At 41.3% G+C, this 112,227-nt stretch overlaps 2 protein-coding genes across 6 annotated transcripts; one reads left to right on the plus strand and one right to left on the minus strand.

The window, feature by feature from the left end:
* Positions 1-553: 553 nt before the first annotated feature.
* On the minus strand, positions 554-15,195 carry ticrr (TopBP1-interacting, checkpoint, and replication regulator). The gene is made up of 22 exons (XM_066701606.1): positions 13,837-15,195; positions 12,855-13,152; positions 12,382-12,620; positions 11,805-12,051; positions 9,872-10,013; positions 9,481-9,602; positions 8,753-8,947; positions 8,475-8,620; positions 8,251-8,351; positions 7,875-7,968; positions 7,526-7,608; positions 7,168-7,395; positions 6,812-6,899; positions 6,551-6,626; positions 6,256-6,396; positions 5,996-6,092; positions 5,346-5,404; positions 5,055-5,204; positions 4,742-4,890; positions 2,195-4,586; positions 1,896-2,018; positions 554-1,710 (listed from the first exon to the last, which is right to left on the minus strand). Exons 1-22 carry the CDS (start codon positions 14,530-14,532, stop codon positions 1,586-1,588), a joined length of 5,991 nt encoding a protein of 1,996 aa, XP_066557703.1. The 5' UTR covers positions 14,533-15,195; the 3' UTR covers positions 554-1,585.
* A 1,388-nt stretch (positions 15,196-16,583) lies between these two features.
* LOC136748123 (furin-1) lies at positions 16,584-106,123 on the plus strand. 5 transcript variants are annotated; one of them, XM_066701612.1, is made up of 16 exons: positions 16,584-16,666; positions 27,328-27,652; positions 65,586-65,684; positions 72,107-72,202; positions 75,243-75,371; positions 75,564-75,640; positions 88,003-88,091; positions 91,234-91,406; positions 93,163-93,375; positions 95,664-95,764; positions 96,062-96,165; positions 96,578-96,695; positions 97,992-98,171; positions 98,362-98,486; positions 101,072-101,194; positions 105,145-106,123. In XM_066701612.1, exons 2-16 carry the CDS (start codon positions 27,473-27,475, stop codon positions 105,753-105,755), a joined length of 2,418 nt encoding a protein of 805 aa, XP_066557709.1. In that variant the 5' UTR covers positions 16,584-16,666; positions 27,328-27,472; the 3' UTR covers positions 105,756-106,123. The 5 variants fall into 5 exon arrangements, with proteins under 5 accessions (XP_066557709.1, XP_066557706.1, XP_066557708.1 ...); XM_066701609.1 differs by lacking the exon at positions 16,584-16,666 and adding an exon at positions 18,391-18,623; XM_066701611.1 differs by lacking the exon at positions 16,584-16,666 and adding an exon at positions 19,097-19,258.
* Positions 106,124-112,227: the final 6,104 nt, after the last annotated feature.

The following is a 112,227-nucleotide window of genomic DNA, read 5'->3' on the forward strand; positions in this document are numbered from 1 at the left end:
CATTGGGAAAACTTGACATAATGCTTTTGTTAACTTGTTGGTTTAAGGTCTTTTATTTTACCCAAGTGTAATAAGATGGGACTACCCAAAAAGTGGAAAAGAATACACAAATCACTACCTGCATTGCTCAAACAATGTAACTCACTACCTTGTGATGCATATTTGCCTGTTCCTTAACATTTGCCAGCTATAATTCAGCATTTAACAGAGAGGGGAATCAAAGCTCAGCAAGCTTTAAGATGGTTTTTCTTTGCAGTGAAACAGGAAACCACTACTTAAATTAATTGGAGTAGTTCAGTCAATCAAGGACTCCACACTGCAGCGTGGCTGAACGATCATGCTAGCACTCACGTAGTAATTCGACCTTTGTAACGCATTATGCAGTAGAAAAGGGTGAGGTTACCTGGCACCTGTTGATAAGAAAATGTAAAAGCCATTCTGCATAAACCAGTGACATTCAAGGGAAGTGCAAATTAAACAAAGGCGTAACTCTTTCCAAATCTGAATTGGAAACGTCGATTTACAGATCATTAAAATAAACTAAGCATTGTACTCTCGGTTTACAGATTTATTTCACATTATAGAACATATGCACACAACAGCTGAACCCCACCCCCCCTCAAAAAATATACACATTTTTACATTAAAAGGAAACTGACAAACATATAAAAGACATGATCCAGATGTTTTTCTAATAAACATAATGATCCTATTTTATTGTAAGTCATGTAAGTTCAGGCTGTTCTTCCACATGAAACTGAATGTCTTTTAAGCTTCATTTGCTAAAAACATAACATTCAATTCCTTTTTTCCCCCCCTCTGCCTTGTCTCAACATTATAGATGGCTGGCCATTATGACATTTCCTTCATAGGTTTAAACACTTAAAATCACATGCGTATCCTAGGATGAATACTTCAATATGCCACATACATCTTGTTCATTTAACACACTCACTGCCAGAGGCCAGGCATGTGATTGTCTCTCCCCTATGAAGTCTTAACGGTTTTAAATATCTTTGACTGCACTGCAACATGTTGAATTAATGACACATCATGACAGGAATGCAGGAATATTGAGCTGGAAAAAACACAAAAAAGGAGCTAATGTGTGTTTTAACTTTTAAACACAAATGCTAAACAGTATATTTCTCTGGAACTTAAGGGTTTGTTTTCTATTTTGCGTCAACAAGACACAGATGTAGGTGTCAGCCTTGACTACCCAGGTTTGTTGCCTCATCACTGTGGTTAAAGAGTTCAAGCCTAACGTTATGGGAGCAAGATTCAAAGTTTGCAATTCTTATAAATTCCTGTGGCAGATGAGTCAATGGAAGCAAGAATGAAGCCTAATTACTTTACAGTACATCTCATAAAGACAAGGTCAGTGGAGCCAGAATCTTTACCATGGAAATCGAAGTCTGGATCGTTTCTGTAGAAACGCTAAATTTCATCGAGTTCCTTGAAGGTCAAGGCAATGACATTTCTGCAGCTGAGCCTGACATCTAATTTTGCTATAAATATAAAGAGCTCCTAAAAATCGAAGCAGTCGTTTTCTTTGCATTCTCAAACTGCGAGGCACAAAAGTACGTCAAGGCAGCAGTCTCTTTCTGCTGTACGCCCGGCTCATGGAGGGGTGGCGCCGTGCTCCGTTCAGAGGAGACCACTCCTGCTCCTCTGCTCTGTTCTGAGTGGGAGGCTCAGCCTCAGACTCTTCTGTGGGAAAAAACATTGAACCTTAGGGTCTGCTGTTAAATCCAACTGTAACAAAGTAATTGGGATACAAACACGGTCTAACAAACTGCAGAGCAATGTTCATTCTCACTGTGCAGTAATACAAGCAAAAACAGCCTATAAAGCATCAAATGGACAGATTACTCAAGCTACTCAATGCCACTCACCTAATGCATTACTGCGTTTACTGGATGGATTCTTTCCCTTGTACAGCAATGGTGACTGAGTCAGAGCCAGAAGCCCACTTGCAGACACGGGTTTCCTGACTTTAGAGCCTGGAGTTGTTGCTCCTAAAGGGGAATACACAGTGAAGATGTCAGATGAAACAACAGTATAGTTTCCAGGCTTGTTAAGTCTTAATGTAACAAAACTGGCTTATTGATGATATATACTTTTCAGGGAACAAACGGAGCACCTTGAAAGCACTACTATGAACACATGCAATATCCTTCTGTAAAAGGCTTACCTGAGAAGATTGAGCCCTCCTCCGTAAACTGTGGTAGCTTATCACTAAACTTGAGAAGGCTGTCACTTTCCCACTGACTAAAGACACCTTCTGCAATATCAGAGTCATCCAGGCAGCTCAGGAGAGGCTTCTTCAACTTCCTTTGGGCCTCCTCCTTCTCAGGGGTGAAGGCTTCACTGCTACCTCTCTTCCTGGACCTCAAGCCCAGTGTTTCTCTACTGGGCAGGAGTTCACTGTCCTTCTGCTCTGTGCAGTGCAGGTCCTGGAGTCTGCACACACCTTCCAGCTCAGGGTCGTCCAGTATCTTCAAGTCTTCCGCCTCTTCCGTGAGGGTTCCATCCACGATGCACTTTTCCTTCCCCCCTGCCATCTCAGCACCTGCCCTCTTCCTCCGAGGCCAGTTATTGAGGACCTCTGGGGTGCACCTGCCTCTGCTCTGAGGGGATGGGGTCCAGGGAGCTATCTCCCCAGCTCCTGATGGCGAAGGGGTTGTGCAAGGGTGCCGGGTTGGTGTATAGGACTGACATATATACATCTGAACGCCTCCCTTCCCTGGAGTGGTTTTGGCAGGAGTCCCATGGGCGCAGAGGGATGGAGAGACATAGCCTGCCTCCTTACGCTTAGTGCAGCGAGAGAGTGGACTGTTCACTCCTGTAGCTCTCTTATGTCCTCCGTCTTGGTGAATCCCCCTCACACTGTTCTCTGTACCAGCCTCCCCAGCATTGAAGGAGTCCGTCCGCTTGAACTTTAGTTTGGGTAATCCAGAGGCCTGCATCTCCACCTCAACCTGGTAGGAGGGGGTGTCAGGGGTGGAGGGTCTACGTCGATGGCCGGGGGTTCCCGAGGATCTAGGTGTCGAGAACTTTGGTATATTCTCAGGGCTCCCAAGTCGAGCTGCTGCCTCCCTCTGTAGGCGATCCGGGGTCCAGCGGAAACCATAACTGGGGCCTGGAATGGAGTTGGAAACTTGTGGCTGTTGCGAGTTAAACTCAAACACATCTGTGGCCCTGGGAGGCTTCCTAGTATAAGAAATATTCATCTTGACACCTCCAGATAACTGCGTTTTCACCACTGTGGCATCAGCGATGTCAATACTCTCTTCTTCAGTGGTGGCGAAAGAGCCAGAGGTGGCCATACTTGCTTGGGAAGAATCAAGCTGCAATGGATCAGACTGTGAAGTCATTTCTTTTTGTGAAATGTTTAAAGACTCAGGATGTGGTGTACAATTGAACACACTGTCCCTCTGCTTGATATCAAAACTATCTGACTTCATTGCTCTTATATTAAGCAAATTGGGTTCATCACCATGGTCAGTTGGTTCCAAGTACTCTCTCGATCTTGAGATCTGGTGCAGTTTGGTTCTACCTCGAGTTACCATGCCATTCTCACTCGCAGCCTGGCACTGAGATGGCGAGATGGAACAATGACTTTCAGACATGTCACATGGAGATTTATCTACTGCCTCTAATCTAGCTTTAGAAGAGTTTCCAGATTTCCCAGGGGTTCTCCGTGGTGTGGTCTTAGTCTTTATGGGGGTCACAACTTCGTATTCAGAAGTATTTTTAATAGGTGTTCCTCCTGAACGTGTAACCATTCCACCTCCCTTTACAAATGTTTTTTGTGGAGTTTTTGGGAGATGTATTGGGGGGGAAGAAGCATCAAGGAGGTCGATTGTAATTGCTTTCTTTGGGGTACAGGCTTTGAACCTCTCAAAGGTATATGAAGCTCCAGTCTTGGGGGACATTAGGAGTATTGTATCACATTTTTCAGCTGTGTTCATGCCCCTCAACAGCCTCTCCGATATTCTTTGGGTGCCTTGCTTCTGTGGCGTTTTAACAATTGATTTGGGACTACTTTTCTTCTGCAGGGTTTTCGTCAAAGCTATTGCAGTGTTTGGCTCATCTGGATTATTTTCTAGAGGACCAAATTTTTTAGGAGTTTTCGATAATCTGGGGGAACTTCGTATTGAATGGCAAGGAGACTCCAGCACCCTACAGGTCATCTTCTGTGGAGAGGGTGACCAGTTGACACTCAGTGATTTTCTTGGTGTTCTAGATGGACTTTGCAAAATTCCAGTCTTAGCACGTGTTTTTGTAGGTGATATAACCTCCACAAAACTCTTAACTTGCGTCTTAAGCTTTTCAACATGTAGGCCAGTCTTCTGAGGAGTGTTCATTACCAAACCTCTTCTGGCTGGAGATCTCAAAGGGCTACCCCGCAACTTCCTCCCAGTTTCTTCTGATGCAGAGGCCAGGGCAGGGGTCTTGGATGTATGGCCAGAAGACCTACAGGGGGTACGTGGAGACTTATGGGGTGTCCTGCTACTCCTTACAACGTAGTTTTGTTTTTGAGGAGTTTTCCTGGGAGTTTTCCGAGGACTTTTATTTGGACTCTGACAAAATAAAAATGAAAAGCCAGGATTAGTCATCAGCAGTTTAATTGCAATTCATCTCACAAAAAGGCCAGACTTATCATCTAAGGCAGGTTATATTTTCCAGGATTTGGTTTCTGAACTAAGGATAACTCAAAATCAAACCGTCAAATTACCTCATACACTTTGGATGCTGCCGAGCCTGGATGCAGCCTCCCAGACCTTCTTCCCCCGCAGGACCATGAAGAGGAAGATTCGCTAGGGGAGCGAGCTGCTCCAAACAGCAGTCGCACGGGAGACCGAATAGTCCGAACATCCATGGTACCTGAAATTTGAGATCAAGAAAAGTCACTCAATGCGTTTAAATCAAAGTTATTCCTGCAAAACTGACTTTTGATATAGCAAACAAACAATATAGAAACTAGTACACTCTGTACGTGGAAGTTGGCTTTACAGGCAAGAGTTATGATGGTAGGATGTTCTGCCCACCTGCTTTGCTGTCACTCAGGGCAAGCTGGGAGGAGGAGTGGATTCTCTCCAGGTTGCGAGATCGAGGCTGGGAGCTGGAGTAAAAGGAGCTGGAATGCCTTCTGCTTAAGGACAACCTATTAATCCTTGGGCTCCTCCTCAAATCCGTCACTGGAATTAGGAACAAAACAAAGTGACTACCTTGGTGTCATAACTGATTGGGTTGGAAAAAAAAACAAAAAAAAAAAACACACTGAATCTTATCAATCTTATTTTGTACACTCTTAAAAAAGGACACTGAAATTCACTCACCGGCTGCAGTTTTTTCAGGGGACTCCTCCACAATGCATACATCAGAGGTTTCCGATTTCCTGTGCATCAGAGGAAAAACAAATGTAGCAAGGTCCTTATTGGAAAAACAGAAAAACAGCTGCCACTACACCTGACAATGCCTTCAGGTGCGCACTGCAACATTACAATATAGCATCAAATAAAAATGCATTAGACACTTTACTGATTAAAACCCTAATGGAGATTATTGTTGAAAAGCGTCAACTGAAGAGCTCTTGGATATTATTCAATTAAAATTTGAAATTGTGTATTATGTTTGTATTCATATATACATAAGAATCTATTTTGGTGCCTGCACAGGTAGCTGTCTACTCATTAGAAATCTACAGACACTATAAATATATTTTTAAAGAGGAGTCAATTACCCATTTAGACACAAATATACAAGAAATCCAGGGAGTAAAGAAAATATCCAACATTTGTGTTCTACCCCAGTCAGCATATACATCATGGTTTGCATCCAAACGTTTGTCCTGTAGTGTATATGTATTATATATAAAATTATGAAGAACAATCAACTGCATGTGCTACTTTCCTCTGTCAGTTAAATGGTTAATAAGTTTTATCATGCTGATGCAATCAAACTTCCTTAATTTTACAGCCCAACTCACCGTCCTATCATCTGCCTCTGCAGATATCGGTTAGACACCTGCTTGTGTAGGGGCGTTTCCGTCACCTTCTTAGTCAGCAGTTTGTGATGATCTGAAACTGAACATGTCATGATATTCTCTCTCTGAATGGAATGGCACCAACAAAACACTCCACAAAGAGCAGTGATGATTAAGTGGCAGAGTTCATGTAAGTTAAAGTTTTACTGTGCAGAGACATCCAGTTGCTTTCAAATGTAAAAGCCAGAGCATCGATTCCTTACCATTCACATCATCTTTTGACTTTTGGCGTTTATGCCTGGATCCTTCCAGCGCTGACACTGACTTGCTCCGTGGAAGTTTGGCATTCTTCGTAGGGGACAGCATCTCTTGGTTGAAGAGGTTTCTTCGAACTTTTGTCACCTCTGTAGAGAAAATGCAAGGATTTTTTTTTTTTTTTTTTTTTTTTTTTATGAATACAGTAGCAGGGATGGACTCAATACTGTGCGTCTGTTTTGAAATGATCAAATTCTGCATTTGCAAATTATAATATATTCTCAGCATTTCAGTAATTTTTACCTTGTTCTGCCTCTTTTACAGGTGGTGACTGATCTGCACAAGGCTTCTCCACTGCAGGACGAGACTTGGAACTCTCCTACAAATATTGAAAACGATCAATTACCTTTTTAAATTACTATATCAAGAATTTTAAATTACTAACAATAATATAGCAAATTAAAGCTAATGCACTTTTATTGCAAGATATATTGTTGGAATTTCATTTTAGGAATAAGTTAATAAAAATAAATGCAACTACTTTGTGACTGAAGTTAAACCTACCCTTCTCATGGACTTCCTGGGCACTTCAATCTGGCGCAGACCCTGAGACGCCTCATTCATGCTTCGATGTCTGGTGAGGACACCACTCCTAAAATTCAGGGTACATCATGTCAAGAACATTTTGGGCAAAGACGAAAAGATGAGTTGGTCTATTTGAGATATGCGTACCAGATAAATGCTTTAATAAATATTTTAATTCCGTGAACGTTGCTTAATACAGGGTCCAAAAAGAATAAATACAAAGTATTTATTTAAAATCCCCTCAAGTTTCAGATGTTTCTATGAGCTGGGCAGGTTTGGTCCCGGTTTTGCAGTCATGCTCTGCCCTGCCCTCTGCAGGTCGTGTGATGCCTTACCTCTTCTTCTTGGCCGATCTATTGCGCAGGTCCTCCAGCCGCTCCCCCCCAGTGGAGGCCGTGCTGGTGGCCAGGGAGAACTGGGAGGCCGTTGGAGAGACACTCTCCTGATGAAGGGACTCGTCACTAAAGAAGTCCGAGGGGAGAACTGCTGCCAAGTGCTCGGGCAGCTGTGTGCCCAGGCTGTAATACATGTCCCCAAGGACCTTGGGAATACTTGTCATGTACCTGCAGTGGAAAACAACCCTTTTAGCTTTCCCAAAACCATGGTCAACAGGAGTGTTTCTTCCACCACCCATATTATTAAAGCTTTTTAAGATATTTTGAGGTCTTAAAAATAAAATTTTGAACTACATACACAGCAAGAACTTCTTCTTCAAGGAATTTTGTGAGGTATGCCGGATCTTTGGCTAAGGAGAGTATTCGCAGCATATCGGTCATCTGAGGATAAAGAACAAGGTCACTCATTTTCATTTCACATTTTGACAGTACACTTGTGAGAATTTTTATTTTTCAATTGAAGTTGTGCAATATGTTTAAATAACTGATTTTCATAAATTGGAAAATGTAAAACATAAAACCTAATATTGTAATCAAAATTAGGTATTCATTATATATATTTAAAAGTAATACTTTTCCTATAGATATATTGGAGGGGAACCCTGTATTTAACTGAGTTGTTGTACACGTTTCATTGTTGCACTTGCCTCCTCCACCAGCTGTTCTAGGTGCTCCGAGTCAGACTGTACAGTGGGAAACTGAAGACACATCTCCAACCGCAGCACGGTCTGTATTTGACACCTGTTTAATACAGCTTGATTAGACAGTCACCAGTGCTCCGCAGTACTATGTGGCAATGCCATTTCCCATTTAATCTATTTAGCACACAATTTCTCCAAAGCTGTGCAATTAAACCATGATGAAGGCATGGTTAGTGGCATATGGAAATAGCCACAGAGAATAAAAACACTAACACCCCCACTGCTACAAATCTGGAACACTGGAATAACACGAGATTCTATCAGCCTTAACAAACAAATTCTACTCCACAAATCTGTAAAATATTCAAGAAACAATACATACTCTTTAATCTTGGTTTCAACATCTCCTGTACTTCCATACTGCTGTCGAATGGATTTGCTCGACTTCAGAAGGTTCTTCTGGACGAAAACTGCACAACTCTCCTGCAAAGGTTATACGTAATATTTAGATCCCTTAAGTATGTTGAAAGATGGCTGCCTTAAATTAATTACCCAAAATAAAATAAGAAGGCAAATTAGTTATCTTGCAACATAGTGTATGCTCACCTCAATATCTTGCTCTGAGGCTTTCAGGAATGTTTTAATAAGAGCAAGAAAGTTCTGGGCTTCGGTAACTAAAGAGTATCCTTCGGTCACAGCTTTCTGATAGCTCTCCTTGAGATGTGACAAAAGATCCTCTTCGCTTTTAAAATCTGTAACATCAAAAAAAAAAAAACTAAATTCAAACAGCTTTTGAGATATTTGTTTAATCATTCCCTAAAGATAAGTCATTTTACTCAAGAGCAAAGCACCTACCCTGAATGCAAATGGACAAGGGCACTTACCTGTGGATCTGTGGCTGGCCTTGTCTCGGTCTGCAGAGCGTCTCTTGGGCGGTTTCCTCACTGGCCTCTCACTGGCCTGGGTCTCCTCCACGTGGCTCTTCTGAGCCTTCACATTGAGCCGTGCCACGTTCAGCATCTGTAGCGAGCGGCTCATCGCCTTCATCTTCTGTCTCACTGGAGTGCGGGGGACACCACCTGCAAAAAACAACCAACCAACACTACAAAACCAAAACACAAACACTACATGCAAAGCAAGGCTTCGTCCCACCTCCTGATCAATTACAACAGTCAGATACTTAAAGAAAAATCATCTAATACATACTTATGCTAGTACATTCTGGAATACTATATATTGTGGCAAAATCCAATTATGAGTGAGCCTACATCTTTATGCTTACGACTCCCTTAAAGTGCAGACTGAGCCCTATAAGCTGTGACCGGGAATGCTCAGTGGCAGAGCACAATTAGCCAGTGCAGCCGGGGCCAAGCTACATCGGCCAGGTCTCTCTAGGATATTTGCAGTGCCGGGAGGGACAAGTCTCTTCTACAATCGGCGCGGAACCTCCTGTGCGGGCTGTATAGCCTGCAGTGTGTAAAATAACGGGTGGCTCAAGAGCGGCTGGGATCGGAGGATCCCAGTCATAATTCCTCAACCTCCCCAAGCGTAGTAGTGGACGACAAGCCGAGGTGCATTACAAAAAAAAGAATCACTCGTGTTTTGTACTCACACTTCCTGCCTTTTCTCTGAACAGAGTTCTCTGTAGTCACTGCTTGGTACAGCTCTGAAAGGCTGTCCGTTAGATCCTCTCCTACTACCTCCTCGTCTTCATCAGGCACAGCATGCAGCAGCCTTAGTACATGGGAAAAATACAGAACATTATCTTACTCAACCTGGCTGTATTCCTGTGAGCACTTAAAACATGATAGGTTTTAGGGGTCATCTTGATTGCATAACATATTAGGTTACCTGCACATTTGGAATCTACTCCCTAAAGTAAACATTCTCTAAAGTGAATTCAAACAATTCTGGAAAAAAATATATCCTTAATGAGTATATTGGTTTAATGATTTAATACAAAAACTACTACAAAAAAGTAGTATTAACTGAAATGAAAATACCTCATGGAATCCATCAAGTTGGAACTGACACCCGACTGGTCAGACAGAGGAAACCAGCCCTCAACAAGATCTGATGTGTGTGACGTGGATTGGGACAGTTCTTGCAGCACCCATTCTGGGACATTCGGGATGTCTTCCTGGACTGGAAAAAATGAGAAGGAAATTGACATAAGACAAGCAACATAAATCACTCCTTAAAAGCCCAGGAACATCAACGACGAGAAATCCCAAAACAAACATGATAGGAAGATCCCTTAAGAATATTATATTACTATATTTCTGACCACAGGGTTCTTAACTGCAAACAACACACACATTTGTGACCGTTTAACTTGACAATGTGACACCAATTTTGTATTGGTCGCAAGAGTGCCAGTGAAAACATTTATGGGATATGATTAACTAGGGATGTTCTAGTATACGGTATACCATCACCGCTGTAAGAGATTATTTATCTTCAATACAGGCTTTTAAATATATATATATATATATATATATATATATATATATATATATATATATATATATATATATATATATATATATATATAATAAATAAATATATAAGAGGAGCTTAATAACTAGCAGCTGTGACAAACAATTTGTGGTGAGAGACATCAGAATAGGTGTCTGTAAGGTTTTTTCACAATTGTAGCATCAACACATTTCCATAACAACAGTCTTTGAATGAACCTCTTTGGAAATGTGTAGCTGGCACATCCACTCGCAGTTTTCTTCTAATAGTCTAATAAATTCTCCCATGATGTTTGCCATTTTCTAAAACATTGAGATGCGGACAGTTAAAATTACTCAACAGATTGAAAAATATATAGAACTTATATAGGTAATGCTTTTTCAGTCCAATAAAATAAGTGAGATGTGTAATTAAAGTCATTCCATGAGCCCATGCTGCGAGAATAAAGTGTCATTCTAGGACTGAGTAGATTTTTTTTTTTTTTCTCCATTGAACAGGAAAATACATTTGGGCATTTTTTCCATATTATATTCATCTTCTTTTATTTCCTTGTAGGCTATTTGTTTTGTTTTAGTATTTAGTATTGTTATGATAGGACGAGATGCTCTTTTGAGCTCCCAATGCTTTGATAATGTGATTGGTTATTAAGCTCCCATTTAAGAATAGTTTTTAAAATGAAGAGCGAAACATTGCAACTCCAATGTGATCATCGTTAAAGCCAAACAAAGTAAACATGTTGGTATTTTTGGCACGAAAACCTCGACCCCCACACATTTGTAAAAGGTAAATTACTTTAATTGCAACAGAGTCATTTACAAATCGTTCTTTTAAACATTTATTTGAATCTAAAAAGTGTATTTCAAATGCTCCTTTTAAAGTCAGGATTTTAAGTCAGCAATAATCTGGGTAATTGTTGTCTGGTTTCGTTCTTATTCAATTTGATTGTTTTTGGTATATATTTTGTTTTACTACTTGGCTCAAATGCTGCCGACATTATCTTGTTTAATATTAGGCATGGATTACATTTACTTTATTTTACTAGTTAAGAGTTCAGGGGAACAACTTTGTCAGCAGACAAAGTGTCTCAGAAAGTAACACATGCCAGACTGACCCTTTAAAATCTGCAATACATTAATTTTACTCTACAACAGTTTTGGTATATCTACCCTGGTTCACAATATAGGATCACCCCCCCCCTTGACAATTCAGTATCAGACCACCTTGCCTATGCAAATTTCTGCTGGAAACCCTGATTATAATTGTGCAGTGCCAAAAAACTGGCGAGACCAAATCATGTTCTGGTGCCACCAACTGAAAATGTTAGTAGCACCAGTGGTGCTAATGGAAGAAGTTAGTCTAGAACCCCAGAACATGTATTCCTTTTTGGAACATAGTAGTTTCTCAGAGTCATGTTAATTATGATGATTTGCCATTTGCTTTTCAGCAACAAGTCCTCACCAGGGCAAGTATCCTTCTCGTCTTCCTTCACCATGAAGTCATAAACGTGGTTCAGGACACTGTAAACAACATGGGGAAGATCTGAAGAGGGGTCTGAGCTCTCTTGTGGCACTCGCTCGGTTGACAGGAGGACACTGTCAGGAGCAAACTGTGGGTGGATCAAGGTCAGCAGACCAGAGCAGGCCGAGAGAGGTGACAGCACTGCTGTACAGGCAGGGTATCCATCACTCACCCTGACCTCGGCAAACTGGAAAAAACAGAACAACCGGCATCACAAAAGGCCTCAAGTGATAATACGAGTCTAATAATATCCTGAACAAAGAAAAATAACATCTGTTGCAAAAGTGAATCAGAGAATTTTGATTGGTCAGATTTTTGACTCGAGACCGGTCAAAAAAATAACAGTTTGCATACAAGATAATAGTTTCAACATACAAAAAACAATGCAAGATTCTCAGATACAATATTTATATTAGCACTAATTCGGAAAACCGTAATATTTAGATAGAACCACATTCTTCATCAGCACAGATTCTGTCCTTTTGACACAACAGTAAATGTACAACAGAGTCTTTACCATGTGGAGACCTTGTGCAGAGAGTTCCGTCAGGAGCTGAAGGAATGAAGTCGGGTCGGGACTCTGTTCCACACTGTTGTGTGTGTGGTGCAGCACCCAGCACTCAGAGCTCATCTCCCTGGGTGTGAGAGCGTTCCAGTCCAAAAGAGTTCCCTTCAGGGATATGCAGACAGAGCTGGGCCACAGCTTCTGTCTGCAGGACACAGGCTCCAGTGAAACTTTGCAGATGGTCTTCTCTTCTAGGAATGATATGCAAAAATAGAAATATGTAATTATCATCGAGAACTATCATTCACTATGAAATGCAATGATGAAAATAAAATTGCATTTTGCACTTTAAAGAGCACCAGGCTCTTAAGAAATTACTCACATTACTATGGAAGCACAAAGCAGGAATCCAAACACAAGCATAACAGCAATATCAGATCACTGTACAGACTGTTATAGCGAAATCACCAAGACAGGCACTGTACCTTCTGCCCACATTAGTGTTGCTTGCTGGACAGGGAAGGCAACTCGGTACAGCTGTTCTGAAGACAGGACGTAGTTGACACTGGAGCCTAAGGGAAAGACAGCTTCTTTACCCCCAAGGGTGTGAAGGAGTGATCCACTGTGTACATCCTTCTCTCTGCCGCTTCTCACTTCTGCCCATCTGCTTTGCTTGGTGTCCGAGAGCCACAGCAGAGCATCCAGGGGCAGAACACTCCCCCCCGCCTGCCTCAGCACCTTGGATATAATCTCATAACCTTCATGGTCAATACTTTTCAGCACCTGAAAACAGTCAAACAAAGAACAAAAACCAGAACGATCACTATAAATGTACCCACATACAAAAACTCTTCAACATCTTGATACACAAATAGGTGGTTGGTTCAGTTGAAGCAAGAGAAATCTGATGCGTGAGGAATGTACAGGACCACAGTGAATCAATAAGATGTTGATAGTATAAAGGTTATACAAGAATATAGAGAAAGAGGTGACAGATATGGAGGATCCCTGGACTCAGAGACGGTTCTGAATGCAGAGCAAAAATGGGTGCAGTTATTATAGGCCGAGACCTCGAAAGTGTAAAGAAAAGTCTATATATGTGGGAATAATCAATTAATGAATGTGCATTAAATACTAAACAATATGCAAGGCTAACAGATTATATTGGCTACCGAATAATCAACAATACAGCTAATGAGTAGATATGTCAAACACTTTGGTACAATTCCTGCACACCACTTCTGTGCCCTTGTGGACAACTCTCAGAAACAGCAGGAAGGTTCGTTATCAATATAGCCATGTTTACCTCATCCCCTGAAAGTGTCAAGGCAAGGGAAATCAGATGTTTTGAGAACAGGGTGTCTCTGTCTGCTACAGACTTCAAGACGCATTCACTTGGACAGCTGCTGATCAATACTAGAAATTCTTCCAGGTTGTCAGAAGCTCTTTAAACTCGCAGCAGCCTACCTGGCAGTACTCAGTGGTGTCCACCCAGTGCAGAACCACTTTATTGTGGAACAGCATTTCCTGGAGCCCCCTGGGGATAATGCCCTCCACCGCCTTTTGGTATGGATCACTGCAATTGCCTGCCAGGGACAGAAACTGCTCCATCTCGGCCCTTGAGTGTGGACACCTGGAGACGAGAAACAGGACATTCCGGCTCCTAGCTGACAAGTCCTCTTCTGTCAAAGCCAGGTGAGGGGGTAGTTTAGTGCCAGGCCGCGGCCCTCTCCTCGGTCGCAAGGACAGTTTAGTGGGGGAGGTGATGTCCGGCCTGTCCCATTGGAAGTCCAGCAAAGTCTCCTTTACAGCCGTCTGGACAGATGCGGCCCAGTGTGAGGCTGGCTGGCCATCAGCTGAGCTTGCACATCTCCTGGGCTTCTCTTCGAGCCGATCCTGAAACTCCCCTTCAAAATCCTCGAAGGTTTTGTCCCGCAGGTCTTTGAAATCGGAGGTCCGGGAGACGGCACCTCGCCTCCCCTGGGTGGTGAAGAAGTTGTACCCCCACCTGACCTTATCGAAGCCAAATCTGCAGCCAAAATACAGCAGGATTTTCAGCACTCCCTGCGTCAGGAGAGGGGGTCTGACACCGACTCCGTCCGAGCCCGACGCTCGGCCCGGCTCGGAACTGTCAATCACGAAAACCAGGTTGTACGAGGCCATAACTGGGATTAATTGAAAATGTCTCGGAAATCAAATATAATCATCAATGCTTTTCGGCGGACTGGTATATTAGATTTTGCAGGCACACAAACCACGGTAAAGATATGCGATCACTTTTATTCGAGGTCTTGTACTTTTACGACTCGATTCCATGATTTCGGGCACCCTGTTTATAAACTTGCCAAGCAATTTTCATACTTTAAAAGGGATGCTCGGTAGCTCAACTAACTATTTAATTATCTTTCAGGTTCTTAAAAAAAAGCATATACAATTCAATATAAGAAAACCATTTCTATATGACGAGTTTTAAAAGCTTAAAACGGACAGCTGTTTACCTAATCGAATCGTCTACTATCTATACATAATGTTACTAAAATCTAACTATATCGTAAAAACATGAAGTAATCCTTAACTACTTATAATACAACAAGAAACTATACGAATATAAAATCAAACCCTAGGAAAACAAATCGTTATTTTCTTTAGAGGCTTTCTTCTGCGGCCGCCATCTTTTCTCTTCTTCTTCCCCCAGCCAGCTCAAACCCTTCGCGCTCCCCATTCGATGGCCCAGCCTCTCTGCTCCCATTGGCTGGAATCTAGATGAACCCTTCTCTCATTGGGCCAGAGGTGCTCGATGATTGGACGGGCGTATCGGCAACACTCCACGTCTGATTGGATAGAGCTCATGATAAACAGGCTGTGATTGGTAGTTTCTCCCTAACTGTATCGTTTTGCCCATCCTTTATTGGTCAGTCATCGCAGAAAGCTTGAAGTCCCGCCCACTTTAACACGCTTCGAACGTTTAAATATTTAAAGAGAATGACAGTGACGTGTTGCTGAAATAAGTGAACAGATGTATCGCTATTAATTATATCCGTAATGACCATCTGTGATTTTACATAACTGATGTTATGTTAGATGGTCAGCACAATACTGTATTTATTTTACATGATTATTCAGGACCTTGTGAAAATGTATGTTGTGTAACAAAATATATTTAAAGTAAGGTATATGTCCATAGAACATGGTTTAATGTTGATATCCGCCTCTGCGTTATTAATGACTATGATATGAATATATTTATATGTTAAAAAGATAGAGAACATTGTGGCAATCAGTGCTAATTCAATCAAATACATATTTTATATTTGTGTTAATTCTGAGACAATACAATTACAAGCATTTGTATGATAATTATACAATTACATGGACGTTTTAAGTCTAAAATGCCTCAAAATGGCGCATGAAACACTGGGTGAATAGCAAGCCAAATTGTCATTTAGAGATATCTCAAAATACAATTGAAGATATCTCAAACTAACTGCATTTCAAGATATCTCGAATTGACTTCCTGTGAAAATACTGTATGTTTTGTATGAAATTCCTGTCTATTTTAAGACATCTGAAATAGAACAGGAAGTCAATTAAAGATATCTCTAAATGACAGTGTGGCTTGCCATACTGTGTGTAACTCATTATGTTATAGTAATAGTGGGTAAGATATTAATTAACCGTTTAATTTAAGGAAAGAAGTGTCATTCATATTTTGGAAATAAGGAAAATACAACGATCTTTCAGTAGGTGTCAGTGTTAAGTCACATTGTTTTTGGAACAATACTAATTGAGTGGAGGTAACATAAGGTAACAATGCTATTTCTTGGTTCCAAAATCAGCAACAATATATCATATATGCAGCGAATACATATTGTTTCTATATTCTTGCATCATTCTGAGGTGTTATATCTTGTGGGTGATGTAAGATTATGTATTTACTTGTTTGTTTATGTATTTATAAATGAGTCATTAAAATTAATATTGCCATAGTATGTTAGGGAAACAACTAATGTACTTGGTCTATGCACATCGGGTATAGCAATTTAATTGTTACCTTCTTATTGTCTTAAAAACGCCATTGTAAAAACTCTGAGAAAGTACATTTGTAAAAGTTAATATAACCACCTGACCCTAATTAACATTCAATCTAATTTCGTTTTGAGCGGAGTTCTTTCTTTAACCGCACGGACGACCCAGAAACTGCTTTGAGATAGTGTTGCGCAGATCCGACAGCAGTTTGTTTATTTATTTATTTTAAAATACATCTTTTACCATGTATTTTCTGATACGGTAGAACAAGGCAAGTACATTGGTTTACTTTATTTCTTCTCCTCCTGTCTATTATATGTGTTTGTGGGGAAAAAACAACAAACAAACCAACAAATAGTCAAAAAGGAAAAACAAATTCCATCCACCCTAAAAGGGAAAATCATATAAGTTGATTAATTAAATCAGTTTGTTTTAGTGTTAGCTGCACACGTATAGTTTTGTTTGGTAATCGAGTCCAATTATATCACGATACTTTATATTTTTGTATAAATCACTAACCATAGCACACCTGAGACAATGTGTATATATATATATATATATATATATATATATATATATAAATAAATTATTATTAGTATTAGTATTATACGCCAAGATACATTTCAAGTTAAGAATCCCTTTTTGATTTGTTCTATTATTAGTGTTTGGCAGAGAGGAATGCTGCTATGGGTCAGGGATTTAAGATCATGTTAAGTGTTAAACCTGCGTTCAGAAATCTGGTTTGTTTTCCCGGGTTGTCATTCCCCAGCAGAACCACCGATATATGCGCACATCACACGTTTACATATGGGAGCAGATCCCCACAGAAACCAGTACTAGGGAGTACAGACTGAACAATGGAGAACTGGGCTTGTGCAACGCATAGCAACGCGCCAGTTCACCTTATATCTGTCACAGCTTTGGCAAAATCCAATGGAGCACCCAGTAGAGTCGTAACAATGAACCCCAGAGCTAGTGCAGCACAGAAGGCAGAGATCATCTGTGTCGAGAGAGACGTGTGTGGGAGACTCGTGGACTTCTTTTCGACGTGTCGGATATTTTGTGTCGGCACAATCTCTGTAGAAGATTGGAATACACAAATGATGAAGACTTGGTGAAACATTGTATCCTTTAAAAATGTTCCTGAGCGTTCGGTTACTTAGCTATAGATTAAATCTTAATAATAAACGATTGCAAAACAATCTTTTCCCCCTTTTGGCATGGGGTTTGCTATATGCAATACGAGTCTGCATGCGAGTGTGTGCAGGCGCATGTAGAGGGCAGTGCATCCCTGAATCGGGAGCCTCGCAGGGAAGGGGGCGTGTCGCAGCTTGTTTTGTTTCCCACCCGCGCCCCTCGTCTGTGACGTGTTTCCTGAGGGTTGTGGGCCACTTCTCCTCGCAGGTCGTGTCTCAGACGGGGGGGGGAGGGAGGTTTTTTTTTTTTTGTTTGTTTTGCCTTTTTTTTGTTTTTTTTTCCCCCTTCTTCTTTGGGAAGAGAGTCCTTGTGCTCGTGCGGGGAGGGGTGGATTGAAAGTCACCGGCGCGTGCCAGGAGCCGTGTCGCGCACGTTGCACCGCGCAGAGGAGGGGGGGGTAAAGGAGCATCACCGAGAAAAAGCACCGCTGGAAAGTTTCTTTTCCCCGGCTTTGGGGGTCCTGGAGGTGCATGCGAAGTGCTGCAAAGTAATGCGTATCGCTCCCAGTGCGGGGCCGAGCGAGCGGGGTTACTGGAGCGCTGCATCGGATTGCATGTCGCGTTCATTGCCTCCTTCCCTGCTCTTCCCCGGACTGGCTGTTTGTATTGGAGTGACGCCGCTAGAGGAGACCCGCCAGCCGCGCTGCAGCTGAGACATGACGCCGTGGCTGCAGCCGGCTACGAGGTGGAGCGGAGCGCTTTAAATCGAGATCCCGATCGCCGTTCCCAGGGGGTTGCGCTCCCGGCACGGTCGAGAGGGGTCCCGGGGAATCGGGGTTGGGGAGGGGGTGGGGGGCTGGTGGTGGGGAGAGCGCTCAAGAAAGCCCCGAAAGCGTGAATGAGAGGGTGCGGAGCAGTGAAAGCCCGAGCCCGAACACACAGTGCTCCTATTTGGGGGAAACCGAGAAGGCAGTCTCTTGAGGATACTACATAGAAAGGACGGAGAGGTTCAGAGAGAACCAGCGAGGGCTCATCCGAGAGGGAAAGCGTAGACACCGCAAGACCAGTTGGATATCGCTGCGGGACGGCACGGTGAGTAGGCATGGGGCAAATGTTTGATCGTGGCAGTAAAGCAAACGCAGCTTTGTGCGTCTCATCGCAGCCCTCGATGTAGTCGGCACTACGACCGTGTGTCTGGCGTTTGAAGGAGGAACTGCTCGAGTTGTAACTTCTGTTGACTAGACTTCAGAGGTCAATACAATAAGGGAACCGTTTCATCATGCTGGGTTATTGGAAAAAAACAAACACGTTTTAGAAACGTATTAGACCGTTCAAATGTAAAAAAGCAATTGCCACAATGTGATGCATCTTTAGGAGTTGAGTGCGCGTTGTGCTTTTTGTTCAGGGTTTCGAAATCTGAAGAGGTATTCCATGTTAAAACGCCGAGGCTCCTTTAAAGGGCTTAGCTAATCGGAAATGCGCGATCGGGCACATAATTAAGTTATGAAGCATCCAGCTGAACACAAGTAGTTTGGGATATCCCTCCCCAGCCCACAGGCTAGAGTACTATCAGATGCTGGATCGCTGTTTGGTTGAGATTCGCTGAAGGACCAAGTTGTATCCTCCTCCCCTTGGAGATGTTTATATTAATCACGGGCTGTTTACGACGGGGGGAATGCTGCCTGCGGGACTGAGCAACTAGTTCAAAAGGATACCTTTGGTAAGAGGTAGGCTATGTTGCTTTATTAACTAGTATTTTAAGTTTTACAACAGGTTCTTTGATCGGATTTGAACGATTTCTAGATTGTCTATTGTTTGTACAATTCTAGATCTTTCAGTTCTTTTCTAGAATTCTAGAAACTCCACCACGGCAACCAAAAAGTTGTTAGTTTTGACGAGAGTATGTTGAAGTCTTTTCGGAAGCACTTGCAAAGTGTTTTCCATCTGACTGTGCGGTCACTCCAGACAGAAGAGGACGTATTTGGCAGCATATCATTGACCTCTACGGGAAATACTTACTGTAAAAGCAAAGTACAATCTGGGGACACATTCTGAGCAATTCTGGTGTAGGACGATGGCTATTCCAAACACTTGCTCACTGAAGAGAAAAGAAAAAAAAAAAAGTGTACAATATTTCGTGATTAAATATCCCATGAAATCATGTTTTAGTCACTTAATTATGTGCAAACTTCTAGAAAGTGGTTTTAATCGGCAGCGACCAATGCAAGGGACGGAGTAGTCCTGTTGAATCTGTAGAATTCAATGTGCAGCACATTCTGTTTAGAAAGCCTAATTCTGCTGTTGTACGCGATTCATTAAATTGGTCCTGGCAGGCATCAGAGGTGTATAATTGTCTTTCGTTAAATGAAGCTTTCTTCCTTTGCAAACGCTTATCGCAAAAAGCTTTCGTTCCTCCTGAGAATTTCTTTCCCAACGACTTCAGAAAACACAGATGTTTGTGATTTTCATGATCGGGATCTAAAATAGTAACCCAGACTTGGAAAGATGTAATCAGGAGTTACTTTGTGTTTTTCTTTAGACGTCTCTCCCCTGGAATACATTACCGCCCCGTCTAATCTCCCAAAAATCCCAAATGTGAACGTGGTAACTAATACAAATGAATAGGTTGTTCACTAGATTAGTATTCCGCTTAATTCGGGAAGCAAATCGTTTAGCTTTTTCTCCTGCTGGCAGTGACCTGTCAGTGTGTGATTGCGCTGTTGAATGCGAATGAGGTCTATTTCCAGAAAAGGTGTTTTGCGATAAACTGTCTTGCATGGCCACTTGAGGTAGGTGTGTTTGTCGGGGTGGAAAGTGATCTCTTATTCGACTATTTTATGTAGTTATCTGTGGGCCCCCCCTTTTCTCTTTACTTGTTACAAAGTTAACTGAAAGACTTAAAATAAGAAAATTCTAGATGGCACTGTAGACTTGGATGTCAACGTTTGAAATGTATCATAGCTTCGGATTTTAATTTGACTTACCTGAAACATCATATCTTCTGGAATCTCACAACCCCGAAGAATCTTATTGAGGTATTTGCATTTTCATGATTTCTCTTAGTGGAAACTTGTTGACATGTGTGACTGAGCATTTCCTTTGTGGCTCTTTTGTTTTGTTAAGGCCGATTAAGGTATAAGTATTACGTTTGCATTGGCATCCTCCCCATCTCTGTCCCGACGATAGAAACCTGTTCTTCGAATCATAGCATTTTATTTTTTGCAATATTTATTGGTTTCATTAAAATATCAGTGTTTTTAAACTGACTTTCATAAAGAGGTATGGGAATGAGAGCAGGGAACTTAATCTGTCTGAGGGCAGCAGCACCAATAAAGGGTAGAGGGGAAAATGTACTTGATTAGAAAAATCTCAAATGGTATTTTGTCTTCATATTTTGTGAGCACACACACTATCATTAGTGGGGATCAGCATACCAATTGACATATGTTATAAAACTGGTTTACCATATGTGTATAGTCTTGTATACCGAATTCTGTACTTAATTACAAGCCTGCATAGATCCTGGTAATGCAGGCGTCCCTAATTTCATAGGCGTAGTGGCAGCTTCTTTTTTTCTCTGTCCTGCTAGGGAACATGTCTCTCGTATCTGTTTTTCTTCTATGAAGTGTATCCATAGCAGTGAAGGAAGCTTTCATAATTGACCATAGATTTCTCTTTACTGCCGTATGCATTATTAAGGTTTGTTCTTCACTGTCAAGTGGACTGGGGGGGTAATGTTGTTCTGAGGAGTTCTAAAACCGTGTAGGAGAAACTGTCTTACCCGATGAGAGAGAGCTGACACGTGTAGGTAGGAATCTGTTCCACCACCTTTCTTTCTGTCCTCTCGAGGGCTGATATATATATATTTTCTTTTACCTCTCTCCGGTATACTCCATTGTTAATATGGCCTGTTCTGGTTGAGTCAGAGCACATAGAAACTGAACAATGCAGAACTAAGAAGAGCAACAGCAGTGAGTCAGTGTATGCATGCAAGGCTGTGTCAGCAAATGTGGGATGTTATGGTGAAACACTAGTTCTTCATACCACTTAATTGTTGTTCTTGTGGTGTCATTGAGCTTGATCTTCCTTTTGCAAACCCATTTTATACATTAGCAAAATATGCCCTGAATGTGCCTGACAGCATCCTCTGATCAAACGTATCTACTCAATTGTTACAGCTCCTGAATCATGATAAAATACCTTGAGAAATTTGAGTAAGATGGTAATCTCAATAGTGGGAAGATGAGACACAACTTACTGTATTTTTTGTAAAGGGTTCACAGCATTATCTTGCGTACCTGTAGGTCTTGCATCTTTCCACCAAATAGTTTTTAATTCAAATGAAGTGCTGCTGTTGTAGATGGCTTAACCTTGCTGTCAAGCTTTTGTCTTCAAGCCCTTTGGGACTTATTGCCATGCTTGTTCGTGAAAGTGACACAAGATTGGCAGGGAAAACATACTGATGCTCGGGGCTTTTTTTCTGGGTTATACTGGGTGTTGGACAGCTTTCATATCAAGGACAAATGTTCTCGCTTCTATAATTATTTAAACTTGAAGTAAAATGATTGTAATTGTAATTAATTTATTTTTCTTGGTTTCCTGTTGTATGTCTAGAATGATTGGAAAACTTAAGTTTTTCTTTGATTGCCTTTGGAAAAAACAACAGGTTAAAAGTTTGATTTATTGTTTCAATGTTTTTTTTTTTTTTTTTTTGCTTCCACGTGTTTGCTGTTCGTGCTTTTTGATGTCTGTCACTGTACATGGCTTGCCTCCAAGGCCTTCACTGACTATTGTTAAGCTATCACCAGCCTGTCTCACCTTCCGAGTGTAGTTTGTTGTTTGCCAGGAATGTGTGCATGTATGAGAGTGTGTGTCTAACTGGAAGTGCGCTCTCAGACTCTTGAATGAGGTCACTGGGGGTGGGTTCAGTTCTAAACGAGTGCACAAGTTAGAAAAGTGGGCAGGTTAGGTGTACAGCAGTAAAAGTGACACTGCTTCAGTCTGCTCTTTCTTGTAGAACACTTCAGTCGGTCGCATAGGCTCCTGCAGGTGAGTTCCTCTTCACTCGTGCTTAATTTTAACTATCATAATGTAATATTTAAATTGTGATATCTAAGCTGTTCATTAAAAAAAATAAGAAAAACAAAAAGGAGGTGGGTGACTTGTGCTGTGGCCCAGAGCTGTGAAAAGCTATGTTCAGATTCCTTGTTTGGTGTGGTTGTGGTTGCTAAAAGCAAGTTCTTCACCATTGAACCTTCTAAATTGCAAGCTACACCCCCCCTCCCATCAAAAAAGTGAGAACTATTATTTTTGGGGATTACAGCGAAGAAAATGTTGTATTAGTTGCCTATGCTGTGACCAGTTGTGACTAGTCTCATTAGATTTTGTGTATTCCCCGCACGGCTTGATATTTGAACAGATTCTTAGCTCTACTGATGCAGTTTGTTCAGATTTCTCTCCTGTCCTTTGTTACAGGGAACACAATCTTTATAGTTGCTTTGCATGAAATAGGTTTTTCCAACTGTTTAATCTTAAAGCCATCTATGATTTAAAAAAAAAAAAAAAGAACATCCTATATCTGTTTTGGAGCAGAATTTATATTTCTGCTTTGTTGAAGTTTACCAGGACGTGTTTAAAATGTTAAGTGCTCTGTCCTGTGATGTTATATTTTCTTTGGTCTTTCATCTGCAAAAGCCTTCCTGTATGTTATCAGGTTTTTAATTAGTCTGAAACTGCGAGGGGGACAGCAGGTATAGCATTCACTTCACTTTTACCCGTTTAGGTATGTGTGCTGCAGAAGTGTGCGAAAACCTTTTTGTGCTGCAGGCCAGTATTGAGGGTAGGATCTGTCAGTTGAGCAGGCTGGTGTGGTGTACTGCGCTGATAGCAGTGGAGTTCGTTGTAATTGGCAGAGCAAAGTCCTTTTAAAGTCTGAAAGTACTGCGTGTGCAGTGTATGATCTGTTTTGTTGCACTACAATCTGGTCCTGGTATTGCGCTTTAGAACAGGTTGTTTATCAGAATGTTAGTGTTTGAAGGTTGAATTTAACCCTTCGCAGTCCCTTTGTTTGGTGATGTACTCTGTGTCCTGGATAAAAACGTAAAACAATGCCACATGCTATCAATTAAAAACTTTCATAGGAAGTGATTACAATGCATTGAATTGATAAAATTTCAAAATGCCTGACTGCGTTGACCAGTGATCTATTTTGGTGCTCTTGAAAATTCAATCCGTAACGATTTTCATGCAATACTGTCAGGAACATAATGTTTTGAGGTGAATTAAACTCCTTTTTATGCAGCAGAAATGTTCTAATTGAACAGGCTGTTATTCAGAAGAAAAGCTGCGAACCTTGTATTCTGAATTCATAATGACACCTTATAGACTCACGAGGAAGTGCTTAGAAAGTTGTAAACTAAATTTAAGTGCATGTCCCATACAGCATATCTACATCTTAGTTTTGAGAGTGGATGCTACTACCATGGTGGTTCCTGTTTGTGAAATGTGCAAGCTCTGCGCGGTTGCCGTTTGCCTATCCTCGCATACCGACTCCCTCTGGCGTCCTTAACCCGGATGCCTTGTACTTCACTGTATTTTTGCACTTATGTTGTAAGTCGCCCTGGATAAGGGCGTCTGCCAAGAAATAAAAATAATAATAATAATAATATTCAGTCATTGGCTTTTGTTAGAGACGGAACCTGGCAAAGAAGACCATTTGGTACATTTTTTCACTCTTAAGACAGGCAATGCAGGGTTTCAAGTAAATAAAATGGATATAAAATGCCTTTGGGAAAATGTCTGTTTGGCCAGTTCAGAGTTCTGTGTTGCATTCCTTGATGAAAGTGCACTTTGGCTCTTCCTTTTTATTCTAAATGATTATTGATGATACATTTGTCTGGAAACCTTTGCTTTGCATTTATCAGAGAACGAGAGAAGCTGACTGTTTCCAAGTAACAGTCCTTAGGCTGCAGCGATGGAATAGCCTGCAGCAACTAGTGTACTTTATTCAACCTCTTGTGAGAACATCACCTTTTATTGATTGATTGGCAAACAGTCAAATTACCATCTAAACCTGCTGAGTGGAAGGCAGGGGATTTACAGTCATTCACTACTGATGTCATCATAGACCGTCTCCAATACCAGTGCTGCTCTCTTCCTCGCACAGTTTGACTTCTCACCGCCAGGACAGACGTCTAGATTTAAATTTTCTGTATCGATTTTTCAGCCGAGAAATTTGTCTAAAAACATCTTTAAACTTGACTTTATACTTCTCAGTTTTTTCCAGAGCTGTAGTTTCTTTAAAGTTAGTAACACTATGATGAAGTGCTATTTTCTCCGTCTTGTTAGTGTTTCTGGATAAATAATACTAATATGTCTAATAAATAAACACTTGTAAAATATATTATTAAATAGCACTGAGCTAAAAAATAATCTATTCTTGATTACAAAGATGTATTGTAAGTATAATCAATATGTTTATGAATGAAACAGCTGTTGTCTTTGGTCAGGTATTCCAAGTGCATTGTAAGATATAAGTGACTTGATAATGCTTAGTTATTTGTCAATATTTTCCCTAAAAGTTGGAGGTGTCTTTCCATGGACATTTGTGAGCAGTGTTTTGGAGGGTATATGAAGAGATCTAGGCCAGCTGTTCCCTCTGACTGTGCCATTAACTCGCGGGCCCATTGCTATTTTTGGCTTAAATGTGTGCTCTAATGAGAGCCTGCTTTATTACAAGTTCTGTGTGCTCGTCTGCATGTCTAGTCATTCCTGCTAAAGTTGATATCAGTTTATTTTAAGGGGGCTGTAATGTACACATTTTAAAATAGTTGCCAGTGTACTTTGAGTGCCAAGAAACAACTATTTGATTATGTAGATGATTTACAAAGAGTTCAAAAACACAGGAGAGTTTAGGGATTGATATTTTAATTACAATCTCTCCTAGTGTTAGTTGGGCTATATGGTTAAAACACTTGCAGATGAATTCAAGTTTCAGTATGAATTAAACCAATAACTAACAGCTGAGCATGTGTGAAAACTGAATTTCCTCTCATGCCAGGTGAAGCAATTCCCTTTCTTTCTGATGGGTCAAAACCAAATTCTCGTATTGATTCTTGTGTTCTGTGTTAATCACCACAGACTGGGTTCTTCTACCCCCTCCCCAGAAACGACAGCAAATTGAAAAATCTGTTCTTGCAAACAGTCAAATCCAGTGTTGGATTTCTGCTGAAACCTTTAGTTTCCCTGCAGAACTATTTCATCCCCCACTCCAAATCAGCTTGAAATCTGAGCCCGCAATTTTTGCATATTTGCTGCTTTTAAGTTTCCTGTGTGTAGCCTCCAGGGTGCCGTTGGCAGCTTATATCCCCAGGGGGAAGCTCTGTTAACTGTTCCGGTTTAAAATTCTTTGGTCTTTGAAGAAATCACAAACTGAAAGACTGCTGTGTATCACTTGCTCTCTTGCTGATTTCCCATAATCTCACCCTTGCACAAAGCGAAAGAAGAATTCAAGCAGTGCAGGATTCCTTGGGAACAAAAAATATGCGCACACAGTGTCTTCTATAGTTTTGGTAATTGAGTAGCAATATTTTTGTTTAATTTTATTCATATTCTTGTTAGAACTTACGTCAGTATTGCCAGTGTGCTAGATTTTAAACCAACCAGCAAACAAAGAAACCTAATTACTTTCCTGTGCATATTAAAGAGTCTGATTTTTGACATCGCATTTAAGTTTCATAAATGCATCTAGTTACTTTGAGTTTAAGTACCCAGTTAAGAGGCCTTTACATTTGGGCCAAAATAAAGAACATCATATTCTGGATCTCATTGGATGATTGTGGCTCCTTGTGAATTTGGAATGCCAAACTGCCTTTCCAGTATGCACAACCTTTATACTTGTTTCTTTAAGTTGACGACAGAAAAAGTACTCCCTTGTTCAGTTTTCAGTTATTCTCATCCATAGGAAAGCTTGAATTAATTGCAGGAGGTCGGGATAAATTATTAATAATTTTGCATAGGCTTTTGTAGCTGTTGTTCATGCTTCTCTATTCTTTTTCACAATCATGTGTTTAGTAAAATACATTTTTTCATTTTGACTTGCAAAATTACTTGCTTCAGTGTCAGTCTGTGCTGCATGTGGAGCCTCCACGGGAAGTATTGCATGGTACTAATATGTATATATAATGTATGGGGTGGGACCTGGGTTACTCCTGTTTTTGCTAACAGGGGGAGAGCCAGGAAGCAAGAGCTGTAGTGGCTGCCTTAAGATGAGAATGCATATTTAAAATGTACATGTATTTGAATTGAAAAATTTACCATAGTCAGAATTTAATAGTCATAATTGTATTGGACAAAAATAATTTACTTTTTCCAATAGTGAAAGGTTCCAATTTATGAGGATTTGCCAAGTGTCTGAAGTATTATTGGATTGTGTTGTAGGTCTGTATATAGCACATTGTTTTGACTGATCCAAAACTAAAGAAATTGTGAAGATTACACCTACAAACCCATAATTTCGATTGAGTGCTGTGCACATTTTAAAATACTGTAATTCAATTAACTGTTATACTTATAAGTTGAACTTTACAATTGAAATGAGACGTCATATTCTGCTCAGCACATTGAAAAATGATGCATTCTGAGTACAGTTTAGAGCAATGTTTACAAATGTTTTTTTTTTTTTTTTTTTTAGCAAATTATCAATTGTACATGTACAGTTTAATGACTTGAGGTTCCTCATCTGCCCTGTGTGAAATTATTAGTTGTTAACCCAGGTTTCTTTTTCTCCTCTTTCCAGGTGATCCCTGTGCTGTGCTGATTTCCCTGCGTGTCGCCTGCAAGGTTACATGTACCCAGGGCAGTTCGGACTGGTTGGAAGGTAGCTGGACTTAGAGAGATTTTCATATCGGGATCACCGGGTTTGGAGACTAGCACACTTCTCAATGGCTCTCAGACTGGGTTCACTGCTGCTGCTTGGGACACTGATAGTCTTTCTGGCTGCCAAGGTCAGACCATCCACAGGACAGAAGGTTTACACAAACACATGGGCCGTCCACATCTCAGGGGGTGCGGAGGAAGCCGACCGGATTGCCAGAAAGCATGGCTTCATTAACCATGGCAATGTGAGTAGACGCTTTCTCTTTTATCATTTAATTTTTTTTTTTTTCATAATTAGTTTTTATGAAAAATGGCAAATTGCCAGTCTGCATAGCAAAATGCTGAACCATGGAGAAATTTCCTATGCTGTAGGCATTAGATCTTGGGGTTATTTTTTCATGTATGCCTTTCTGAATCATTTTCAGTCTGCGGGGGGGATAGGTTTACCCTCTGGATTTGAGACAAAAAAATCTAGCATTTGCTCTGTAGCTGAAGTGCTTGCTCCTGGGTGGAGTTTGCTGCTGCGTCTCAGTCTGGTGGTGGTTTTCCCCACATTTAATCCAATAAATTAAAGGATAAAATAGCTCATCAAGTTTATTGTTGTTTTGCTGCTTTGAATTGAGTTGGAATTGGAATAGTAATTAAATGCAAATGCTGCAATTGGAAGCCTTACCTTATGAGTGATGCATGGTCAGAAATTGCTCTAGGTAGCAACTGTGATGCTGAACATTATGGGAAAGTGTGGCTCTTTTTTATATGCTCCTTAATTAAAACATGTAAGCCTGATCAGTTAATGTGTTTTAATGAAGGGGTGGGAAAAAAAACGTGTAAACCTTTAAAAACTTGTATGTAATCAAAGTTAATTTGGTTTTGAAAGCAGAGCTCTGACAGTGTAGTAAGGATCAACTGGTTGTAATGGGAGCAGCAGACAAGTGCTCTGTGTTGCCATGGATACGGACACACGCTGGGAGCCCTGGTCCAGCGAGCGCGGCGTGTGGACGGTGGAGGGGCGGTGTGTTCTGTGGAGGAAGTCGCTGGTGAAAGACGTCTGTGGCTGACGGACCTGGTTTGCATTTACAGGCATCACGGGCGAAATGAGCTTCCAGTGCTGTACCTGCCTGCTTGATTGTTCTTGGAGAAGCTGACCTTTTGGCATGAAATTCAAATTGTAAGCAAAACGCTTTGAAGCCAGAGCATTGGATCACTTGAGCTCGAAGTACATCTGTGCAAATGTAGGTTTTATTGTGCATGCTGCATCAGTCATCATGCTGCCTTTCAACACAGCACTGAGAGGCCAGGTTGCGAGAGTCTGCAATTTGTAAAGGGGTACATCCTGACTGTTTTGTTTGCCTTACCTAACACAAATTGGCATCCCATTAACAGTCATTGAAACAGCCAAATTCCATTGCTCCTGTGACAGGCTCTGTGCAGGCTTCTGTATTGTAGTAATATTTTACAATACAGAATCCAACATGAATATACTTGTTTAAATGAGACCAAAGAATGCTGGATACTTATCTTTTTTTGGGAGAGAGCCTGGGTCTTCTAGATGTTTTGCACTGCTTTCTGGTCTTGTTGTTTGAACAGCAGGCTGGAAGTTGCACAAGTCTGGAGCAGATTAACAAGAGAACAGATGCACCCCCCCACCCCTAGTGTACAAATGCAATCTGTATAAGAGAAGGGGCTTTTAACCATGGATTTAAAAATGGGAAAATGGTAGAAAGACTGGGAGCAATGGGACTCAACAGACTGAAATCTAATCTTATGAAAGGGATGTCAGGTTCAGTTGCTTAGTTTTAATTTCCTTCCTCCTAATTGAGAACAAACCCATGAATAATTAACCTTTGCTACATATAGTTTGTAGTTAAGCTTTGTGGGTGGGTGTACAACAAATAAAACATTTCTTATCAAAGTCCATCAAGCCATTATGGTGTATTCTCATTTTGTTTACTTACTGCCATGAGTAGAATCATCCGGTTTACAATGATCTTTTATCTTTAACTACCATTTTCCTCTGTTTATTATAGCTTCAGAATGACTGCATGTCTTTCAAAACTGTGACTAGCACAGGATTTGATACATTTTCATGCTTCCATATGCATTGTCAAATTTCCTGCTTGAGAACACACGTGCTTCCTATGATACCGTACAACAGTGGGGTGAGCATTGTCACTGATGCATCCATCTTGAATTGCGGAGTTAAAGATTTGTCTTACCCAACTCCATTTAACTTTGTGTATAATGCAGTAGTTGCTACAACAGTGTGTTTTCTTGGTGTTATGATGATTAGGCATGTATATTGTAAAACCACAACGGAAATCCAAACTGGTTATAAGGAAGCTGTGACAAATGTGCACTTGAATAATGTTAATGTCTTGCTGTGATGGGATCAGATGAGCTGCAGATCAGTAAACTGAAGAATGTGTACTTGTGACCATTGTTTCTAGGGGCTCATAACATTGTGTGACTGTAGCCAGGGGGCAATGAGTGACCCTCTGAGAAAACTGTCATGTGCTAACTCCTGTCTAAGGATCAGTGTTGTCTGTTGAACCAGAGAATAGGGTTAGCACTGTACTCTGGGGCTCCTGATGCCTTGCTACACTTGAGTTAAGGCAGATCGGTCTCTGACTGATCTGAATAAACAAGTATTGCATAAACCCTGTCTTTTGATGCAATAGGACTGGATACAATAGTTTGTAAATGGGTTCTTTGGAGGAGGCACGGAAGCTGTTCATCTTAACCGTTTTCCCAAACAGAAACATCTGCATTCTCTGAAATATTTACTATTTTGTCATCTTCTCAAGTGAGAAGAATTGAAAGAATTCCCTTGGTCTAAAATTCTCTCTTAAATGCACCAAATGACCCTTTTAAGAACGCAGATTACAAAACCAAATACAAATGCCAGAAGAGAGGCTGAGAATTAGTAACTGGTGAATGGCTCTGGGACAGCCTGCTTCCACTTCTCTTGGAATGTGTAACTGTACCAGATCAGCAGCTGTCAGTGCATGGCCGTGCTGGGCTCCTCCACAGACCGGGAGGGGGGAGGGTTCCTTCGAGCTGCGACCCAGAGTGAGGTGTGTGTGTGGAGGGGTACTAGAACTGAATGCAGATGTGTGCCCCTCCCCCTACAGTCCCCCATCTCCCTTGATGAGTGTTTGAGTTGAGTGGTAATTGAAAAGCATGGAAATCAAGCCAACCGTATTTGTGCTTCCTCCTCCTCCTGTGTGCATCTTGGCCGTTGTTTCCCTGCAGCGGGCAGATGTTCCTCTCCCAGTCCTCTTCTCTTAAGTGGAACAATGAGCAGTGGCATTTACTTAGTTTAAGGTCCTAGAGTCTTATAACAAAGAACACCAGGCTTGTAACTCATTACTATTTCTAACCTCTATCAATTGAAATATTGTGATGTTCCATTAGATTTTTTTAATGAATTAAGTAGCTTCTCCAAGATCAAAGCAATGGTTCACTTACATTTTCTTATGTAGGTTTTTTGTTGACATCAGTTGTGACAAGACCAGTTTATGATTTACTTATGCATGGATTTAGGAAATATAGATCTGAATATTATATTGGTTGAATGGATTCCTGACAGACTTTGCAGTAACTCACTGAGTTTCTCAATTTCCATGACCTGTTCTTTGACCCCGTCTGTTCAATTGAAAAAGTCAGTAGGTTTCATAATATCCACATACCTGGCTCTTCCCCCAGGCCTACCTTCCTGAAAGGGACATTCTGTACGGACAGCAGTGGATCCCAAATAAGTCCTTTCCCCCCAACTGACTGGTTTTTGGTTTAGCTTCAACTAGATGTACTTTACTTTTTGGCTTCTGGCTTTGTTTATATAATGACAGTTGAAAGATATGTGTTTTTTTTCTTTTTTCCCCCATTAAAAAAAATTATAAAAAAAATAAAAAATTCAGTCCTACACTGAAGTTCAAAGTTAGCAGGCAGTGAGGCATTTTGGCTTCAGGCTTTGGACTCGAAGCTTCTTCAGACTAGCACCTGAGCTCAGCTTGGTTGTGTGGTGGGACAGTCTGCATTTCTAGTCAGTTCTCTCAGAAGCCTCAGTGTAACAGTTAAACCTGTACAGGGATTGACCCTGTGTCAGTCTTTTGTAATGGAGCACAGCTCACATTTCTATACAAAACTGGTGCAGAGTTTGCATTTTTGGTCGTCTTAATCTACTACTTTTGTGGTTTCCGTTTTTCTGGGTACCTGTCAGTGTTGGTATTGTAAGACATAACCAGTTTTTAGAAATGGGTCTGTCAGAACACATATAATGTTTATTTGAGGTGGAGGGATGCACAAACAACAACAAAAAAAAATCTCTGGGGATTTCTTCACATTTTACAAGTTTAGTGGTTTGCAAACTTGACAGCCAGTAAAAGTGTCATCACAGTTCTGTTCACATCTGCTGTTCTACTTTCATTGGAACACCCACAGAAAATCCGCGGTGCCTGTGGTCAGTCAGTCTTTTGCACATTGTTTCATGTAACGATGCTGGGTTACCCTGCATCTCTAGTGTTGCACAATTTATTTCGGTAGACTTGAAATGTGTTGCAGGAGGCAGTCAGACCTGCCAAAATATCAAGGTACGGGAAACTCATGATTGGGTTGAACTCTGAGATCTGTAGTCCTCTGTAATTGGTGCAGTGTCCTTTAAATGAATACTTTGGTCAACCAGAACTGAATTCCATCCCTGCAAGGTCTCTAATCTAGATAAGGACACAACGTTTGGGTGTGCAATTCATGAAAATTTGCAATTAATGACATGACCTTCCAAGTTTCTTCTGTCTGTACAAATATCCTGAAAAGGGCTGCACTAAGCCTTGGGCAAAGCTGAGAAACTGTCCAAGCATGAATGAAGGCTTGATAAGCTTGTGTAAACTCCCCATACTATCTCCATTATCCCACAACAACACACTGTACACCCAGGAACACTTTTACATTAAGAAAATTTTAAACCTTGACAGACAAGTCAGTGGCTTGCAGAAAGTGTGATGCCCCACGAGGAGTTCCATAAGTAGTGCTGATGTAATAAGTGAACTGATTAGATTATGGTAATGAGGGCAGCCGTGATTAGATTAACGAAGGAAAGCTGAAGTACTTCAGGGTCCTCTGCCCTGGCCCTGAGGTGAGGGAGGATTTTTCCCTGTTGATACTGCAGAGCATCCAGATAGATTGTATGACGTGACTCGTAACAGTTTATTTGCTAATGTAGGCGTGGGGGGTGGGTGTTGGTGAGCAATGATATTCTATGGAAGAAAACACTTGGGCAATGTTTGTGGAGTGTGAAGCACACTGTAGCTCTCAGACTCCATTAATTTGAATTCCACTTTAAATATCCAGTCAAAAAAGCTGACTGTTTACCTGCAATTGTGGCTGGTGTACAGATTTTCCAACTTGCTTATATTTCGGATGTTTCCAAGTAATTTGGGGGTGGGGGGGGTGTTGTTGTAAATTGTTTGCGAGAGGATTTTGCAGCTGTGCAACGACTGAAACCACTGTGGTGCCACAGGTCCTTTATCGAAGTGTAGAACAGACCTGCCAGAATAGCATAATGAACGACTGCAGCTGTAAACTTCAAGAGAAAGCATCCCTCAGAGAGGTCACTACATCACATGGGAGCCTCCAGCTTTAAGAACATGTGCCCCTTTGCAGTACCTCATTATACAGTTTAGAACTTGCCTGGTGTTAGTGAATGGAAGAAAATGGCTGTTGGCGTGCCTTGTAAATTCCTACTGGAAAAATTCTGGGCAAACTAGTGTCAGTTTGCTTGTTGTTTTGCTAAGCGAATCGAATATTTATAAGGAGTTGGTGGTCAATAAACGAATGATTGGATGTTTTCAGCTTGATTCACAGAAGGGACTAATTGATCTCTTTGAGAAAGATGGAGAATTGATGGATGCCTTTCCATTTGCTTAAGAACCCAAGGAGTGGTAAGACATCCTTCTGGGATAGCAGTGGTCTAATGTACGCTGGGTTTGAATTTACATTAATCTTGTTTCCACAGTGTTTGTTTCTCTTGTGCATTAGCCCAGGTGCCTTGCCACAGTGGCAGGCCCTGGATGTCTAGCCCTGGGCTGTGTGGCAGAGTAGTGGGGAGGGCCATGTGCACAGTACAGCTGTGTCACTGTTGGATGCTTTGCTGTCAAGGCTGCAGGCTGGCACTGAGCTAAAGCACTCCCTCATCACCCTGATGTCAGCAGTGATGCTGGCGTTTGCCAGCATGCTGGGAGACTGGGTGTAATGTAAAAACTGCTCCCTGGAGCTGGTGAGTCACACCGCCACATAGAAACCTTTTATTTCGAATCTCCAAAACGAAAGATGCCACTGTGAGCACAGTTCAATGTGTTCTTCTAATAATCCTGTGTTGGTACAAACCCTATGTTTAGGAGTGATTAGAAGCTGTGTGGAATGCATGTTATCAGACTGGTGTTTGTAGTTAGACATTGATGTTATTGTAGCGTGGGAGGTTAGAGGTCTTCATGCTGAGGGGGGAAAGCGGATGGAATCCGGAGCACAAGAAAGGCAGTTCATTTATAGTATGCCTTGATAAATACGGTCGCCTTTAGTCTGTTAGGACAATATTTATATAAAATTGTGATTCATACTAATACTAATTTTAAACTACTAGCTCCATGTTTATATGTGATATTCCTTGTGATTCATACTTCAGAGACGAAACTGGAGTGACTGCCTAATTTTAAACTACTACATTATGCAGAAAATGTAGGCCAGTAATGATTACAGGTTCTATATTAATTATGTGGTGTTCAATTAAAAAAAAAAAATAGAACATTTCCCTGCTTGTAAAGTGAGGAAAACCTTCTCAGCAATTCTTTCAACCTGGAGGTTGAGCTAGACCCTAAAGTTGTGACCCGTACCATCCCATACAATGATACCATAGCCAGAAGCTTAAGTAAAGGGGAAAACTGGAGCTACTATCAATTCCTTGTAAATGTGAAGGGAAGTTTTATTTTTTATTAAATAAACAAGGAGGTTATTTTGTTAAACACATCCAGATGTAGAATGAGGAAGGTTGTACGTGCCTGATGAACTCAAACTTCACAGGAAACCAGAAGGTCTGACTTATCAGATCTGTATATTTTAATTTTAAAGTGGTTAATGAAGAATTCCCCCCCCCCCCCCCTGCCGCCACCAATAATGTGTTCTGTTTGAACTGGTTCCTCTGCAAAGGAAGTGTAACATACTGCAATGTTTGCCATGGCTTCACAGATTCTGTGGAAGTGTGTGTGTGTGGGTCAGGAGTCTGCTTTAATCGAAAAGGTCAGTGTCATTGTTAATAGCATAATTAGATTCGGAGCCTCCAGCAGTTTCCACTGTTCTAATTCTGTGCCTGAAAAGAAGACTCCATTGTGTTCCGAACACTGTACTTTTACTGTACTCGACAGAATTACCCAGCACAAAGCCCTTTATAAAAACGCGTGGGTGTTTTTTTGTTTTGGTAACGCACATCTATAAAGTCACTGCCTTACTAAGCATTTCCTAAAAGAATGGTCCTTTTCTGTCGTAGACCACTTTGCCAACAAGTTACTTTATATGACCTGGCATCAGCGGGCAGGAGTATAGCTTTATACCAGAATTTAACAAGAATTGGTTGGTAGGAAAGATGTGGTTGATCCTCCGAGGATATTTGAACTCCAAGAATCATAATGTTTCTCTGTGAGTGATGGGTAGGGTGGGGATCTGGCAGTTTCTAATATGGGGAAAACTGAAATTCAAACCTTTTGGCTTTGCAGTTTTATTTCAGTGACAGTTACTGAGGTGTAATAGACCCTTGTAAAGTTTATACAGCAACAAATGGCAATTTAACATCCACACAGAGGAATAGATGCCATTTGCTGGTCTGCCAGCAGCCTTAAAATTTTGCCAAAAAAGGACAGTACTGACCTTAAAGCCAGCTACATGACTGCTCTTTATTGTCGTCTTCCCCTTAATGACCTTGTGTGAAATTACGACAGTGCAGTTGACCAATGTTCTACATCAAAAGTCCCTATCTCACTATAGAACTATACTGCTCCAGTCAAGTTGACACAAGGACATGGAGTGCAGAGAGGTGTCCCGAGGCTGTCTGAATGGAGGGGTCCCCTGGTAAACCTGCTGTGCAGTTTAGGGGCCCTGCCTGTGTCATGTGATCTTCACAGGAGAGGTCCTTTCCATGCTCCCCTGTACATGGAGGGTCACACAGTAATGGCTTTCCTGTGGAGGACACGCACACCCTCGCTTCTCACTCCCATGCAGTCATATTCTTATTGCTCTAGTGTGCATCTCCAGCCTGTCCTGCATGGGAAAAGCACCTTGCTTTTTATTATTTGTAAGCCCTCCACTGATTTTAATTTATTGTACATCTTGCCATTGCCTAACTCCCTCCATGTTAAAAATGTCAATTCTTGAAAGATTTCCCATGCCTTAGCTGGGTAGTAGAGGAATACCAAGAGGTTTAAAAATAATTCAAATTGCCATGGGAACTGTCTGCAATACATATTCCCAACTTTCTGCTGGTTTGGTTTCCCAAAGCATGCAGATACATTGAGGCCTGACAGAGGTTTTGTCCTTTTAACCCTTTTTGCTTGATTTAGAATGCATGTCAGATTTATAGGTAATGTGAACCTGAAAGACTCAAACGGTCCTGTGGTGGGGAATTGGACCGTTTAAATTTCACACACTCCTTTTATTGGCTATTGGAGAGGAGAAACTGGGGGGTGGTTTATAGGAAATTGTCAAGTAAGCCTCCCTCAGAGTAGGACTGTACAAGTGCTTCCTTTAGTCGGTCATGCTCATTAACCAGATTTAACCGGCCTGCTGTCTGTAGTACAACACACATGGCTACAAGTGTATATATTGCTCTTATATTTTGTAAGTTGCCCTGGATAAGGGGGCGTCTGCTAAGAAATGAATAATAATAATACAAGTGAACAATGTATTTTTGTTTTTGTCTTTGAAGATTTAACTCTTAAAAGAAGTGGTGTTGATAGGGTAGTGTTCTTTAAAAACGAGATCCCTCTTTGCTCCCACCTACAAATTCCAACTACATTCTCTTGGAACTTGGACTGCATGTTCTAAAATGTCTGCCTGAAGCATTCTGTAACACTTGTTTTTACTGAAGCCTTCTGAGGAGACGCCTTTAAGCCTCTACAATGGAGCCTGATGTCTAAAGCTGTCTATTGTGTAATTGTGAAAGCGTCAGATGGGGCTGTGGTTGATGAAACCCACTGTGATAAATGAGGCAATGCTGCTTGTTTACAATGCTCTGTAGGCTTGGAGAGGTTCTATAATAACCCTCCCTAATCAATTTCTGAAAGATGGAGTGTTCTAGGAGTTGAAATTTCTTCCATTTGTTGCCCTTATTTAACTAATAAGCCATGACGAGCCTAATTGAACACACATCTTGGTTTAGCCTGCAAAGGGTAGCCATCAAACCAACCAGGCCTGGAACTACTTTAATGATATTACTGTAACATTGTTTCCCTTCTCTAGTTAAATATTGCACAAAAATCCCTATTGTAGTTTTGCTTTTAAATGCTCAATTTGCAGCTTCAAAACAGTGCGACTTCCCGGCTCCATCTCAGATCAGTGGAATATGTTAACGGTGTCCCTCGCCTCTCTAAATCTTCCGTCTCTTGCCACCTACCTTGAGTTCAACTCAGCCTTTCTGCAGTGCTGATCCCTGAAGTCCATCTCGTGGCAGTAGGTAATTTCCATTGAGAGCTAATGAACTGCAGAGATTGAGTTGGCTGACTTGTCTGGTATAGAGGCCTCGCTAGGGCCGGGGGGTGGGGGGAGGAAGAAAGGAAGAAGTATTGAAAGAAGGGAAGACAGGGGGGGAATAGACGGTATAGCCTTTTTTTTTTTTTTTTTTTACTGTTGAGCACAAATCATGGCCCTGGTTCAATATGTCTCTATAAACCCTTCAATACAAATTAAACTCAATTAGCCAAGAGCATAAATAAAATTGATCCCATGCTCTTGCTTGTAACAGACTGGTAAAATGAGTTGAGTTAGCAGGAAATGGATGGCTATCCCTTTATTCATGTCGTCCAGGCCGTGCATGGCAAGCTCTATTTTAGTCTTTGAAATTATAATGCTACTGGCTGTGCTCTGGACATGAGGTTGGAGACTGGAGTGTGCAGAGCCAGTGGAACCATGCAGTTTTGAGACTTTGCCAGGCTGGCTTTACAATCTCAATATGGGTTTACAATCTCCTCCTTCGATTGCTTCAGGCCTGGTTAACCCTTTTAGTAACTAATCTTGCTGAAAATTAAATTGACAGGGTTGTGGCATGAGCATACCAAACATGAGACTGCCCCCTCTGGTCTCATTGATCTAGGGATCTCCTCGAGTTGTTCATTGTAAATATAATGACATCTCCTGTGTCAGAATGAAAGCTAGTTTTTTCTTTGCGCACACCATTTCCAGTTGATCCATGGGGAGCTCTTTAATTCGTACCAAAGCTTGAAGAACAGCAGCTTTATCTTTGGTGTAGCAAATGAGGGATTTTGTGTGTGTTGTGAGGGAGAAGCTCACGTCCTGTAGGTTCAGGTGTGATTGCACGGCTTAAAGCACTTCCACTTCAGTCCAGTAATTCTCTACATATCCTCTACAGCATATCCTTTACAGAGAACCAATAGGCCCCCCTCCTTCTGCATGACTGATGAGATTTATGATGTACTCCACTGGCTTAAGGACAGTGCTTGAAATTGGCTGGTTTTAAAAGGTATGCAATATAAAATCTGACATTTAAGGTGAAAAAAGTAACCTGTGTTCCCCCCCCCCCAATTGACTTTAGTGTTTCATAGCCACAGGTGAAGTGAGACCATGCAGTGAGCTAGAATTTGGTCTCTGAGCAGATCCAGAACAGCCAGGATATGGAACTAGATGCAGCCAGATTATCCTCCATGACTAACATGTGCTTTTAAGTGATATATGGTGGTATAGTGGACATTTCTTGGATATGATGCAGAGGTCTGAGATGAGCAATTCAACCCTCTACTCCCCCAATTGAAAGACAAAACTCTTCTCCTATCTTGGGATGTGCAATGCATGATAGGCCTATAGCAGCCTTTTCAAACCTACCGCAGAGGTGAACACCCACATCATCAAAGGCCAGTGGACATAAAAAATACTTTATATGTTTCAGGGCAATTATACATCTGTTTGCCAAAGAGAATGACTGTTTCTGGCCTGGGAAATGGGCTAGAGAGGCGGATGAGTGATGGTCTGCAATGCATGTGAACTAGAGACCGGTCAGTGGGTCTGTAACCAAAAGCAGATGTGGAATTAGGAAGTTATGTACCCTAATCAGGTTGCCCCCCTACACCAACTAAACACACACACATGCACAAGAAAACCTTGGCTCTGAGCTTTTAATTAAACAAAACCATGGCCATTCAGGATGAATGAGACTTCATTAAATAGACCGTATCATTTCGCAGAGGACTCGCCTTCATTTGTCAAGGATTTTCCTGCAAATGCAAACTGCTCTCTGGTCTGTCCGAGGGATAAAGTACACTGCTGAAAGGTTAAAAGAAAGAGATAATTACTAAAATAGATGAGAGTGCCGTTCTAGAGCAGACTCATTAGTTTCCAAATGGGCCCTGTCACCATTAGCTGGAGAGGCTATATTTTGGGAAACTTGCTCGAGGATTCCTCACTCTGTTGACAAGTTTGTGTGTCCAGTAATTCAATTACCTTTCATACTGTTGCTGCTCATAACCAAAATACTCATTGTATTTTTTTTTTTTTTTTTTTTTTTTTGCAGGAAGATTTGGGTTTGTGGGATTTTTTTTTTTTTTTTTTTTTTTCCTTTTACCTCCTCTCATTTTCTCGGAAGCAAGAGTGGGGGGTTATTGTCATTTTCAGTCATTGTACTCCTGGGACACAATTTGGCAGTTGTTAAAGAGTTTGACTAATCCGGCCAGAGAGTGATATAAAAGGTTTGCGTTTAAGTTTATGAAATAATCCTGAAAAGAGAACCTCACCCCTTCAATTTGCACACACCATGAATGAGCAGCTCCTCATTGGCCCCCACATTGGGAAATATTCTATTATCGTTTCAGGGAATGGGAGAGATGTGTATAAATTAAAGCCCTCAGTCGTGAATTCTCTTGGGTTCCGGTTAGGGGTGGGGGGTATCCAATGCACGTTTTACAGCAAAAGCAATTAAGTGGAGCCTTTAGGCATAAAACGAGCATGGAAAAAAAGCTCAAGAATTTAATCTAGGAATGAACGTTTTATGAAGGCCATTAAGGACGTTCCCCAGGAAAGGGAGCCCATGTGGATTTTGCACATTTCTCGCCCAACCGATCCCAGCTCCATCTTAGGCTTTAACACTACTCTTCATGAGAGCGGATTTGTTTTCAGTCCATAGTGGTTTTGCTCACAGTGCTGTTGTACAACAAGTCACAGGTTCGTGATTCTGTAACTTAATAGTGTGTTCCTGATGTTTACGATGAAAACATTAGATTGCTTAAAACCCAAGTATGTTGGAGTGCACTGTTGCAGAGATTTTATTGGCTTTACCAAAAAAAAACAAGAAAAAAAAAAACTATCCCCCCACCTCTGTAATTAATTCCATGTTTTTAGTTAGGTTACTTTCCGTGAGGCCCACAGGAAAAGTATTTAAACGGAACTGTGTTGAGGGGTGAAAGTCCAATGATCCCTGGGTTTATTTGCATTTTAAATGGGAACAGTTTTGATTTTTGTGTAATCATTTGCACAGGTTTCAGGGTCATTGCGTTGGCTTTGCGACCTCCTGAACCATAAATGTCTTTTAAAGAAGGTGATTGCAAGACCTGTGTATTTAATTCAATGCTTCTGAGCTCATCCTTTTTTGCTTTTAACTTTGACCTTTTTTTGTTGTATAATCCCTGTGATAACTGGAAATACCTGAATAAGCACATTCTCTCTCTCTCCCTGAAAAGTTTGTTTGAAAACATTTTGTGGTGGTGGAAAGCAAAGAATGTAAAATTGGTTTGTGGTTAAATATCTTTGCACAGAAAAACACAGCTTGTCTTTCCATGGTTGTCTGAAATTACAGCCCAGTCCTATATCTGGATTTTAAAATGTACACCCCCACGAGTCCCTGTACTACATCCACTCAGTGAAATATGCTCTTTTCATAACCACAGTTGAATATTTGTTTCTCTTGTGAGAAGTGATTTTTGAAAATGGCAGTAAGCCTTCAAAACTGGCCTGGTCTGTTGCATGTTGTCTATGTAACTAACTTTTTGGCACTAAATTTGTTCAGATATGATTGTGCAAATTTCCCCAGGTCTAAATGCAGTCAAGGTTGACATACAGAGTTTGGCAAACCCACATATACCCTGCAGGTTACCAGCTCTGCACGCAGATAGGTTTGTTGAGGTCATGTTGACATGAAGGTACTTTTTGACCCCACACATTGCATCATCTTCCCAGAATTTTAAATAGGTTGTGTTTCTTTCCAAAATAAGTTATTGTTTTGAAGCAAATATTTCTGCTAAGTGATTTAAAATATAACTCAAGTAGGGATTTAATGTAAGGGTAGATAGTTCAAAAGAAAAGGATGTGTGGTTGTCGCTGAAGGCTGTAGTAAACTGTTGAGCAATCCATGCTGCTTTAAAAAACTAAAATTAAGAAAAATAACTTATTGACCGCTTTAGTGTGAAAGTATATGGTTACTGACTGTCAGTCTTCATAGCTGTCAGCTTCGTGAGCCAAAGGGACAGAATTACTGATCCTCCCTTGTCTATTATATCTGTAGTTTTAGTTTCAGAAAACTGCTAAATTGACATTCTGGATATACCTGATTTACTGCGTGCTGCCGACCTTTTCATTTACAGTTAAATTGTAAATGAAAGCATAGTTCAGTGTAATATTTCCCATCCTTTTCAGCTCAAGGTACACCTATTTAACCCTAGAAACGAGTGGTGTGCCAGCCCCTCCTGCCCACCTGTCTTCACACTCCATTTATAAACTTAATAATTAAACCTGAACTTGTCTTGATGCAAAACTTTATATAATAAATGTTTTCATTATTTTAGTTTTTCCTCATGATACCCCCACCCTGTCGTGTTGCCTCTGGTATCCTGCTGTCCCACACAGTTTAATCGGAAGAGGAGGGTTTGGCATTTTAAATTCCGAGAGAATCATTCATCTCAGCCTTGAGCAAAGAGCTGTTTGGCTGAGTGTGCTTTGTACAAGGCTGTGGAGAGTCTCGGACAGGAAGTCGGGAAGGTTATAATTGGAGAGCTGAGTAACAGAATGAATGTTTCTTTCGCCAACTACCCCCCTTTTGTGTCCCTCTCTCTCTCTTGCTGTCTCGGTCTCGTTCTTACTGTGGCCAGGACTTGTAGTTGGATCGTCCTCAGCAATATGTGGAGAGCAGACACTCCAGTTTCAGTGTTGCAAGTATCCGCCTTAGCCTTTCATGAACTTGCCTGGACTCGAAAACAAACTGTGGGTTATGCAAATAACGGGCAATTTAAATAGCTGAGCAGAGCACTGCAGAGGGTGCTTTGGCGAGTAGTGGGTTCTATGCGAGACACACCCAGGCATCCTTCTGTTCTCCTCATTAATAAGGTTGTCTGGGAAAATGTATCCCTTTGGCTGGCCACTAATGCTGTTTTTAACAAAACACCATAATACTGTGGGCTGGGGATTGCAGAAGAATCCCTCATCATCCTTTCTTGGCTTCGGGTTGATAAGCTCAGCTCTATTTTTAAAGTGTTTTTGCAAAATGCACTCCTTTGTGGGCTGAGCAATATTTTGGTGTTTGAATCGCACTGCAAGGAGAGAATCTGTGGCGCAAGCAATGCATGGTGTGGTTTAAAATGGCACTGGGACACAGCATGTAGTGGAATGCATGTGATGCCTGGGATCCTGGCATTCCTCCCCCCTTCAACCCCCCCACCTCACTGTCTGAAGTGCAGGATGTGGTCATGCAAATATTGGTATCTAGAGAGATTTCAGATTTCCTGACAACATATGCTACTTCAAATAGGAGCTGTAAATTAATTTTCCTCTTTTAGACACTGATAAAAATGGTGATCTTGATGCTAATTTATTATTAATAGGGAATGTAAAAGGATCTCAGATTTTGAGTTCTAGCCACTGCCCCCCCCCAGTTTTGCAAGGTTTTCTCTTGCCTCCTCTCCTCCGTCTCTCCTCCAGATCTTCAGGGAAGCCGATGTGGACTCTGACCCCTCCCCCACACCCCTAACACATGCACACACACACCCATCCTCCCAGAAAAGTGTGGCGCAGTGTGGCCTCTGGAGAGGGAATGGAATGTTCCTCGGCTGGGGGGTGGTGGTGAACTATGCATGCCGGTACATTTTGCACGGAACGGCACATGCTTATCAAACAGAAGGCCAGGCACTTTTGCAAATTCAAGGCAAAACTGCATCTGAGAGGCCTGAAGGAGGTTCCATAGAGTTTTACTGCCATGTAAATGGGTGTGTTTTTCACATCCTGTGTTGTCTAGTCTCTGTATGACCCAGTTTGAGAGAGACCGGGGTGATAAATGGGTGCTGAATGGATATGTTTTAGGAAAGATTCCTGGCACTTCACAGGCTTTCCCCCTTGACCATAATCTAAATTAGGCTTTTTCCACTGAGCCACTGCCCTGGCTTCCTGTGCTTAGCTGGCTGCTTTATCCATAATTGTGAATGAGCCAACGGCTGAAAATTTTAGGGTTTGGGATGGTGAGTAATGTGTAAAAGTCTCCCCCTGTCCTCTCTCTGTGTGGTGCCTGCTGTATACTGTAATACTGCTGCATTATTTAGCAAAAAAATGCATTTATCGCAAGGTTAATCACAACAGGCCATTTTACAGAAAACTGCAGGAAGAGGAAGTTTCACTGGGTAGACCTGCCCTTCTCTTGGCACAGAAGTTGCATTTTTTCCATAGGCTTTGGTGTTGACAGTACTGTAGTCTCAAGTGACATCCAAATTGAACAATTGCGTGCAAACTGATGAGGAATCTGTTGACTAATGTGATACTTCTGAAACCTGTTGTGCAGCACACACCTGATATGGAGGCCTTGTTTTTGTTTTTTGTTATTTCCCCCTTAGACGTTCAGCTGCTTTCATACCCTGAACTGAACTCCAGTTTGTTCAAACTGCTTCATCAGCTTGACTTGATTTTTGGTGTCTGCCATGCTTGAATCGTATTTTCAGCAGCTAGAGCTTCATGTAACAATGTGTGAAAGGTATTCAGTGGATGTGAGAATAAGATGTCTTCTCTGACAGGCCTGTGTACCTTCAGTTGACGCTGGCACATGCCGTTTGGATTGTATCTTGCATCATCTTAATGACTTAATGACATCTTAAGCAACCTTTCTCCCTGAAAGAGGAACTCTGTCGCCAGAAATCAGGGTTATATTGACCTAAATACAGACCATGATTGCTGCTGAGTTTATGTAGCGCTCTCCTTTGTACAGTGTTACCAGCCTGGCAGCGCTGTGACTGACTACTTTGGCAGAACTGAGGGAGTGCATGGGGAAGGTTGCTCAAACGATGAGAGAGACGAGTCCTATAATTTCACTTTTTTTCTTTTGTGCAATTCACAGCTCTGGTGATGAAAGGAGAAGTTGCTGCTGAGAAGCTGATCAATTGTTTACACTGTTCCCACTACAGTACTGGAGTCCAGAGTGTTGCTTTATTACAGCATCCCAGCCCTGCAGTACGACGACATTTCTCGCCAAGTGAAAATCTCACTGGAGAGGCTAAATTACTGTAATTGAAAGAATAATCTAGCGCATGAGTTGGAGATGTGAACATGACTAACTGTTGAGTGCTGGTCATGCTCTCGGTCATACCATTTGTGTGCAGTATTTTGGAAGGGTTGCTGCCCTCCTTCTTTCTCCAGTAATGCACTGATGATCTGACACAAACCCCTGTGGCGCTCTCCAATTAGGCCCCTCTTTACAGAACAGATTTGCTGCGATATTTATCAGAGGCCGAGATTCTAATTGATTTAATTGATTACAGCCGTACCCAGCAGCTGCTGCTGCCCAGATGTTGGACTTACTGCAAGAACAAGGGCATGAGCCGATGCCTAACCACATGGCAGTGGGACCAGATGTGTCTCACAGGTGATTTGCCCCAGTTGGTTTACATAAAAATAATTAAATCAAAAATAGCAAACATTTTGGGTTGTAGTTGAAGGCAAGTGCTGTACAAAGAGAGCTTTGTGTTCCTTTATCTTATCCAATTTCCACTGTGCCTTGATGTTTAAAACCTGGATTTAGTTGTTCGGTAAAATACATCAAGATGTCTTGTACATGTCGCCTAGCAATTGAATTAAAGTTGTCACAGGATGTTTTTGTTTCCCTGCATAGATAAAAATCTTCAGTGGAATACAAGGACCCATCTCATTTAATCTAGGTTCAATGTTTTGGGAATGATAAGGCTGTTTAATTTGCGGTGACTTCACTGAAGGTCTGTGTTCTTTTGAGTTAAAAATGGGATGGTTTCCCATTCTTTTCAGATTACATTACGCAAGGTAAGAGTAAGGGGGAGGACATGGGAGGAAAAAAAAAAAAAACAACTTGATTTAAAAATTACTTCTCCTACCTGTCTGCCCCTCATTCCTTTTGTATTCCTCTGTTCTGATATGTGACCCCCCTGGCCCTACTAGAGAACTTTTTGACATTTTTAGGCCAGGACCGTCTTCTGATATCTAGCTATGCAGGCAAATTGGTGCCCCAAAGGTCATCTTTAAAAACCACCATTACTGTAATGTCACGGCTCCCTGAGTGGTGAAATGCCTCTTCTCGCATAGGACCGTAATGAAATGCAGAACTGATAACCCTGCATATCGTTTAAAAAGCATAATCTTCTCTTGGGCTTGAATATATTGCCAGCCGTGTCTCCTTACAGCAAAATATCACTCAGCCTCATTTGGGGAGGTATTTCTACTGAGGAACTCCAGTCAAGCACTCTAAAAGAGACTCTGGAGGTTATAAGAGGTTGCTTCAGGGCAGTTTCTTTTATTGACTCAGATTATTCAATCATAACCTCAGATTCAGAACTCGTTAAACAATGTCAGAACTAGTACAAAAGAAGAATACGAGGTTTTAGAGAACATTTGAATTCCAATGTGTGTGTGGAGCTGTGTATGTTTTTAATGGTAGAAACATGCAGGTGTTGGCATTGACACGCTTGGCTTGGGTATATAACCCTGTGTATTTCAATAGGATGGCTCAAGTCCCAATTGATCATGTGAGTTCTCAATGAATCCCTTAAACATCTTCGCTGTCAGTGCTGTGCTTTGGAAGACTATATACTGAACTGTTTCACTGAAGTCCTCCACCACAGTTGGTCTCCCTGGGAACTGCAGTAACAAACAGAGGCAGGGAGGCCCAGATGTTTACTGCTGTGTAACAGCTGGAGAGAATGTCCGATGCTCTTCAGTTTTTGTTAGTATCTCAAACATTTTTACAGGAATTTTTTGAACTTGAAGACTGAGAGCTGTGCAGTTACTGGCAAAAAATGTGAAAATGCCTTAGATCTGTGAATCGCAATGTGCATGTGAACAGAAAACTCTGAAGCTGGCCAAGAAGCTGTTTATATGTGACTGATTCTTAATCTAGTGGGACATGAATTCATCTCATAATATTCAACTTCAGGTAGAATGCACTAGAGCTGAGTTTTAAAAGGCTGTTTCCCTGCCCTTTTCAAGTCACAGTCATGGCTGAGTGTGGGGTTTGTATTGGGAGGGAGTGATCTGAAGTAGTTCTTCACTGAGATTGGTGGCCAGTGTTTTCTGGCTCATTAAAACTTGGAGAAGGGAGGTGTGGGCTGGACTAGTTAAACCACGTTTCTACCCTGACAAATCTTGGCATTTCCTGAGATTGTACCGAAATCCTCCTGAAATGTGACTGTTCAGTGGAAGCCCAAGCGAGGCTGTCGGTTCATTATGCTTCAGAACAAGGCTGCTTTCTGATTCGGGAGTGACAGTGTGCTGAAGGCAGACACCCCTGTAGCTGAAAACAAGCACCTAATGTACATTGTAGATTTTATTTCCTGGGCTGGGTGGTGTAGCTTGCAGGATACAGTTGGAAGTGAGGAGCACTGTAATAAGTTTTATTTTTAGACCGCCTGCAAGTGCCATGGGGCCTTTGGTGTTGATCTCGTTGCTATCATTTCAAGGCGAACAGTTGTAATATGGCCAGGTAGTGCTCATTCCTCAGTGCCAAGAGCTTGTACTGCTACAGGGCTAATGGTGACCCTCACTGCTGTGGAAAAATCTGGAAATAACTTTTTCTTTGTCTTCCAGCTCTCTCAAAAGTGTACCATGCACCTTGGCAAGTAATTAAATTTAAACGACATCTTATAAATAGAAATTAAAATGGATCTCATTACTTTCCCATTTCAGTGCCCAACGATGACTTGCCTGGCCAGACTGTTTTTGTTCTCTACCTGCGGCAGGAAATATTAAATCTGAAAAATTGAGAGCGCTCTTTAGGGAAAAATGTAAAAATTAATGATTTATAACTGTTTAATGTATTAATGGTTTAACCTGTTGCTGGCTGTTATACCTTCACACGCGTGAAAGGCTGTGACAGTTTAAGAAGGAACAGTGGGCAGCTTGGTCTCTTTAGAAAGGTAATTGCAATGAACCATCACCCTTTTCTGGTTGGTAATCTCTGCTTTTAAGGTTTAAAGCATTTTATCTTGCAAGTATTTTGACAGGTTTTTTTTTTTCTGTTTGTTTTTTGTCCAAAGATATTGTGTTGGATACAGATAAAGACTTGAGACTGACATGTTGAAAAATTCCCTCGACTAGAGAGACTAAGTCTGTAGCCATGTTATCCTGTCACTTCACTGTAGTAAGGCTCTCCTCTAATGGGAGTGTTGTGCAGTCAGCCAGATTGCTATCAGATGTTTGAGAGTGTTTGCATTTATATTCCCCCCGCTAGTGTGGGAGTTATACTCCCACTAGTGCAAGATTATCCTTTTTGTTTGTTTTTGAAAAGTTGCCATTATATTATAGTGTGCCGTGCTCACGTTTCTGTGAATTTTACATGTTATTTCTCAGCTTTGGTTTTTAAATACATCAGCATTAAAGTTTGCACTGATGTGCACAAGTTGCAAATGGCAGCATCTGTTCACTAGTACAAAATTAATTGAGCCCAAGGCTTTTTCTTGTATTTTAGTAGAACTAGTTTTAAAACTGTTGATAATCTCTGGCCATAGTTACAGCATATTTATATTCGGCAACTAGCTGATCAACCGGAGGTTTGAACTTGAAGAGGTTAAGCAAGAGTACGATGAAATCTTTCTTCAGAATCAATGACCTAGGTATTCATTGCCCCGCTGTACAAACTGCATGCTACCTTTTCACAAATGTCAGTCTACGGTCACACATAGCCTCTCCACCTCTTCCTTTTTACATAATCTGTGATGTTTTACTCTAAAGGCAGCCACCACTCTAACATCACTACCGGGTTTCTTGAACTTGACCTTATTTCAACTGCACCTGAATTCCTGTGCACTTCGCAGAACTATATCGGATCAGTTTCCTTTTGAAACCCACAGCTTTCTCTGCAAGCAAAGCATGATGGAGGATGTAGACGTGTGTGACGTGCACACTAAACTGTGCATCACACGTCTGCATCCTCCGTCATGCCCTATTTTACAAGTTCTTAGTGCCGATGCATGCGTGCAGCCCCTCAAAATGAGAACTTGTCACCCCATGATACACTGCATTTTGTCTTAATGTGGCCTTTGTAAAATTAGGGCTAGGTGAGAAATTGAAATAATTGGAAATATTGCTGACACAATCTTGACTGCAGCAGGACTGATTTAACGGCATAGAAGAGTCTTTATTGAGGTGTAATGTGTTAAAGCTTTTGAAAAATTTGAGGCACTTTTGGTTTTCTCACGTGCTGCCATGTGAGGACTTAATGAAAGCAGATGGAATCTCATGACTTGACCATGCACTTTCAATTGTTTGTCTGTGAAGATTATATGAGTCAGATTAGTGTTTTTTTCTTTTCTTCTTCAATCAATGGCTTTGATTTGAATGTAGCCAGATAAGGAAGCAGTGTGAACTGGGCTGGTGGGAGCTGGCAGGCAGCTCATCCCCTTGTCAAACCAGTAATCATTTGCCTGACTGAATCACTACAATTCATCAATGGTGGGTATCCATGGATGGGAAAACTGTTCATCACTGGACAGGTTAGCACCGATTGAAGGGGAAGATATCTGGCATCCTATGGAGATGTAGATATTTCCAAAGGCATATGAGGACAATGGTACAATTGCTCATGATTAACCCTTCTTTAAATCAAAGTCAATAGTGTGTTTTCTTAGGAGATCAAAGCCTTCAAAGAGCCAGGCACAGGGATGAAGATGTTTGTTGAGGTGCAGTTTGAAGCACTTTGATCATGGAGCTGCATTGTGCATTGATTATGGTTTGAATTCACACAAGTTTTGCTTTTATGTCCCTGTCATGACTTTTTTTTTTTTATGCTTGTAATATGCTTCGTGTCGATTTTCAAGTTGAGTGTAAATTCTAGATTTAATTAAACAATCTCTCTCCCACTTGTTTTGAGTTACTGCTTATTTCACCAATGCCAGATTAGTATAATTTTGTGTTTTAACATGGCAAACTATGTAGGTAGGCTATAAAATTAGAATTCGAATACAAAGAGATGACTAAGCAAATATGTGATTGAAGCCAATTGATTTTAGGACGTCCAATGCAAGAAGTTGAACATTAGCATTAGAGTAGAGGAATATAGCCTAGATTTAAACCTTGATCTTGGAAAGTGAATTGTGACCCCCCCTTCTCCATTAATCTAACCCTCCTGAATTTAATATCAATTTCATCTGGTTCAGATGCATGTGGTTTACATGGCCTCAGGTGTCAGAAACCTGCCTGTGTCTGAAACCATGGCTACACACAGGAAACACGGGACCATATATGGTGCTATGCAACATCTCCCCAAGGTACCACGGGCAAAGGTATGCGTGAGATTAGATCCAGCATCCCCTCTGGAAATCTTCTGCAATCATATTCCGCCTTTCATTAATTTTGGGCCACGTCCCTTGTGCAAGAACCAGTGCTGTCTTTCTGTGCGAGCTAATTCCTGCAGTTGAACCTATTGGTTATGAAATTGTCCTTCAGAGGTCTATGAGAAAAGACTTAAGAACAAATTTAAATATCTTGTCCTACATGTCCCTGGTTTTCTGTGTCCATGAAATAATCATTCTTTGTAGCTACCCAGGATTTTACTTATTGAACCTGACTTAGGTAAATTACTTCATGTAGCTTATTGTTTGATTTTGTATGTTGTACTACTACACAACTATTCCTCTTTAGTTCAGGGAACTATTTGTGGAAAATCTCTGTGCGCCCACCAAGACTGTATTTAACGTCCCTGCTATATACATGCAGTACAGGACAGGTTACATGTAATGAGGAACCTCCTACTGGCACACTACTGAAGGATTGGTCTCTGCACCTCAGACTTCTCACATGTTGGAAAGCATTTCTGGTTCAGTGCCGACTCGGCTGCTTTGCGTGAGAAGCTGTTGTCTGCTCCTTGATCACTTTTAGTTCAGTCCAGCAATTTCGAAACCCAGGGAAAAAAAAAAATCTCTACTGTCCCTCTGGACTTTCCTTCCTGGTTGCTCTTGATGATCATCTCCTCCTCCCCTCACTCTCTGCTAGTGCCTTGGCAGCTTTAATCCCTCCCACTCTGCTGGATTGTCCCCCCTCTATTCTTTGTTCTCTCTCTCCACCCCCCCTCACAGTGCTGGCCACCAGATGGACCTCACATTCACCAGAGCCTGCTCTCCCTCCACTCACTCGGTTACTTCCCTTGACATTTCGGATCATCACTTAATCTCCTTCTCCCTCCCTTCTGACGCTACCCCACCATCTCCTACTGTCCCTTTCTTTTGAATCTCCACACTCTCCCCCTCTAACCTTGCATCCACTGCCTCCTCCCACCTCTGAATGTGCTACAATTTTTTTTTTTCCCCTCCTTCCTCAAATCCTACATTGATTTTATGTCCTCTCACCTCTCGACCTGCCTGTCCCTCCTCTCCTCAGCCCTGGATCACTTCCATGCTCTGCTCAGCTAGATCCTGTACTTTGTACTATGAAAATTGTACTATGCCCTGGGTAGGGGTGTCTTCTTAGAAATTAGTAAGTGCTGGAGTTGATGTTGGTCGTTTGTCAGATTCCCTTCCTTTCAGTGATTTGTGATGGAGCAGCTGGTTTTTATTTGTTGTTGGAAAACTAGGCCTCGTCCTCAGGGTGACGGTTTGTAGGTGTGGTGTGGTATCCCAGGCCCACAGTGTCCAGAACTCACTCTGCTTTCTTCCCAGGCTTGTTTACTTGTTTCATTTGTTTCCAGTATACAGTCTGGGTAGTAACAAGTGGCTGGCAAATGTACTCCCTCTCTGATAATCGGAAACCTCCCTGTTGACACTATAATGTTTTTTTTTTTAACTTTTATTTAAAATTCAGTATTGCCCCTCCTTGTCAAATGTGGAAATCAGAGGTTTTAAAGAAAATATTTTAAAGTTTATTTTTTTGCCTCAATTTAAATCCCATTGCCTTGAGAAATTAAATCTATTGCAATATCATGCTGTTTTTCTATTTAATGCAGCACTGCATACTTTAATGCACAATGTCCTTTATTTTCTGAAACAAAGATAGAACTCTGATTGACACTGGGTTTGTAGATGCATATTGTCAGATACATTTGACAGCCCAGGGATTCATGTGACAACTGCCTGCTGGAAAAATTGCTTGGCTCTTTTGTTTTGTTCTGCCTTCCAAACCCCACTTAGTTAAAATTGCCACTTACATAAATTCTTGGACCAAGAACACTTTCCGGTTAACCTTTATTTTTTTTGCTGGGTCTCCTTGAAATGACAAGTACAGATTGGTAAAAATGTGTGGCAAGAGCTAACGGAGGTGGTGAGAAGGGCAATACTGCTTTGATTTGGTATTTTAAACCAAATTTAAAATGTTGATGGCAAGTAAAGGGGAAACAAAAGTGTTCAGAGCTTTCGTGTTGCTGTAAAGCTTCCAGGGGATCATTGCTCCAGTCAAAAACCCTCTCAAGCTGTGTGAAATTCATAGTTTTTGATTTCAGCTTTCTAAATATAATGGATAGTGCCTTTTTCCTTTTTTACCAATCACATTTAAAACAAATGCATGAAGAAAAAACAACCTTGAAATGGAACCTCCAGTTATTACTTCTGAGAGAAAAGTGCCATTTCACGATTGCTATGGTATTATGCCATCTGAAATGAGATAAGTAGAACCCACAGCCATCTCAAACTCAATCTTGGCTCTCCCCCGTACTACTGTTTGTGTGCGCTTTATCATTTATAGTCTATTATTTAGGTCTTTCACTGGGGCTTCTCTCCCTAGGACCTGCCTACTAAAATGTTAATCTGGAAATGGCATTAACTTCCAAATGAAATTGTCTAGTTGACACCAAGCTCCTGTCCCCTTGGGTGCATGAAAGTTCAGCTTTTGTGTTCCAGAACAAATGGGTCCTGAGGTTTCTCTTAATTAAAAGCTCTGAAGTTTTACCTGATGCACTCTGCTGTAGACCAAAAGCATTTACCTTTGGTAATTTAAAAAAAAGTTTTTCTTTTTTTTTTCTTCTCCATTTTTCACAAATGGTATTCTACAGGGAATGTGCAGAGAATTCAGAACTCTGTAGGTTACACTTTAAAAGGATTCGTGTAACATTTTCACTATGGGTCTGCACTCACTAGTCTTCTGCTTCAAAGGATGGTAGATACATCAATTTTCAATTAAAAAAACATTTTAAGGTTTCATTACGGTTTAATTGCATCCAATTGACTTTGAACTTAAAGATCTGAAATGCATTTAGAGGCACCCTTAAGGGCAACATCCAATAATACACATTTCCATCATGCTGCTAGTTTAGAACACAATACACTAAATACAGGATGCTGATGCATTGATGAAATGTTCCATTAAATGCCCACTTTTGTCCTGCTGTGGTACGTCAGAGCTGCTGTCCTTGTGGTGTTGATTTTTTTTAAAGTTTTTAAATTATAACCTTGTGCTTTTAACCATTGTCTTGATATGCTGGTGTGATTCATGATTCAATATGTCTGTGTTCTTTCAGATTAGAAGACTTGTACGTGCTCTCTCCATGCAGTAATATTTGTTTCAGTTGCAATGTAACAAGTGTCCTTAAATGTCCTGAGGTCTGCTTCGTCTGAGTTTCCTTTAGCTGACCTCTCTGAAGATTGTTGTGGAGGAAAATGTCTGCAGTAATTTTACCATGAAGCATCAGACCCCCCAGACGATGGAAGGCTTGCAGTCTCCCAGTGAGAGAACCGTGTATCACGGTCATAGCTCACTGTAACCGTGGCCATTTTTCATCCTCTCGATGGACACCTATTGCATTAAAAGAGAAAGTGACTGAGGAGAGCACAATTTCCTCTTTAATTCAGACATTCGTTTTGTTTGTTTTGGTGACAGTGTTTTTCTGTGACTTTGTAAGCCCTGCACAGTCAATCCCGTCTCACACTGATGAAATCACAGTCCTGCTCCTTACGCATCAGGTAAAACTAGGGTGGGATTACAGTAAATGATGAAGAACATGCTCTCCCAAGTGTGTTGGAACACTCTCCTCATGGCTGGGAAAAGCTCTTGTTTGTATAAGCAGTGTTCCTGTAGATGTGATAAATGAGTGCATACCAGCAGAACCACATCCTTCGCAACTGTTGCTTTTACAATGGTTTGCATTGTGACAAACAGCCAGCCTCATCTCCGTAAAATATCTCTGCTTTCAGTAGATCTTTTATGATCTTTCCCCCTGTGCGCTTCACTGAAGTTTTCCATACACAAGCCACCTCTGTGGCCTCTCCAGAGCCTCTAGGTTCACGATGTTGGCTGTTCTAACTCTAGAATAGAGGTATACAATGTTAAAAGCATTTAGTTATTGAAAGTCAGCCAATTAATGCTGTCCCATTGACCTCAAATCCTTGGATAGGTGGCATAGATGAGCAGTAGGTATTCTGGCCTTGCAGTGTGTAAAAGGGTAGATGGTTTTGTGGCATGAGGTTTGGAGATCCTTCTTGTCTTGAAGCATGATATCCCATTGTAAATAGTAATCGGTTATTAATGCTTAGTTCACCCCCCATATTCTATGTTAGTCTATAATTTGCTCTGGATAATACTGCCTTAAAAATTATTAATGTATTATTAAATCTTCAATGTAATGGATAAAATACCATCTTCTTTTTGCAGACTGAAAAGGAGACCACACAAATGTGGCCAGAATTTTTCTTTAAGCCTGTTTTTGTTCTCGTCTACATTGACTGACTTACCCTGCTATTTAAGTCTCTGATTACGTCTACCTTTCCTTTTTTCCCCAACACTTGACATTTTAAAACTAATTTCAGGAGTGCTCAAATGGTTGCAGAGATCGCACTATGCATCATTTTCATAAAGACGCCCGTTTTTTATAACCTTGTTGACAGTAAGTGACATACTTTTAGGAGGCCTTACCTAAGCAGGAACTCAAGCTTAAGAATAGTTCACTTAAAGGCCTTTCTCCCTTCATAAATACACAAGGGGCGGGGGGAGTTAATACACAAAGTGATGGCTTTGAACGGTACAGCAGTGGTGTTGGGTTGCTATGGAAACCTGAATGTCAAGATCTTTGAGGGGTACAAGTTTATCTCTTTGGTCATAGGCGTTTTTTTTTTTTTCTTTCATCTTTGTAGGGATTTTAAATGAGTGTTCTATATCTTATTTTATTCCCTCCTCAATGTACAAAAATAGCTTACCAATGGTTGTTTACTGCTAAGTGGATTGCACAATGTTCCAGATCCTCGAGACTGCATCGCTTTTCCAAATTTGGGGTTAGGATGCTTTGTAAAAGTAACATCTCCCTTCTCTTTTTCCACCAGTATGACATTTGTAAACCACAGACCTGATGGCCTAGAAAACAAACTAAAGTGGCGTGGAAGATGAGTTACACCAAAATAATTTTGGTCCATTCAATTTTTCCTGCGCTTGACATTTCAAAACCTCCTTTAGAACTTGGTCAGACTCCACTACTGATCTGTAATTTAATTACTAAACATAATTTTAGCTAAATCTGAAAACAAATAACCTGAATGGAACCATTAGACCATTTCTTCTGTAATCTGTATCCCTAATTAAAACTTAAATGTTCTATTTTTTTAATTGGAAATTTCTTACTTCCAAATCTTCATTTACCTATATATTTGCCTAACGCTTAAACCATATTTGAATCTTAATTCTGCCGCACCGCAAGATACCGGAGGTCTATATTTCCTGGGAACTCGACCCCTAGCCCAAACAGAATTCCGTAATCTGATCCTTAAACTTAATTTTAATGCTATCTTAATTACTGAAAATACCCTTACCAAAACACAAGCCGTTTCTACCTTCTTCTTTATTCCTAATAAAACTTGACAAGTCTTTTTTTTTTTTTTTTTTTTTAAAGCATTTTAAATCATATAAATTATTCTTCACTCGGTTCCATAAACTCGCATGCAATCCTTTGCTAAATGGAAGTTACATTTACAGAGCAGTCTAAACCCTAACCCTAATTATCTTTTGTATATGTATAGTCTTTCTTCATTATACTCACATGTCCTAAGGGGGGATAGTTAATGGGAAAAGTGTTATTTTATCGCTATGTGGATCTGCATAGTTAGACACGAGTCACTCGAGTTGACGTTTCTGAATGTATTGCTCGTGCCGCGTTGCCTCCACACTACTCTGCGGCTTGCTGCTATAATGTTGTGATGACGGGAGGAGGTGCAGGAGGTTGGTCAATATTTCTGTAAGGAAATAGGAACAGCACCGCTTCTCTGTGCTTATTGCGGATAGCGGGCCAAGGTCACCCTGGCTTCTGATGTACGCACCAGCTATGAGGAAGTCAGAAGGAAAAATATTATTATGAACAATGTCGTTCCTGGTTTAACCCATTATGAGATGAATCTCAGTATTGTAGTCTTTGTGTTTCATTATAGGTTCGTATTGTATTATATAGGTGAGGTTGTTTTTTATTTTTTTATTTCCTGCACAGCAAGAACAAAAGATGAGTACCCATTCACTGAGCACTTTTGATTTGTCATAGTTGCTCCTCTCATACTCATCAGATCAAAGTTCTCCCATATTGATTTTCCCACATCGCAGGATAGAGCGCTGTGTGGATGATTAAAGTCTGTCTTAAAATATCAGAAATGCATTTCATTTTGTTATAAACCTGCAGAGAAAAAAGTAAATTACCATATAAAGTGCCTTTTTTATATATTTTTTGGCGTGTCAGTAGACTGGATTAGTTGTAAGGCCTAACCTTGCAATGTACCAAACTGCAGACAGTGTGTACAACTTTAACTTTTAAACCTTCTGATGATGTATAGACTACTCAATTGCCCTTAATAGTGGCTGATTTTGGATATGAACATTAGTGAAAGCATTTAAATGCTATTATTTTGCATTATAGGTTCTTGGAATTGAATTCTTATGGACACATTCACACTTACTTCTCATCTGGCTTATCTCAGTACTGCAGATAGTAAGACCACAGCCTTCATCAATACACAGGCAGCACCAGTTTGCCTTCGCACATGTTGAATGCCTGTCTTGTTCTCATGTTGAGACTACTTTAACTGGCATTCACTTTCATAGACCTTGGTGCCATCTGTCAATATTTAAAGAAATTGAGAATTGTATGCAAAACCTGTTTAATTCTCTTCAGCTGTTAACCAGTAGCTCTTCAGTGTCTTTGAAACATCGTCACAATCGCAAGACCACACAGCCCGGAGAAGGGGAAAGGCCCACACACGGGCTGGTCCCGGTGGTGCAGGTGTCTTCTGGGCTTTGCCGTGTTTAATACTGGCACCTCTGTGGTTTCCCTATAGCCTTGGATCCCTGCGAGGGAAGGCGTCATACCAGCTGGCACTCAAGTAGCCCGAGTTCTTTAATTCGGCTTTCTGCTGTTTTTGGCTCCTTAACAATACATGATATTACTTTCATAATTTAAAACTATTTTTATCTCCCCCACCTCCAGATCATGATGTTGAAACAACCCAATGTGAAGTATGTTTATATGGTCTTCAAGGTCTTTTTGTTTCCATTGAAGGCTGTTAAGTATGTCAAAACATTGTTGCTGGGCTGCTTCTTTTGAGCTTTGCTTAGAAGAATATTTATAAAGCATCTTCTAAGGTTTTATTCCTGTTGGTCTTCATTTAATTTTGTTTCTTAATAGAAAGTTGCTCTAAATGTCTGCCACTATATGCCTCACTCCATTTATATATTTTATTTTTGCATTCCATCCCATTTGCTGTTCCTCTCCTCCTGGAGATCTGTACAGCGGAGTAGCTAACCTCCATTCTTATGGAACAGTGCAGGGAGTTGGATAATTTTGGATAACCCCTCCCCCCATATCTCCAGAAGGAGATTAATGCAGTAGAGTGGCAGTGTGTGCACTACATTCCTGGAGGGGTTTGAGTCCTGATGCACTTCTGATGTAGAGGGACTTAATGAGGGGCTGGTATCCATGGGCAATCTGTGCCCTCTTCTGATGGAGACATGCGGCCGAGTTCCTGTTTTTTTTTCTTCTTCCCCCTGCTGTGCGATCTAGGGATTCTCAGTAATCATGGGTTTGTTTTTCTTTTGGGGGTCTTCAATAGCGCACACACTGTCTTGCCTTGTTCTGGTACACTGTCCTTCTGTTCCTCCCAAGAGCCTCTACGAGCAGCATGACCTTGCGATGTAAAGAAGATGTTTATCTCCATTTCTGTCTGTGAGTGCAGCTTCAACTGGGTGGGACTCATCATTTTCATGTTTCCAGAAATGCATTTTTGCAGGCTTTTTTGCTCTGAGAGTTGGCTCATAAAATATAAAAAATAATGGAATGGATATTCCATAGATTTGTAATCTCTTAAAAGCATTAATGTATAACTTTGTTTTTTTGTTTAGTGAATTAACATTGTTTAATGAGCCTAGTTTATTACTCTCTAACACACCAAATTACAATTGTAAATTACAATTTTTAGGACTGCTTTATTTTTATTTAAAAGAGAGAAACCTACAACTTTTCATCTTGGTGCTTTTATCTCACACATCAGACACTCATCTACAATGAGCTGTCTACAGCTGAGTCTCACTCCATAACTGGCTAGAAAGACTTGGTTGTATAGTTGTTTCCTGCTGTTATCAGTTCTTCCAAATGTAATTGTATGTGCATACATCTGACGTCGTTAAAAAAAAAAAAAAAAATTGACCTTTGGACAAGATAGATTCTAATGACTTCATTTACATCTCTGCTTGAGCTAAGGTCATAGGACCTGAACTGTCACGAGTCTCTGAGCCTACAGCACCAGATGGCAAGGTATCCTATAATTATGCCACACGTGGTTGGGACCGTCTTGTGTGGATGCCATGAAATTCATTGGAACATATTGCTGTTTTTCTAGAATGTAGACTTTGCCCTGGGTGAATGTTTTAAATGCCATTTTGGAGGGAGGCTGTTTGCTGGGCAGATTTTAAAGTTGTTTTAGAGTAATGTAGTGATGCTTGTTCAGGGTTCTGTAAAAATATTAAACGGATGATCACCATTCATTATAGGACCTTCATTAGTCAACTGTGCCAGAATACTCCTAATCCCACCATGTTCCATAAGTGCATTACTATAATTGTGAACTCAAATTTTCAGCAGCCAGGTAACCATAACAAATGCTGCCCCCCCCACTGTTTCTTTTCCAACTTGAGTTTGAATGGGCTGTGATCCCGGAGTGTCTCGTTTGTTGGTGTCTGTGAATGTATAATTGGCAACAATTTAACATGAACACCTATGTAGTCAGTGATAACTGCATTCCAATAACTCGCATTTGGCACTGACGGGGGGGGAAAACAAAAAACAATTTAGTAACGTCTGCTGCTTTCCATATTGATGAAGCTGGAAGATGGAGCACCTGCCCCAGTGTTTGTTTTCAGGGAAGGAAATGGCAGTCCTGCTCTGTCTTAATGTTGTCAAGAAGCTAATTTTTCTTATTCAGAGTGTTATGTGTGGGGGTTACAGCAACTCAATAAATTAAAGGGACTCGAGAGCTAAAGTCTGAGGCATAGTAAGGGTTATTTTAGAAGGTTTCAGGTTGCCTTTATTGTCATAAATTGAACATAAGCAAATCTGCCTGTATACCCCCCACCCCCAGTATTACATATTTATAAAAAACATTTCCCAAATTCTGAGCAAATTGGCTACAGGTCTAAAAGTGTCTGTGGTCTTACTGTGCTGTGCTTTGGCTTCTGATGGGGGGGGGAAACACTATCTTGGTGATGGTTATTGGTTTATGGTTATGAGGTGGATTTTCTCCTGTGCTTTTCAATAGGAAGCCACTAGAGTTGTGTTCAATGAACTTGAAGAAGTTAAAGGTGAAAACCGAGGTAATTGGGTTTGCCTCATGGTTTTTGAGCGCTTTTTGCTCGACTGCGTTGAAACACTTCAAGCTAGAAAATTTGCAGTACAAGCAAAAGGGATTTTATTTCCATGCGTCTATGGTACAGCTGTTTGTGTTTCGCAACATCAGCACTTGGAATTTCTTCTAACCAATTCAAAGATCAAGAAACCATATTGTATGTTTTGTAGAAATATATATATTTGATAATTTTGGTGTTGTCTTGTAATTGGTTAAAAGCTAAACAGGAACTGTAAATAATTGAAAAGAACCATGTGATTTACTGAAAGGAGGAAATCAAGCCTGTTTTTATTGATGCACTTAAAAGCATTTAACCAGGAAAATCGCTTGGGATGAAACTTGTTTACTGGGGCGTTCCCCTCAAAGTTTATAGTCTGAATGAGTTTTGAATGACAGCCCTGTAATGCTACCAAAATGTTTGTGTCCTCTAACTCCCCCACGTTAGTAGTGAAGTGATAATGTAATGCCACTACACTTTTGCATATCACCACTGTACTTTTGGAAAGGCTAACCTTGGTGCACTCTGTGTAGTCTGAGGAGGTCACTATCTGCAGAGTCTTTATCAATAAGGTACTTGTTTTCTGGTTAAATGGCTCTATAAGGTCAGGCCACTGAGACCTTCAACATATACTTTTCTCCTTCTTGTCCTCCACTAATGGGCTTATTGATTTTTACCTTTCACTCATCTCAGCCTGTCTGGGTGCATGCTGTGAGACAACACCCACGTCCATTAATTTTAGACAACGTTGACTCTGTTTTCCTTCCTGTGAAAGTGCCCATAACTCAGTGGGCAAATATAGACGTCAATGTGCCACTTTGAGGTAGTGGAGCGTTGAATTCACTCTTGCAGTCTTGCAGAAGCTCAGATTTTTGCCTCAGACTTTGCCTGACAATCACTCTGGATTTCAAGGTTTAGATCCTAAAAAGGGGAACTGGTTTGTGAAGAACATTGTAGCATTACAATGTTTTGCTTGTGATGATCACCATTTAAATATAAATAAAGCCTTCATGCAGAAGAGGAAGTAGACTGTGGGTGAAATGGTTCAAGGCAGATGCACCCCTCTACCTGGCCAGTGGTTTGTTTACATTCTGACATGCACTCTTCATGTTTTTTGTTGTTTATAGCAAAAATAACAAAGAATGAATTCATCTCACCTCTGGCAGCACATAACTGGCTGCTTTGAGTTTTCAATCGAACTGTGACAACTATGTTCTGTGAATGAAGCTATTCCACAGCAAAACCTGGAACTCCCTACTCCCCTCCGGCCCGGTCCCTAATGCCTGCCTGCCAGTCAGCGCGAGTACAAGCAGCTGTGTGTGGCTGCTCCTGAGACTGAGCCGTGTTGTCTGTACCTCCCTTGGAAGGCCCCTGTCCTGGAAAGATGCAGTGAGAAAACCAGGCCACTCTGTCTAAGCCAAGCTGCTGGTCATTACAACAGAGTAGGACTGGCTGCAGTCTCCAAGCTTGGTGATTCATTAATTCGGAGCAAGCCATGTTCTGCCCTGAGCAAAATCAGAATTGTATTTAAATCACAGCCAAGCAGTTTGCCGGTGAGCCTTTGGCTTAATTGTCACTCATTTCCTGCTCGACATCAATAAAGAGTGCATTTTTTTTTTTTTTTTTTTTTTTAAACCGATAAGTCATGTTACTTAGCTACTTCATTTTAGAGGAAGAGATGCTCCCTTCAAAGCTCTTTTCATAGAAATCTGTGGGACCCTGTGTGCTCTTGGTTTTGCGTTGCTCATGCTGTCCCAGATCGATGCCCGTCTTTTCATCGGCTGTTATCTGAAGGCACATACTAAAGCGGCATCAGTTTTTTTTTTTTTTTTTTTTTTTTTTTTTCTTCCTTATTTTTCTATCCTCCTCTCCTTTGTCAGGAACAATAGTTGCTCTGGAGCTGCTCTCGCTTTCATACTAAATGTCAGCATTTGGTTCAATATATATATATATATATAATTTTTTTTTTTTTTTTTTTTTTTTTTTTTTCTCTATTTCTCTCCTTCATTCTTCAGACAGTGTCTGAAAATCCATTGCATGCCTCAGAGTGGAGGATTCTACTGCTCTATAAGACATCTCATTGTCAAGCGTAAAATCTCTTCTCCCAGGGGTTTTCTTTTCTATTCTCCCCTTTCTTTTGTACAGGGAAGGTTATTTGTGTCAACGTGCCGTAATCCTGCCTGTTTACTTGTGATTAAATAAGAACTGGAGAGGAGCTTCTGGGCTGAAATTCCCTCCATCAATATAAACGCAGTTCTGTTTTTAACCTCCTTATAATAGGAGGATTTTTTCCCTCCAGGGATTTATAGATGGAAAGAAAATTGACATAAATTAAAAAATATGGCCCTGTTTTAGCAACTTGACAAAGTCCTCCTGTTATTATGGAGGTATCAGAGTCCTGGCAGACATGTAGAGAAAACATCAAAGCAATTTCAAACCAAACATTTTAAAACCCATTTTCCTCGATTTTCTTCCCTCAATTAGAGCTGATGTACAACAAGGAATATGTATCAAGTTTCATACATTAAAAAAAATAAAAATATTACCTCAGGAGACCAGTAAGCTTTGAAGGAGCTAAGTAGTTTCCCTGGTGCTGTGGTGGTAAGAAATAACCGGTACAACATGGAAATATAGAGCTGGTTTGTGATCTTGATAGAAGTATGAGAAATGTGTTTTTTTTTATTGTATTGGTATTTTTCTTCTAGTGCTGCTATAATTAGACTGCAAGCTAGTTCATTTGAACAGGTCCATGGCATCATTGAGACTGCAGGCTAGGATCAATACCTAAGCCTCCGCAGGATTGACATGTTCTTTCCTGGGTGGATGTGTCAGATAGGATTTTGAAGATTCCCAGTACAAGTTAACTCATCTCTCCAAAATATAGATAATACAAACTATGTAAATATAATTATTTATAATAACAGATCTATAATACATGGGCTTATGAATTTTATATGCAAAGCAGTCTTGTCCAGAGGCTTGGTGTCTGTGCGCCTTTTGCTCTCCCGCCCTGTCTGGACGCCTCCAGTCTTGAGAAACCTCTTGTTTTGCTCAGAACTGCGGGTGACATGGCCAGAGTAGACTTTCATGTGGCTTCTCAATAGTCTCCTGCTGTTGATCAGTGTGTACAAAGCGGTTTGTTCCCAAGTAGTGGGGTCGAGGGTTGTCATTAACTTCAGATTTAGAGCTTGTGTGAGGCTCTGCGAGGGGAACATCCAGTGGTATTCGGTCATGTGACGGTAGTACCACATGGAACTGGGGTTTAGATCTATGTAAATTAATTATGTCATTTGCTTGCCTGCTATGTCACATGGAGTCTGTCTTTTCTACCATGTTCCTGTGGCTCGATCTTTGACGAACTATGCAATAAGCAATGGGCCTAAACCACTCAGGTTCTCCTTGCTGATCCAATCGCTAGCATTCTCCCCTTGTAATCAGTCAGTCCTGGCAAACCGTAAGTAAATGAGGAGTAGTCTGCTCTTGGATCCGCAGGCCATTCTTCACACCGCCCTGTGAAGTGATTGCATCACCTCGGAGCTGACAAATTTGTATTTTAAAATTGGTCGGTGAGAAAATTGTTGGCATTTTGTTGCTAAGTGGACAGGCGTAGGCTTCATTATAGGCTGGTGAATAAAACTAATGTCGAACTGAAGCATTTCCTGTATGCGTGGGCCCAACTTGGTGTCGCCAAGGCTGACACCATTACAATTATAGATGAGCTACCTTGGCATCTTTTTAGAGTATTTTAAGAAAACCGACTGAGACTCTAAAACCCCCACAGTGGGCCGATTCTCCTCCTGGACTGGGTGTTTTCTGGGTGGAGGGTGTAAGTTGCCACTGAGCTGTGCAAAGCCCTGCTCTGTTATAGCCTGTGTTTAATACAGGCCTCTTCTTGCCTGGGGCACACCTTAAACAGGAAAACACCCTGTAGCTCACTGAATTTTTTTTGTCTTCTTTCCTATACAAAAGTATGAAAAGATTAGAATTTTTGACCGACTTTGTCAACACTGTCTTCTAAAGCCTCTTCAAGAAATTTCCATCAAGGGAGTGACTGCACATTCTCATGGTTTATGTAATAAAAACTTGTCCACAGAGGCACTCAAGGACCAAGTTCTTTCGTTGTGCTTTGTTTTTCATGTGCATATGAACTGTGGCCCGGGCCGAACTGCCCTGAGGTCATCCTTGAGATGACAAGCCATGTGAAGCCTTTTAAAGTGCCAACTGTGTTTGGAGGGGTGACTAAAGCCTTCACCCTATTAGGTTAATTCTGCAGTGACTTGCTGTGCACCATTATTTTTAAGTTTTCTCAGCTGACTTCCTAGATTCACGTCATTCCATCACTGCTGTCCTACCCTGTCGTGACATTCCAGGCATAACTAATGTCAGGTGTTCCCCCACCTCCCTAGTCTTCTGTCAGTAATATTTTCTTAGGGAAGTAATTTAAAGAACCGTTTAGGGAGTTCAGTTAAGCATATACCCCAGTGGAGTATTCAAATATGAACCAAATTTAGTGCTTTTTTACCATGAGACATCTGCAATTTTATTAAACCTCCACACAGTATTGAAACAAAGAAGGCAATTAACGCACACAGAAGTGAAACTTGTTCATGAGACGTATTATTAAAACAAAAAAATCTTCCTTGGGGCCAGAAATTTATAAAAAGCCTAAATCTCATAGGAGGCAAATATTAATTATATTATCTTGTTAATTTTAACCATTCAGCCAATCTTGAAATGAGTGGATTGGTACAGGTGGTCTGTCATGTCCCACCTGAGAGTATGAAGGGTGATCAGTGCCAAAATTAAGATGAACATGAAGATGATTAAACTAATAAATAGATGAATAAATAAATAGATAGGCCTAAATGTCCATGTATTTATTTAATAATTTATTTTCACAATTTTTAATTTTAGTATGGATAGTCCTCCATACTCTTTAACTCCATGGAATTAAATGTGAAAAATATGTATACATAAAAAAACATCATCCATACATTGTCTCACAGTCGTGTGCTTTAACCACTGTGTGTGTGTTTGTGTATATATATATAGCCTACTTATATCTGTATGTGTTCTATAGCTCCACAGTAAATTGTATAAAGCCTAAAATAAATGCAATCGAGTAAAATGTCGGACTTAATTTAACACCTCCATTTATCTATAGATACAGTATGAGTAGATGTGTCTTTTGTACATTTTCCCGAATAAAAACAAACAACATACAATATGGAAACTTAAGTTTTAACTTCCAATGAAACACGTCTGTCCGCCATCGCTCTGCGTTTGACTTCCGACCAGTTTCTATGGCAACGTTGTAAAAGCGGACAGTCTGCATCTTCATGTTAATAATCATCTTTATGTTCATGTTCATTATCGCGTTCATCTTAATTTTGCCACTGATCAACCTCCATATGAGAGAGCAAGCATGCAGTTGGGCTGGTTTATTGGTTTTCTTGGTGTGCGAGAGCTGGTGGAGAGAAATAAAATAATGTCTCGTGTCACAAAACGTTACACGCCGATCCAAGGAGAATTTATTTTTCAATACAAAATAAAACCTGTGTGAAATTAACTACTCCACACTGTAATGCTTCCCGAATTAAGCCTGGAATAGGGAGTGAATGACAATCCATCATTTCATTATTGTACAGCTGACACCTGCCCCTGTTCCTGGGCAGTAGTTTTGTGTCATTGTGAAGGGGGTGGTGGGTGGCAGGGTTGGAGTAGCAGACTGGTTTGTGTAGTCTTGCTCCTGGAGAGAATTCAAGCTAATGAAGTCCCATAGGTCTGGGGAGAGGGTTTAGGAAAGACTTATTGTTTTTCTTTTTTTTCTTCTCTCCCCTCTTTTACAGTGTCAGGATGAGTAATGAGCAAAATTGCATTAGTTATTACATGTGAGTTTCTGTCTCCCCTGCTACACACAGCTTGAGAGAGTCATCGATGTGTGTGCGTAGACTTCCACTGCTAAATTACAAAATGCACGAAGCATCCTGTACACAAGCACAATGTTCGAAATTGCAAGTCCGTGCTTGTACTGGATATCTAAAGAGTTCAGACAACCTAGTCTGTTAAGGGTCTTGTAAGGGAATGGCATAAATTAAAAGCCTAGGACAACTCTTGGCAACCTATGCGATATGCGCAGTTGTGCTTTCACAAATCTTGCCAGCCGGAGACACTTCTATGAAATCCTTAATTTGTTTTCTCTTGGTTTTGGTAAAAACAATAACTAGACAAAAATAATACAATAGGCCCTATAGGCAAGTTATATCCCCACTCCCCATGTAGTTTTTTTTTATGTATAATTTGAGTTTTGGGTTATTAGTGGGCTCCTATGACTCTGTATGTTGTAACTGTTGGCTTAGACCAGATGGGTGTGTGAACTTTCACATTGACCCAGAGCTTGGAGTTTACTCTCAGTCATGTGATGTTATTGGGCGAGCCTGGGGATTGGCCATAATAGCCCTCCCCTCTTTCTTTGTGGGCTCTACATGCTCGACACCCTTGTTTCTTTTAACTTGCTTTCAGAGCGTTGTGAAAAAACACTCCCTCCTTCCTTTCCCAGCTAACCCACTCAATCAGGTGTTTTTCTTGGGAAATAAATTGGTGTTGCAATGTGTGGAAGTAATATACCTGTTGCATCAAAGGGAAGTTAACCCGTCATAGAAGCAACCAGACTAATATAGACTTGTTTTTCTCTCTCCACAGATATTTGGGGATTATTATCATTTTCAGCACCATGCCGTGGCGAAAAGATCTCTTTCTCACCATCAGTCAAGACACGTGAGGCTGCATAAGGAACCACAGGTACAGAGTTGGGGGGGGCCACTAGAAAGTGGTGTGTGGTGGGAGGATTTTGGGCTTTGGTAGAAAGGTTGAGCTCTAAAACAAAGGAAGGAACTTCCATTTCATTCCATTGTCAGACTTCAATCTAAACAGTACTTTGACTGACTTTATTGACCCTGCTGAAAATCAAAATAATTCATCTTTTGCTGCAGAGATGGGTATGTAATTAAAGTTTCTCTGCCTGTGTTCTTAACCTTACAAATGTCATTACAGTGTTTACTGCGCCCAAGCTTACTGCATTTCTAGTGATTTTGAGGAGGTTGGCACCCATGATGCAAACTGGATTTGTGCACTCTGTGCAGTCGTGTCTTTGCATTGTTCTAACCCTCGCAGAAGCTGCAGCATAAGTGTGTACGTACTTGACTGGTAATCTGTGTAGACATTTTGTTGAACTAAAGTTGTCCACCATACTCCATAGCCCCTCTCCCACTCACTTCACAGACCATTTGCTGATGCCTCATTATTGTTTTTCGGTTTTGTTTCACACAAATTGAATCATGAATTGTGTATATGTTAAGTGGAAACTAATCCTTAAACACTCAAATACATCTATAGTATTATATTTACACTTACGTAAGTGATATTCTGTTTTCTATAATCTGTATTCCAGGTTCAGAATTTGGTAATATGGCAGAAGTACATGGGCCTGAAACAGGCAAGGTGTATTACTAGCCCCCTCTGTAAAGATCTACCTGTCAATTTAGGAAAGAAAACTATCTAGAAAGCCTTCCTCCCCACTATCCAGGGCTTTGTTACAGAGCAGCTTGGCTTAAATCTGCAGCCCCAGCATCATGTTAACAGGGCTGGCTGCTGCTTAAGAAGTGCACTCTCATTGTCCAACTCGGAGGAGCAATGATAGGTTTGAATAACGATCCCGCGAGGGCCTGATTTTCACAGTCCAGGGCTCATTAAAGTCAACCCAGGGGCTCAGTGGGGAGCCCTCTGAGAACTAACGAATATTGCTTTCCACCTTGGGGAAACATTTGTTCTCTGACTGAAAGGGAATTCATTAGGACTCGCCACTGTGCTTGGCAGCTTCCAGAGCTGCTCTTAAATAACTCTGCAGAGGGACAAGTCCTCAAATGCAGAAACCTGCGACCGCAGTGCATTAGCTTCCTTCCACGTCTGCATTTCAGTTCAAGGGACTCTCCACCCTCTGCAAGCTCTGTGTGCCTCTGTTAGGGGAAGCTGTGCAGGTGTCAATGCCAGATGAGCTTTCCTGTGCTAGCCATTCTACTGGTGGTTTGGGGTGGTTTGGGTTGGTTTACAAGCATTCTTCCAGATTGTTTCGAGGTCTGTGTGGTGAACTTGGTGGTACAGACACATGGTGCAGTGACAGAGGAGGGAGATTGTGGGAAGGGGCAGGTTGTGATGAACAGGTGCAAAACAGGAAAGCAAGCCCACACCCCCATCCCCCTCCACCCACCCTCCAACGCAGTGATCACAGAGCTTGTTCTCTGGATGCGATTTCCGTTTAGGCAGCAGCTTGATTTCCTGTTGTTGAATTCCTCAGCTTCCAGAGCACCACAGAAAGAGGAGCCTTCTAGCCTCAAATTGTTTAGATGCTGGCAAACAGGTCAGATGTTTTTTTAATTAGAAAAGCCACTGAACGAGATTAAAAACCCTCCAAATTAATTACTGTGCATACATTTTGATTTTATACTCTGACACACGGTATGAAGAAAATGAAGATTTGCTAATGTCCATAAGATCTGAGAGAGTATAAAATTCTGCCAGTTTATTCGATGTACTGGATTTAAAGTTTGCCTTCGTGTAACTCCTAGCAGTTTTATCAGTACACTGACTGGGTGGCCATTATTCACCTGTGGATCACTGAACCATTGTAGAAGACTGGGCTGTGATGTTAGGACTCAATGGGCCTTTTGAAGTGGTGGCAGTGGTGTGGTGAAGCAGTTTGCAGAGTCTTGGGACTGAGAGCTGGCTTAGCAACCACTGCAAACATCATCAGAGACTGGACACTTTCTACAAACCAAATCCTATGAGATTTTAAAGAGAATATATTAATGCCAGTTTAAGAAAATAGTAATCTATTCTGTTTAAATCTATCCTGATGTGGTTTCACACCAAAAGTAACAGTCTCCTCCAGGCTTCATAAGTGCCTGGGAAGTGGAAAATGTCACCATCTAAAATGTTGTGCCTGCCAAAGTGCTGAGATATAGATATATGAGCAAGAAAATAATCTGATGAAAATGCCCCTATGTAATATTAAACAATAGTCTTGTGATTGACCTCTGTTTGGATCTGGAGTTGATGAGTTATTTCGATTGAGTTAGTAACTCTATTAAGCCACTCAGCTGCCTGGCTTGGTGTGGTGTAGAACAGCCCTTAAAAGTTATTCTTTAAAAACAATATGAAACTCCAATTTTTCGGTGCTGGTCGGTGCACTTTGTATCAATGTCAGATGTTCTTAATTGCTTATTTACACTAATTGCCTGAGGGGACAGTGTGTTTCTATAGATGTCATTTTTTTTTTTTTTCTTGTCAAATTGCTAGGAAGTCTGACATCAAAGTGTGATCTGATCTAACAGTGAAGCAATGTTTTGCAGTGAAATACTCCCTCCCCAATCTAAGCTCAAGCCTCTCGGGTTCCTGTCAGGATCTTATTCCTGTCTGTCAGACCAGGGTGTCTAAGAATATGCCCATAGATACTTGATATTATTCAGCGCTGTGTGAATGTTAATCATAATGCCATGACTAATTTCTGGAAATTAGTGCCACTGACTAGGGACACAATCTCACTTGAGACCAGGTTTCAAGATGCTCTCAGTGCAGAAATATCTATTGTCCTAAACGAGACCCTGTTCCATAATAACAGGATCAGCACAGGAATGTTCTGGAGAAATTTCTTTCCTCTTTCCCTTCTTCCTCTTTCTAACTCCTTGCTAGGGACTCTGAGACAGGTTGCTCCCAGTGTAGTAGGCTGAGTGTCTGTCATTTCCATATGCTTCCCACCCTGCAACCCATAATAAAGGGTAAAACCCTGATCCACATCCCTGTCAATCCTCTTGAGCTCAATTTAATCACCTTGATCCAAACCAGCTGCCTTGAGCCCAGGCAAATTCTTCACTTGTTATGTAACTGTATAAATGTAAAGACCAATAACCCACTTTAACTCTGTTTTCTGAGCGCTGCTGACCATTCCCTCCCCAACACTGAGTTGTGGGATAATGCGTTTTAAACTGGTCCTGGTCGGGGTAGGGGGAGCAAGCAGCAACCTTTCAATAAACAGAGGTGAAAAGCAATTCACTCAAGCTTTTTTCCTCCCCTTGTTTTCTTGTTGGGACAGGAGAGGAAATTAATTGATTAGGATTTGTGGGTTAACGCAGGTTAATCCGTGTGGGCTCCCTATCGACGTGAGCCTGGATATCTCCTGGGAATGGCATAGCGGGGCTGTGTAAGTAGGAGGGAGTAGTTTGGGAGAGGGTTCAGGTGTGTGTGTGGGAAGCCAAGTGTTTTTATTTAGTTTTGGACCGAATTAACAACCCAGCTTGAGCGGGGGATCATCTCTGCTTACGAATGAAGAATTCCATCAGGGCTGAGCGCGCCTGGTCCGATTCTCCATCCTCCTGTGCGAGAGGAGAGCAAGCCAGGCTTTCTGATGAGCTGGCACAGTTGATTGACAGTACTGCAAGACTGGCTGTCATTTTTCAGGACACTGGCTTTCACTCCTGTGTTTCATTGGCGGTTTTAGTCTGAACACTTTTACATTCTCAGCCAACCCCCAGCACCCTCCCGTTTTTCATAGTGGAAAATAAATGTTAGTGGGTGGGGGGGGGGGGGGTGAGTGCAATTGTCAAATTATACCTTGATGTCTATGAGAGAGACGAGCCTCCCCAAAGTGTGTTTTTAATTAACGACATTCTGCTGTTTGCATAAATCAGCAATTCACAATTAGGGAGAATCTTTTTGACTTTGTGTACCAATGCGTCAACTCTGTAATTAAACATTTCTTCAAAAGAATTCGGAAACCCTTCAAGGTGCTCTCCGCCACGCAGGCAGAACTAAGCATTTTCTCAGAGAAACGCACAATTACTCGCCGAACCTTTACAAATTCCCTGAGAGATAATTGTTTATTGAGGGAAATCTGGGGAGATAGCTGCCTAATAGGGACACATGTAGATTGTATAGGGGGAATGCAGAGTGACAAATTGGCTAATTTGCATGGCTGAGCAAGCATCTGGGATGAGATTAAAAAGTCTTGTACAGAAGGATGTTAATGCCTTGTTTGCAGCATTGAAATTCGTCACTGGCATTAGACAATTTAGGAGGGTTCTTTTGTTTTGTGATCATGTGTTAAGTTCGGGCAAATATAAAAATAAGGGGCAGACTACTTTTTGGATTAGAGCTGCACTTCTTCCTATTAGATTTAACCACCCCAATCTATGACAGGTCATTTATAGACCTGTATGAAATCTATTGTGCTCCATTGTGCAGTATCAGCCACCTACATTGCACTGAACAAATCCTTTTTATTTTTTTGTCTTTTTTTAATCTAAAGTTAAAGGGTCAAGAGGAGTCCCATCACACAGTTTATTTTTGCAATCCTTGACTTCGGATTAGAGAGAAAATTAAATTAATTCTGTTTTCCTAACAAGCAGCCTCTGGATTGAAGCAGGACATAATCGCACTGCAGCTCCAAATGTTCAGGGGTGAATGAAAGCAATGCCTGACGTTACCCTTAAGCCATTCTTCCCGATCTCTGTCATAATTAAGACTCAGCTCCTCCTCTGGAAAGGGATCCGACAGAGTGATGTTAAGCAAAATTAATAACAGCTTTTAGGTTACATGATTTTCAGATTAATATCTTCCTCCTGTTCGCCAGAGCTGATCTCTTTAATATGGTTTGACCAGCCGCATGGATGCTGCCAGCTGCACCACGCATCTTAAATTGCCAATTCAGAAGGGGAAAGAAAAAGGAAAAAACAATCTCTTCTCATTGATTTACTTTTGGATTATTTTATCCCCAGTTAGAGACTTTGAACTGTTGTAACTCCTCTCCCCCCCTTTTTAATTTGATGCTGACATCTGCGTCTTACTATGTGCTTTGCAGAAGACACATTTGCCTGCAGTTGTGTGCAGTGAATCAACCATCTAGTCTGTCTTTGGGGATTTTTGCCCTGATGTTAGAGAAACCGGTTCCGCTTGGATGACTGGTGCTATCCAAAGTGGTCAGGTGTAAAGCTGTGCGCCCACTGACCAAGTGTTGTCACCTTAGTGTTCATGGAAGAGTGAAAATGTAGGTTTTTATTTTATGAAGAGGGGATCTAATTTTGCAATAGCTTGTCAAATCCGGCATACTTCTGCAATACGCATTGAAACTAGCTATGCATATACAGGGGAGCAGTTCTCTGTACAACTGTCCTTCAGTGTTGGGGTTTTTGTCCTTGCCTCGCTGTATTATCACTGATCAGGCAGTCTGCTGCATCTTCAATAGGATATCGGCTTATTTCATCCAGTTTAGGTGAAACTCCTGCCTGCAAATTGAGCAGGTCTTGTCACTATAATGCAATCTGCTTCTGCTTGCATTTTCTTGCAACCCATCTGAGCTTTCAGAAGAATAAAGTGTCCTCCCGCCTGGTGCTGGCAGGCGACTGTATATAAACACTGCAACGAGAGAGTGGCCTGCTGTCTTTACCCAGCCTTCAAATTAGTCCAAACCCATACCTTGATGTTCCTCCTTTCCCTTAACGAGGGTGTTCATAAATGCAAAATACGTGTAATTTAGTATCCTGTTACCCTTTAGTGAGGAAATCTTACTTTCAAATATCTAATTTAAAAGTGTCCTATGGATGCTCGCCTCAGACCAGTGCCTCTGATCAAGGGAAACTACTATCGGTATGGAACCAGTGTAATTACTGTGACTTTCAACACAAGCTGGTTGATTAATAAATAATAACCCTGTAGGATCCCTTTAGAACTGTGTATTGGTTGGGGGTGGGGCTTTGCAGGCGTGATAAGCAGCTTTCTGTGTAAAGTTATTTTATACACACTTTAATTATTCTTCATTATCCTTTTGTTTCAAAGGTTAGTTTTGATTGGTGTTTTAGAGGTATGTCTACATGACACCGAATAGTTGCCATTTACTAGCTTTTGAGCCCTGTCTTGGAAAATGTTTTTCTTCCCATATAACAGCATATTTTGTAATGAAAAGCATTTTTTTTTTTTTTTTATCAATTAAGCAATGAATGATAACATAAGCCTCCTATGGTGCAGGTCAGTTTGAGTGTACTTATAACTGGTCCACTACCTATACTGTGGTTTTGAACAATCTAAATGTGAAGTCCTTTGTGAGTTTTAATTGGTGCTCTGCCGTGCTAGAATTTGAACCTGAAGGGGTGTGTTTTGTTCTCTCATTTCCACAGGTGAAGTGGGCTGAGCAACAGGTGGTAAAAAAGCGGAAGAAGAGAGATATTTACACTGAGCCCACGGACCCCAAATTTCCCCAGCAGTGGTACCTGGTGAGTAGAAGAATATGACCTGCAGCCACATCAGATGGTTAGGAATCCACAGGTTTAATGTCATTTATACATTAAATTAATGTCAATGCATACTCCCACATTGTACTGGTACTTGGCCCAGTGTCAGAGCAGGTCACGGGTCAGTGTAAATTGCTGTAAAGAATGATGTAATCTTTCCATTTGTATTCTTTTCTTTTGTTCTCATCTGTGAGCGTTTTGATTTATCCCCAATGCACATAGAAAAGCAGGCCCTGTTATCTTCAGGAGATTGCCATGTAAATAAATCTTTCCTGTAGAAAGCTCTGCTGAATTTATCTGGATTATATAGATTATAAATTATGCAACAGAGGGGTGAATTAATTTAAACTGTTCCAATGGGAGCATACTTCTCATACATTTTCTTTTTTCAAATCCAAATGAATACAAATTAAGGCCTTCCCTGAAATTCAATATTAGTGTATGTAATGGGAGTCGAAAAATTTAATCAGTTTGATCTTTTGAGCAGTTACCATAGTGAAAATACTAGTTTTGATATACACTGGCCTATTTCGAAAAGTCTGCACTCATGATTTGGGTTGTGAATCTCAATAGCTTAGACATGACAGTGATAACTTGGTCGGCCTGCAAATTCTGCTTTAAATACTGAAGCATGTAGTTTAGTCTGATCCAGTTCTGTAGGTCCCCATGGTAGTTATTGGGAAGGTGTAACCTTGGCCTGTGGCTGGTATGTGCTGAAGTGTGAAAGCACTCCTTACGGAGAAGAACAGCAGAGATGGTCTAATGTCTTCTCTTCAAGTCACTGTGCAGGATCAAATAAAATCTCTAACTTTACTGCCAAGTTTTAGGAAATAATTTTGCCACTTGGCTGTTTCTTGAGCTGTTTAAACTGTATAAATAAGAGTGTGGCAAATGATTCTATACAAGAAGCCTGACGTGATCTCATTTAAGAAGCTTTGTTCTTGGGAGTGGTCCAATTAAACTCTATTTTGAAGGTTGTGTATTTGCAGGGTAACAGAGTACTGAGAAATCTATGTATCAAGATTGGTAGCTTACTGGCCCTCAGACAGGTCCTCTCCCTATAAGCTTTTGCTTAGACTATTTCAGTGCTGAGGAATAAATGAGCCTCCTGGTTATTTCACTCATTAATATTTATACAGCACTTTGTCTTACTCCTGGAAATCAAGTTCTTTGGAGTTATATGGTTTTGTAGGGACTTTTCTGAAAAGAGGCTCAATAATACATTTTATTTTATTTAATTTTTTTCCATTAAATTGGAATCCCAAAATCAATATACAATACTTGCAAGTTCTCCATATCTCTCTGGAAGAGATCCCTTAATACAGTGCTTTCACACATGGAAACAAACACGTTTGCAAATAAGTCTCTGGCCTCAGCGTACAGTCAATTCTCTGCTAAACAGTCGGCTCAAAGTTTCAGCAACACGTGTTGGGAGCTGTTCTCCACAGATACTCAGATTACTGTTGGGAAAGCCACATTTTATATATTTTTCCTTTGCAATCTAAGAACCTTATTTTTTAGTTTTCCACCAGTCATCACTAACCTACCCTTATCCATGAAGCTGTTTAGTGCTTTAATTCTTAGGACATTTTTAAAACCTTTTACTCCAGTCCTCATAAATCCTTTACTCCAACCTAACTACCTCACCAGACCTCTCTGCTGTTTAGGTCTTTGATAACCATGGTCTTCACAGATCAGAGAAATATTTGAATTTCGTACAATTTGAAACATGTTCTATTCAATTACTGATTTCCCTTACAGTTCGGAAAGTACGGCATTGGTATTGCAGTACAAGGATCTGAGGATGAAAGTATTAAATATATCCAGCTGCAGAATCTTTGACATTTCTAAAGCTGTAGAATACATTTTAAATTGAGAAAACAAAATGCACAGATGGAAGAAACAGGGCAGTGGAGAAATGTTGGGTTTTTGTTTTTAGCATTTCTGCACTGATTCCCCAAGATCCCCCACCATCTGTGGAAAATATCAGTGATTGCACAATACAGGATCAACTTCTGACCCTACTAATTCTCCACAATGCAACATAATTACACAAAGTTCAAATCAAATGTAAGTCAACGTCTTAAGTCCTTTATAAAAGTTTAGTATTATTTACTGTCTTTCTTCAGTTTAGATCAGAACTACTACCCCCCCCCACACACACACACACTCTGTATTTAAGACACTATTGATGTTGGTGAAAGACAGAAATGTAAAAGAAATGCTCTTGAATCCAGGTCATATTGGAAGTGCTGTGAATATTTGCACCGCTCTGTAGTTTTGAACAGCTGAGAAATATTTAACCAAAGGTCGACATCTGCAGTTGAGTGCCTCGAGACGTCTCATAACTCCCCCAGTCTGCCGTGATCACGCCATGAGCTGCGATTTTGCAACCCGCGGATGACTGGAGGCCTTCTGCTTCTCAGTCAGCACTGCACTGCCGAGGATCGTCCTATTCCCAGCACCGCGGCTCCCGATCCCGAGGTGTTGCGCTCGGCAGGAGTGTTGAGCTCTCTGAATACTAAGAGCCGTGTACCCGACTGTCGGATCTGGGCTCTGGGGGGCCAGTGTGCGTGTCACACAGGGCTAAGAGCAGGCAAGCGAGGCTGTGAATAAATTCAATTTTCTGCTCAAATAAGCTTTGCCGTTATGCTTGCTGAGGTGCACGCTGGGCAGCTGTGGGGGGGTTGGAGGTCACATCCCTGCAGTCCCCAGAAGGGAGGCTGCGCTGAAGGCTGGTTGAAGGTCAGCACTCCTGCTCCGATTTTATTCTGATCGCTGCCAGTGTGCAATCTAAGGAGAGGGCAGTCTTTTGGAGCCTGTACAGACCGCGGAGGTACCCACACAATGGGCCCTGTGTCGGCCCTCTACCTCTCTAGCAGCAAGTGACGCCAGTGTGGTCTAGTAGCAGTTAGAGACCGTTTATAGAAAATGGGGAATTTAGAAATATAGCATTTTATTTTATTTTGGTTCGATCTAGATTGTCATATTATAGATTTTTAATGTTTGTTTTATCTTCCAGTTTAACGCTAATCACAGAGACCTGAATGCTAAAGGCGCCTGGGAGCAGGGCTACACTGGGAAAGGCGTTGTTGTGTCTATCCTGGATGACGGGATTGAGAAGAATCATCCTGACCTGATCCAGAATTATGTGAGTCCCCGTCTCCGTGCCAGACCTAGTCAGAGGAATGTGTGTAGTGATACTTTCACCTAAAAAAAAAAATCCACATTCAGTAACATTCTGTATGTCCTAAGATGTACTGTTGACCTGTCCAAATTGTAAATGACCAAATATCCAATGACAAAATACTTAATTGTACCATAATTTTCTTGACGTTACCAGGACCCAGAAGCCAGCTATGACGTCAATGACAAGGACCCAGATCCCCAGCCCCGCTACACACAGCTCAACGACAACAGGTAAGGGAGCTGTGCCGAGTTGGGGTGGGGGCCTGGGACAGGAGAGAAGTCTATTTTGTTTGGTATGAAAGCTGGTGCCCCAACTGTGGTGGTTGGATTTTCTGTTTCAGCTTACATGGTGGGCTTTCATGAAATTCACATGAGGCATGGGGAGATGAATCCAATCTGTAAACCGTAGCTTGCATACCACCCAACCTTATCATTCAGAGTCGCAATGGGCTACTTCACAAAAGGAAAGCGAGAATTTAAATGCAGAATAACAAGTACGGATTCAGTATAGATTTGAAATGTGGGAGAGTGGCGGTATCACTGATGCCTTTTGGCAGGAGCTCCTCAGGGATGGGATTGTATGATGCTTCTGATTTAACGGGTACATATGTATGAGTAAATACTACAGCACACGCACACACACGCACACTTATTTATGTTCGGGAACAGAGTGAGCAGAGGTCATGTACTATTTGACGTTCATGGAAATAGACCTATGTGTTTGGGGAGTGTGGATAGTTTCCCTGCAGAAATTGGGACTGAAATAACAGGGGCTTAATGGAGTGAGAGCAATTTGGAGTCTGGCAAGGGATTCTGTTTATCAGCCGAAACACTACAGTAACGCCAAGCTGTTTGTACAGGGAGTCTTTCAGACCTCAGCATGGGGAATTGCAGGATTAAGTTTGCTTTGTCTGTAAATCAAAGTTTTGGAATCATTTTGAACCGTTCTGGAAACCAGTGTTTTCATCCCCGAGTCGAAGTGCTTCATACTGAGAACAGCAATAACAGGGTGTTCCTGGCGAGGGTCTCCCTACTAGATTCTCAGGCAAGACTGTTCTTCTCTGTAGTAGATTCTGAAGCATATGCTTTGAGAAGTGTTTATCAGCGTTATTAATTTACTTAAACCATCTAATCTTTGTTTGTGAAGCTAAGCGGTTTTGAAGTTGCCTCCACTCCAAGTATGAGCCCTCGAGCTCTTCCCAGTGTGTGCCAGTTTTGAATAATCAGTATTAATCCTCCCTCCCCCCTCCTTGAAACCTAAAGAACGAAACACCTGATAATTGTTATCGACGCATTCACTCGACACTAATCAATTAATTTTCATGAATCTGAGAGCCATCACCTGTCAGATTCCTCAGTTTCTGTCATGCTGCGGTGGTGATGGTGGAGAAATGACAGGTCTGCATTAGTATCAAAGGAAACAGTCTGCTAATCCACATACAGGAGACTATCTACTGTGATATGGATAATTTACCTACTGTAAAATGTACTTTAAAAAGCAATGTTGGCAATACAAAATTTGTCTTCCACAAAATGCAGTTTTGTGATTGACTTTTTGTTTTTCCATTTAATATACTGTGAAACTCCCAGGCCAAGAGAACAGGCCTCACATTGTTTTCTCTAAATTGTTTTACAGCAAAGACACTATTAAATTACACACCCTCTCCTGTACTTTAAGTGAAAGATTACATCCTGCCATTGTTTTCTCATGTGATCAATTTGGCTGCAGTATGTACAGTTCAATGTTCATATCTATAAATAAATACTTTGTATAATGTCTTATTTTCCTGATGGTTAATTTTCTTAGGGATTCTGCCTATAAATTATCTGTAATATACCCTTGACCAGTTTTGTAATGGTGATAAGGTTTAGTAAAATGCTAAATCCTGAGGGATTAAGTAAATGTATGTCAAAAGCCACTTTATTCCACTTAAATGCACAGATTGTATACAGAAATGTTTACTATTCAAGGAACTTGATTCTTACCCTGTTCCAGCAAATCAATTAAAAAACGTATTAAGTGCAGCTCTTATGAGAAATGCCCAGTCTCTTATTGCTGGACACTACAGCTGTCTCAGCAGGGGTTTCTAACTCTGTTTTTTCTATTAGGGATTTCACAAAATCTGCACTTTCAGGGACTAGAGCCAGTGGGGGTTCTTTTGTTTTCAATTTGAAAATGATCAGTAATGACAGGCCAAAAAGCTTCTAGTTAAGATCTGGTTGAAATGTGATGTCCCAAGTTGAGTCTGAAGAGCGTGGGCTTGAGGCTGCTGTTCCCACACAGCTGCCAGACTCTGTGAGATAAATGGGCAAAGCACAATCAGTCCCTGAGTAGACCATGGAGTTGAGTGGACTTTGTTCATGTAGGCAGGATGCATCATTAAAAAAAAAAAAAAAAAAACTGAGTAAAACTTTCTGCGAAAATCCTGTATCTGACAGGCAACCTATTGAGCTTACAGAGAGTGGGGCGGTTGCTTTCCTGTTCTTCCCTAAATTACGGTTCAACCGAAACTCTTCTAAGAGACGTTGATCCCTGTCCTCTTGATCCTGTCCCTTATCTCCTGCTCTCCAGGTCCCTGAGTATAAGACCAGAGCTGGGATTTGTTTTTTTGGGAATGTAGAATATTCTTTGGGCAGGATCAACACTAATGACCTGTTCCCTGCTAAAAGCCAATCTCTGTTCAGCTCCATAAAGCTGTCTTTCTTCTCTGGCTTCCCTGCTTGTGAATATTTATACAACTTTTTTTAAGCACCGTCTCCTTTCAGTCTTATTTATCTTGCTTAACCTCTTCCTAAGCATACAGTTTTACCCTAGAATCAATGTGTTTTAATGCATAAAAAAGTATTCAAGTGCATACTTGTCCATTTTGTCTCTACTTTGTGTATAAATATATTTGGGTTTTCTGTTGTCCAAAAGTGAAAGGGTCCCAGTTAACGGTTATGGTTATGGTTATTGTTATTCAGTGTCTGCATTGGTAGTTCAGACTGCATGACAACCCTATTATTGATTGATTGATTGATTTTTTCTTCCAGTTAAGCAATTTAAAAATGGATTAAGTGAATGCAAACTCTCCCTACATCCCATATAAGCAAGTGCAAAACATTCATTTCATGCAAGATATCCCTTTATGAGGCACTCAGTGGTTGTTTTCATATATACTGTACTTACACTTGTATTTGCACCAGTGTTGATGACCACTCCTGTGTTGGCCATTAAAAGCTAAAAACAAATCGTAACATTATAATCCTCCTGGAAGGATGTATTCCTTACTACCTCCTGCTATCCTGCGAGTTGGAGGAGGAGGAGGGGGGTTAACTGAAGTTCCTTTGCATCACAGCTTTGTTTCCAGTCGTAGCATTCATTAATTTGGGAATATTTTCTGCCCCATTCCACACATATGGAGCTGTCTGGTATGATTATACTTTAAAGCATGAGGTGGGGGAGGGAGGGAAAAGTGGACTGGGAGAGATCAGCTCAGCCTGGCAGCAAGGAGTGTTAGTGTGATGTCTCTGTAGGGGTCTGTGTTCCTCTGGCACCGTTGGCATGTCTCCTCCCTCTGCCAGGCTGACCCATGTTGGTCTCTGAAGTGGCTTTGTCAGCTTCTCATCCCCAGCTCTAAAATACAGTGCTCTCATTCAAACCACAGCATAGCTTGCCACACTCATCCCTTCCTCCCCCCACTCCTCCCATCAATTACATCCGAGACGTCCCAAATATTCTCATATGGTGGTGGTAGCTTGTTTCATATGTTGTGTGGTGTGGTTATTGTGCGTTTTTATTTAATTCTCTCCCCAGCAATGGAAAAGCTTAAAACCTAAGATTATGCTTTTAAATACTAATGCTATATAGTGTTTCAATAAATGTGACACCAAAGGTTCTTTTGCAGCATATATATTGGTACTGTACATCTCGGATGTGTTAGTTAAACTGCTTCAGGCTTTAAATGGAGGTTAAACTCCTGCCCCACTGAACGGCAGCTGAAGAAAGTTTCTGCTTGTCTGGAGCAAGCCTGTCAATGTGGAGCATGGGCACTTGAAAAGGTTGTAATTGCACACAGGAAATTGATTCAATTGCTTCTTCGGATGAGCTGAGCACAGCTTCTCGTGTCAGTTCTTAAGTAGTAATTGGAAAGCAGGTTCACAGACACTAGTGGCTTAGTGTAAGAGGTGAAGACCAAACTAAAAAAAATTAAGAAAAAAACAAAAAAAAAACCTTGAGGATTTGCTGTGAATTTAACCTGTACTAAATGTGTTTGGAAATGCACATTTCAACTGGGATTATCTACAGAAGACCCTGTTGAGCATGTGCTTTTGTGAGCTAGTGCCTTGTGGATCTGCCCTTTTGCCCTCAAACTCATCTGACGGGTCTTACACTACTGTACAGGTGTGTGCCCTGTTTGAGGATCGCTTAGGTAAAATGAATTGAAAAGCAAAGAAATAAACAGAACAGTTTCAGAACAGTGAGGTGGTATACATTTTTTTTTTTTTTAACTACAGTGATTTACATATTTCTGTTGCATGAAGCTTAGCTAATTCATATTCGCTTCATGCAGAGTGATTAACTGGATTTTGCATCCAATTAGCAATCATGCAACTAACCAATGAGCTTGTTCTGTGCACAACAGGAACTTGCCAGAAATGTCTTGGTGCTCCCGTTAAAATGCGTAACTATTTGTAATCCATAATCTGGCTGCAATTCAACACTTCCGTTCTCAAGTGATCCATCTTCTGCTCTTCATGTCTGCTTTGAATACAGCGCCATTCTAGTTTGAGATGAGCAACTGGATTTAAATCACTGAGCCGCCCCAACACGGCAGTAGTATTAATTGTGGCCCTACTCCTGTACAGCTTCCCTGGGCAAGTTCTCCTTTCAATATGAGTCACTCTGCAGCATGAGCGTCAAGATGACGTTGAGGTTGCTGGCGCCAACAGGAATGGTAAATAAGATCTTATCAGGGTGTAGTTCTCCATCTCATTAACTCTGAGCGCACTTGGCAAAGTAGATGTGGACTGTAGATCACGATGAGATTTCCTGTGAATTGGCTTCCTGAACATGTAGTCCTTCTCATGCATGCACAACAGCATGCAAAATTAATGTGCACCAAGCCCCATCCTTCAGTCACCGCCAAAGCTAAACTTGTAAGGTGTTCACTTTAAATATTTCACAAAGGACACTTCACCCTCTGTATGGGCTGGAGTGCTCAAAGCATCTGTTTTGTGTCTCAATTCACAGTTCAGTGCCTATATACTTCACAGCGTACCAATCCACATGTTAATCTAGGTGTTATATTGGAAAGCAGGTCTATAACGCAGTCCCCTATGGTTTGACGTGTTCTCAGGTTTATTTCCCCCTGTGAGCTGGTGGAGGAGAGAGGCTGTCAAGATCAAGCCTGGTTAAAAACAAAATTAAAATTGAGCAATACACTGCCCTGCCGTGCAGCTGACCTTCTTCTTTTGGCACAGACACGTCGGTGTACAGAATATTTTCTTCCTTATATTGGATATTCAGTTCATTGTTGTTTCTGCAAAAATGGGTGAGAGACCTGTTCAAATGAACTACTCTGAGAGTGTTGGACTACACTCATTATTTGTATCCACCACCTTTACTGCTATAAGAAATCAGTGTTTAATGGTTCTGAACATTGGCACACACTGGATGAAGACTATTTTATAAATGTTTTCTTTCACTTGGCTTTTTATCAGTCCTATAAAGCCTAAACTACTTTCTAACTAAACAAAGACCTCAGTGGGTTACAAAATAACTTCTGTATCTGTATAACAATTTCACTTTTCACTGGTCAAACATCCAGTGTCAGTGACCCCAGCCAGAGGAATAGTGTAACTTGAAGCTAAATTGAATGAATGTTTCAGACTGCTGGCAAACAGTCAGCCTTCTAAAATGATTGTGGTTGGTGCCGTTTCTATTGTTAATCTATAGAGAAGATGAAGTGTGGGGAGCGGTGAGCCAAACCATTCGATAACCCCCCACAATAGGGTTTTGGAAACAAATTGTCAGTTCAGAAAAATACCAAAGTCAGATGCTGAAGTTTGCAATCCTTGGCGTTGGTTAATGGTGGAAACTGGCATTGCATGTCACATCCAGCTTTAGAAATGTGGTGGTGGTGCAAGTCTCGGCAGACTCACTCCTAAGATGACTGGTGAAATGGTTACTTGCTGTTAAATGATCTTTAATTTCTTGCCTGTGGAAGCATATTTAAACTTTGCCCTCTTTAGTACCCTTTAATACTTGCTTGCCACTTCCAAAACATCTCCTAAAATAGTGTTCACTGTCAGGAATTAACCTGTAGTCTGATTTCGTGTTCCAGTTCCCTAAATTGTATTGTACATTATCCACTGTTATGAATTCCAGAGCTGGCTACCTTCAGCCCTGTAGAGTGGGATACATTTCAGCTGAGATCTGAGGAATCCTGTGTTCCGCACTGGGTTAATCTTTTTTAGCGTGTGAATTGAAAAGGGCAGGGGACATTGTTGTAGAACTATTCTACATCGCTGCACTAAATTTAAGTGCATTTTGTCCTCGCTTCATCCTTAATGTGTGTGTCTCAACCATTTCATGAAAATACCATCATTTAACTTTTCCCTTTAAATCATAGGAGTGTCTTGGTTCCCTCTTCCTTGAGCTGCGGTTGGTCGAGCGTGATATAGCACTCTTTAGAGAATGTACTTTAGTTTCCCCGTGTTAAAGTTGTGTGTGTTAGTTTAGAGCGGGGCTGTGTAGTCGAAAATGACAGCGCAACCCTGAGTGGATGAATCTGGAACCATCCATCACTGTGGCCCTCCCTCACTGCCCTACAGACACTGCATGTCAAGGCTGCCGTTAAAAACAGCACTAACATGGGATTCTCATGTTTTTAAGGGAGTGGGGGTTGGCCACAGAGATGATCCCAGCTAGGCTTATTTTGCTGAGCAGTGGCCTGGGCAGGAGGCAGTTAGGGGGCGGCTCGAGTATTGCCAGCCATTAAACATACTTTAGTAGCTCTTCACTTGTTTAAACACTGGAGCCTGTGATTTAGAACCATAGCCCGAGGGCTCAGTTAAGCCTGCTGGAAAATCTCCTAATCCGTTTAAGCAGGCCGTGGATCCAGCTGCATTGAATGAATGGACTGAGAGGCCAAACGATTTGAACCAAAGACCTCGGTGCCCATGCAGAGTCTCATCTCTTAATTAAGGCATGTGGTCTCTGGTTTCCTGTATAAAAGACCGTCACTGTACCCTAAACGAGGAGGTCGTACAGCTTGCGTGTCTGGAGTTATGGAAGAGCAGAACACTGGCTGGTGAACCACAAGCTATGGGGAAGGTACAGATGAACTTTAATGTAGGCAATGGGATAAAAACAAGTTGCACTTGGAAATGTATCTTCCTCTCTGTCCGTCATGGTCTGGCTGTGGTGGGAATCTCACTGACACCCTTATACTGCGAATTAAAGATCCCTGTATACAGAGAAATGGTGAGCATACCGCTCTCCGTTTTCATAACACTCCTTTGGATAACAGCGATACCTTAACTATTGCAGAGTCAGAGCAATTGAATTCGGGTTTTACTCGACACAAGGTAATTTCTCGGTTCATTGCAGTCGGGCTATTGCACTCTGTTTTTTCAGCTCCAGGTAAGAGGGAGAGTTTCAGACAGGCCCAACACTTCAGCCTGACTGCCTTTTGTCAAGTTTAAAGTGTATTTAGGAGAGTTAACGTCAAGCCCCTGTCATGGTAAAATAGTGTTGCTTTTACAAAACGGTATGACATAGTGTTCCGTCTGCATTCTAAATAAATGATGATTTAATAGTTTAAGCTTGGCTCCATGCCTCCTGCAGCTAGGGCTGTATTGTAAGTGCTTTCTCCAACAGAATAGGCATTGTTCACAACAGATACAAAATTGGCACATTTAAGATTACACAGTTTTGAAGGTCCATGGACTGTTTTACTAAATTACCAACAAATTGAATTAGTTTGAAAACCTTAATCTTCAAACCCTGTTTGTTTTCCTGTCTTCTATAGACTAACAGTTTTGCTGCTTTTACTTTGCACTGGTACATCTTTCAGGCTTCTAGAGGAGCCAAATCCAGCAAAATGCACTGTATCATACTATCACATGTGAACACACATGCGTGCACACATTGCAAAGTAAAATGTCAATGATACGTTTTTTTAATTTTTAGATGTTAATTTTCAACAAGCAAGTAAAGGCAGAGTGACGTAAATGCAGACTGCCGAAGCAATAAAAACAAATTACTGATAGTACCGGTATATGACGAATGATGTGGCTTATGTTGTCAGTCTGAGCGTTAGGCAGTGATTATATTTAGCAGTAAGTGGAGTGTGTGTCAGGACCCAAATCTGACTGTACTCCTCTGTCAGCCTTGTTAACAGTGAGTGCATCATCTGCCTATTATTTGTGAAACAAAATTTGTTTGCTTTATTGTCAAGATGGACTTCAAGATATGAAGTGACTTTTGTTTCTTTAAAGACCATTTGTAATCATTAGCCAGGCATTGCCAGGTTAGGATAGGCATTTCCAATTTTGTACTCCTTCCTCCTTGAGTTAGTCTTTTTAAAATTGCTCAACCATCAGCCTGCGGCATGATTAGCCAAAAATTAGCAAAATATTTAGTCACTTATAGGCTTATAAAGTAACTAATGAGCCAAATCCTTTCAAGTGCTAATTTGGATAAAGCAGCACCCACTACAGCTATGTATCTAGAGTTTTTAAGGTGCATTTAATTCATAGTTTCTCTTCCAGCCCCATATGCAGAAAATCGTACTTATTTTGAAAATACTAGAATTTAATTTGAACATTGTATTGATGACCTTTTTTATTTCTTATTTGGTAATGGTTCAAAACATTTAGCCTCTGAGAGACCCAACCCATCTGAGGTTTTGTGAGGCATGCCAAGGAGATATTAAAGTATCTTGAAATATACATTAATTATAAGCAAACGGATATGAGACATGTATTCACCTTGCTGCACTGTGGGGGATAATCATAGTGAGTGATTGGCAGCTGGGCTCGTCTTTGTACAGGCCGTTCTGCGTACAGTTAGAGCAACACATTTGATCGTCTTGCAGTACAGCTGTGTTCAGCAGCTGGGATGGTAAACAAGCTTTTTTTTTATTTTTATTTTTTATAAATAAATCAGTTCTTGCCAACATCCTGCTAATTGAAAAGATAAAAATGTCTTGCTTTAAATGCGGAGATCCCAGTGTCCTGTTATGAGCATCCGAAACGGTCAACAAATCTTGTATATCAATGTCAAGGTGGCAGAGAGGATCAAATCACTGCTTTCCTTCATGTCATCTCTGATGGTCTAGGTTGTAGTTTAGCTCTGACCCCAGGAGATGCATCTGCCTGATTACATGTTAGTCCCCTGTGTAGCGCAGTTCACATCATAAGCCAAGGACAGTATTAATCTCGATATGGGCCTTTTTTTCCTCTCCAAACGTTATGTTGCTATTTTAATGCTAGACTTTGACATGCTCATGGCCTGCCCATTTAGGAATTGTGTAAAGTGTAGCCATCTTCAGGATTTAAATGTACTGTATGCTTATTCTGCTATAAAAGCATAATCCGAGACATTGAAGCAAGATGACTTCAACCATTATCTTCAGTCTGTACAGTTGCAAGATTAAACCAAACATAAAGAAACTGCTGAATGGGATCATTCATGGGCTACCTAATACAGGACTGCTTTTGTTTTATTCAGAGATATTACAATCTAAATTCTGAAATTTAAGAACATTCCACCACTGCTTTTCTGCAGGGCTGTTCTAGCTGTATCCTGCTTAAAAGGGAAGTCAGCCATGCGCCTCTTTGTAGAGAAATCTTTGTATAATTTCAGAATATTTTTCCCAAAGGATGGGCTGCAACACATTTTTTGTCATAGAAAAGGAATGGTTTCCCAGCTTCTTAGTATTTCACATTTTTATTATGACCTAAACTATTATAATATTTCTTAGCAGATGCCCTTATCAGGGGTGACTTACAGCAGTTACAATATATCACAATACTTTTACATAAAATTACCCATTTATATAGCTGGGTTTTTCAGGAGCAACCTAGATAAAGTACTTTGCTCAAGGGAACAAGATCATTACTCCCCACCTGGGACTGAATCCACGACTTTCTGCTCTGGAGTCCAGAGCCCCGACTACTAGTGACTTTACACTCTGTATCCCCTGTAGATAGTCTTGTCGGTAGTGGCAGGTGAAGTGCATTGTGGGAGTGTGTGCCTGTCTCTGCAGTGGAGCCCTTGCCCCTCTGAAACTTGTACCTCACCAAAGGAACATCACTTTTTTTCCATCTCTACTTAAATAATAAAAAAAAAAAATTCTCCACAGCAAAATGTTTTCCATGTTTGGTAACAGTGATAACTTCCAGGGTGACTAAGGGAGGATTAGAATACTCCTGCTTTATGAACTTCAAGGGTTGAATTTATAGCCTAAAAGTTGCTATTGAAAGCCTGTTAAAAATGTCAGACTGAGTTAAATATTGTTTAGTCTGTGTGCTTTTGAAACTAGAACCATATGACTGCTCAAGTGGTCGGTTACTTATTGTCAGAATACACAGACCACTTAATCTTCCAAAGTGTGAACAGTATTAATGTCTTGATTACGGAACTGGACTAAACCAGTGTTTAAAAATAAACAATGTATGGGAGCTTTCCTCTTTTGGGGTTTATCTGCTAGCCTAGCCTTAGTGGAGGGAAACTGAGCATTGCCCTCTGTGTGAGGCTGGCTGTTTGCACTCACTATGTGATTCAGACCGGCCGAACAGTCCCAGGCGTCTGGGCATAATTAGGATGTCGGTTACGGTTGTGAGTTGCTGGGGGAGAATGGATTAAAAATCTAGTACATTTTGAATGGAGCAGTTCTCAAACAGGGCTTTTTACGGGTAAAGGCCTGCCCTGTATTATCTCCCAAATGTCTGAGAAGGTACGTCTATATCACTGTCAAGATCTCCTTTGCAGTTCTCACGCAACTAGACACAACTAAGCATTTTCTTTGCCCCTCATTCTGGGTGGTCTGCAGATGCGCACAGCTCACTCAGTAGAGTGAAGATGTTACTTGAAGTCAGTATGTTATGACATAATGCTTAGGTTTTTGTTTGATAAAAGGCTCTTGTAAAGATTATTTTTTATTATGTTTTACTATTGGCACTTAATTTGTGTTGTCTCTAAAAACAATACAATTTATCTTCCACTATTCTGACCCACATGATTGTAAAAAGTGGTTTAAAATGCAGTTTGTTTCCTCTGGTCACAGTGGTTTTGCATATTTAATAGTGCGTAGGTGTAGTAGGGTGTGTGACTACAAGGAAATGGCAGCTGTGGGGGGCTGCAGGAAGAGCACATTTCCTTCTAGAGTAAAATTTTATCCACTTGCATTGTTCCAGTCATTAAGACCTTGGCGTATTTGTGGAAAGGACCCCAACATAGTAGTCTTGTCAAAGGTATATGAAAAAAGCACAATTTCACCCATGTCTGTCTTGTTTCCTGGTGTATTGGTAATCAAAGTCAGTGTCCGTGAAAGGAAATTGTTGGCCGCAAGAAGTAGATTTTAGCGCTGGTTGAGTTTTTCATATTATCTACAGGTTATTAGATCGGCAACCTCCTCAAAGATAATTCATTTCTGAAAAACTGAACCAGATGCGTCAAGCATGTGAATCACTTTCCTGTCTGCTTATTGTGTAGTGCTGGACTGTATCTTAGTCTGTACTGTTTTAACACCACATGACCAATACTAGTTTTAAAACACTGTGGAATGTTTCATTAGGAGCCTCGTTGTCCATCAGCACAGCCCAGTGAATATGTATACGCACCGCACCATCCATGGGGGTGTGCGACCCCAGTCCCCGGGTCCTTTGGCTGTACTCAATTGAATCAATTCATACTTTTCCTAGGTCAGCTGTTGCTGGTTTATAATAGAGACTTAACACAACCAGCCCTCGCAGCCCAGGAGGCATAGACTTGTGTACCACTGATGTTAATGGATCCTGTTCTTCATTAGTGATGATTCAGAGGCCTTTTTGATCCCCTTGCCAAGCAGTTCAGGGCCCTGATCTTACAGCAGGCTGCCAAGGCACAGGTGACTTGCTGGGAGAATTAACTTTATAGGAATGTGATCATCAGCCTGCTGTTTCTACAGTTCCCCCCAGGGCCTCCAGCTGTGGGGAGGAGGGGAAGGAGAAATACAACTACATAAGCAAAATATGAATAAAAAGGTCTGAGTAAATCTTATGTGATTTCCCTTGTGTGATCGTACCATGTTAGCCCATTTTCTCTTGCTTCACTGAAATTGTAAACAGCAGCAAAACACCCTCAAGGTCATTCCTGTTAAGGCACAAATGGTGTGTAAGATACTCCTGTATCATAATCTTTGCTATGTACTGCGTTTCCGTAGTTTAAATTGTAAATCCTTGGCCATATGTCATGGATTAACATACGGTGAGATTATTGGATTAACCTTGGATCTGATGGCTACCAGGTGAGTCCTGCCCTTATTTATTGCACTTGTTCCAGCAGCACAATACTCACAGAGGCCAGCTGTTAAATTTGCCATTTTGTCATTTTCTGTGTTCAGGCACGGGACGCGCTGCGCTGGGGAGGTGGCCGCAGTTGCTAACAATGGAATATGTGGAGTGGGCGTGGCCTACAATGCTAAAATCGGAGGTGAGTGCAGTGGTCAGAGGTAGAGAAATGGACAAATACTCTCTGGTGTGCTACCAATGTCTCCTCTGTGAAATGCTAGAATTTGAATCTACGCTCACCTACATTTTGAATAAAATCTGAAAACCGACAGAGTAGGCGCATTCAAATGTTTGACCTTGCTCATGGTGCCTAGTAACTGTATCCAAAGGCAAAACAATTGAAAACCCTACGCTCTATGATTCAATATTCTGCATAATGTACATTAGAGGTCTCCCTTTCCCCATTACATTCAATTAGTTAAATATTTCTCACCCTTAAACTGGGGGGAAAAAAAACTAAAACGTGAAGACCTGATGGATTTAGCATAGGGAACCAAGTGCATAATAATCACAGGCTATATAGCAAAACCTTCTGAGCCAAAAGATTTCAACATAAGCATGTGTAATCCTTTTAATTAGCTCTAGCAGCAACACATTTGTCTTTTTCAATATACTTTTTATTGCATTAGTTTTCTGTGTGTTTATATGTATACATATGTAGGGATTTCTGTTAAATCCTCTCAATTGTTGAGGCCTGAATAGCAGAAATACAATCTCCTTCCCTCCTGTTCTGAAGTTAAGAATAGTGTTGCTCAACACAAGCTGCTGGTCTAAAGAGTCAGAGCTCTTGTTTTCAATGAAGTTGTGGTATTAGCAGCACCAAAGAGTAACAATGAGAGCTGTTCTAGTCTTCATTCATCGGGCTTTGGACTCCATATCATATTGATGGATGTTGAGGGAGGCTGTCTGTCTCCAGCATACAAACACGCATGGGATTGTCCTGCTGTAACAGAAGGCTCTCCGTTCTGTTATCTTGTCAATACTGGGTGTAACCAGCTCATCCCTATTCATGGTTTTACCTTTCCACATTGTCTTTGAACTATTATCAATGCCAGTGGTAAAGCACAATATTGAGCCAATAATAAAGGTGACCCATATCCTTTTATTCCATGATATCAGATATATTGTACATCTAAAATGTTCTGCCTCTATCCCCCAAAGAGATGAGCAGTTTTACAATCTATATAATCCAGGCCAGGTCTGTGTTCAGAACGCTAATGCATCACATTTCAGAGTCGGCATAAAACCTATTATAGTCCATACGTTTTTAGTTTGACTTTTTGGCACATGGTGGTATATAATGCCTTCACATCTCAAGGTTATCTCCCACGTGTGGCACCATAAAGGGGTACCAACCTCTCTCTGAGTGCTCATCCAGAAACATGCAGAGATTTTTTTCCTCTCATTTTTGCTACAAACAATACAGTAAAACTTCTGAAGGAGACAGACATGACCTCATTTCCCTGTAATGGAGACTGTGATAATTAGACCCTTAATGAGAAGCAGTGTGTGCTCAGCAACCATGCTTACCACAGCTTCAGCTCCTGGCCCAGGGGAGATCTCGGCAGGCTTTCCAAAGAGCTGTGAAGTTCCTCCCAGGCACCTCCAGCAGTGTGATACAGGCAGTCATGGAGGACTGGACAGGGAGGAGGACAGCACAACCTTGTATTGCACTGAAAAAAAATACTGATTGTAAACCCTTTTTAATCATGGTTTCTTTAATTAGAATAGATTTGGTCCAGGGTTTTAAGATTATTCTTCCGAGGATTTGTCTAATCCAGAAACATCAATATGTCTTTCTAACACTATATATTTGTTGTTGTTGGATGACTTCTTTGCTTGCTAACTTTTTGTCCACCCCACGCCCCTGACTTCCCCATGCCTCTTACTGCTCCTGGCATATCTTCTCTAGTGCCATAATCTTCCCAGATCAGAGCTTTCAGAGCTAGACCCCCGTTCTGTCTCCCTGCTGAACCAGCATCTCTGGGAGAAAACTGCAAGCCCAATAATGGACATTATTTTAACAGGCTTTCTCAGTAGAGTTTTGGCAGCCTGAGACTTTAGGTCTACATTTAAATATGTTCTGAGAGCCTGGAAGCATTGGCTTGTATCATTCGGCCTTGTATCTCTCTTTGGTATGTCATAGGCTTAAAGGTTTTATTTATTTTAAACTTTGAGGTCCTTTAGTTTGTTTTCCCCCCACCAGAGGGCTGCATTGAGTACGGTGTAGTTCACCATCAGAGTGAGACAAGTTTGCATAACAAATTGCAGCTCTGAATTTCACAGCTTTCTTAGCATAGAGCAGTGTGTCTAAACGAGCAGTCTTGATCTGACATATTGATTGATTCAAGATCAATATTAAAATGTGTATATGTTTGTATGTATATATAAACACACTTGGTGTTCTTGTACTTCTACTCTACCGGGATTTTGTTTTTCTTTGGAACATTCCTCGGGCATTTATACTTTTTTTTTTTTTTTTTTTAAATGTATAACTTTCATCCCCCTGAGTCTCTCAGACTGTTAGTCTGGAGAGGGAGAGCGAGGGGGAGCTTGTAAGTTAGAGATCTCTGCACAGCCAACAGCTGCAGCTTAGTGAAAATTTTCTTTTATTCTACAGCAGCTATCATTATATATTTAAAATCATTCCTGAGTTGCACGGCTATTATCTGAACTGATGTATTTTGCCTTTGGGGGGGTGCTGAAGCATTTGATAACAAGTCTCCCACTGCACCTGTATAGCATCTGTCTGCATGTTGTCATGGAAAACCTGTGATGATTATTCTCAGTCCTTTTACGAGCACCTTGTTAAATGAACCTGCCCTCTTGTTTCTGCGTGTTGGATGAGGAAAAGAAAAGGACTTATTACAATAGCCAGCTGTGTTTTCTTTATAGCACAATCAGTTTGAGTGTATTTATTTAAACCTTCAGTTGTTTGACTAAACAGTTTGCCAGGGGGTATACCCTGATGCTCTAGAAGGCTAATTAGCAGTATTTTTCTGTAGTCCTGTGAAACGTTACTTTAAATCCTGTCCATTTAAAAGTGATACAAACTTGTAGATTTCTAGACTGTACTGTACTGTACTTTGTGTTCTGCTTCGTTCTATGACTCAATAAAACCCAAGCCAAATGTGGTGACCTTCCGTGATTTCCCATTACATTAAATGAGGGATTTGATGAGACACTGTTTGGAAAAGCCTTTTTCCAAGCAAGTGTGGGTTGGTGGGTGGGACTGTGCAGAGACCGTGTGGTCTCGCTCTGACGTACTGTGCTGTGACCTTCAGGTGTGCGCATGCTGGACGGCGAGGTGACCGACGCAGTGGAGGCCAAGTCCCTGGGGCTCAATCCTCAGCACATTGACATCTACAGTGCCAGCTGGGGCCCGGAGGATGATGGGAAGACTGTGGATGGCCCAGCCAAATTGGCCAAGGAGGCATTTAAACGTGGAGTCACTGAGGTGAGCCTTTATCTTTCCTTGTCAACCTACACTGCATTGATGGGGCTTACAGAGGATGCTTCCTTTCTGATATTATGTTTTGTGCTTATATATATACACATTCACCTAGTGCGAGAGGAGAATGAGAAAGGAGTCATGCATTTAAAATATTCCAATACACTTAAGAACTAACAAATCCTGTAAAATTAAAAATTAAGCCTAACATTTGATGACTTCAAATAAACCTGACACATCCCCTACACTGAAGATAAAGGAACGCCAGGGAAGTCGGTCCTAATGCAGATATCAAACTGTATCGGCACCTGGTCCTGCACAAGGGAACATTTAAAGAGCCATGACAAATCAGCAGTGAGGAATAATTTAGAAAAACATATTTAACATTTTTAGATTCAGACTAACTGAAAATGATATTTCAAAAGGTCTTTTGTTTTGAACAACCGCCTCTGCTTCTTGTCTGTTCTGCCTAAGCCAGTGCTCAGATGCAACACAATGAGAGGTAAGCCAGTGTGTTGGCAGATTGCCTCTCATTGTTTGACTTAACTCTGATTTCCTGCTCTTTTAGTGTCAACTTACCCCTGGTGATAACAGATTTGTTATTCATGGAAATGGCTTTGAATTTCAGTTGTACCGAGATATATGCAATATTTGGTAAATAAAGTTCATACCACCAATTGCAGTATAGTAAACCTGATCACATTCTCCATGCACAAGTTTGGTATAAAATGCAGGTTTGTGACCTTAGTTATTTGAATGTGATGGATATCTACCTGGTTGGTTTCATATTAAAGCTCATTTAGACCTTCCCAATGCTTTCCCTGAGACTTCATTAATTGAAATCTATAGACATTAAGTGCAGTGCTAGCAGTTTGGCCTTGGTCAAGCCAATCAGTCTTTAGTTTTAAATCCCCTATTTGGACTTGATTTGTACTTAAAATCAGGCTTTAATTCTAGCTTCTCTCAGCCTTGTACATACAGTTTGAGCAGTATGGTTGGCTAAATGCCAAAGCTGGAATACAGAGCCTTGCAAAGATATTATACAGTGTGGGGAAAGGTATGCAAATTAAGCATTTATAATTACTAAAAGGTGCAAGACAATTAACTGTTACAGTACTACGATAGTATGACTCTACAACTAATTATTGGAATACCAAAAGGACCTTTTCGGAATTAAATTTGAATGTCAGTATATTTCCATCACAGCAGAATACATTTTATTTGAAATAAAGGTGTTTTTTAAATAAAGTGGTGAGGGCTATCGAATTACATCTCTCAGATGCTGTCCTCTTCAAATTGTTTATGCATGAGTTCTTTGCTGTTCGAAGTTGAAAGAATGGATTTCTCCTATTTCAATATTTTTAAAATGGACGAGAGCTTCGGTATAATGAGTGCACATACACAGGCAAATGATGTTGAAAGAGCACACGAGTACGAGACTTATCAATGCGCTGAAAGAGGAGAATAGAAACTTAGAGGCGAGCCGTGTTTCTATTGCCCTGGAGAAGAGGCATTGTGTTCTGCTTTCAAAAGAGACTGTTCATGCATTCAAGTGTCTGCCTATGCAAACAGACAGTACAAATGGGTGTAAACACACAGACAGGTGTGTAAATTTTGGAAATGATCTACAACTACAAACACTCAATCGGTTATTGTTCTGTAAAGCCGAGTCTGGTAGACATGTTTCAATAAAAGGCTGCGTTTGTGAGAATGTGCCCTTTGGAGCCTGCTTCAGCGCTGACTGTTTTGCCTCTCTGTTCAGGGTCGAGGGGGGCTGGGCTCAATCTTCGTCTGGGCATCGGGGAACGGCGGCCGTGAGAAAGACAGCTGCAACTGCGATGGCTACACCAACAGCATTTACACCCTGTCCATCAGCAGCACCACGCAGTATGGCAACGTGCCCTGGTACAGCGAGGCCTGCTCCTCGACCCTCGCCACCACCTACAGCAGCGGCGGCATCAATGAGAAACAAATTGTGAGTGCAGGCGTCGAGACCGGGCCAGAACTCAATCCGAGAACATACCGTGTGGAAAAGGGTCTGTCACCAATCAAGGACAGCAATACTTGCCCCTGGCTTTTGTGGTGAGGCCTTGCTGATGTATACAGGCAGCTTAAAATCAGTCATGGCCTTTGATCTCTAATTTTAAACCAGTTTAAGTTGATCGGTGATTTCAATCAGTTACTTATCCACCCCGGAGGTGTGAGTTTTCCCCTATGGGACAGCTTTGCTTTCCTTGCCTACGCGAATATAATATTTAATTAATGTAATTATCTATACCTCATTATATATTACGCCTGCCTATGTTGTTGTCCCTGGACTAGTGCCAATGGAGATGAATTTCAATTGGCGAAACCCTCCCCCCAATCTCTGTCCCTCACACCGCACTCCCTTGCCCCTCCAGGTCGGCCCATGTCTCCCCTGTGGAATAGTACACAAGTCACTAGTATAGCCAACAGTGGGGGGTCCTGGACCTATCAGCAGCCCTGTGGGTCTGGGGAGTGAATGAGTGACCTCAAGTTTCAAGACATTCATATTTAAGGCCCACGTGTGTCGAATGAGATTAGTGCTGAAAAGACGGTAGCACTTCCTGTGGATTCAGAACACGGCCGCGGGGATTTGTGCTGAGCCGGGGTCAGAGCCCGTGGCCAGGGGTGTGGATGCAGTGAATACCAATCAGGTTCCCCACCAGTGGGCTGCGGTACTCCTTCTTGCTGACAGCAGAGATTTCAGTCTCAGGTGTTCTGGGTGAAGAGATTCTGCCACTGCAGGGAAACACTCCCAAAACCAGGGCCAGGGAGGAGATTTGCAGTTGCTTTTGGATTTATTTTTGTCAGCTTCCCTCTGCTCATGCATGTAAATCTCCACTTCATAAGGGTTTGTTCTGAATTGCTAATGGAAATCTAAACCTGTAGCGCAATATGGTTACTAATCTCCCACTTACACCACCCCCCTAAAAAAATGTAATCATCTCTCTATTTTAATCCGTAGAGCACCTATTGAAGATCTTTTTAAATTTAACAAACACCCGTTATCTGGGAAAATCTCTCTGTGTGTCTAGGTCCCTACCTGTACATGTATGTGTGTCTTTACCTTTGGCTGCACATGGAGGCTCAGGTTTGAGAATCCCTTGCTGGAGCTGCAGTCCTCTGCTCTGATGAGCCATGAATATTAAAAACTGGACCTGGGCGCTGCTGGACAGCAGGCAGTGACGCCCCGCTGCAACTCTCGCTGCTTATCTGCAGGAGCACGTTGAGATGCTTTACCATTCCTGGTGTGAATGGATTACCAGCAGGCCTTCACTGTGATTGACAGGTCACTTCTGAGTGGCTGGAGGGGACAGAAATGCAAATCTGACCCATCTTATAATTCAGCAGCAAACTTCAGGGGGGTGCTGTGGAAACAGGACTGTTCATTTATTTATTTATTTAGAGAGAGCTTTTTTTTCATTTCAAGTATAAATAACTCAACTCTCCATTTCCATCTAATTCAATTTGTAATTATTTTAAATACCCAGTGACTATAATTACAGAATATTACATTTTGGATCTGTATGTGAGATTAATTATAATTTTAATAGTTACTATATGTAAAAGATAAGCAGTGGAAATTTGAAGTATATCATTCAATATTTCAGATTTGCTTTAATCTCCTGCTTTTTGTTAATTTGTTTTTGTTTACTCAAACTGGTGCTTTTGGTACTTTCTTAAAACATGTACACAGAAATAAGCTTGGCAGGTCTTGGATTTATTCAGTCAACATGAATCATCGTATTTATTTTCTAATTTATAATTTCTGGTGCACTTTTCTGCCAGCAGTGATGAAGCCTGCAGGATTGTCATGCTCTCAGAGCTGTGAAAGACGAGCTGTGCCTCTCCCCTGGTCTCTGTTGCCCGCTTTTTAAATCTGGAACAACGCACTGCTGAAATCCCATCTTCTCTCACTGTCATCTTCTCCTGCACTGTCACTCTCACACACAGCAATTCTTTACACTTAGCCTCACACACTCATGCCCGTCTTGGTTAACCTGCCTCATTTGACATTTGGTTTCATGAGTGTTGTCTCCCCTTCCCCCCCCCCCCCCCACTGTTCAATGTTTTGTTTTTGTTTTTTATCCCCCCCCTTACTCCGAGTATGACAACTGTATTTCCAAAGCGCTCTGAAAATCAAATTTCAACACGAACTCATGAATATGCCCCTACGACCCCTCCCTCTGTACCACTGCTACAAAGAGAGTTGTGACTGATCCCACTCTCTCTTTTCAGGTCACCACAGACCTCCGGCAGAAGTGTACGGACTCCCACACTGGGACCTCTGCCTCCGCGCCTCTGGCAGCCGGGATCATCGCCCTCGCCCTCGAGGCCAAGTGAGTAATAGAGCTGTGTGTTTCAGCAGTGTCCTGCCGTCTTCCCAGGGGTGCCTTGCGAACATGCAGTCGGGGTGCATCTCTATTTCTACTTCCCTCCTGCTCAGAGCTGGTCTGCTTGAATACTACTGAATTATTCATTCAAACAAAATAATTAATCAGAACTTCTCTCCACTGTAATCAAGAGCACAGTACATCTGAGAGCTGTGTTCTATATTTATATCTGTAGTGTAATGGCAGTGCTGTCTCTGGTTCCTGTGGTGTGTGACCCCAGTTTTGCTCTGGTTTCCCCTGTAGTAAAAATCTGACCTGGAGGGACATGCAGCACTTGGTGGTGAGGACCTCCCACACGGCCCACCTGAACACCGACGACTGGAAAACCAATGGTGTTGGCCGCAAAGGTACCCTACCCTCTCACACCTCAAGCCTCTTACCTCCTCTGTTGCAAAAAGTGACTGCATCTTAAATGGGAGAATGTGCCAAAAGTGGTATCATGCTTCTGTTCATCCCATCCTTTTACACTGTAACAAGATCGGAAACTTTAAAATGGCTTGTTTTTGGCCTACAGTTTTTCAGTATCAATTGATTTTATTTTTTTCATCTATAACTGTGTGCTTCCAAGCGGTGTAAACTTTAGATTATAGAGCAATGAAATGGCTCCAGTAAATCTGAAAATAATGTTTGGTTAATTTTGTATACCTTTTTTCCCTGTTTTATGGAAAAGTAGGATAATACATTGAGAAGCGTAATGTCCAAGAATTGTACCTGTTCTGTTCGATATTAATTAATGCATGTTCTCTCCTCTTTTAACAGTTAGCCACTCTTATGGTTATGGGCTACTAGAGGCCAGTGCCATGGTTTCTCTGGCCAAAAACTGGACCAATGTGGGGCCACAGCAGATGTGTGTTCACACCATGGTGTCACAGCCCAGGTGAGTTTTTTTTTTTTTTTACTATGTGGGTATACAAGATAAATTGACTGCATTGCAGGCAATAATACCAGCAACAAACCATCATATTGGATAAAGGAAATCAAACCACCCCGACACTGTGTTGTGTAAATATGAACACAAGCGTATGCATGTGCTGCTCCCTCAAAATACATAAAGGGATCAAATATTTGATCTCATATATATTTTTTCCACAACTCCGTAATGAGAAATGTCAAGTTGGGTTGCCAGTAGCACCACTGTGAAGCCCCCAGTTGATCGTGCGTTACATTTCCAATCTAAGCATGCAGCTGCAAGCTGATTGTGTCACAAAGCTGTTTTTGATGTGCAGGGAAGGGAGAAAAAATAAAAACCTTTGCGCCTGGAGCCTGCATTGACAAAGTGATTACCCACAGATGAGCCCCAGCATACACACTCCCCACGCTGTCCTCAGCCCTCTGTGCGGGTGTCAGGCAGGGTAGAGCCAGGCACCTACTGACTGACCCGTCTGCCTGGGTCACTACTGTCTGACATCAGAGTTGCCCAGGGCCTCGCACAATAAAAACACTTTATTGGGTGTTGCAGGAACTGAGCTCTACTCTGAGATTTGTCCAATCGGCCATTTTAATAGGAAACCAGGTTTACGGTCATGATGTGTCCAAAGAGCGTGTGGAGATGATATAATGGGAATGAATAGTTAGTGCAGACCTAACAGAGACTTCTTGTTTCTCTCAAGCAGTGTGTTTTTGGTTTTGGTTTTGTGCTTTTCTTTTTCTGTCCCCCAGAGTGTTGTGCAGTCGTGTTTCCTGCTGTTTTTCTTTTGAGTTGGGCAGCAAGAGTGACTGGTGGAGCCGGAGCTTGGCAATAAGGCTGTTAACCTCCCCCACCTCGAATGAAATGTTGTGGACTGCAGTAATCTTCTTAGAGGATTTGGAGAGAGAGTTTACAGAGCCCTTTACTTTTCTGTTCTGAGGGGCATCGGCGCAGCACAGGGCCAGAGCAGGTTAATCCTGCCCCCAGCCCAGAGAGAGTCTTTATCAGCAGAACCAGGCAGGGAGGTTAAGACCCGGGTATATGAAATATTCAGTTTCCCCACAGAATGTCCAACAGGAAGCACACAGCTGCTTTGGGTCATTGTCCTCCAGAGGAAATGAATGGCTGAGTGTTCAGGATTTGCAACACTCATCTGAAGTCTCGATTTATAATTCTCTTTTTAATGATGTTTGTTCTTTTTTTATTGTTCTAGTGTAGTCTTTGAAGTAAAGGGTGAAGAAATAAATGTAACTCCCTTTTCTGCAGGAATATTGGGAGCCACCTTGTGATCTCCAAGACTGTAGACGCATGCATTGGAAAGCCAGAGTACGTGAACTCTCTGGAGCACGCTCAGGCTCGACTCACCTTGTCCTACAATCGCCGTGGAAACCTGGCCATTTACCTGATCAGCCCCAGAGGAACTCGTTCGACGCTTCTGGCTCCTAGGTGCAGGTCCTTTAATATTTATAATCTAACAAATGTATATACAGTTAACATGCGGCTGCAAATGCAAGATCTGCAGGTAAGGCTGAAGAAAAGGACACTAATCCCCTGTGAGGAATGTTTTGGTTTTAAAGCTCTTCTATCCTGAAGAGAAGTATAAAGGTTAAATCAGTCTCTCTTCTTCTGCTCCTAGGCCTCACGATTATTCCTCTGAGGGCTTCAATGACTGGGCCTTTATGACAACCCACTCCTGGGATGAAGACCCCCGTGGGGAGTGGACACTGGAGATCGAGAATACGTCTGGAGCCAGTGACTATGGTAAGCCTTCAGGACAGGGTGCAGCTGAGGGGTGTGGAGATGGGGATCTCTGGCAGTTCGAGCCGGGAGACTAGCACAGTGTTGTAGGTGTCTGAGATGATGCATTGGGGTGACCATTTCTCGGCATGTAGTATTGTGTAGTTCATGTAGATCAGTGGCCAAATGAATTTAACTTAATACTAATAAAAGTTATCAATTACTTTTCCTCTTAGTAGCTTATTGACTTCAATGTGTCAGGGGTTTTTGTGCATCACCCTCAAAGTCCAGGCATGCTGAAGGGGATATTTTACTTTTTGTTTTATGCAACTGGCCACCAGCATGTGGACACTGTTTTGCTTTAGTGGTTGTGGCTCTAGGACTGGACAGGAAATGAATTACAGTAGCACAGTTTTTTGATTAAGAGAATGCTTTTTTCTGTTATTTTTTTCTTTTCACTGCTACTAAATCATTGCCCTTTTTTTTTTTTTTCTTCATATGCCTCTCTGTAAATCAGCTTAATTAAATTTCCGGCAGAGAATTCCTAGTCTGCTGTCATCCCCGTTTATCATCCAGCCCCCAGCCACAGCGGCTGGGCAGGCAGTAAATCTGGGGTCACAGCAGATCTGCGAATGGGGGAATGCCAAGGAGAGCTGAGCTGGCGAAGGGACAGTTTTCTCTGTAGCATGAGCCCAGGCTTTTAATTCACAAAATAGAACAATTCCTTTCAGAATATGGGAGAATTGCTGTAAGTCGCTGTTTTTGTCTCTGACTGACAAATTGCGATCATACCAGTAATCTGAAACAACATTAAAATTTACACATTCTTATATTATATTTAAGACCGATTATTAGTAATAAAATTATGCTTTTCCCTTAAAATAAACGTCCGTAGCTGCCACCACTTAATCAATGTGACTAATTGAAATGATTAAAGGAATTGAGCGAAGTTCATTCGCTAAGTGGTTTATTTAAGCAGACTACATGACCACCTTGAATGAAGTGCAGCCTAAGAAATTTAGTAGTGTGAATTGCAGGGCCCTAGCTATAGTTAAACGTCCCTGGCTCCCTCCTGAGGGTGCTAGGTGATGCTCTCCCTTTGTCCTGAAAGGTATGTGCCCTCACTTCATCAAGCATCACTGAAGACGTGTTCCCCTGAAAATTTGAAAATGGATTAGCTCGGGTGGCATTAACTTCACATGAATGTCTAATATAGTACTTATTTAGCAATTTATTTCACATATTTAGCAATTATTTACCAGATCAATCATTATTTTTGAAATCTGTTAATTTATTTTCATATTGAGTTATAGTAGCCATCCTATAAAAATCCATCTTTGGTTTTTCCATCATAAATCAGTTTTCAACATTTATATGAAAACTCTTCTCTAATCCAAACTCTAAGAGTTGGAAAGGTTTTACTGTTGTACCATACTGTGTCATGTGTAGCAAAATAATCACTAACTGGTCTGAGACTATGATCATTATCGTATCCTGGGGGGGTGTTTGTGAGCAGCACAGGTCCTATTGGCTGTATCAGTAGCACAATGGCTTATTGATAAAGTAGGACTCTAACAATGCATTATGCCTAACATTATTAATAAAGGGCTCTTCTGACCACAAAAAATATTTTACGCCTCTTTGTAATTAAGTGAGTTTTACCAAAGAGATTACAACTCCATAAGAATGATTACTGCACTGATTTTATTTCAGGAGTGCATTGTTGGTGGCTGTGGTGTGTTTATAGTGGAAATAAAGATAACAAGAGGGTTTTATTAGTGGAAGTTTATCTACGTCCCGACTTACCAACTGTAGAATCTGAAGGCACTGTTCACAAGAGCCGTGCATAAAAGGGAAATGCTTGCAGTATGTATGTGAGAGGTAAATTCGACCAGGGCAAACAATTGCAATGCCTATATTTTATTTCACTTTATTTCGCAAGAGGCTGTACTGCTCAAGGCTTGTTATCTGAAACAAATAAACACACAGGACACATGCCTGAGAGGCAACAAATAATTCAAATCATCCTGAAATAAGCGTGTATATAGAACAGCTGCTCCAATTAGGAAATGGAGCCATGAGATTTTGACTCGGGTTATGCAGGAGCCCAGGGCAACATTCAGCCCTGCAATTGTCACAGAGCCCCGCAGGTCCTGTCATAGTCTTGGACTATTACTAACCATTCTTACATGTACAAATAAATAACAATACACGTCTTATTATAAACTGACTGCATTTGGGTATATTAAAAGTTTACTATTTATAATACGTCTAAAAATTCATTCATAATGGAAAAGAAATTGGATTTGAAGATGATGGATTTTAAATAACTAATTTATAAATGAAACTAGGCATTTTTTATAATTACCTCAGATTAAATTATAATTGATTAACATACTAAATGAAGTCTTTCACGTGTAGTATTTTGTTCCCGAGCCAATTCTTGAATTTTCAGTGTGAAGACACTCTCGCAGTGATTCACGGTGAGGGGGTAGTCCTTGCACCGGTCAGTCAAGGTCATGCCCCCAGCGACCTCCATGAGTGGCTCTGTTCCCTGCAGGTGGCAGCACTGGTGGGCTCATTGTGTCTTCTTCTCTCTTCCTCGTCAGGCACACTGACCCAGTTCACCTTGGTTCTGTATGGCACTGGCCCAGGCAATGTCTCCAGGCTCGACTATAGCCAGTCTGCTAATGGCAGCTGCAAAACCTTCAACATGGAGCAGATCTGTATAGGTAGGTATTGAAACAGTGGGGAGACTGTGACCCCTGCAGGCACCATTTGGTAATATAATCAATGTCACAGGTGAACTGTGAAGACGCTTCATTTTATTGCCTGTAACTGGTATATGCAGACTTTGATGCATAGCACAATCTTGGTATTTCAAGCACTTCTCATTTTTAAGTCTCTCCACTTAATCATATTAATCATGGATTTATCATTTTTGTAGTTCCCACATTTGAAGCTTTGATCTTTTCAGCCCTGGAGTGCAGGGCAGAGAGAACTATAACCCTATGGAGTCTGGAGGAGATCTTTAGGTTTAGAGCAGGTTGATTTCATGCATCTAAGCACTGGGTATGACTTACAATAGAAAGATATGAACCGGCTCCTAATGTGCTTTAACAACATGCTGTGTAGCGTGGCACATGTGAGCAGTAGGCTGATGTGAGGCTATAGACTCTGGTCAGAGCTCAGCGGCAGCCCTGAGCTTGTGTGGCTGGGTGCGATGACTCGGAGAATACCAGGAGCAGCAGGTATTTAGTAGTGGTGTTGGTGGTGGCTTCAAGAATACAGACAACTTCCTGGAGGCAGTGCTGAGAGTGAGCATGTCTGCACCGCACACCTGGCATGTGCACCTGTCGGTGGTTGAGGTGATGGGTGGTGTCAAATGGAAATGCCCGTTACAACAGGGTGGAGGGGCACTGGGGCTTGTGATGTGTGGCTGTATTTTAGCACCCCGAGTGCGTCTCTGTGACTTGTCTGTTCAAGACAGGGGCAGGTGAGGTTTCGGTCAGAATTGGTATGACTACATCAATCAAATCAATTTGTATTTGTATAGCACCCTTCGCAGGGTAGCCACAGAGTGCTTTAAAGAGTGGTAAACATACAACAAATGCACAGCAAAATAAAATGCATAATACAATAAAGTAAAAATAGACCTTTAACAGTTTGTGAACTAAAATAAAGTAAATTAACATTGAAATAAATGCATCTGTTGAGGAAAAAAAAAAAAAGGAACACTACAAACCTGGCATTTAACAGCCAGTAGGATCTGTGGATGTGCAGAGCCTACCACCTCCCTACCTGGCTTGTTAGTTTTGCCCTCTGTGACACTGTCCAGCTGCAGATTGATACGGACACTGTGGTGATTGTGCAGTATTCTTGTTTGTTATTGGACGTGAGGCCAGGCGAAGGCTGTTGACACACTGACTGTATAGGGTGTTTACGGCTTAGCCAGGTCTTTGGCAGTATAACATATATTCCTGCAGTTTACCAGTCTTTTCCGGCCTTTGTTTGCAAATATGCAACTAGCAAACACCACAATATGTTCAGTGTTACTCTTCCCCCCAAGGTAGACTGAGCGAGCCAGCGTTAAGCACTGCACTTAGTGTGGGGGCAAGTTCACGCTTATTTTATCAGCAACAATTACCTAGTTCAAATTCCTCATCACTCCCCTTCTAGCGCCGTACCTTCATTTTTGAATTGAATTTAATTTTTCATTCAATTTCATTTTTCCTCCTCCCCCTGTCCACCCTCATCCCACTATAGCTCAATCTGTTGTTTCTCTGAACTGCTTGTGTAAAGTGAATTTTGGTGGTCTTGGAGACCTGCTGAAATAAGCCCCCCTCCCATAGCCAGAGCAGCAGCGGCGGTGGCGGTAGAGGTGGTGGTGAATTGGTACCTGGGGGGAGATCCGTGTGCAGCTCATTCAGGGCCGTTTAAAATGGGATTAATAATTCAGCGCTGGAGACGGGCTGCCAGGCCTGTCTGGATGACTGGCAGCTTTTATTAGCGGAGCCGCGCGGCTGGGGAGCTGTGCTGGGCTCGGCAGCTCTGCAGGGGATAGGGAGCTGTCACCGTCCTCCCTCCAATCTCCAGCTCTGACGGGGGTAAAGGACAGCTCACAATCCCCCACCACCACCTCTCTCCTTCACAGGGAGAAAATAACAGCAACCATGACATTTTCTTCAGTACGAGCCCAGATCATTTCTACCGTGACCTCCACCTGTCTTTTACTTCATGCATCTGTAGAGCAATTACTGCCTCTAATATACAGCTCTGCAGGGGAATAACCAGCTTTATTGCTCATCTCTTTATGTGATAGACCATGACCGTGTTCCTTTTTTATTTATTTTGCCACTTGTTTTCCTCATTTTCCTTCTCTGCTTACAAAAATATGCGTGAACTCATTGTCCGAGTCTCCTTATTCCTTAAATGCATATATGCACGTTTTAGTGGTTTATGGATGGACACCACACATCTCCGAGTTTTTTCAAAAGGAAAAACACATTTATTCAGACTGAATTCATCCGGGCAGAGAAGTGCAATGTACTCTCGGTGGTGGAGTTTGTCCTTGCCATGGACTCGCTCTCTAGGGGAAGGAACAGTTCCACTAACCCATTTTCCTCGGCCAGTCTTATGTGAGCAGATAATCAGGAATCGGTCGCATCAGCACTCGGCTTAAGAAGCTCATAGATAAACCATATTGAGTGGGAAAGCAATGTGAAGTAAAATGCTATGACTGGACAGTTTCTCCAGGGGAGACACTACACAGCACAATGTCAAAGGGTTGTTTAATTTGTATGACAGTGAAACAACAATAAATCTTGGATATTCTCTGTAATAAAATGAACCCATAAAGATGTCAGCGACAATAAAAATAAATAGGGTGGCATTAATAATTATAATAAAAGGCATTGTGTGTTGGCGATAAAATTGTAATTGACTTGCTGCCGCTCATCTTCTGAATGCATAAATAATAATAAATTGTCCCTTTCTCTTTTGAGTGTGCTTGACTGGAAGGAATAATACAGTGCTGCATCAGCTTTACCAAACAATCAAGAAAACTCATTAAAGCGCTCATAGTGTAGTGCACAGTCTGTAAATACAATTTATTTTATTAATTTGCTGTTGACTTAAAAAGTATTATACGTCTTAGTCGTTAAAATCTCTCTGAATTTTGCAATTATGAAGAGATGTTTTTGTTTGTCTTCCTGCTGTTCCCGAAGGCATTAGGAGGTTGCAGGAGATTATCTACTTGCTGTTATTTATCGCAGTTTAGTAATATTTGTGGATAATTTCACTAAAAGGAAAACATTTTTCTCATTAAAATGGTGTAATAGCTGATACAGCAGTGCTTTGCTTTACCCCTGGGGCAGCAATATAAATTAAGCTTGAATTATTAATGCCTTCTTAAAATCTTGGAAGAGCATTGCCTGTTATCACACACTGGCACGTTTTTAGTGAAGTCCATAATTTTTTAACATGCAATAAGTCATCTACAAGTTTGTAATTGTTAAAATATGCCAATCCCATTGATTTTTCAATGAGACTCATTATTATGTGGTAAGATAAGCAATGCAAGGAAGAAATTAAGAGTCCCTCTGAAATACCTTGGTTTTATTATTTTTATAGGTGTATATTTTTCTACTTTCTCCCACCCCCTGCACCCACCCTTTGTAACAGCCCAGCTTTCTTTTTGGTCTTCTAGTACTTTCCTTTCAATTCTCTCCTTTTCTAATTTAAAACTGATGTGTCCACAGTACACAATTATGGTTTTATTACAAAGGAAAATATTTCCAGATCTGTTCAGCAAGTTTGCTCTTTCCTCTAGAAGCCAATCAAAGGGAGATTGAACCAGAAAAGAAAGCTACTGCTTCTCAGGGGAACAACAAGGGTGATAGTCAAGAGAGTTCTCGAACCGTTTCTTGTTCCTGTAATCATACTGTGCTTTTGAAATGAACTCCGATTGTTTTTGTACATCAAATTTAGCTCAGGCACGGTATATATATTTTTTTTACAAATCTCATTATAGACCTTCATCACCCTCATCCCTGCTGTTCCCCCGCACCCCTCACCCTTGCACTCACCCACTCTCACCATTGCTCTCATTGTCTGGGAAGTTGTCTCTGACTCTAGTTGTCCCGCTGCAGTCATCCTCTTGTGTGTGTTTCTCTCTCTGCAGAGTGCAACTCTGGCTACTACCTGTACCAGCAGGACTGTGTGACGGAGTGCCCGGCCGGCTTCACCCCTGGGTCTCAACAGTCGGACTACCCTTTGGAGAACTGGGTGGAGCCCCCCATCGTTCCCTCCTGCCTGCCCTGCCACCCCTCCTGCCTGACCTGTACAGGCCTGGGCTCCTCTGACTGCCTGTCCTGCCCACCACGCAACCACCTGGACCCTGTCTCTCACATCTGCCTGCACCAGAACCAGATCCGTGAGTCCCCCAGCAGCACCACCTCGGAGCGCGACCGCAGTGAACCCGAGAGCTCGGCAATGCCCGTAACCGTGGCAGTGCTCAGCTGTGCCTTCATAGTCGCCACCTTCGTGGGAGTCTTCATGCTTTTGCAGCTGCGCTCTGGCAGCACCCCCTGTAGTGGACAGACCAAACTGCACACGCTGGAGTCTGTGGGGGGCATCCGCGTAGGGTTCGGCATCGGCCGGGGAAGGGTGATCTCCTACAAGGGAATCCCCTCGGTGTGGAGGGAGGATGGCGGTAACTCGGAGTCGGAAAATGAGGAGTTCGACGGCCACAGCGAGAGGACTGCCTTCATCAAAACGCAAAGTGCTCTTTAACCCGCCTCCACTCACAGCGCCGCACCTCACCTCGACCCCCTTTCTCCGATGGACCTTTTTAATCATCTGTGTTCCTGTTTTTCTTGGTGACCTGGTGGGAGTGTTCACGTGTTCTCTGACTTGGGGAGTCGCACATTTATGTTATTGTGCTCAGTGTCTTTTTTCAGATCATACTGGGGGTAGGGACAGGGAGGGGGGGGAGCACTTTCTTCAGAAGGTGTTGGAGTTTCTTCTCTCCCAGTCTCTTTTCACATCTCGGGTATCAACAGGTTTTTGTCAGATATGCTAAAGGATGTCTGAGTACCTAGGTTATCCACAACTAAAATTTATTTGCAAAATAAACATAAATTATTATGGTTTCCTTTTTATTTTTATTTTCATTTTTTTTCTCCTCTCTGTATTTTCTTTCCTTTTCCTTTGGAGCTGTGCAGGTGATGCCTCGCTGTACTTTGAGCACTGCACACTTATGTGATTAAAAGTAAAGCTGGTAAAGCAGAAGGTGGTCACAGGATGGGCAGGCAATGACAAGTCCTCATCCTCAACATCTAATCCTCATTTATTCTGCTTTGCCTGCCCATACTGCTTCAATCACAGCACAGGGATTGTGTACTCGACTGCACTGTGTACCTTCCTGATAGCAGCTTGATTTAGTTTGCTCTCTCCACAGAGAATTAGATCGCAGCTCATCTAGGTGATTTTACCAAAAAAAAAATAATAATAATAAAACACCTCCCCTTGTACATCTAAGAGAAAACTGCTGCAGTCACCCATTTGTGTGAAGGATAATTTATAATTTATTCTCTCCTAATACTGGGTGCTCACCAACTTCAGTCCAAGGTGTGAGTGAAAAGGCAGTGTTGGCCCATGTTCAGCACTCCCAAATCCCCAGGTCGGCTTCACTTTATTATTCAAGCTACTTCATCACTCCTATTCCACAGCGTGCACATTAAGAAACAATCTCATGAAGTCAGCATTACTAACTATAAACTGCAGTGACCACACACGCTCACACGTCTCCATCAGGGGAACCACGTTGAATACCGGTGTCAGGGTCTCAGTGCCATCCTAGCAAGAGCTAAAGGAATCGAGCCCTTACTATTCATTGGCTTCCAGAGAAAAGGGGCCAGAAAAGGTTACTGCTGCTTTTGAAATTAGATTGTTTTGTTTTCCCCCCCCCCACCCCTTCCCTAGTGAAAGGGCTGAGGCTTGATTGCAGTGCGATGTGACGCACTGTCTGGCCTGACAGATGCTAGCTCTGCGTCTGTTCAGGACAGCAGAGTTGTGATTTGAAATCACTGATGGACTGTGGGTATTCTCCGTGATGGTTTAGTTGAGCATTTAGTTGAAGCTTTGTTCAGGCGTGCAATACCAGGGTCACCCTTATCGGTTGTCAAGGCTGGTGTGCGGGGTTATAGGTGTTTAGGGGAGTCTGAAGGACATGTGTTATTTTAACCAGTGTGCATGCCATTTGAGTGTGGGGGGAAGGAAGGTTTCAAACGGACAACACTGAACAGCGCCGGAGTGACTGAGGTTCAATAAAGTGGATTTCATGCACTGCAGAGCAATTACAATAACACTCACGGTGGCAATCTTCAGGCGACTTTTCACCGTGCTCTGTGACAGTACGGCAGTGTGCACTCTGAGTCTCTGACAATCTTCTCGTTTGTCCTTTGAGCCAGTCAGAGACGGGAGTGCCATTTCTCTCTCGCTTTTTACCTTGTGGGTTGTTGCCCTTTTGAAATGGGTTGTATTATGTGTGTGCAATAAGTGGAACATACTGCAGAAAGCATTCATATCTTATGGGCAAGATTCGTGGCCATGTGCTCGAGTCCCTTGGTTCTATACGTAGGTTTTGTTCATGGCTTGTGCTTTTTTTTTTTTTTTTTCCTTCTACAGTTCATGGTATAATTTTAAGAGCTGAAATATATATATATATATATATATATTAGATCAGATTTTAATACTGCCATTTGGCTTTGAAGAGCTCTCTTTTGAGCAAGAATAAAATGTATAGAGTTTATAAAATGACCACAGTCTCGCCATTTACAAGGAAGTTGAAACTATAAAATGTGTACTGAAACCGTTGACAAGTGGTTTCATTCAGAGTGGTGTTTTGAATTTGTATTCTTATCGCCCTAATGAAAAATGTATGTAGTTGAAATCTTGTTTGCAGAGTATGAGGGAAGGTAGCGAGGGTTTCAATTTTCCTGGCTGCCTGGCTATTGCTGTGATTTTGGGGGAAGTCTGCTCGGCCTGTGTCTATTCTCTCGCTGGAAGCCCAAGCCGAGTACTGTCCTGCCCCCCGTTATTTTACCAGTGTCACTCTTTGGCATTCTCTCAATGTGACAGGCGGCCCAGGCTGTCACTTGCCCGCACACTCAGTGCTCTATCTCTCCTCTCTCCAGCTCCTCTGGTCATCCCCAGCCCGTGCTGCAATTCGCAGTAATGAAAGGTGCAGTGATTCATGCCGCGCAGTAAAGAATTCATGGGAGTCGTGATGGTGGCTGTCCTAAACTGTCAATCTTGTGTAATCAAATGGGTGCATAAAATAGCCATCAACTTCGCTTAAACACATGTCTGCATGTCATTAATCAGATTGCATAAACCCATTGTGATCTGGGCCGAGTGGACTCAGGGTGCTGTGGTGGAGGGATGAGGGGGGGAATTAGTTGTGAACAATGCAATTGTTTTTCTTGCCTCAGTGTCACCTCACTTATTTATCCCCACCCCCAACACACAAACAGATGGTCTGCTGATCCAGCCTGTTATAGCTGAAAGCACTGAGCTCCACTACATCCACAATTTGTGTGAATTCTTAATACTAGCTTTCACAAGAAGCAAGTTCCACATTTGTGGCAAGAATTTACGGTCATGGTTTTGAAAGGTGCAATCTTCATGCACTTGCAAATTCCTACACAGTCATGAATATACACACGCTTTACTATTCCTTCAGAATGTCTGCCAATTTCCAAAGATATTTTTAACTTCATTGTTCAGCAATTTCACAGAGCTTAATATTGACCCTTAAACTATATTCATTGAGTGAACTGAGCTAAGACATGGAATGGTGTGTAACCGTCTGACTACCAATCCATAGAAATTGATAGAATGGTAGTCTAATGTTTGCACGTCTTCCATCTTACCCGAGGTGAATTGGCTGGAACTTTTATTTTTCTCTAAATTGAAACAGTCTCTAATAGACTCTGAAAAGATATCGCCAAGTATAGTTTAATGGACAATCTGTATTAAACTAATCTCTGAATCATATTGTTTCAGAGAAAGGGTGCGAGTACTTTAGACTGTTTCTCTGGTAATGTGATGACATCGAAGACACGGCAACATGCAGCATATTGGATTAGTTGAAATTAATAGTCCAGTTGTTTTTTTGTTTAGTTTTTTTCTTCCTCTCTCCAAATGTGTTTACAAAAACCAAAACAATCTGAAAGGCCTCCAATAGCCTCCATTCTCCATGCAGTGTGGAGGGGTGCTCTTGCTGCCATCTCATCACTACACTCTTGGGATGGCAGCGGGGCATCGCAGAGCATTTTTACAAGAATGTCTCGTCTCCCATTAGGGTGGGATCTCGCACTGATGAGGATTGGCAGTGGTTTTCTGTGTGAGACTAATGATGGCTCTCGCAGCAGCAGTGTGCTGTACATAGACGCGCATCATCCTCACAGACCGAGACCCCCCCCCCCCCCCACAGGTAATGTATTTGGAAAACTAAAGGGCTGTACATGTCTGTGTCTGTCTCTCATCGAGCCCATCTGGAAGTCTCCCCTGTCAGGGTTGGGTAAACTGCGCACAGCAGCCTATTGGACCTCACTGGGCCTCCCTCTGCCCGGCTCTTTAACAATCTGTCCATCTTCTCGTTCTCTCCCGGTGAGGTTTGGCAGACTTTGTTGCCATACATTAGCAATGGTGATTTATTTTAATATAATTGTGTATGACTGCCTGAAATGGAAAAAATAATAATAATTAAAAAACAAGGCCTATTTTTGTACTATATAAATGGTGCACAGTCATTTTTCTTGTAATTTAAAAGTTATTTTGCTTGTTTTTATTTTCCTTTTTATTTAATTGATGTCGATATGCTGATAAAATAGATTCTAAGTCAAATTTAAAAATATTAAAAAAAAAAATCTATGCAAACTTAAACGTGTGTCATTTATTCATTTGTATTTGTAAACTATACATTTTAAATCCTTGGATTTAAATGGAGTAAGTGTTGAAGATGAATCTTTAATGAATAACTCCTTCCACCAGGGAGCACTGCAGACAGTTTTATCAATCGGTCACTACAGGATTCTTTGAAACCCATAGTTTAAATTCCCATGTTCAGGTTACAGCATTAGTCTTCCTTTATTCCTGCTGTATAGAGAAATAATGTTAACATGTGTACAATGAAAGAAAGTTAAAATTTTCACATTACACTGCAAATTCAAAATTAATTCCAATATATTGTGCAAGATATATATCATGTGGCCATGGGGGACATTTTAAGAAACCTTTTTGTATATTTTTTTCAAAGATTAAGGGAGAAGACTAAAGGCCCTGTATAACTGGGATTCCCCTTGTGATATTGGGTTGTCACTGGACCCTGTTCTAGCCCCCAGCATGCATTGAGAAAGCTTTAATCTGTTGTACAGCTTTAGATTTTTTTTTGATGGGTGGTATTTAATTAATGAATTTGCATTCTTTATCATTCTAGAATTGTTTTTTTAATAATCCAACTGACTGTTAAAACAGAATAACAACCCAGAGCCCCTTCTAACTAGTGATTCAAATCTTTATAAACGGCTGTTCTGCATTGCACATCCCTTTTAAATGACCATTTGATCAATTGGAATTCCAAAGTGTGCTATTTCTCTATCAAATCAGATTGATTAAATTGTTTAGTTATGTATTTATTTAGATTTATATTTCTGTAATTTAAGGGACTGAAAGGACACTGACTATCATTAAGGACAAATGCAAATTATTTTTACTGTATTCATCTTCTGGATAAAACTAGGTGGAGAACTACAGAGAAGATAATAACCAAATAAACCTAATTGCTATCTGTAGAATTTTAATTGCTACTCCTACTGCTGCTTCTGGCTTTCTCCCAGCAGTGTGTTGTAGATTAATCTCTAATTGCTGGAGACTGCAGGACAATGCCAGCAAACTGGCAAATACCGGTCTGTATGTTTAATATACTTTAAGAGCATGTTATCCATAGATTCCTCAAGACCATTTTCTCTGTAGGTGATCAATCCTTTCATGTCTAGTCTGGCCTTTGATCCATTCAGTGTTTTACTGTGTCTGTTTGAGCTAATGTTAATGCATTCATTTTCCCATCATTCACTATATTGATTGTCTTCCTTTCAATCCTGGGCTACAGCTACTGGTCTGAAAGTATTCTATGCAGTTGTCAATGCATTACTTTGATTGATCATATGGAATCTTTCATTTTAACAACTAAAATAAATTGTAATAGAATATTAATGTTTTTTAAATGCATTTACACAAAGAATTTAAGTTAAATGGTGCCTTTGGAACAGTGCCTTCATTCAAAGTAAACTGAGGAGCAAGTGCTTCAAAAAGAGCACACCAGACACCCTTCAAATGGGGATAAAGTTTAGATCTGAATATCTATATATTGTATTTAAGGCCTGTTCGTCAGACTATCAAACAGGAAGAAAATTGTGTGGATTAAAAAAATGTTGGTAATCTTTGCAACTGCTTGCAGATTCAAACTTCTTCATGCATCAGTGCAGTCTTCCAGTAAAGAAAGTGGAAAGAAGTTTGACCACATTGTTCCTAACGTGCTCATGAATGTGGAGTAAATGTTGGTGGAGTTAATATTTGTATTCCAGTACACCTTAAAATAGAACAACATCCTAAGGGATTAACTTGTTGACACAGTAGAGATGTGTTACACCCTATGACTGCAGAGGCCTCTGGCATTCTTAGTTTTTAAAATTCCTGCACATGTTCTCCTACAGTCAATGTAGTTAATGTAGTGCTGGTGCATTGATAGAAGTCTCTCCACTGCAGGGATGAACAGGGAGATCAAGGGGTAAAGAGGTTAACAAATTATACACAAAAAGCTGCACCTCATTTGTGTATTTTATGTTGCATTGGTTGTTTATTTTACTACAGCGAATAAACAGCCTTGGTGAGGTTATTTTTAGATCTAATGATAGACTTTCATCCTGTAGTGTGCCGTTTCAAGGTCCACCGAAACTAAAATGTGGTTTATGTAGATGCGAGAGAGAGCGAGAGAAGGTGCATCTATGGTCACAACTCTCAAAATATACTGCATGTCACACGTTTATGGGCTGGGTAAGAGCTTGTCTCTCACAAACGAGGCATATTAGTGAAACATGACCAATAATCCTCCTGACCATCTATTACCATCCTTATTTGTTCTGTGTCACAATATACAGGTGAAATCTTAAGCTTTAAGAGGGGAAACTGTTGACACTGG

This window comes from Amia ocellicauda, chromosome 4 (genome assembly GCF_036373705.1).
Source record: "Amia ocellicauda isolate fAmiCal2 chromosome 4, fAmiCal2.hap1, whole genome shotgun sequence".
NCBI lineage: Eukaryota > Metazoa > Chordata > Actinopteri > Amiiformes > Amiidae > Amia > Amia ocellicauda.

Coding starts and splice junctions, on each gene's coding strand:
- LOC136748123 (XM_066701612.1), top strand. CDS start 27,473: ATGGCTCTCAGACTGGGTTCACTGCTGCTGCTTGGGACACTGATAGTC. Junction 96,696..97,991: donor ACCATGGTGTCACAGCCCAG/GTGAGTTTTTTT, acceptor CCTTTTCTGCAG/GAATATTGGGAGCCACCTTG. Junction 98,487..101,071: donor GTCTGGAGCCAGTGACTATG/GTAAGCCTTCAG, acceptor CTTCCTCGTCAG/GCACACTGACCCAGTTCACC.
- ticrr (XM_066701606.1), bottom strand. CDS start 14,532: ATGGCCTCGTACAACCTGGTTTTCGTGATTGACAGTTCCGAGCCGGGC. Junction 13,153..13,836: donor ACACCACTGAGTACTGCCAG/GTAGGCTGCTGC, acceptor GACTGTTTTCAG/GTGCTGAAAAGTATTGACCA. Junction 4,587..4,741: donor CAGCATCCAAAGTGTATGAG/GTAATTTGACGG, acceptor TTATTTTGTCAG/AGTCCAAATAAAAGTCCTCG.